At 42.5% G+C, this 106,114-nt stretch overlaps 1 protein-coding gene across 3 annotated transcripts; it reads right to left on the reverse strand.

The window, feature by feature from the left end:
• Positions 1 to 30,318: 30,318 nt before the first annotated feature.
• CMYA5 (cardiomyopathy associated 5) lies at positions 30,319 to 101,464 on the reverse strand. 3 transcript variants are annotated; one of them, XM_054986849.1, is made up of 13 exons: positions 101,387 to 101,464; positions 83,762 to 92,156; positions 76,870 to 76,965; positions 75,145 to 75,378; positions 72,590 to 72,612; positions 67,093 to 67,211; positions 61,855 to 62,004; positions 60,443 to 60,589; positions 52,540 to 52,687; positions 37,674 to 37,807; positions 35,583 to 35,682; positions 35,125 to 35,298; positions 30,319 to 31,034 (listed from the first exon to the last, which is right to left on the reverse strand). In XM_054986849.1, the coding sequence occupies exons 2-13, from the start codon at positions 92,096 to 92,098 to the stop codon at positions 30,782 to 30,784; spliced, it is 9,915 nt and encodes a 3,304-aa protein (XP_054842824.1). In that variant the 5' UTR covers positions 92,099 to 92,156; positions 101,387 to 101,464; the 3' UTR covers positions 30,319 to 30,781. The 3 variants fall into 3 exon arrangements, with proteins under 3 accessions (XP_054842824.1, XP_054842823.1, XP_054842822.1); XM_054986848.1 differs by lacking the exon at positions 101,387 to 101,464 and adding an exon at positions 99,487 to 99,618 and having other exon boundaries at positions 83,762 to 92,153; XM_054986847.1 differs by lacking the exon at positions 101,387 to 101,464 and adding an exon at positions 99,487 to 99,618.
• Positions 101,465 to 106,114: the final 4,650 nt, after the last annotated feature.

Genomic DNA, 106,114 nt, shown 5'->3' on the forward strand with positions numbered 1-106,114 from the left:
TATAGGGGAAAGTGAAGTACCCTCAGCAAGACCTTGCTTGTTCCCCAGCATGCAACTGCACTCAGCTCAGCTGGCATCCATGCAGCTGGACCATAGGGTTGCGGGGGGGGGGTGGAAAAGGTAAAGGCAAGGAAGAAGTCAAAGATGGATAGGAAGGAGAGTAGGATGCAGGAAAAGGGGAAAAGGCTATGGGGGACAGGAAAGAGAAAGAGGACATGGTGGGCGAGAGGAAAATGAGATGTCCCCCACAAGTCTTTACAGGTTCCTCACATCAATATATCTAATGCTCAACATGGCCCCAGCTGTGGATACTTAAATCCAGACACTTGAGTCATGAATAGACAGGGCAGATTTTTCTACAAAACTGAGAAAAGCCTCAGAAAAATCTGAAATCTTTTTTTTAAATTGAAGAGTTAAAGCTCCCCTGAAGAATAGAAACATTACCTGTAGCTTTAAGAAACTAATTTCCTCTCAGGAACCATTGTGGGGGGTTATGAGGTAACTCTAACAGTGTTGCCAGCCTTCAAGCTTTGGGTTCTGTTCATAAGAGGCAGCAGGAGGGGTATGGCCTTTTCCAGGGCTGATTTAGCCTTTCAGAGAGGACTCATCTGGGCCACACCTGGCAGCAGACAGCAGGGAATTCTCTATCATGCCTGGCTCTTTGCTACTGCTCAACAGCAACCACACCATGAAAGCCAGTGTGGTGTGGTATAGTTACAGTTTCAGACTAGGATCTGGAAGACCCACATTTGAATCCATACTCTGACACAGAAGCTATGTTAGAGCTTGGGCCTGTTGCACACACTCAGCCTAACCTACCTCACAGGGTGGTTGTAAGGATAAGATGTAGGAGAGGAGAATGATGTCAGCTGCTTCAGGTCACCACTGAGGAGAAAGGAGCATATACATGAAGTAAACAAATAATAAAATATAGCTGAAGATGGGAGCAGATAAAAGATTTGTTGGTGGGTGGGTGCGAATGAAAGGAAAGATGAGGATATGGGGCTGCCAGGAAAAGGGAAAGAAGAAATAGTGTGGGGAAGGTGATACAGGAGAGACTGAGGTGGCCCCATCAAGTCCTTGTGGGTTCCTCACTGTGCAATTAGGCACAGCCCAGACCAACAGTCAGTGGCACACAACTGGGTCAGAGTTTTCCTAGGGAGACACTGCAATGGGAAGGAGGGAAAGCTAAAGAACAAGACAGATAAAGGTAAGGTGGCTGATGAATGGGAAGGAGAGAATGATACAGGAAAAGGGGAGAGGCTAGGGGAGCTGCCAGGGAAGGAACAGAGGAAATCATGGTGGAAATAAGATGTCCTCTGTAAAAGCCAAGCTTGCATTTGGTTTCCATCTTCTAATAAGCAAGCTACATGTTACACACAAATGGGTGTAAGAAAGTTCCAGGGTTAGTTCTAAATAATTGTGAAAGGAAGAGAATTCATAGAAGGAATCTTTGCTGATCTTCTTTTCCTGCTGCATTCCTTGAAAGTCACTTCTAACTTGGTGGTGGGATGTGGGGAGGAGCTGGCTCAGGCATTTAGTGAAATGTAATGGGGGAACTGAAATCAACCCCCCCCCCCTTTACAAACAGTTGATGAAGGGGATAATACTTTGTGCATCAATGGGGGACAATTTCTACCACCACCACCCCTCCCTATTTATCTTCTTGTGCACCCTAAATTTATTACGAGGGATAAGTGATCCTTCAGAGTAGCATGGAATGTACATGGTGTGGGGTGCAGCAGCAGAAGGGGGTCTTCCCCACAGAACACTCTTGCACAAGGTAAAGTCTTGCTGCATTCATGCAAAAAAAATTCAGGGACAATTTTCATCAGTTCAGCTATTTCCAGCTCCCAGCAAACATCTGGCTCAGTGGTTAAGAGTTACACACCTCAGGAATAAATTGTGGGGAGTGACTCCTTCAGAAACTCCTTTTTCCAATTGTTTGGTTCCACATTTGCTTGCACGTAGCACTTACCCAAGCTTTTCTGTGATTTATACAAAAGAAAGAGTGTGATTTATGCCATCACCATCTGGTCACATCCCACATTGTTCCTGAGGGCTCTCCAACTGCCAGGAATGTTTTGCAGAGGGATACCATGGGTTGTGGTGGGAAGAGGAAGGTAGCACAAGTCCCTTCCATGAACATGCACCATCCATAATTCCATATGATCAAGTCCAAAGCCAACTGTATTTCAGATGATGTTAAAAGACTTCTTTCATCTTCACTTGCTTGCTTAATCTCAGTGCCTCTGAATTCCTTAATATTTCATCAGCAATTATTTTGGGGAGGGGGATATAAAAACTTAAAGGAACCAATGGATAACTGATCCCTAAAAGTAGTTTCTTTGGGACAGGGAGCAGCTTTCACAGTCCTGTTATATCACTGAGATAATTTCTTTAGAGTTCTGATTGAACTGTAGTCAGGCTTCTAGCTCTAAAGTGCTGAATTTTTCTGGGGGTAAAAATGCTGTTTTTTGACTTCACTGTTGTCAAAGTTGAAGAAAAACAGATGTGGCATCTGAAAAGGTTTATTTTTGTACAAATGCTCAGCATTTTCTCATTCAAGCTCCCTTAGTTTCTACTAAAAAAAGAAGCATTCTGCTGTCATAGCCTTAGGCAGCCATTTTAGGAGGACTTTTATAAATATTCTAAATGACATATACAATGAGCAACAACAGAGCTATTGAACAGAGCTCAATTATTCCAGACTTCCTACATTTGCATACTATATGCCAGACACATTTTAGTCATCATGCTGTGGCCACATACCTATTAATTTTATGTACCCTCGCTTCTCCTCTTCAAGATTGTCTTTTTTGCTGTATCATAGTGTCTGAGGAAAAGAAATTGTATAGTATTGCTGCTTAATTGAATCGGAAAATGTTTCTAGGTAGTCGAGGGTACACAAGTTAGCTAATTCAGGTTGAAAGCTGAATTTATACCTGGTGGCAGGTGTGAGTGATCCCTTTGTCATAAGCTGTGAGCCACAACATGGGCATTTCAGTATTTTACATCAGAAGTTGCTTATTATATCTAATTCTGAACAATGGCCTCAGAGCGTAAATCAAAATATCTGTTCAGTGGAGGTATTTTTCTACAAGCTTGAAGGAAGAGCCATGTTTTCAGAAAAAGTTGATTTTTTTAATGGGTGGCTTAAAAACTTTAATATAATAGAAGCAGGGTCCGCTTTTTTAAGAAAAGAATGTAATTGACATCTCGTGAGATAAAGGTGTTGGGGGGAGCAAAAAAGATTAAAACGGAAAGATGGAGAGGGGTACAAATAAGGTGGGGGAGGCAGAGAGCAGACTTCTGGGGGAGAAACAAAAAGGTAGGTAGGTAGGTAGGTAGGTAGGTGGGAACGAAAGGGTAGAGGTCAATGTAGTTTATCTGGATCAGTAAAGCTTTTGACAAGATTCCTCATGATATTCTGATGGCTAAACTGGTCAACTGTCAAAAATATCCATTAGAACTGTGGACTGGACTCTAGGATGGTTAGATGGATAGGAAACTGGCTGGATAACTGCACCCAGCAGTTGTCAATGGCACCATGCAACATCGCGCAAAACTCGCGTGAGAAAACATGATATTTCGTGTTTTTCCCAGCATGATCTGCAATGTAGCGCAATGTACCGGCTTCAGGTAAGCCATGTGGAATCAGCCTATGACAGGATGGGAGAGAATAACCTTTTTCCAATTCATTGCCAATACCATGTGGGCTGCAGCCAGTAAATTCCTCCTCAAGATCCTCATTTCCTACTTCCAATTCTTTTGAAAAATTCCAAAAAGGGCAATTTTAGGATCAAATAATATTTTTTCTCAGTATTCTCTTCCAAAATCCTAAATATATTTGGCCTCTAGGAAGGACCACCACATATGTAGCAGATCCCCTGCTTTCTTCTAACATCTCCAGCATCTTGCTGAAGTTGTTTTTCCCATTTTGGCAGTTCTGTCAGGGTTAGATAGCACCTATAGATCAATATTAACAGGTTTTCCCTAATATTATTATTCAGTGAACATTCCTTAATTTCCTCATGTAATTTGAACCATACTTCATCTGAAATTTCACATAACAAATCCTTTTCCCATCTCTGTTTATAATTTACTGTACTCACTTCTTTTTTCAACAATAACTCATAAATCCTAGCTAAGAGTTTCCTTTTTTGTTTATTGGTTCATTTTGTTCGGACATTTCAGAAAAGTCTCAACATAAGAAGGCTGATATGGGACAATGTGGTCTTTAGAATATCCTGGAAGGCTGGAAGGGATAAGTACTGTTTGTGCAAATGTCCTAGGTGAGAAGATTTTCTGGCTAAGGACTAGAGTATCTTCTTCCCTGGAAATGATCTCCAGTCCCAAGTGAAGACGATCTTGAGTGGTAACCTACTGGAATGGAGAGAACGTCAAATTTCACTTTTTTTCTAGCAGATTTGCAAAGCTTCTGCTACTGAAATCTCTCATATAGCCATGCAGTGTGGAAGCAGCAGAGCTTTATTTTTTGTGCAGCATCAAGAAGTCCTTTGGGATTTGATTAAAACTTATATAAAGAACAACGCTTTCCAGATCTGTAGATCAAATATGCGTATTTAGGGTTTTTTGTTTTAAAAAAATGGATATTCAATTTCTGGCAGATGCATGAGAGTCAAAGTTAAAATTAACATTCATTCCAGCTGTAGAGGCCACCCATAATACAAAATAACAGTCTTCATGATAGCTGTGTTCATAATTTAAAAAACATGTGCATTAATCATGTGTGCTGTGACCACTACCATCATCCGCACAATCCACATGCCTTCATGCGCTTTCTTAAGGCTTAGATGTTTATAAAAGAAACTGGGGAAACTGGGTGGAAGGTCATTGCAGGAAGTGCAATATATATTTATATATATAGGACTATTATTGGAATTTTTTTTTAAAAAAATTATTGGATGGGTCATTATACAAATATAAAAACATACACAGTTAACTTTCCATCATATTGTAATACCCCCCCTTTCCCCCCCCTTTTCTGTTGACTTCTGACAGTTTTCCATTCCCTTTATTACCTCTTAAATAAAACCTTAACCAAGCTAAAATATATATAATATAATAATACCTATCTAATGATAAATACCATTATCTAACATTCCATATCCTTTAGTACTATCTATCCATAATATCCAATAACCTACAATATAATATGTCCCCTATATTAATAGCTATATACTACATTCTAAGAATGGGTCATAGTAATATATTTTATACCATTGCATATCTTTAGATAGCATTATTACATATATCTATCATATCTATAATGTTCAAAATTATTAATATCCTTTATATTTTTATCCAATTCATGACGTTATAACCTAGTAAATTATAACATATTGTACCTACATATATCAATAAAATGGTATATTATCACAAACTAGATTTCTTACCTCTAATATCATATAATGATTACTGCCTCTATATTAATTCAAAGTAACAGAACACTATCCTCCCCTCAGAAAGTATCCAAAGACCACACCTTCCCTTTAATGTCCCACTTTATTTCTATGTAATTCTTGAATTTCTCCCAACTTGTTACATACTCTTCCATATCTTCCTCTCGAAGTTTCCTCGTTAGTTTATCCATTTCAGCCAAGCTCAATGTTTTTAAAATCCAATCTTCCACCAATGGTATTATTATTGGAAAATTTTAATAAGCAGTTGGACTAGGGTTACCAATCCTGCACCAGAAAGTGCCGGGAAATTTGGAAGGCTGTTCCTGGGGAGGGTAGACTTGGGGGGGAATGTGATGACACTTCCTGGTGATGCTCTAGGATTTCCTCAAATATCTATAGTCATTACTATAAAGACTGGGGAAATTCCTAAAGTGTCATAGATAATGTGACGGCACCTCTGGGTGGAGGGCTGATGGAGCATGGGAGACTGTGATCAGGGGAAGGAGATTGCCTGCTGCCACCAGGCAAGTAGTAAGCATATTAATGACTGGTTTAGGTGTCATCGATAGACTGAAGGCCACAAATTAGGCATGAATAGATAAGTTTAAGCAACTATGAGATCCAAATCCTTTTCTTTAACTGGTTTGTGGTGTATGGTTTCATATTTATTTGAAATACGTTTTTTATTTACTATTTTAATATTTCAGTATAGAAGCAGACATTTAAAACTACTCCTGGCTTAATAAAATTCCTGCATCTTACACTCCATTAAAAGGTCTGGTGAATAAAATAGCATTACAAAGCCTTCCCAAAGTCTCCAAGGATAGCTTCCCCCTCATCTCTTTTGAGAAGACCATTCCATAAAGTGATAGCAGCCAATGAAAAAGCAGAGGCCCTCATTGATGCCAGGTGGGCCTCTTTTAGGAAAGGAACACCCAGACGGTGGCAAACAAGACCGTAGCTGATGCACAGACCCAGGGACATACAGGGAGAGAGTTAGTTATGCAGGTATGTGGATGCCATGTTGTGAAGGGCTCTAAAAGTCATAATCAGCAGTTTCAACTGAACTCATTAAAATAACTGAAGGCAACTGATGCCTTTAATTATAGAGCTAAAAATGAAGGGAGAATGTAATGTTTGTTTTGAGGATTCTTAAATTAACCTTGTTAATGACATCATTTTGGTGAATGCTTTTCTCTGGAGGCATATTTCCCCTGGTTAGAATGTCTACTGTCTGCTTCACTTCATAAGAGAATGTTCTTTTTCCATCTCCAGCCTCCATTAGGCCAAACTTTTAAATTAAAGTCTACCTTTTCCTGCTATTATCCATCGCTAATTCAGCTGCCCAGTAGCCATGCAGGAAAAAACTGTGTGTTTTCCTTAGAATTAGTCCAGCTGTGAGCTGGATTAACTGATGTAGAGGCTTTTGATCATCACCAGATGTCTGTAAAGTACCCAAGCGGCAAATGGCTGGTTGTGCTGAAATCTGCTTTGTATTTCTGAAAAGAAATAAAAGGGGAGAAGGGATGAGGAAGGGCTCAGTGCAATGCAGAAGTCCTAGAATATGCCCATTATTGTTGTTTGATGACTGGAATTTACATATTTCTAGTTGTTACATTTTCACTTCGGTTCCTGTGATACCTGGGGAGGGGGGGCAGTTAAGAAATGGCCACTGTTTAAACCCGTGTTATCCCATGAACCCAGTACACAGTTAATCTCTCACAGTGTGAACATTTTAAGGAACAGCTTAAATGTGCAGCTCGGAGTCACATTAACCAGCAGCCCTTTTCCCATTGCCAGACCAGAGCCAACAGGTTGAAATTAAATCAAAAGAATTTTCGGCTAAGCATTAGGAAGAACCTCTTGACAATTAGAGCAGTGCCTCAGCGGAACAGGCTTCCTCAGGAGGTGCTGGGCTCTCCTTCTTTGGAAGTTTTTAAGCAGAAGCTAGATGGCCATCTGACAGCAATGCTGATTCTGTGAACCTAGGCAGATCATGAGAGGGAGGGCAGGAAGGGTTACATCAGTGCTTAGTTCTCGTGGCCCCTTCTTGCATGCCCAGGGTAAGGCCAACCATTAACAGAGGCCTTTTCCCCATCAACTATAACTCCATTATACATTGTACAGAAACTAGAATCTGCTAATTGACATATGGAAAGATATTAATGTTTTCTTTTTAAAAAAAAATTCAACCAAGAAGAATCGGCTTGTCTCTATCTTTTGACTGAAAACCAGAGAACTATTTGGAATAGACACAGGTTTTGTAAAATGTATTCATCATATAAATGTTCAGATTTTTGAAGTGTATGTTTCCGTGTCATCTTCAAAGTGAAACAGTAGATGCTTTCTTTTCTCTTAAACATCACTGGTGACAGAGTTGAATAACAGTAAAAAAAACAGGAAATTAAAGGAATTACTTTGTGAAGCTTACAGATGATTCTCATTTTGGCTTTTTACAGTTACTAAAAGTAATTGTTTCCTTTTCTTTAATTCCCCCCCCCCAATCATGTCATTACTGTACCATCAACGTGGGTTTTTTAAAAACATATAACTGTTTTATTTATATTCTCTGTTCTGTGAGCTTTTCCAACAAATATTACTTGAAATAAAGCAAAACAGATGCTTGCTACACCTATTATGACTTATGAGTACTACCTGATAGCGGCTGTTTCCAGAGGCTGAAAGTTTTGATCCACTGTGCCTTTCTTACAGTGTTGCTTCCAGAAGCGTGCATGTGATGTCATTCTGTATACCCCTACCACCTTCCCCATATGTACATATGAGAGCCATTGTGGAATAGTGGTTAATGTATAGGACTGAGGATATCAGGGTTTCTATCCCCACTCAAGCTATGAAGCTCCTTGGGTGACCTTCTGCCAAGCAGTATCTTTGAGCCTAATTTACCTCACAAGGGGAGCCATGCATATTACCCTGAGCGGTGGTAGCTGATGATGACAGATACTGTATGCATGAACAACCGCCAGCCTGCTCATTGGGGAGGGTCGCTGGTGCCCTGAATCAGGGTTCTGGAGGAAAATATCTACCAACCACATGACGAACGTGCTTCTGGAACACAGCAGTTTCTGCTTCTAATACACATCCTATGTCTGTCTTTATCCTTATACTTTATAGAGGGTTTTTCGGCCTCTCTGCCCGTTTTCCACCTCCCTGCCCCTCAAATGGCCACTGTGGCAGCCATTTGAGGGGCAGGGAGGCCATTTTTGGCCTCTTCCAACACCCTGCAGGCCCCCAGGGCTGTGGAAGAGGCCAAAAATGGCCTTCCTGTCCCTCCCAGGAGGAGAGGAAAGATGCCGCGCTGCAGGGGAAGGTAGGTATGGGGCTGAGGCTGGGGCTGGGGGGTAGGGGGAGCTGGTATTTGGGCAGTTTAAAGGGCCCTGCCACCAGCAGGTCCCTTTAAACTATCAGCTGGTAGGCAGTGAGGGGGGATCCTCCCCCGCCACCTGCCAGCTGATAGTTTAAAGGGACCTGCCGCTTGCAAGGCAGGACTGGGCCCTTTAAATTGTTAAATGCTTCTTTCCCTGCCTCTGTTAAGGCTGGAAAGGGGCATTTAAACCCCACGAACTGGTTCGTAACTGATCCAGTTCCGTGGTTCGTGAAACCCACGAACCTCCTGGTTCCATTTTTTGTTGTTCCGTGCCCATCTCTACTTACTATCATTCTGCCAGGCCTGTAATATGGAGATGTTCTGCCAGACTTTTAGTGGTTGAGGCGGGCAGGACTCCTTTGGCTTCCCATTGGGTGGAGGGAGTCTCTCCCCCCCTTTTTTTTTTTTGGTTCTTACTAGTTCTGTTGTCACCTGCCACCCGGGACTGACGATGACTAGATGTAGGTTGCATTATAGTGCTGCTGGAGAAGCCTGCTGTATTGCTACCAGTTTTAAATGCTGTTCTTATATTTTATATAATATTATTTTAACTGCAGATATATTTTCACTGTATTGACTCTATGTATGTTAGCTCCTCTGAGCCCGCTTGGCTGGAAGAGCGAATTACAAATCAAATAAATAATAATAATAATTCATAGCTAAATGTGTGAGCTTGGGCAAGTTGAAAAGTATTGTATCTGAGACTATACAAAATCTGTAACAATACTGTTGAAATCAGTGATGGCTTATTCACAAATTCAAGTCATAATGACCTATATGAGGCTTTCACCCAATATTGGAAACAGGCAATCCAAGTATATTTTGATCATAAACCTGTGTCGGGGGGCGGGAAGGGGGGGAAATGTTGGGTTTTGTTTCACTGTTAAGGTTATAAGTTGGGTATAATGAGTGCAGCTGTGTTGGCTATTTGAGTGTGAATTTTCAGAACCAGCACTTACTCGGGTCAATTATTTGATGAATTTAAACAGGTTTAAAAAAGAAATTGACATTCAGTGACTGGGCAGTCAGTGGTTGCCAGTCAGTGGCTGGAATCCAGTGGGAGACAGGAGGGAACCAGAGTGGGGAGGGGCCACTGCATCGCCTGCATGATGTAGTTTCTGGGGTGAATTCAGTATTTGGTGGAAACTCAAAATTCAGTAGATTTTCCAATGAAAGCTAGAACAGTGTGGTGGCATTTGTGGGTCTGCCCCAGAAATGATGTCACACCTTCAACATGATGGGTTTTTTCCTTCACACACACCCCGCTGCCCCCGCTAGCCTACCAACCAGCATCAGGTTTCCTGCTATATGAACAGGATAATTAACTTGTTTGTATTCAGTTCCTTCCTACATGAAAAGATCTTGGGTTAAGTTTTCATTTTTAATATAACATTTGTTTATTAAGATTGTAATACTAAGCGTACCTGGATTTTAATCCACTTGAAATCAGTAAGACAATTCAGAATAAACATGTTTAGAGCTGGGCTGCATCTGTTTCTTCTGGCTTGTACAACTTCAGATATTATTTCTGTGCCCCTTAGAACTCCAGAGATTGTTCAGTGTTGCCTGCCTGGTCATTCCTCCAAGCCACAGATCCTTGTGGCCTAATTCCAAACACCAGCTGCTCTGCTCTAAGTCTCTACAGCTATGCACACATTTGTTGCTTTAATTCCATTCTAGGCCTCTGCTCAAAATGGCATAGTTTTGCTTTTATTTTTAAACAGTGAGTATATAATGCTTTGTTGTTGGATGTTCTAAAGCAACTTGAAACTGATGCAAGAGAAATGTCTTGTGCACTACTGAATATTAAAGTGTGTGTGTGTTGAAAGGGCAGGGTGGTCCATAGGGCCATTTGTTTAACTCAGTTTTGCAGATAAACAGCTCTAACCCTACAAAAACATAGGCAGAAGGACTTTTCTTTCCCTTTTAAAAATGCCCAGCCATACCAGTCCATGGTGCAAAGTCTGGAGTCTACACTAGCAGGTCAAGGGTATAAATCTGCTTTCTTTGAACTGCAGCACACAAGCCTCCTCCAGGCATAGGGTGGCCAGGTTCTCACTAGTGTGCTGAGCAGCATCCTGAGATTCTGACATCACTCCATGCATCCAGAAGTGACATCAGCACATCACTGAGGGTGATCTAGCACTTGGGCAAAACTTAGTTGCCCAAATGCTACAGCATCCCCATTCCCCAGTGATGCACTAACCTCACTTCTGAGCACACAGAAAGTGACATCAGCATGTCTCTGGCAATGTCATTACATCATAGGTGAAGTCTCCCACCAATTACTAACCTTCTGCTGACAGCCTTAGCCAGGAATCTGTCTTGGAATCAGGCCTCAAATCACCCCATCTTACTCAGCAGCATGTGTAGCCTCACTGCTAACTAAAAAATATCTGCCTTGTGGCCACATATATTACACATAGTTCATTGGGCAGGATAGGTGTCATTACGACTCCCTCTGAGTCCCTGGTTGGTCAATGGATCCATAAAACTCCATTAACCAGGCCTGGGCTATCAGTCTTTCTTTCTTCACCAGAGAGGAGAGAGTGGAAGACAAAAATAGACTAATTAAGGTCTCTGTCCAATGGAGAAACTTTATGACTATCTAGACAACTTCATTGCCCAAAGAAAATCAATGCTTCTTCGGGTTGCAATCCTGTAACATCTGCTTGAGAGTGAATCCTATTGAATATAGTAGGACTTACTTATGGTTAAACTTGCATACTAGGATTGCTTCCTTAGTACTAAATTAAAATTGCTGGTTAAATGGAAGCCTGAAAATCAGTTCAGTGGTGGCAGGACTGAATGACGTATAGCCAGGGGGAGGAGAAGTGTGGAAATTGCCCTCTTATACTCAAGCAAATACATACAGGCTCCCCCCCCCCAAATCTCCTGTTATTTCCCAACCCAGAATTGGCAACCCTACTTACCATTCTTATTAGTATATTGAGAAGAGGATTTTAGGGAAGGCAGGATTTTTCTCTTGCATTGGGCATTAGAGATGGGCGCGAACAGGAAAAAAAACCCGAACATGATGTTCGTTGTTCGTTGCCATCCACAAACAGGGACTCACGAACAACCAGGAGGAGGAGGAGGACAAACCCAGAATTAGTTGGCTCCACCTCCCGTTGGCTCTGGCTCTGCCTACTACCGATTGACCTGTCCTCCACTCAAACAGCCCCAATGTATACCGGCTGCCACTGTACGTTTGTAGATAAACACTGATAGCAAATGTGGTTTAGTGATTAGAGTCCAAAAATAAGATAGGGGTGATGTTTTCAAATCATCAGTCAACTTGAAAACTGGGTTACCTTGGGCTAGTTTCTCTCAGCTTAATCTACTTAAGAGGGTTATTTTGAGGATAAAGGGGGCTATACACACCTCCTCTAGCTCATTGAAAGGTCAGGGTAATAAATAGTACCAAAAATTAAATTCTAATATTAATATTCACAGTGTCTTCATCTGGAGAAATGTCAAGGGCTCTAACAAACAGTTGATAAACAAAAATAAACAAAAAGCCCTAGAAAAACTTAATATAAACTTGTTCTAGTTATCTCCTTCTGTTACTTTCTCTAGCCAGCTTGGAATAAGGCATTATTAAAATTTTTACAGATTTCAGAATGGGTTCATTAATATTAGCATTTTTTTTAATTTTTGTATTCTAATTTTTTAAAGCCAAAACACTATGAAGTGCATTTCAGTTTGGAAAAAAAACCTATTGCTAAATAAACTGTCATTTAAATCCAGTATTTGCTTTTTAATATGATGGTTTGGAAAGTTCAGAAATGTGTAAAACGTGATGATCTGAGTGTTGTGAGATCTGGCCAGGATCTTTTTGCAACTGTACTGAACTGAACCAATAAAAAAAATATAATTTGTGATTAAACAATAATCATGTTGCAATGATATGTTCTAAGTGACAATCTAATAAGCGAAGTTACAACTCGATACAATTAATTTTACCAGCGTGGTACCTGTGGTCAAAGCCATCTTTCCTTGAAGCTTTGAAAATACCAAGTACTCTGTCATCTACACTGCAATGTTTTGTGGTAACTGAAACAAACACCACCAAAACTGCAGTCCTAGCTGACAATCAAAGCACATTTCAGGAATCAACCATCTGTTCTTTTTACCAAGAAATAGGTATAAATTGAAGCTAAAACTACTTATGGCTCCAGACCACAGTCTTGGTCACTTCAGAATTTTTCCATTGAGTGTTATGTCGATAAAATCAAGGGAACTGAAAGGAAATCCAGACTTTAAAACTGCTGCTCGCCTTCAACCTGAACACAATATATATTTTTCTAACTTCATGGAGTATCTGGAATTCTCATTGGCACAACATGGCCCTCAGCTCTCCTCATGTCATGCTTTATATCCTGACATTGCGCCACTATGAAATATGAGTGAGGCAAACAATAAAATCTCACCTTTTCCTCAAAAATCTATTACCAATAAGAAAGGCAGAGTTTAAAACATTAGGGAATTATAAAATGATCTTCCATAAAAATGCTTTGAATCATATTGGCTCTTATTTCCAGGCCTAGTATATTTTTTAAACTAGTTTATAGAACGTATGAAATGAAAAAACAATTCCATGTTGATTTTCTACACTACAAAAAATTATACAAAGCATCATGTCTTTCTGATTTACTATTCCCTGTCTATTGCTAAATCTGAAAATGACAGACATCTCCTTTCTGTTCAGGGTTGCCACTTGCCACCCCCTGGTTGGGATGGGGGATTCACTACCCCAGCTCACTCCCCCCTCCCACTGCTACTACTCTCTCACTCAGGGCAGTGGCAGGAGAATTTTTTTTTAAATGGCCATTGGGTCGATGGTTTGACATCACTTCCAGGATTTACCATAGAGTTTCCAGTGGTTTCTAGAAAGACGTGACATCATTTCTGGGTCTTCCCCAGAAGTGATGTCATGCTGTCACCCCCATGTCCCCACTCCACCCCACTTCAGTCTGCTGTTGGTTGCCAGGCTGTGCCAAGCTATGCCAGGCAACCCCATCTTCACTACATACTTCTTAAGGATGCATCTCTCCTTATAATGTCCAGACTTCAAGAGACTTAATATAGTTCTATTTATTTTGATAAACTTATGTCAGTGGCAGTCCAAAGGCCACTTGGAGGGGAAGGTGAATAGTGAATACATGGTCTTCCTGTCAATTCACAAACTGCCATTATATCTTGAGATTTTTGCTGACTAATCCACTCAACATCCTGATTGCAGCATTCTGCACCAATTCAAGTTTCTGAGTGCTTCTCAAGGGCTACTACACATAGAGCACATCTAGATGTAATCAGGGCATGCACCACAGTGGCCAGATCTTTTATGCCCAAGAAAGACCACAGCTTGCTAACCTGTCAACAAGATAATTGCCACCTGCTTATCCAGCAGTAGGCCTGAGTCTGAGAGCACCCCCAAACTATGGACCTGTTCCTTCAATGGGAGCAATCCCATCTGGAATGGGCGACACCTTAAATCCTGTGTTAGACCAGTAGCTCTTCCATCTTATTGGGATTAAGCTTCAGTTAATTAGCCCACATCCACTCCAAAATGGTTTCCAGGCACTGGTTCAAGATTTCAGCATCAAGACAGAGCATTTTATCATGTTTCACTTTGTAAGTCACCTTCAGCAGATTCATTGGAGAGGAAGCATATATTTTTTTTAAAAAAAAATTAATTCCATGTAGAAAGCCCCCTCCTATAATGCCCCCTATTCTTAATGTTGTGTTTATATAAAGACATTGAAAAGAACAAAAATCAAAACAGAAAAAAACTTCCAATTTCTACACTTTATTAGTCGGATATATTCCGAATGTTATAGTTCTGTACATGCCAAAATATCACTTTTTGTCCCACATTGTGTTTTTTTCTTGTCTTGCTTCTGAATAATCTTTGGAGCGCCCTGTTTTTTCTGCACTTTTTTCTGTAGTTTTGTTTGTCTATTTTTAAATCCCTCTCACTTTTAATACTTCCTGTGTTTGTCTGCTTTCTTTCAACCTCCTTTTTCTGAATCATTCTGCTACTGCGGCCTCTGCAGAATCATTATCCTCTCTGAATCCTCTTCCCTAATGACGATGATGCTTTCGCTTGGCCTTTGGTGGCTGACTCAGCTAGAGGTGTGTAGGATGAGATTAAGAGAATCAGTACTACAGCACTCAGGAAAGAATAAAAATGCAATGTTTCTTTACTCCCTCAAGCAAGGATTGTCTGTTCACATCCCCTTCCAGAGATGACCAAGTCACAGATGCTTTTGTGTACAGGTGCAGCATTAACCATACAAAAACTATATGTAGCTGAAGAATGACCTATCAAATATTTGTATTTATTTAGAGAATGTCTATGCTACCTCTCAGAGAAACAGCTTGAGGTAGCATTTACAAAGCAGACTGTGGGATAGGGAAGTAAAGCATCAAAAACCCAGTCAGAACATAAAAACAACAAAAACATTTTAGCTGGTTAAATAAGTCTCATAAAACAGTTCTCAAGGAAACAGACTATAAAAGTAATTTGAAAAGATCCGCCTCTTACTTAAAAGCCTGGATAAAAATATATGTTTTGGCCTGGTACCCAACACAGAGTAGGATAAGTGCCAGGAGAACGTCAAGGGAAAGGGTATTCCACAGGCAAGGTGCCACTACTGGGAAATCCCTCTCTCTGGTTGCTACCTGCTTCACTGCTGCAGGCAGGCGCATCAAGAGTAGGATCTTAATGGATCTTAATGGATGGGTTACCCTCTACAAAGGGTTAAAAAAGGTCAGTTATTGCAGTTACCAGACACAAAGCAGGAGTATCTATCAATAGTATTTAACATTTTGCCTTCCTCTGGACTTAAAGCAAGGGTCAGTGGGGGAGTAGGGGGGAAGTTGTGACTTTCTTGCATTGTGCAGGGGGTTGGACTAGGTGACAATGACCCAAATTACACGAGATGAATTACACATGTACGACACATGAATGCACTTACACGTTTCCCCGTTGCTTTCCTGTTCACTTGCACACCGCAGCCACACTGCACACGATCTGCACTCAACTGATTCGATCTGCACTTGGATTGGCACATGTTTCTTCCCCATTCCTCCCAGACAAGAGATGGTATCCCATGATGCACCTTCTCTTCGTACATGCTCAAACCTTCCTCTGCAGCTTTTCTGAGAGGGAGACTTATTTACTGAATTGGATGTATTGGGGGAAAAACCCACCACCTTTCCTGGGTGAGAGGCTGAAAACGGAAGGAAGGGGGGCATCCATGCAAATGGATCATGCCTTTCCTGGGGTCGATTCTTTCTGAAACTTGGGGAGGTCTTTAGGGGACAGATAGGACTAGCTCCCCCACAAATTTGATGGATTTTGCTTGCAAAATGCCACCCCTATCCCCCTAGATAGCTTCCCTAGTTTTCCCTCAGGGAATAATGAAGACTGAATGTGGCTGGGGCATCTTCTTTCAGGGCCCGTAAAATGGCCCCCCAAAGTCCAATCTTCATGAAACTTGGTGAGTTTTTAGAGAACTGCTAGAAGTAGGTTCCCAGCAAATTTGGTAAAATTCAGTCCTAAAATGCCCCCCCAGGCCCCCGGAAAGCCCCAAATTGCATTTCCCGTTTGGAAACAATGGCCAAATTTTACCCAATTTGCTCTGTATTCCCAAGCTAAACTGGAGAATGAGTACCCCCCACCCCATCCTTTTCCAGGTTCATGTATCAGACATGTTTCTGAAGTTTTGCTCAGATGCTTAATTGTGTTGCCACGATCTTTCTTCCCACCTCCTCCTTATCCTGATTGAAGACGCTGCATGAAGAGGAGGAGGAGGAGGAGGAGGAGGAAGGAAGGAGGGTGCAGGAAGGAAGTGTAGGGAGGCGGCGGCGTCAACTAGAAAACAGGAGAATTTGAAACTTGCCAGCTTAAAAGCAAAACAGTTTTGTGTGTAAGTCAGATCTAAGGGCAAAAAGAGGGGAGAGGGAAGTGGAAGCCATTCAAAATTAATGCTCTGCAGAGGCGACTTGCTGATTATAACCATGGACACTCGCAACCGTGACTACACCAGTTACCCGACATGTGCACGGACTAGGGCTACAGGACACATGTTCACCAGGGGTAAAATGGACATGGGCAAGTAGGAACAGACATGATTCTAGACACTTGCACGACCTCATGTAATTCATCTCATCTAGTTTAGCTCTATGTTTCTAAGTTTCTAATGCGCACCCGGGGCTTCAGAAACTTCTACATTTCTAGTTAACATGCATTTTTTCCTACTCAGTTCTAACTTCATATGTTAGAAACGTTCAGCAATAAATTGAGTAAAATGAAATTTTGAGTAATAAACCTCTTTGTGGGGGAGGGGGGAATCTCAAGACTTTCATCTGAAATAATTGCTCTTGTATACCTACTTACTGGATAATGAGACAGAAAATGGGGTATTTTATCTTCCGGAAGTCACTCTTGGTTGCTAAGCAGGCAGCTTGAGTAACTATGTGGGCATCAGACCAGCAAAATTCTTGAGTTTGGTTTAACCAAAATATTGCAATTAAAGTTGTTATCATTCAGCGGAGGGTTTTTGTTTTGTTTTGGGGACGGGGTTTGCAAAGGCTGGGGAAGGACTGAAAAGGAAAAGAAAGGCTGCATGAAAGGAGCTCCATCCCTGGGGACTGAAATATCTCACTTTATTGCCCAGCAAGGCTGAATCATGCCAATTTCCGCCCCCCCTTCCGGGAAAAGACTTGAAAGAACATCATAGTCTTTCTTCATCCCACTAACCTCGAGTACCTACAACAATATGGAGATGAGTGGGATTTTCTTTGTGACTCACAAAGCATCATATCAGTTTCTTTGACGTCCTAACCTGGAAATACCATACTGTGAGGGCTTTGGGAATGGGAATTAGCACGGCCTATTCTGATTGATTGGCACACTGAAGCAGATACTAAATAAACAAAATGACCAGACTTACCCAAGCAATAAAGTTATTTTTTAAAAGTATCAGTAGATATAATATGATCTTCTGTTTTATCTTCCTGGTATGCACAGTCCTAAACATGCCTTTCTGTATGCTGTAGTACATAAGCTCGTGTGGGGCAGTTTGTTTATTTAGAAACTTCTTATGATGCCTTTTCAACAATCTGCTCAAGTTGGCTTGTAACCAGAACAGTACACTAAAACAATACAGTCACAGATAGGAGGTTCTAAGGCCATAAAGGGCTTTGTGTGTGATAGCCAAAACTTTGATGTGAACCTGGTAGATTTTAAACAATCAACTCCTTTGTAAAAAGGTATGTTTTGATCTGATCCCTAAAAGAGAGTAGGGTAGATGCTTGGTGAGCCTCAAGGGGAAGAGCTTTCCATGGGCCACATGGCACTACTGAAAAAGCTCCTCTGGTCATCATTTGCCTCTCCTCTGCAGCCAGGAGCATAGGAAGTGGGGCTTGTGAGGAGGATGTTAACTGGGAGGAAGCATAGGAGGAGGTGTTCCTTCATGCACCTTGGCTCCGAGCCTTATAGGTAAGAATCAGCACTTCAAATTGTGCCTGGAAGCAAATGGGCAGCCACTGCAGACCTTTCCATTCAGGGGTGATACCCAGCTCTATTTTTCCTTAACAGCTGAGTTAGGTGGGTCTGCAGAAGTCAAACAGGAGTCCAGAGAAGGCAATGGGATAGATGACACCAGTAAACCAAACCTCAGTCCAGACAAGGCTGCAGGGCTGCTGGTCAGTAACAAAGCTGCTTGAGGACTGAGAAGTCACCCAGTCCTGGGTTGGGGGGACAGTCAGATCTGTCGATGGATCCTGGCCTATGGTTGGACCCTCAAGTCTCCTCCAGACATGTAGAGCCTTTTATCAGCATTGGCTAACCCTACTATGGCCATCCATACTGATGGAACCTCACTCCAAATCTCCAGATGGTCTCATTTCTCTATTTCTCTATTTACAATTTTTCTATGCCGCATCTTCACAGTGCTGCTTGAGGTGGCTTACAGTTAAAAATCACAACATTAAAATCCAAAGCCATTAAACACAAGCCACTGGATATAAGCAGCATAAAAACTCCATAAAACAGAAGTGGTCCATTAAAAAGTTGGTAAGATAAAACCTCTAATTAAAAGCCTGGGTCAAAAGATGTGTTTTCGCCTGACATCTAAAAGAAAGTAAAGTAAGTGCCAGGCAAGCCTAAAGGAGGAGGGTGTTCCAAAGACAAAGCGCCACCACACAAAAAGCCCTGTCTCTAGTTGCCATCTGCCTCACCCCTGAAAGGGGGGTGCACAGATAGCGGGACTTGAGCGATAGATCTTAACTGGTGGGTTGCATGGTATGTGAGCCCTTTACCAGCAGTGTTACATAGGTGTTAAGCCACATAGGGGACAAGATGATCGCTGTGGGACCCTATAGCATAAATATCATGGGGCTAAGTAGCAGTTTGCCAGCTCTACCTTCTGGAATTAGTCAACCGAGTGGAACCACCGAAGTGCAGTTTCTTACATATCCACACTACCAACCCAGGCAGCCTCTCCACATGGATACCAAGATCAAACTTATTAAAAGCCACCAAGGGATGCAGGAGGATTAACACAGACTGAATGCACTCCCCCATCATTCTCCCAATGAAGAGCCAGGGCAACCAAGGTTGTTTCTGCCCAGGACTAGGGCCTGAATCAGTACTGAAATGGGTGTAGGTAATCCATCTCCACCAAAACCACCTGAAAGAGAGTAGCTATTGTCGGCCTAACACCTTGCCAAAGAATTGAATGTTGTCCACTGGACAGTAATTACCTAGATTATTTGGGCCCAGGGGTTAGTATGTAGGACTAGGAAGATTTGGGTTCTAATTCCCATTCAGTTAAAAATCTCATTAAACAGTCTTGGGTGAGTAACATCAGTCTAACCCATTTTCTAGGGCTGTTGTGAGAAAAACTGATGAAGGGAGAACCATGTATGATACCCTAAGCTTCTTGGAAGACCAGCAGGATTAAAAAAATGATAGGCAGATCTCGCAAACATGATAGGACTACAAGTGTATGAATCTGGCATAACTGCTGTAATTGCATCTAGAGGTATTATGCTAGCAAAGGACTTGATCTCACAGTAATTCTTGACCTGGTGAACTGAAGGCTGTTCTGGTAGGGCTCAGTTTGCATGCCAAAGTTTGGAATTTTGGAAACAACAGCCAAGGAAAGGGCTTCTGGGACCAGTAGTCCAGTAGAGGTCAGATAATGTCCCACAAATCTTATAAAAGCTTTTTGTCAGGCTTCCAGGTCTCCGTAACTAGGCAAGCTTGGTCTTGCTGATTATCAACTACTCTTACCTGGTCTGCCACTCTGTGTGCGTGTGCTTGTTTGTGGTTAATTTTGTATGAGAGAAAATGTCATATAAATTGAACTTTTATTTATTATGACTAATTACATAACAAATAAAAGTAATGGACAACCTCTCAGGGGTTGCTATAAGTCAGCTATGACATAAGAGCACTCTCCTCCCAAAATTACATAACACAAACACACACACACACACACACACAATTATAGACAAGATTAACAATAAATAAAAATAAAGTAAATCATGTTTCAAAATTTACCCGTGTTCCCAGAAACAGGCTATTTTCCTTCCAAGTCTACAAACTCTTATAAGATTATATCAGAGTATCTAGACTCTTGATCTTATTCAGCGTTTAATCCAAATATTCATTCACAAAACGTGCCCTGATGTTGACCATCTGGATTCTGAATCCACTCGTATTCAGCCAGTTTTATGTAGTGGCTAAGAGTGGCAGGACTCTTAATTTGGAGAGCCAGGTTTGATTCTCCACTCCTCTGCTTGAAGACAGCTTGGTGACCTTGGGTCAGTCACAGCTCTTTCAGAGCTCTCTCAGAGTCAAGCTACAAGAGACGAATTACATGAGGAAGAGCATGCGAAGCTGAGTTTTAAAAGAGATCGGCTTTGTTAGTTTCCCTTCTCTACAGAGCCAGGGAAATCCCTGCTCAGAGGGTTTGTTAATTTCCTCTTTGCCTCCCCAAGGCTCTGTCAGTTTCACTTCTCCTTTTAACAGGTGAAGAAGAAATAAACAAATCTTCTGAGCAGATCTCTGTAGAGAGGGGAAATTGACAAAGCCTTCCGATCTCTTTTAAAACTCATCTTCCCAGCTAACATTGTGATTCCCTTCATGTGTTCCTTCTCATGTAATTCATCTCTTGTAGCTTAGCTCTCAGTCCCACCCACCACATAGAGTGATTGTTGAGAAGATAATAATAACACACATTGTAAACCGCTCTGAGTATGGCATTAAGTTGTCCTGAAGGGCGGAATATAAATTGAATGTTGTTGTTATATGTATATCAAGGAGAAAAAATGCTTTCTTCTTAACTGAAAATTCTGCATACAAAACTATCATGGCAGATCAACTAATGTGCATGGCTCCCCATCCCCTCCTCCCATTTTAAAAGATGGTTGTGTGAAACCATCACTATTCCGTCACTCTAGCTTTGCATTGATTTGAAAATAGACAAATATACCACACAGCAACCTTTATTGGCATAAATAATACAGACAAAACAGGAGAAATGTTGTGAAATAAATTCATAGGGCAGCACAATCATGTCCCCAGACAGCAAAACAAATATACAATATGGTTGTTTCACTAATTGTCAGCAGGTGGGGCTATGACTTTACCTAAGTCTCCTTTGAAGCTCTGGTGGTTGGACTTGAATTTTCTATATTTTAATTTTATTTTTCTAGAATCCAAATGATCAACTGATATGCTGTTAAATTTACAAAGCAAGGGTGTATACTAAGGCATAACTGTAAGGGGTCCTGACTCTTGCTGAAAACATTAAAAGTGCCTTAATGAACCATTTAAAAAGATCAGTATAATCTGGCATTTTTTACAAGAAACTCAGAAGACTGTACAGGCCACTTCATTCCATGCATAAACTCCCCAAATTGAGGAGGAAAGCAGGCACGAACATGCTGGCCCTGCCCTCTGCCTCTATGCAGGGTTGCCAGTTTCCTGGGTGGGAAATTCCTGGAGATTTGGGGGGGGTGGAGCCTGGAGAAGGTGGGGTTTGTTAGGGGAAGGACCTCAGCTGGGTATAATGTCATAGAATCCAGCTTCTAAGGCAGCCATTTTCTCCAGGGGAACTGATCTCTGTTGCCTGGAGATCAGTTGTAATTGCGGGAGATCTCCAGCCACCACCTGGAGGCTGGCAAACCTACCTCTGACAGACAGTCACATGGAAGCAGGTGCCAACTCTCCTTCCCCATATGGTGAATCAAAGCAGAGGATGGGATCGTCTACCCTGTGCTATGATCACTAGGTGGGCCCCCACAAACTAACATCCTAAGGAAAACATCCTGCAATCTACTACTTTTTAAAGGAACACCAGGCTGAAGCATTGGTCTTCATTCAGGGCTGCCATGTTTCCATGCAACAAATGGACACTTCCCACTGATGCTCAGCTGGGTGGTGGGAGAAAAGGGTATGAAAATGGACAGGCGACAGGCAGCACACCGAGGCACTGACATCACTCTGCTTGTGCCCAGAAGTGACCTCAGTGCTTGTTGGTGACGTTATTATTTATGTATTTATTTAAGCCTTTTGTATGCCGCCTTTCAACCCAAAACAGGGTCTCCAAGGTGGCAAACATTAAAACACTGGAAAAGCAATTTAAAACAATAGTTTTAAACAATTTAAATTTTAAAAATATTTAAAACTAGCAACAGAGCCTGTTTTTTTAAAAAAATGGGCCCTAGAAAATGGCACGCAGGAATGCTGGGCTTCCTGCCATGGTAGCGGCCTCCGAAGGGATGAGCTGCTTCATCTGGGCTTCCCGCCCCATTGGTACCCTCCAGAGGCCATATTGGCAACGACTCAGTTTTTATCCTGATGCTCTTCGCCAGGCACATCAGGGTCAAATCCACATTACTCATTCTAAGTCGCATGTTCCCCGCTTTCCCCACGCAATCCCGAGTGCCGGTCACATTACCTCATTAAACAGACGCATTTCATTTGCATTTCTCCCGAATATGTGGTCACAGGTTTTCAACGGGAGTTTCACGGTGGCCGTAAACGGGCCAATGCACAATTTACGTGGTTTTTTTAAAAACCACCCCCCTTCCTGTCTCCGGCTGTTCCGAGAGTTCCTATTGGCTGATTCAACTTGCAAGTGCTCCGTAGTCTGCAAAAGACTGTTTTTGACTTCATAGCATTGGATTCATTGATTATGCTGTTTCTGAATCAAATCTGGTAGTTTGAAAAATCATTTTGGGGTGAATCCATCCTCAGAACGGACTTGTGAAACTTCCTTTTAAACTGTTTTTTATTTTTTTTATTTTATATTACTGTAATATCGAAATTACGAAATATCGAAATAATGACACTCCAAGGAAGTGAAACTTCAGTAAAATTCAGGCACTGAACTGTCCTGCATAGGAAATGCCCACGAAAGCTTCCCACATGCTTCCAAATTTCCAAAAAAGAAACGGGAGAGAGCCATCAGTGCTGTCAGTGGGGGAAAGAGAGGCATCATTATCTTCAATGATGTTTCTTTATAAGGCAAGATCGAAATAATGGAAAAGTGCGCTCAAAAAATTTTTAAAAAATGGGCGGGGAAAAAAGGTCCCACTCAAAAAAGCGGTTTTCGAGCGGCCGTGTGACCGGAGGGACGCGTGAGAAAGAGGGATTGGAAGCAGGAATGTGAATGAAGAGGAAAAAATCACGGATTGGAGGCAAACGGAAGATATCCGATCAACATGCGGGTAATGGGTGAACGTGGATTTGACCCAGGATAAAAAGTGAGTCATCACCAATACGGCTTGCCTTTTATAGAGAGAGAGAGCGTTAAAACCAATTTCATAAGCACACTCAAACACACAACACAAAACACAGAACACAAAAAAACATGGAGAAGGGCCAATAACAGTTATTTATCAAGGGTATGTGAGAAAAAAGGAAAAGTCTTCAACCTCTGGCGGAAGACAGCAATAGAGGGGGACAGATGAAGTCCCAAAGTTTTGGTGCTACAACTGAGAAAGTCCTTTCTTCAGTTGCTGCCTGTCTAGCCTAAAATGATGGGTGTACATGAAGCAGAACCTCCGAAGGTGACTGGAGTGACTGGGTAGGTTCACATGACAGAAAGCAGTCCTTAAGGTACACTGGTCCCAAATGGGGTAGGGCTTGAAAGGTCAATACCAGCACCTTGAACTGGGCCTTGAACTGGGAGCCAGTGCAGATGAAACAAGACCGGAGTGGTATGATCCCTACAACACACTTCAGTCAGCTATTACGTCGCCACCTAGCACTACCCTTCATGGGTAAGTTTCCTGCTGGTTGCCAGCCTTGTGTGTGCAGCCCTACTTGGTGGGTTCTCAGTATCTTATAGACATGGACTGAGACCACCATACATTTAAGGGTTCATGTCAGACATATTTGGGACATGCAATCAAGATCAGAATGGATGAATATAGGCAGCTCTGCGATGCAGACGTTGGCTCACTACTCTCCACAGTATGTAATGATAATAACTGTGCTTATATACCTCTTTTCCAGAGGGATTAGTGCTCCACTCAGAGCAGAGAACAGAGTCGGTGTTATTATGATCCCCACAATACAGCTGGGGAGCTGGGGCTGTGAGGAGTGTTTTACCCAAAGCCACCTACTGAGCTCATGACAGTAACGGGATTCGAACCAGTGGAGTGCCGATTTGCAGCCCAACCACTTAACCACTGGATTAGCATTTCCCACGTGCATCCACCTGGAAATGTGGAGAGTGTGCCGATCTTCTAGGTTTCAAGTATTCCTGGCATTGTTCTGACTTTCTAGGGGAGCATTTAAAAAAAAATACTGCATGCAAATATACAAATTTGCCTAATCTTGAGTCAGACCATTTGCACTGCCTAACCCAACTGCTAGTGGCACTCATGCATAAGCATCTGCTTCTTGAGATCCTTTTACAGCGGAGATGCGAGGATTCAATATGTCACCTCCTGTATGCTCAAATAAGAGCTCAAATACTTGACTGAGGCTGCTCCAACCTGTAGCTTAAAAATTCATGTTACTTTGGTTCTTAGCTTGAAGAGGGGATAACAAGAGGATTAGAAAATCTGCTAGTTTTGCATTAAAACTATTCTTAAAACTAACTCTAATTCTCCATGGCCGTTCTCTTTGCTGAACTCTCCAGGTCTTAACCTTGAAGCTTGATTTCAGTGCCAGTGCTCAGAAAATATAACCTGTGAAGAAGAGACTGGCTTTGAGAATTAGAAGATAGAATAAGAACTGGGGGGGGGGGCTGCCCCTACCTTGCATTTGAAACTGGAAGAAAGGGCCCTTCCATGCAGACTTGAGTCCTGAAATACCATTTTTTATTTTATTTATTTTATTTTATTTATACTCTGTCTTTCTCCCCAATGGGGACCCAAAGTGGCTTATATCATTTGCATCTCCTCCATTTCCCCCTCACAACAACCCTGTGAGGTAGGTTAGGCTGAGAGCTTGTGACTGGCCCAAGGTCACCTAGTAAGTTTCCATGACTGAGCAGGAAATCAAATGTGGGTAGCCCAGATTCTAGTCCATCGCTCTAGCCACTACACCACACTGGCACACTGGTTAGCTAGAAAGATTTTAAAATAATGCTAGCAGCCACTAGGATAATCAACAACCTGGAGAAAAATTGTCCTGTTCCTTTAATAAAGGCTTACTGGGATGTACCAGATGATTTTATTAACCTCCATGCCAGGAAAAGTTTCAGCTGCCCATTTCCACAAATTAAGTCTGTATTAAAGGGGCAGGAAATTTTTCCTCCAGGTTGCTGGCAAACCTAATAGCCATTGGGCGCTTGTCATGTGCCCTACACAATTAATAAAGACTCCGTTTGAGACAAGGAAATAAGAAAACAGATTAAAGGAGCGTTTTAATCAAGTCAGGTATGTTACTCATTAAACAGGACTTGTTTTAGAAAGTGGAATATGTTTTACAAACTTAGTTCTTCTTCCTACAAAGCGAATTACAAACACAGCATGCAAAATTGAATTTGCCATGCTTTCAGATTGCACCCTGCCATTCCCGTTTTTTAAAAAAATGGCCCAGCAGCGGAGATCTGAGTAAGAAAAATAGCAGTTCTTTTGGAACCATAATACTTGCCCACAGCAGTTACTTCTTGGTAAGCTCCACCTTTTTTCTTTTTGTGGTTAGTTAAATGTTTGAGATAAAAACTGTTATAGAAGCAGGGTGAATAATTTTGAACAATGTATATGTATCGTTTATTGGCAGTTCTCCATTACACACTGTAGCTTCCGATTAATAGAGTAAATATAACCAACAGAAAACTTCTTACCCTTCCTTTTCATTAGCCTCTTTGCTTCTTATTAGCCTCCTATTCCCGACCTCTCAATAAAGTGCCTGTCTGCAGTGGCTTCCCTTTTGCCTATTACTCTGCAATCATTAATCCTCTCCATTACCCCTGCACTGCAGGTAGAGACAACTTGGATGCAGATTACAGAAGTCGATTGTGGGCATATACAAAAGACACCGCCTTTTAAAAGAAGAGAGCCAGCTTATCATCCAAGTTCTCTTCTGCAGTGCTTACCTGGTATTCCTGGGAATGTTAACATCATCCAAAGAAAAACGCTGGTTTTGATTATATTCCATAATTCAAACAATAGTGTCAAATTAACCTGCCTCTCTGCCCCCCCCCCTTTAACCATGCAATAAATCCTAGGCTCAGTTGCTAAGAGATGGTTTTACTTCTATGTTAAATTGTAGAAGATCATATCAACCTGCTTAATACAAAATCAATACAGTATTCATTAAAGGGGAGGTGTGCTAATGTGTAGGACTTCCCCAATTAATTGTAGACAATCCGCTGCCAGAAGCAACAACTGTCTGCCTTTCTCTTACGTGGTTACTGATGATTTCTAAAAAAGCAGGAGGAGTGCTGGAAAGGAGAACAAAAGAATGGAGTTGCCAGTTTTTTCTTTACATTTAACAGCAGCCTGAAGGCAGGAGTTCCGTTGCTGGCAGGGAACCTCAATGAAGGGTTAGCCAAATCTTCCACCAGGGATCAAGGTGGCAATTCTAAGGAAGAGTGAAACTGACCTTCCTTTGTCTTCAGCATTTGAAACCAAGAGTAGCTATAGTGAGCCATGAGCATTTCCCACTGAAAGCAATGAGAACAAATACATCATAGTTAACTCGCTCCAGTCTTGTAAATCGGACCTTAATACCCATCACTGTAACTTTAAAATCTCCCAGTGTCTGAAGTCCCAAATGGAATGTGGTGAAGCAGGAAGGGTGACCATGGTGCGCTCTTTCAAATTCCCCCTGTAACTGTGCCAAGTGAACCTGGGAATTAAGCCTTGCAAGAAAACCCAGATGCCAGCTCTGTCTCTATAGATGCTGACTGTTCCCTGCCCAGAGCTCATAGCGGTTTTTTAAAAATGCAGTTTTCAAGTGCACAGGGGAGGATGGGATGGAATTCAGATAAGGGCTGTGGGGCAAGCTTTTGCTTTAAATGTATCATCCCACTGTCTGCACTGGAACAGGGGGGGAAACGATCCATAAATTGGCATATACCGTTGAGTCCACTCACAACACCCGCCTCTGTCTGATAGATGGTATGTGAAACTGACATTGAACTAAAGCATGAAGCTTTAAGTGTGATTTGCAGATCAATAGCATCTGTCCTACTAAGATTCTGGTTCAGCACTCTCCTGACAGTAGAAATTAATGCTTCTCCCTTAGAGTCAACCATATATTTCCAACTCAGGACCTACGGATTACCGAGGCCAATCCAAGCCTATTGAAGTTTGGCTTTCCGCTGACTTCAATGGAGCACATGATGCCTGCTGCTGCAACTCAAAGAAATTATCATACAATAGAGAAACTGACACTACAAGAAACAAAAAGGGTGCTCAGAGGTACTTCTTTAAAAGGGGAATTCTTGTGTTCTAGGAATCCAGAGCTCTGACTATGGTCTGGTATGTAAAGGCTTAGACAGGGTCCGAGAATACCATTGCTGTTTGCAATCTAAACATATTTCACAAGTCCTACAGTAAGGGTTCTCAGGCTTTTGGTATGATTCTTGCTGAAATGGAGAAAACTTCTTTGAAATGATCAGTATACGGTCAGTATGCAATCAGTATTATGCCATCAGTGATGACAAATGTCATAGTGTGGGGAAATTTCTGGGAATGTTAGAGTAGTCCACAGCCTCTTGCAAGTACATTTGATCTTCAGACAGGTGTAGTTTTAGCCAAGTTTCTGGATGTTTCAGCAAGTTTCTTGAAGATCACGTCTTTCCTTGGCTTTGAACTCACTACATGTTCATGCAAATCATCAACTAATGTAGCTAACAATCTACATCTTGCAAATAATTGCCACTAAAATGAAGTAGTATGAAATAATCAACTGTTTTAGGTGTGATTAGGGAACCAAAGCTGCAAGGAATCTACCACAGGTGGGTGTCTGACTTGGATTATGATTCAAACCTAAGTCCTGGGATTGCATCCAATCATAGCCCAGGTCCGAGACTCACACCAATGGGGTCCCATATTTTAAATTTGCATTAGGCAGGGTACAGCCCAAATTTTGCAAATGGGCACCCTAATCGTAGACTCTTCTGCACAAAATTGGGCCAATAGCAAAGTTCCTCTATTGCCACCTTGGTAAATTCCCTTCCAGAACCATCTTCCATCATCATGAGCATGAAATCACTGAATGTTCCTTGTCGAGATAGGTGGAGATGGAGTTCAGTTGATCCTTGCAGACTTGGTTAAGAGCCTAGGGGTTATACTGGATCCAGCATTGTTCTAAGAAGCAATTTAATGCAGCTGCAAAAAATACCTCCTTCAAACTCAGTCTAGCCCGGAAGATGGGCCTTACCTTGACACGGCTGACTTGGCCACCTGGATCCACACCATGGTAACATTGAGACTAGACTACTGTAATGCACTCTACATGGATCTCCCTTCAAAGTCTACTCAGAGACTCCAACTGGTGCAAAACAACACAACTTGATTATCAGGAGCTACACAGAGCATGTCTATTACTCCAGTTCTGCAGTCACTCCATTGGCTACCCATCAGTTTCCAGGCCCGATTCAAGGTTTTGACTATCACATACAAATCCCTTCATGGCCTTGGTCCCTCACATGTACAGGACTACCCTTCTCTCTCTATGCTCCGCCATGGCAGCTTCATTCATCTGAGCAGGGCCTTCTGCAGGTGGCACCCTGCAAATGGGCAAAATCAACAGCTGCCTGTACATGCACATTCTTTGTATTGGCCCCTACCTTATGAAATGGCCTTCCTGAAGAGGTCAGAAAAACTCCCACACTCCTGGCTTCCCACAGCCTATGCAAAACTAACTATTCAGGAGCAGGGGCGGCACAAGGGTCTGCCACGCTCGCGGCCGGCTGGGCGCCCCCGCGCGCGCACAAGCGCGTGCGCGCACCAGCCTGCGCGATGACATCATGCGTTACGTCATCACGGGAGCGTGTGCCCTGCCGCCGGCCCGATTGCTGCTCTCCTGCTCGGTTGCCTGCACCGCCGCAGATGCCTGCCCGCGGTGGCTGCGCCTGGCCGGGGGCTTGTGCTGGCAGCGGCAGCGGCGCGGGGGTGGGAGGGATAGGAGGCTGGTGCTTTGTGGTACGCGCTCCCGCCCGCCGCGCCTCCTCCAGCGCTCCCTCCGGCACCCCGCGCCTGCGGCCACTGCCTACCTAGCCTTAATAGGCGCGCCGGCCCTGTTCAGGAGGGCTGTTTTATACATGTAATAGGGCTGCGCTGTAAGGAAATAGTTCAGAGAGATGCATTGGTACAAGGATAGGATCTTTAGATTATACTACTATGTACTGTCTATTGCTGCAGGTATGCTCCTACTGGGTAGTTTCTGCGTTGTTTAATATGTCATGTTAAATTGCTTATGTATTGTTTCAGCTCTGTATTGGATTTCTGCTTGTTTTCACATTTTTGCTGTCCTTACCCTACTGAGTTGATTGTATTGACTTACACTGTGTAATCTGCTTTGAGTCTCAGTGAGGACTATATATAATGTATTTTTTTAGAAGTATGACGCCCTCTACTACTTCTTCCTTTCCTTGAATTCATTCTCCATGTTTTCCTAACTACTCCCCTTTCTCTTAAGTTTCTCCCTTCTCCATTTGTGGCTGTTTTTCATTCGACTAGCCATAACAACAACAACAACAACAACAACAACAACAACAACATTCGATTTATATACCACCCTTCAGGACAACTTAATGCCCAGTCAGAGTGGTTTACAAAGTATGTTATCATTATCCCCACAACAAAACACCCTATGAGGTGGGTGGGGCTGAGAGAGCTCCAGAAAGCCATGACTAGCCCAAAGTCACCTAGCTGGCTTCAAGCGGAGGAGGGGGGAAATCAAACCTGGCTCTCCAGATTAGAGTCCCGTGCTCTTAACCCATGTGGAAGGGTCACAAATTGGACTAAACGTATTAAATGTTTAGTTTCAAGTAACACAACTACGCATGAGGCTTGTGTAAAATGACTGAAATTTTATTGATGTCCATTATATAATTGCTTGCTCTTTTGTTTTTCTGTACTGAATCCTTGTTCTCTAGTCAGTATCTTGGTTAGGGCAATACAATTACTTTCTGATTAAGGACCTGTCTCCCTTCCACTCTTCTCTCACTGTGCTGAAATGGGACCAGTGCATAAACAGACTTCAGGGTTCCCCATTTACCCTGTACTCAAGTTCCAGTGCTTCATGTGTAGGGATGCTCTTCACATGACAGGCCTGACACAACTGCTGATCTGAGTAACAGCATCTGGCAGGCTCTTGTGAGAAGCAGGCGGGTGCACTGGCTGGATTGTTGGTTTGGACCAGCAGGGCTCTTCTTATGGTAAAGAGGTAAAAAAGATCACCCTAAGTCTTTTCGGCTTTTTTTTTAAATCAAATTCTAATGGTTTGTCTTGCAGGTAGGTGGAAAGAAAACTTCTAGCTATGCTTCACAAATTCTGGTAGCTCCATTCCTGTATGCAGGTGAAGGATTCCTGGCTGCTCCAAGCCAAAGGCAGGGTGAACAGCAGCAGTGAATTTCTGCCTGATGGCAAAGAGGACTTGTCCTCGTTCTGCATTGAAAAATAAAAGTCTTCCAGCATTATAGTCCAGCAGAATGCCAACCCGAGCCGGCTGTTCTGTTACAATAACATCACTCATCTTGCCATTGTGGAGAACTTTGTAGACGAGACTGCAGAGAATAGAAAATTTAAAGTAAACAAGAATCCATTGTGTGGCAGTGTTTTCTACTGCATCTTACTTGCCAGCTGTCAACAATTTGAAGTGCACTCTAGAGCAGCGTTTCCCAACCGAAAGTGGGATGCAAAACCTATGGAAGTGGGTCGCAGGCTCTTGTAGTTTTATTCCATTTTATAGTCAGTGTTCCCTGACTTGCTAACTGGGGACAAACTTCCTGGCACCAGTGCCATCTTGTCCTCAGAAAGCAGGCAGGGTCAGGCAGACCATTGTTCTCTCTTGCCGCTGCAGGCTCCAGAGACTGAGGCCTCATTGCCTTTGCCCTCAAGGCGGCACCCGGATGGATCCCCATTCTTTCCTGCTGTTCTAGCTGTGGGGCCCAAGACAGTTGTTCCTTTCCCCTTCTTGTCTAGTGCAGGGACAGCTGCACTGCACTGAACACCCCAGTTCTAAGAAGCCTAGGGTTTCTTCAGGTGCCCTCCTGCCTACAGCACAGAAGGAAGCTCCAGGGTGCAGGAAGCAGCAGCGGCAGCTGAAGCTCCCATTCGGGGCTGGTTCCAAGTTTGGTGGGCACTGGACAGAAAGTTCTCAGGGGTCCCCCTAGGCCCACTGCTAGGCTCTTCTTCTTGCCTTCCCACCCATGACCCCCCCCAGGCATGTATTTCCTTCCTTTGTCCACTTGCAAGCTCTCCCACCACCTGCAGTCATAGCTACCCACACTGCCTGCACACCCTTTCCCCGATGGTGCTGGGTGGTGGATGCAGCTAGGAGTGCCACTGCCAGGGCCACCAGGAAATGCTGATGCTTTGTGCACCGCCCACAAACTCTTATCTAGCAGTGCTAGGCAGCATATGTAGCTAGGTGCAGAGATGACAAAGCAGTCATAAGCAGGCAGTGGAAGAGCGTAAATTCAGGCATCACAGAGGATGTGTGAGAAGGAAGTCAGCAGCTCTAAGCTCTGGGCCCTGGCTGCTGCCCCACCCTGCCATGTGCTGATGCCAGTCCTGTTCCCATTGCTGCAGTTTGGAGGGCAGGGCTGTGCCTGGCTCACACCCACCACTGGGAATAGCTTTTTGCCAGCTCCAGGTTGGGAAATACCTGGAGATTTTGGTGGTGGAGCCTGGTAAGGGTGAGGTTTTGAAAGGGACTAGAGCTCAGTGGGGCATAATGTCATAGAGTTCACACTCCAAAGCAACCACTTTCTCCAAAGAAACTGATCTGTCATCTGGAGATCAGTTGTAATTCCAGGAGATTTCTAGGCCCCACCTGGAGTTTGGCAACCCTACTTTTGGCCAGCTGCTTCCTCCCTGGGCCCCACTTTGCCCCTGTGCTCTGCTCCCAAGATCTATGAGAGACTTTAGTATGGTTTGGAGACAAAACAAGGAAGTTGGTGGCGAGGTTTCTATCCTGTTGAGCCCACTTAAGGGCAGTGGAGTGCTATACTGCGGAAAAAGTGCATGGATTTCTTTCGTGCTCCCTAAAGAGGCAAGCAAAACATACTCTACATAGAGTGGATTGTGAACTCCTCAGGGGAAAAGGGTTAATTGTGCAAAGTGGGGGAGTGCACAGAACGAGGCTCATTTATTGCAGTGTTCTTGACTAGAAGCCATATGATTCATCAAGTAAGGCATCATCCCTAAGAGAACACAAGTACTTGGCCGCTCAGCATGGTCTTTTATGCTAGTTCCTAGTGCCCTAATAAACAGAATGGACACCATTTTCTCAGCTTCAGCTTTCAAAAAACTGGAGTATAAACTCTGCAGCCATTCATTTTCACATAGAAATTAACTCATGGGGTTACGTTTGCTGACCACAACTCTTATGTTTATTTCCATATAGCATCCCAAAGAGGATCCAAAAGATCCCTATTTGCATAAGAGCTTCGAAAACCCTAATCTATACACTCCATTTTTATAGGGCACCACTCATGCATATATAGCCTAATGTGAACGTATATAAGTGCCTATGCGCTTTAAATGGACCCCTCATGGACCATAGCCTTGACCCCTCATTCTATGTTTTAACATAGAATGTTTTTATTGATTTTAACTTGTTCACCACCCAGAGCCCCTGAGGATGGGCAGTTTATAAATTGAAATATAAATAAAATATAAACATGGAAATAAATTGCTCCACAAGACCAACAAGGCCAGCCTACCTTACAGAGTTATTGGAAGGATTATTGATAAAATGTAAGGCAATGCGCTTTGAATGCCTGACATGTGCTATACCAGGGGTGGCCAAACTTGCTTAATGTGAGAGCCACATAGAATAAATGTCAGATGTTTGAGAGCCGCATGACAAGATGCATTGAAGTGACTTCAGAGGAAGAGGCGAGTTTAGGGGAGTGTCTTGAAAGTGGCATCACAGGAAGGGGTTGGGTTTTGGTGCAGTATGCTGGAAGTGACATAACTGGAAGGGGTGGAGCTTGGGAAGAGCCATCACCTGACCTTTGACAAAAGTGACATCACATCCTTGATAGGCTTCACCCCCAAAGTCACCAGGTATTTTCTGAGTTGGACTTGGTAACCCCAACATTTTTATTGAAAATATGAAAGATGGGGAAAGAAAGAAGGAAAGAGAGGGAGGGAAAGACATGGAAAAAAAGAAGGGAAGGGAGGGAAATAAACTAAAATAAAATAAACTGTACAGCCACGGCGATACTCAGAGACCTCCGGGAGCCGCATAATATGTCTAGAAGAGCCGCATGTGGCTCCCGAGCCACAGTTTGGCCACCCCTGTGCTATGCTAATGCTAAATATTCCTATGACTGTATTTTAAGACGCAGGCCAGACACACTGAAGTGCAACATGACCGGCATTAGCCCCCATCTGCTTGCTGATGATTATGTCTGTCCTATGGCTGCTACGCTAAACTCCTGATCAGATTATGGAACGTTGAAGGCTCCCAAGCACCACACTGTAACCTTAGCTGCCAGCATAAAGGACAGCGAGTCTATCATTTGAGCACTATTCCCAGCCACCAATCATCCTGAGTCTCAGAGTTCTGGATTCACTCCAAAAATACACGCCTCTCCTTCTCACTGTCTTGCTAAATCACCAGGATGGCCTCGAGTGAAGCTGCTATGGGAGAAATGTATCATATATTCTGTAAAATCAGTCCTGGGAAAGGACAGGTGGATTTTGTAGTTGTAGTATTCATTACAGCAGCAAAAAATATCAGACACTCACATTTCTGCTCTCATTTCACTTAATGAAAGCTGGGCCATCCATAAAAGTATGAAAGAAAATTGACAAGTCATCTCTCATGATCCACGGAGAGAGAAGCTTGCATTCAATGCCACCTTTACCATGGATTCTTTTAATGAACCTGAGCAAGACAAAATTTGCTCTGCCTCAAATATCCCACCAGGATAAACCAAAATAAGATTATCATGAAGGCAAGCTCAAAAAAAAGTGCAAAAACTTTTGATTATCACAGGTTGTAGAGAAAAGAACCAGAGTTACATTCCACAGGATTAAGTACCTGATGACATAAATTCCCATCCATAGAGGCTTATACAGTAATCCATTCCTTAAGTTGATGTCACAGTTATGGGAAGAAGATTCCGATCTCACCACCACAATCCTATGCAGTTACTGTAGGCAGATGTTACATATTTTCACCAGCAGTGAGACAGATGATCTATCACTCTATTGGGAACCTACTCAGCTGAGCTCTCCCAAAAGGGGATGCACAGAATCCCTTTTCAGATATCACAGCTGCATATGGTCCCTTTGCTTCCTGGGAGGTCCAAAACTACATCATTATTGACTGATGTTAATCTTAGATGATGCCCAGTGCTGAGTTAGATGATGCATAATTGTTTGAAAACCAACAAGAGCCTGCCTACGGTTTGCATTACACCAAAAGAATAAGGAATGGGGGCAGAGATGAATGGGGGCAGAGTCTTCTTCAAAAGTACTGTTTAGCATAAGGTGACTCTTGTTGGTTGCTAGATGTTAAGATTACACAATTTGTCCTGTTGCTGTTACACTCAGCTGCTCTTGGGGGATGTTTGCAATTCAGCCAAGGGGCCTATCATTTCACAGCCATTTTTTTCTGGAATGAATTGCCTTGGTTACCTGGTTTTGCTAGAGCAATACAAGCACCAAGAAGAAATGTTCTGCCCCAGGACACTGTCAGGTGGTACAGTGGAGTAGCAGATTCCAGTCTTGTAACTCTCGCAGCCAGTCACAGTGACTTCCCAGTAATGTAGTCCTCGAGAAGACAAGAGCTCTCCCCAAACTGTTGAGATTCTATATGCACAGAGAAAGGCAAGAATATTCTAAAGCACAAGCATCAAAAGAAAAACCTCAGAAAGAAATAGGAAAAACTGTGCCTTGACGTCACATTATGAAGAAAAATACAACACAATGCAGTTTATTTGTTTTTAAATAAAACAATACATTTTTCTTCATCTTTGCCTTCTCTGAGTTAAAGTAAACTATTATTTTATTTTCAGGTAACTGTACAGTTTCTAACAGACCACTGGCATGAAAAATTGTGAATCATATGTGGGAGTAAAAAGACTTGTACTTACCCGGTGATTTGGGTTTCCTTGGGAAGGCATATTGTCGTTCCATTGGGTGATACTTGCAATGCGGGGTGAACTGTTTCTTTCATTATATGAAATCTAGTTCCTGTTGTGATACCGAGGTGAGAAATAAACACCACCTCAGGGATGATTGCAGTATTAGTTTCTAGTAAATCACAAAATCATAAAAACTACAGCAAATGTTGGTATTGAAAGAATGCACCACAGAACTTACTGGGAAGTGTTAGTGTTTCTAACAAAACTTTACCTTGATGTTCATATTTGGGGATAGGAGACAAGATTATACCATGCCAAATATGTAACTGTCATCTGGATTCAGAAGTTGCTCCAAGTTTGGAGGCAGGGCCATGGCTCAGTGGTACAACATTTGGGTTTCATGCAGAAGGTCCCAGGTTCAATCCATGGTTGGCATCTCCAGGTGAACGAATCAAGAACTAGTTGATGTGAAAACATCTGCCTGGGATACTGGAGAGCCGCTGCCAGTCAGAATAAAAAATATGGACCTCGATAGTCCACTCATGTGATTCAGTATAAGGCAGATGTGTTCACCCTCATACATAGCAAAGGAGGGATACATGGCTGGTGGAGGGCCTTACGGCCGCCATAGTGAAACTCAATGAAACTCAAACCATGAGTTGTGGGCAAGTTTCAGTTTGCCCTTAGTCTGTTCTGTTTCAGCTTCGATCCATGCTGTACTCTCTACGGGATAAGGAAGAAGCGAACACCCAATGCTAGGCCTTAAATCAGCACTTAGAAATACAGCATCGATATCACTTAGCCTGCTGTGTCTTTCCATAGGTGGAAGGCACATTAATGAAATCCAAAATATGTGAAAGTCTTTGTCTTTAGCTGAAGAGTTTACTTTACACTTTACATTACAGTAGTGGCAATCACTCAGAGCTTGGGAGCCACCTGTGGCTCTTCTGTTCCCCAATGTGGCCAACCCAAGTTTTAGGAAATCCAGTAAGGCCATTGCTCCATGGGGTTTGTGATTGACAGCCACCTCTGCAAGGACTGGAGGACCTGGGCCACTGTCAGGAGGAGAGCACACTGGCTGCAGAGGAGAGGGAGGGAGACAGCCAGGCCACCGTCACCGCAATGGCAGCCACCCAGGAAAAGAACAAGTTGGCTGCAGTGCGGGGGAGGGTGGTTTTACTCCCCCATTCTCCACAACCAGCTTGCTCTCTTTTTTTGAGGTTATAACCATAAATAACTTTATTTACTAAGGAGCCGCAGGTCAGCTTATCTTCAAAACTGCAGCATGCCTATAAATACATTATCCACCCATTTCCCAATTCATCTGCCAGGACTTACAGGCTCAGTGAAACTAAAGCCAGTTCAGATGGACAAGTTACTGTATACAACTTTGAGGTTGTTTTGTGTATTTTTTCCTCCTTAATTGTTCTTGAAAGCCCTTTCTGCATAAGTGTCTTATTGTGCCAAGAATGCAATTTGTTTTGCATTGTTGCACACAGTTCACACACAGCTTTCCTCAAGGCTGTGAGTTTCCATTAGGAGTCTATTACATTCTCAAGAATCAGTTCTCCAGCACAAAAATGAAACCTATTATGTGGACATTATGTTGCTTTTCTGTGATTCCACACAAGCCTGAGCCGGTCACACATCTGGTGAATTACATCTGACTTATACATATCGGTCAACCCCACAATTAGGTCTTCATTATCCACTAGCCTTTTGGGTAGATAGAATTGGGTAGTGCATTCTATGGAACACATATCGTAATTGTGCCCATTTTCCTTCTCCCCTAACTTTCCTGCTTGTTAGAATCAGGAAGTATATACACATACCCAGGGCTTTTTTTCTGGGAAAAGAGGTGGTGGAACTCAGTGGGTTGCCCTCAGAGAAAATGGTCACATGGCTGGTGGCCCCGCCCCCTGATCTCCAGATAGAGGGGAGTTTAGATTGCCCTCCGCGCCGCTGAGCAGCGCGGAGGGCAATCTAAACTCCCCTCTGTCTGGAGATCAGGGGGCAGGGCCACCAGCCATGTGACCACTTTCAAGAGGTTCCGGAACTCCGTTCCCCCGCGTTCCCCCTGAAAAAAAGCCCTGCACATACCTTTTGTCGAGATGAGAGCAGCTTCGCTCTGTTCACTTGTTCCAAAGACGTTAACAGCTCTCACATAGAAGAAATAATTTATATTTGGTTCTAGATTAACTTGCAGTTCAGGTCTTTTAATTCCAGCCAGAGATCTGAAAAGGCAATAAATGTAAACACAGGGTGAATCCTAGAGTCACTAGAAAAACACACAGAGAGTTATTATCACCCAAGAGCCACAGTTCACTTCTTCATGAGCTTTTGTGAGCTGCAGCTCACTTCTTCAGATGAAGAAATGAGCTGTGGCTCATGAAAGCTCATACCCTACTACAAATTTTGTTAGTCTTATAGGTGCTACTGGACTCTTGCACTTTTATACTGGAAGAACCATGAATGCATCTTCCCAGTTATTTTTAACATGCAATAGCATCTGCTGGACTCCAAATTGGATATTGTTTTACCAACTGAAACCAACTCTACCCAGCCCTACATGTTCTTTATCCCTAGAAGAAAACCTTATAAACTTATCAGCATTTGAATATATTGTATATAGTCGACAACTGCAAATGGACTTATTTTTAGATATTTGGAGACCTTATGTATATAGTCACCAGCACTGTTTCACTATTTTTGTTGCTGCTTTTTCTTTCTTTCTTTTCTTTTTTTGCTTTGCACAAATAAATAAATTTTTCAAAAATTAAAAAAAGACTTTTATGCCTGGAAGGGAACAAAGACAAACTAATATCAAAGCAGACTGGGGCTGATTCCGCACACGTTGGATAATGCACTTTCAATGCACTTTATCAATCGTTTGAGGTGGATTTTTTGTTCCGCACATGAAAAAATCCGTTCCAAATGATCTATAAAGAGGATTGGAAGTGCATTATCCAACGTGTGCGGAATCGCTCTGGTGCTGGTTTTGACTGGCACAACCAACCATTGCACAGTGGTTCATATCACAATTACAATCCAAGCACAGATTTTCTAGCATCTCATTCATGTCAACCCTTGAAGACATTGTTTGCGATGCGCACCCATTTTGTTTTCACTTTGGGAAAACAAATTTTGCAGGTTTCTGCACTGCTTCAAAATTCTTTAAAACCAAAATTCTGCAAAAGAGCAAGAAACAAGAAAGTAGTACATACACGATGGACATGCCCTTATACATCCTAACACCTTCAGCTCCCTTTAAAACCATTGCCTGACTCCTTCAAAGCTGTTTTTTCACCACTTTTCCACCAGAGAGCACTAGAAGCTGAAGAATAATCAATACTTATAGTTGCAGGTGCTTTTAATCTCTTTAAGACGCGCTTTTACCAACATTCTTTTATTCTTAAAGCATAGTCAACATTCTATAGTCAACATTAACTTATTCTTAAAGTATTCCTTATCCTGAAGAAAGGCCACTTGATGTCAACAATGTTCAACACACAGAGTGGTTTGAAGGACTAACCCCTTGTTTATTCCTACTGTGTCTTTTATGGTCCCTTTAACCTTAAAAAGTAGGAACACACACACAGAGATATCTTCCCCCAGCTACAGTAGATATCAAAGGTTTTAAGCTCATTTTGTTCTGAGCTGAGCTAAATCCCTTGCATAGGCTTGATCACTCTCACATTAGAATCAATACAATAAATATACGATCAACTGTCATTCAACTGAATTAATGCTAAAATAGTATGTTAGTGGCCACATTCCCTAAAGCAGCAAGGCGCACCGCAGGCTAATCTGAATGGTGAATGTTCCTAACACCTGTTTGGCATCATTATAGGAGATCATGTGCCTATTCTGAACTCCCCGGAAGAATGGATGGAATACAAATAGACAAGGTATCTTTCAAAGCCTGGGAAAAGTTTAGGGAAAAGGCATAATTAATTATTGTTTGAGAGTTAATGAAATTAGTTTAAATGAAAATGGCTTTGATTCTAACTGCTGTCTGCTCACAGCCGGCCGTTAAGGTTTTTCTGCTTCCACTAGCACCCTCAGAATAGCTGCTTCTGGGGCACAAGTCTGCAGTGGGGGGGGGTGGACACTCGTGAAAATGAGGAGCTCCCTTTCCAAAGAAAATGCTTTTAGCTTCTGCACAAACATATCTGGATCCAAGCCAGTATTTAGAAACCCACCCAACCAGCTATGGCGCAAGCATCAAATGGACTTTGGAGACCAATCACTGAATATGTAATGCTAGAATCTTTCAGTTATGTTGCTTGTTGTCATCTTTGACAGTGCTTTGGTTCATCATTTTAATGAAAATGCTAAGAAAGAAATTTTTAAAAATGTATTAGCCAGGTAAGTGCACTGAAACACAGTCACTGGAAGACAGACTTTAATCTACTACCTACCATATCACACACGTCTGCAAAGCTACAAGCACATTAATTAAAACTAGGACTGATGTGAAACTGCTTATTTCAATATCACTTCTTGTGAGTGTTGAAAAGCACCTCCTGGTTTGGGAGGTTTTTTTTTTTTTACATTCGTTGTATTAATGTTGTTATTCTCTGCACTGTTTTAATTTTTCTTTTTCGTTTTCTCTGGTCTTGGTTCCCTTTACCCTCACTGCTATTTAAACCTCCATCTCTATCTTCTTTCCTCCATCCCTCTGCACCCCCTTAAAAGCTTCTGTGCGATATGGGGGACAAGATGCTAGGAGCATTCAGTGAAAACTGGAAACCCCCTTTCCAAAAATGATGGGCCTTCCAGTTCTGCAAAGGAACATTTAGATCCAGTATATAGAAGATGCTCTCCCCTCGCATTGGGACTCAAGCATCAAAATAATGATGACAACTGACTGTCAAATATTTTCACTTTCCATCCCTTTACCCTCACTGCTATTTAAACTAAGTAGCTATGGAAACCCACATGACACCTTGACACCATGCCTACAGTAATGATATCACAAAAGTCCATAAACAAAGTTGCTACAGTCAATCAGGTTAAACTGGAGTGAAGGCAACTGAAGTCAAGGACAGTGAAGGCAAAGAAGGAGGATGAGGGCATGGAGAGAGAACAGAAACATGTAGATCAAGAAAACAGCAGCCCCAAGAACAAGAGGCAGCAAACAGCACTGAAGCAATGAAAATGTTTGGAGATGCTTTTGTTTGGCTGGGTCAAATGTGTTCATTTTGAAGTAAATATGATCAATACTAGAGAATCTTCAGCATGGCTCTAATTACGATTACTGTATCATAATAAATCCTCATAATAAATGATAAACCCTGGCAGTCTGGTATCAGTGCCTTCCTACACACCATCAACACATACACAATATTTTCACATAACAACTGCTGGCAAATGCAGACTGTTCCAGGCCTTCAAGGAAGTGCCAGCATATGCAGTTTACACAGGAAAACAAACTAGCAGGCTCTACAAACAGACTGCAGCAGTCTTAAATCAGCCCTTCCTCTTTCCTTCCCTCTCACAGAAGAACCACTCATAATACATCTACACAGTCTCAGGTTTATGTGGCAAGCCACTTCAGGTTAGGTAATTCAAAATGCATACCATGGCCTTTTCCCTTAGGATGCAAACTGCTTTAGAAAAACAAATCCAACACTTATTGCCTAGGATCTGATTTCCAATGTGAAATGTACCAGAATTGGTCCTTGGAACACTCACATTTGTGGAAGTCCTTCTTCATATTCGGTGCATACATCTCTGCAATGAAAAGGGCTATGGAATATGGCTTGGATCCTTTAACAATGTTCCTCTTGTGCTTCTCTACAATTGCTGACGAAGTTTTCCTCTGCTGAGGCACTTGCTTCCTCTGCCACTTGTAAATGCCCAAGACCAACATTTTTCAAGGAGCCCTTACAGAAGCAGAAGTGATAGCAGCAAAGGAAACAAGCAGCACAGCAGAGGAAATCCTCATCAGTGACCACAGAGAAGCACGAGGAGAATAATGTCATAGGATCATTCTTTTTTACTTTTTAAAGAAAATGAAAACTGGAAAATCAGAGGAACTAGTAAATCAGGACAACAGATCATTTTAATGTTACTGCTTACTAGCAATTACTGATCTTAAAAAGCACCCCCCCATAAGCCCTCTGGTGGCATAGTGAGTTAAAAATGCAGGTGGGATGTCGGCTGATGGAAAAAAGTATGCACAAAACTCGTGTGTGGATGGTCTGTTGCTGGAATGAATGCCAGCATTTGCGGCAGCAGTGACAGGAAAATGACACATTCTCACTGTGTGGATGAGGAAAAGGTGCTCTGCCCCTGTTCTATGGAGATCTAATGCTGAAAAACAGATTTCTTGGCTATGGTCAGGAGTGGCCTAACAATACCTGATTTACCTTTTTTCCAAGAAACATGGGCATTTTCTCTCCCTTAGCATAGCTGTACGGCTCTGCTGATTTCTACAGCTAGATAATCAATTTCCACCTCACCTAGCTCTGAACCTTAGAAATCTCACTCTGGAGAGCAGCTGCTCTATAGCACTGACGGTTCCTCTGGCTCCAAACATGAGTAGTAACAGCAGTAGTCCACAGGCAAGTATTTCTGCCTCCCCACGAGAAAAGGGGACAGTATTTCTTATATCTTTTGCAGGCTACATTCAGCTGAGGAAAACAGAGCTCAAATCCCAGTTTGGGAAGGCGGGCCTGCACGAGCGCCAGCTGTGTCTGCGGCAGTGAATTTAAACTTGAACTGGGGTGGTGTGGGGGGAGCAGAAAGGACTCTCTACCAACCAGACTCAGCAGGTCTTTAGCTAGTTTAACTATAATAATACTATGGAAGAGAGCAGAAAATTTACTAGATATTGATCATGGCAAAGAGAAAGGGTTCATTCGTTTCTCAGACCCTGTGATCAACATGAGCGTTTAATATATCTTTAGCTATCATGAACTGTTGAACCATATCATTTCTATCATGAAGGAAAGGGGGTGGGGGAATCAATCTTAAAAAATATGCTGAGTGTTACGGAGGATCTACAAAGCAGACTCTATGAAATACAGCTACATGCTCTCCACGGTGCTGGAAATATAATCACTCCATTGTTTGAGAACAGCATGATGGATCCTGGTGCTTTTTCAACATGTTTCCTTTTGTTCATGCTGTGGCTGCAGGGGCTGGATGGGAAGTAGACAACGGTCAATGAAAGGAGTAAAATACATTTGATTTTTTTTTAAATCGTTCTGCTCTAAAACAGCAACCGCCCAAGAATATTCTACTCTTGCCTTTTTCTTTGTGTGTTTTTGTTCATGACCTATCAATAATGGGGCGTCTTTATTTATGCATGTAAAATATTTCTATCTCAGTCTCTCAGTTAACGATGCCTAAGGCATCTGGTGAGGATTAACTTACCTCTGTTCTCATCTAGCCTATCATTTTATTATTATTTTATTCAGCTTATACCTCGCCTTTCCTTCAAGCGCCTTTTAGTCCCTCTGAACAACTGTGAATCGCTCAGAGGTGAGACTGTGGCTCAGTGGTTGAGCACCTGCTTTGCATGCAAAAGGTACCAGGTTCAGTCCTCAGCACCTCCAGTTGAAGGGATCAGGCACCAGGTAGTGAAGGATCTTGGCTTGAGCTACTCCCTGTCAAAGGAGACCAGTGATATTCACTCATTGGCTCATGTCATGAGCCTCATGTGGCTCTTTGACATGCTATTCTAGCTCTTCTGAGAATGTGGCACCAGCCTACGTTACAAGAGAACACAACCATTGCCCAGAAAGACTTCTGGTTGGATTGTGGTTCCCATCTTGGAATAGCTGCCACCACCAGGACTGCAGAACTGGTAAGCTCTAAGGCTACCTGAGCTAAAGGCCTTTGGGCAGAGATGGAAGTAAAGGGCCCATCTTTTCCAATAACCCCTTACTCTTCTCCACAGACTCTGCACTCCAACACCTGGGCAACAGTCAGGAGGAAAGCAAGCTGGTCAAATGACAGCTACCCAAGAAATGAGCAAACTGGCCTCAGTGGGGTGTGGTGGTGGTAGTTTTACTTGCCTTTCTCTACAACCAGCTTGCTCTTGTCTGGAAGCCTTGACAATCACATTCTTTCACCTGAGCTGCCATGCCTCATGCTCAGGAGAGAGCTGGAAAGCATTGCAGATAGACAAGGGCTGGTTAAGGTTCAATTGTGGTGGGGAGAGAAAACCCTACATGCTCAAGAGGAGTCTGGTAATTAATATGGTTATAGTTATATATTTAATATTACTAGCTATGTCTTATATTGTTGTGTGTGCATATTCTGTGGTGTGGCATACAAGGCTAACGATAGTCATGTGACTCTTTTGGTTGTTGATAATTGTGACCTGGATAGACCAATCGGCTGACTCAGTAGCCATGTGCACATATAACAGTGAATGCATGTAACTCTGTTCATATGTTACAATGAATATATGCACGTCCTGTATGTAAAAAAAGAACCAATGTGTGTTCACCTTGAAGTTGAAATTAGGGAACAGTATCTAGGTAAATGTGCTGTTTCATTTACATGTTGAGCTGTATGTGCACTGACTATAAAGTGAGAATTATTCATCGCGTGTTTAAAGAAAAACCAAGCACACAGATTGTATGTACATTCACTATTACTTGTGAACAGGGCTAATATAAGGAAGCTTCATGTGTTCGCTAAGGCCTTCAGCGCTTAGTAGAACAATTTTATTGTTTGCTGCATGACTGCGACAACAGGGAAGGGGATTCAATTGGGAAGGGGATTCAACAGGGAAGGGGATTCCTATGCATTTCGAGAATGAGGTTGGATTTCATACTTCTTTCTCAGGCTAGGGGGTAGTTCTGTCTCCTGAACTAGCCTTGGCTCAGACTGACTTTGTTCAGCTCTTCCAAATAGCTGTTCATACTGGAACTCAGCTCCAGGTTCTATTAACTAAGTCTATTTATGATGATACAACTAAGTCTATGATGCCCTTTTCCTGCAACTAGCAGATGAGCTATCCCCATTTATACTCCGCCACTATGCTGCCTTACAGATTATCTGTTGCTTTAAATATGTACTCCTATATACTACCTGTGCTTCATGTTGTCTAATGTCAGTCCTAGAACAGATTATGTTCTGTTTCAGCATTCCTTCAGCTCTGTATTGGATCCTTGACAATGCCATATCTTTGTAAACTTGTATTTGTTTACCCTATGGCATTGTTTATGAAAATGTCCTTGACACTGTATGGAAATGTCCTTGATACTGACTGTACTAATCTCACACTATGTAATCCGCCTTGAGTCTCAGTGAGAAATAAATAATAAATAAATAATAAATAATAAATAAATGACCCTTCCTAATGAGGTGAGGCAGACAGAGAGCACACTTCTCACAAAATTCAGAACTCCCTTCTTCTGTGTAAATAGTTATGTTTCTTCCAATACACGAAACCAACAAAAAAAAATACTAGACTCAAAAAGAGTTTCTCAAAATCTTTTTTTAGAACCCCAAGATTTGTGGACTAATGAAAGTGTCCAACCAAGAATAATACAAATAAAATGGAAAATTATAACAAATGAATATTGGCTAAGATAATCAGTGCCCTTCCATTCCCATTCTCATTAGTAATCATACTATAGTGTTGGTTACTTTAAATCCTGGTTCTGATGTCCCATTGGCTTTTGCATGGGTTTCACCATACCCACATACATCTTTCTTTTCCAAGTACTTTGAACTTGTGGTGCAGATCACAGAAACCATGTACTGAGCCACATACAAATGACTCAGTGGACTTCGTACGGCTGTTACATGTAAACCCATCTGTACACAGTCAGGAGCAGAATGTGAACAACATGGCATGTATTACACAGGGCTTCGTTCTGACCCTCATGATTCATAATTAACTTTCCTCTAAAACATCTGGAGCTGATTGCAAAACAGAACACAGTACTAAAGTTTCAAAGAATCCACTGACTGTCCATCTGAGCTTCCACAGAAATCTGAGAATATCACAAAATGCCCAATCAGATTCTACTTTCTTTTAGCAGAGTAGTACCCAGACCTAACTGGGTACTCATCATTTTGACTTTTGGATTAAGAATTCGAAAGTTATTTTCCATCCAAAGGCTGTATTGCATCCACCGCTTGCAAAAACAACTTGCAGTTTACTTTGATGATCTTGTGAAATATATGGTGGGCCTTGCATATATATATATATATATATATATATATATATATATATATATATATATATATATATATATATATATATATATTAAGAAAAAGAGATAAACTAATAGAGCTCTTCAGCCTTTTCTTCTCTAGATGAACATCCTTCTCTGTGGAGCTCTAGTAGCGATCAAACTGTCAGTTAAACTTATTCCACTTTCTTTGCTGCTGATTTCAACCAGCTAGAACAATAGATTAGCCAAGGAGCAGATGTTTTATGGTTTGGGGGACTGGAAGGTGCTGTAACTGCAACTTGGGAAGATACATGTAATGGGATGCTGCCATGTTGTGCAAATGGATAGCAAAATGAAATCTATTGTCAGAGCGCCTTCTGTCCCTGAAGGAATATGTCAGCTTTCAAGTATCAGAGTTCTTCAACATAAAATAGCATTGCATGTATATCCAGAATACAACCCATGTTTCACTTTCTTCTTAATCTTTTTGGTGTAGTAGTTAAGAGTGGCAGGACTCCAATCTGGAGAACTGGGTTTGATTCCCGTCTCCTCCACTTGAAGCCAGCTGGGTGACCTTGGGTCAGTCACAGCTCTTCCAGAGCTCTCTCAGCCCCACCCACCTTACAGGGTGACTGTTGTGGGGATAATAATAACATACTTTGTAAACTACTCTGAGTAGGTGTTAAGTTGTCCTGAAGGGCTGTATATAAATCAAATGTTATTATTATATAAAATAACTTTTTAATAATAATTTTGCAATCTGTAAATGGTTTTAGCAGCTAGATCTCTGCGGCTATTCAAAATTATAATAAACACAATGGGAAGTTCCAGGGGAAACAAGGACTATTAAGCCCTCTTTCAAACATTCATAAGAAACCTCACAAAGTATGTCTTATGAAGGGTGAAAAGTACATTGTTCACTGTCTTCTGCTACATATTCCAGTAATTCAGGAAGACAGAATGATATTCTTTAACACCCACCAACCTAAGCATTATTATACTAAAACATCATAAACAATTCGGCCCCCACCCAGCCGGCAGCCAAGGGTTTGAGGCCGGGGGCCGCATTTGCCACCACAGAGAAAAAGCGGCAGCATTCCCACAGCCTCTTAGGGACTCGTGGGAGGGGCGGGGCTTGGCACCTTAACAGCGCAGCCCTGGGCTGCAGATCCTTGTGTGCAGACACAGCATGTTTTTTTGGGCAGCCCACCAAGCCAAGAGGACAGCCATTGGGTCCCAGCTTGGGTTAAGTGAGGGGGCCACCATTGAGTGGCAGGGCCAACGCGGCCTAAGGTGCCTTTGCTGTTCGAGGGGAGGAGTGGTCCTCCGCCTGACATATTGGTCATTCACCTGGGTGGTAATGACCTTGGGCTTGTCAAGGGGCAGGGCCTTATTTTGCAGGCACAGGCTGACTTGCAATGGATTAACAAGCAATGGCCTGGTGTCTTAATTCTTTGGCCAGAATTACTTTAAGGGGGAAACCATCCGCCAGGCCGGCTGGATCCCAGCCATGCAGTTGGATGGCTTGCATCCGGGGCAGTGGGTCTCGCCCAGACAGGTCAAGGCGGGGTCCAGGGGAGTGACCCCAGGGCTTGACCTGTACCGCTGGTTAGACCCTTGCCAGGTTTCACTGGTTGCAGTTCATGTTGTTGCCATAAATAAAAAGTGGCACTTTATTACCCAAGCCTTGTGTCTGCCTCTTTATTTCAACTGGGGGGGGGGCAATGTAACATTTTGTCTCGGGGAGTTGTACATTAGGATCATTATTAAAGAAAAACTCCAGATTCTAGGGCTGCATCCATACATCGTTGAAAACTGAGCTATCGTTACACAACAATCATTTTGCAGTTGGACCCAGCTACAAAAGGTTGTTATAGAACAACAATAGTGCAGTATCCAACAGTGGATGGATGGATGCAGCAGGACAGCTTAGTTTGACTGCGGCACAGAATAAGAATTGTCCTTCTTTAAACTGGGATATTTAAATCCAGAGTGCCTTTTTGTATGCATTCCTATGCATTCTCCAGCATCAGAAATGTCAGGGATATGGTGGAAGGGAACAGTTCTAAGTCTTTTTTACATATGAGGCTAAAGTCTGTTTTGCACTACACAGGCCTGTAAAGAGAATGTGAAATCTAAAATTATCTCTGGGTATCTGTTTAAACAAGAATAATGATAGAATTTTAAAGATCAATTTTGATCCAGTAATAGCCAAAATTAAAAAGCAGTTTCAACTTTGGGAAACCTTAAATCTATCTTTCCTTGGATGTGAAAATACGATAAAAATGATGATCCTTCCTAAACTAAATTTTTTATTTGGTAATCTCCCAGCTGAAATTCCAGAAAAGATGTTGAAAGAGTGGTAGCTATTAATAAATTCTTTTATCTGGGATAAGAAGAAACCTAGGATATGATGTAATAATATATATGATAAAAAATTAAACAGCAGTTTGGAGGTACCCAGTCTCAAATTATATTACCAGGCTGCGTTGGTTGAAAGACTGGCTATCAAACACTCCTAAAAATACACCAGCCGTTATTGAACAATCTTTTGTCAAGGTACCCTTGAAGAATTGGACCTGGATAAGAAAATAGGAAGAAATAATGGTAATGCCATTGTGAATGCAATACTTAATACACGGGATTAAGTTAAAAATAAACTGTCCCCAAGATTCTGTCCCCTAGCATCTGACATTAGTGATATGATTGATGAAAGGAACCTGGAATTTCTACCTTTGAGAAGGTGGGAATTTTCAGGATTTAGCGATTACAGAAACCTGATAATTGATAACCAAGTGATCCTGTATAATATTAAAGATATTCCAGATCCTAGCATTTCAGTATTTGAATATATCTCCAAGTTAGAGGGTACCTATGCAAACTGATACAAAAAAGGGGGTATTTTAAAGCCCCTAGCAGAGTTTGAGGAACTGCTTTTAGCAGATGATAAAGGTATTATTTCTAGTATGCATTCTTGTTTATTGAAAATGGCCCTCAAAACTGATCAAACCTTTTGCAGTAGATGGCAAAAAATTATAGGAAACAACTTTGATGATTCAGCAAGGAAACCTATTTTCACTTACGGTATTTTCTTCATAGTTTGCCTATCTTTTACTGAAAATTTGTCAAAAATGATTTACAGGTGGTATTTACAGCTTTAAGACGGGCAAGGATTTATAAGGTGGGTATCTGCATATGCTGGTTCAAGTTTTGATGGGAAATGTAGGCAGCTTGGTGGAATGTTGGACAAGTGACAGTTGAAAAGTCCATTGGACAGCAGTCGGAGAGCCAAGCTGCAAGACTAGGATGCCTACATTTCCCATTAAAACTTGAGGGAAGCTGACAAGTGTCCAACCTGTGCCTTTTGTCACTTGTAGTTCTGCTCTGACAGAAGGGATAAATAGCCTCACCACAGTGGGAGGATGTTCACACCTAGGGAGCAGAGCTGAGGGGAAGGTGCTGCAGATGGAGTCAACCTTCATCCAAAAGGGGTGAGAAGCCAGTTGCTAGGAGAGTTAAAAACAGCCTAGTTAGATACATTAGGTGTGTTAGTTTGTTTATTCACCAACCTTTACTATTCTCTTTATTTTACAAAGTTTGAACACCAGTTATTAAGAAACCCTTAAAATAAAGTTGTTTATTATTCTGCCTGGATCCTCATGCCTCATTTGGTCACATAATAAATCAAACCTACTGGGAAAGAGTAAACAGAAGGGGTCAGTTGGGTGCTCTGGGCCCTTCCGAGGAAACCTGTACCAAAGTGGTGGCAGCCTATTAGGGTTCCAGGTCCCTCGTGTCCCCCAGCGGGGGACTAGGATCCTGGCACCCACCCTACCTTTTTTTTCTTGTTTCAACTTCTCGCACGTGTACTTTGTGCGTGCGCGCCTCAGCGTGCATAATGGCAGCACTTCCGGGACTGGCGTCACCGCGCGCAGGGAAGAAAGGGTGCTTGTGTCCTCTTTCTCCTGGCCGCCACCACTGCAGCTCATTTATGGCGGCGGCAGCAGCAGCGAGAGCAGCTCGCTGTCGCTGCCTGCTGCCACCGCCGCCGTGCTGGCGAAAGCGGCCTGCAGCGGCAAGAGCAAGCAGCGGCAACAGCATGAGGCACTGGAGCTGGTGACAGTGAGCCACTCTCACTGCTGCTGCCTCCACCACTGCTGCTTGTTCTCGCTGCTGCAAGCTGCTTTAATCAGTGCTGCCGCTCCTGCACTACAAGAGCAAGCGGCAGTGGCAGCAGTGGCAGCATCGAGAGCAGCCTGCTTTCACCGCCACCATCGCCTGCTCTTGCGGTGCGGGAGCGTGCCCCCCACCCAGGGGCATGCCGCGTCCCAGGGAGGAAGGGGGTGCCCCAGGGAGCACGCCCCCCCACCAGGTGGGTAAGTGGGAGCAGGGTGAAAAGGGTGGGATTGGGGGATCCCCCACCCCGGGAGGGGATAGCAACCCTACAGCCTATAGAGAGCTTTCCTAGGCCTGAACTAGCAGCTGTGACACTCCTGCACCATTTTCCTAAGCCAAACTGTCTTGGGGGAAGTTATTTGACCCCCTTTTGAGCTGTATATGCATAGGGAAACTGAACCTTACTGGCTTAAAATCATATCATGTTTCTATTATCTATTATTCTATTATTTGTAGTGTGGTGTAATCTTATTCATTGTAGTGTGGTATAATCTTATACATTATCTATTATTTGTAGTGTGGTGTCATCTTATGCATTTTGAAGAGAAAATAAGATGCTTTTCAAATGAAAGATGAAGAAAACCCAGATCATAAAATGACTTGCAAAGCTTTTTGAACCACAGTATCATTCTGTCTCTGTCTATAAACTGTCCCAACCTTTGCTATGTTAGGTCTTATCTTGCCTCCTCCAACCCTAGAATGGCACATGGTGGGAGGGCAAAAGAAGGGCAAAAAAACCCCTCAGTATCGTAGATATAATTGTATATGGTCAACTCAATATGCTTTACCCCATAAAATACCTATATTTATCAAAACACACACACACACCAAAGGAGAACTTGCCTGCTCACCTGCTCAGCCCGGCATCCTAACTGCTCACCTGTGCAAGAACTTGAAACATGGTATTCTTTTGTAAATTACTGGTTAACTGGTTGATTTTGGTATTTTATTACAGTGCTTTATATCTGTCAGCTGCCTTGGATGCTTTTTTGAACAGAAAGATGGCATACAAATAACGAATAAATAGGTTCAAACAAACTAGGAGCTCACAGACAAAAGTTCATGCTTTCTTCTTTTTTCTTTTGTTTTTTTCCCTTTAGTGTCAATATCTGCAAATGTACCACTAGGAAGACCATAACTATCCTTTCCCCTAAGTCTGAGCTCCTGGCTCAGAACTTGGCGCATCACAGAAAAGCAATATAGTAAATCAATAAATATTAAATATCTTCACTTATCATGTGAGACTGATATATTACCTTCTGGGGGAAAAGAATATTCAGCTATTATAAAACAGATTTGTCATGTTTGAATCCCACACAAGGAACTCAGAACAGTCAATCTGTAAGAGATTACTCCTCAACTCACAGGATGAGTATCAGGTGGACGCAGGGATCTCAGACCAGATTTTTGTGGTCCCAGTGCAACACTGCACTACAGGGTAGACAGGCCGGGGTAAGAGTGCTGTGTTTGTACTTGTGTGTCAATGCAGATAGGATAGAAGACACAACTGAGAGGACGTTGATGTAGGACATACACAGAATTGTCCAATTTTAGTAGTAAGCAGAAGTCCTCAGCATATCTGAGAGACATTTATGCAATGTAGAATATTGGTAATTTATGGTATAAAAGAAGTATGAACCACATTTGATTTCTGTTTCTTGCTATATAGAACTAGAAAAGAGGCCCTCTGGCACTGTTTCTTGGAGCCTGAAATGTTAGCACAAATTGCTTGATTCACAGAAGGGCACATTCTTGAGTGGTAGAAAGAATTCATTCATTGCCTCTAGACCAGAGTGTCAAGGATTAGATAAAACTGAGGCACCAGCGATGCAGATAGCAACGTGGGATTGCTAAAGATAAATGTTCCATCACATATGGGTTTGTTTGGAGTGGCAAATGTTGCCAGATCCAAACACTTGTTGCAAAGAATGCTTGTGTGAGATCTCTTCCTACAAGAACTCATATCTAGTTTTATTGATACAATGGTGCCATGGGAAGAATTATTCCTTGATCTGGTAAGCGATTTTTTCAAATGATAATTAAAGGATGGATAGCCCAAAAAGAGTAACCAGCCAACAGATGTTTGTCAAGTCATATGTACGCTTTACCTGTCAAACCAATTATTTTTGGCTAATGAACAAAAGGTGATAAAAGTTGATGCACGGGCCTAGAGAGCCCCAAATAACGCTTGGGACTGAGGGGCTTTACAACTCTCTGCACCCATTTTCTTCCTTTTATTCGAATAAAACTAATTAAAACCTGCTCATTGGACTTCCAGAGTGCTTCCTTAAGAATCTGGCCAGGGGAGCACCACTGTCCACGGGATTTGTGGAACATTGATGTGGGCAGCTCAGCCTAAGGGCCCTGGGTCTGCAATCCAACACAGGATAGCTGGGATGGGACCCAAGAAAGGCTTCAGATTTTACTAGCACAAATTAAAAGTATTTCTGAGCATAATCTGAGAGATTAGCATCTGGCACAAATGTTAATCACAAGGCAAAAGCTGATTTCTCCCTTTGGAAGATCAAGGCCAACACAATAATCTTTCTCTTAAATAATCTCAGTTTGGGAAATCTCTCTCTCTCTCTCACACACACACACACACAAACTCCACTGCATCTGCATTTCAAAGCATAATGACTGACCTGAGGCCTTCTCCTTCTGGAGAATACTGCCTGCAGTACTCAAGCGTGAAAGAGTCTGTTGCTCCTAAGTTGCCAGTGCTCCAGCGAATGGTGGCAGTATCCCAACATACAGTGCAGTCTTCAGCCTTTATTACAGGCGTGGGGGGAGCTGTAGATACAGCGTTATGTTAGGTGCACTGTAAAGAAGGCCATGAAAGCTACAGTGGGTGCGCTTTTAGAACAACTGAAAAGATTACAGCAGGGTAGCCACATTAGTCTGTGGCAATGTCAATAGCTCTCCTGAAGAGTAAGCATTTATGGGTCTAGAGACCACTATGTCAGGTATATGAAGTGAATCATCAGTCAGCAGAAATACATAAGGGGGGATGTGAGCCACAGGGTTAAAGGTCATGAAATGCAAAAATTATAATATGTGACTTTTCTATGCCAAACTACAGAGTTTAAAAAAATAAGCACAACAACCATCCATCACAGCTGTAATTGGTGATAACACAGGGTCAGGCTAGACATGCAGGTTTTTAAAGAGCTGGGTCTGAGTTCCCCAGACCCAACTCAATTTCCTTGTGGCCACACAGCACCTTTGGGGAATGGCTGTTAAAAATAGAGAGCACAAACAGCCTCAGAATGCCTCTGTGGGGGAAGGAGGAGCTCTTTCTTCCCCCTCAAGCTGTCTCCCCATGTCAAAATAGCAGGGGAGGGAGGTTTTTTCTCTGTTTTTTCCTACTCCACATGGAGTATCCTGTGCATGTGGAACAGTAAAAATAGGGGAGGGGGAATCTCCCCCCCCCATGCTATTGTGACATGGGGAAATGGCTTGAGTGGAGAGGAAGGAGCCCCTTCTCCTCCTGCAGAGGCATTCTGATGCCATTTGGGCTCTCCCAGACCCAACGCTTTTAAAACCTGCATGTTTAGCTTGACCCACAGTCTCTCTAGTTACATTAACCAATTTAAGTATGATGGGTATGAAGAGAGTCATTTCTGTTTAAGCCCTTATTATTACATTTAAATTTACTGGTTCAATTCTAATCCCACTGTTTCACACTGAGCACCTGATGCTGCCTTACAGACCACAGGTCTATCAAGGGCAGTGTTGACATTTTGACTGGCAGTGGCTTGGCAGGACCTTAGGCTGAGGGGTCTCACATCATGCACGACATTATTCTTTTAACTGAAGATGCAGAGTATGGGACCTGGGACCCTCTGCACGCAAAGCAGATGCTTTACCACTGAGCCATGGCCCCTCTAACAATTCCAGCTAAACCAGAGTTAATTTGCCTATCTTGTATTCCTTTGGACGTTTGCAGACATTTAATAGACTGTACCTCTTGTATTTAACACATCAATTGTTCACAATTTCCCCCCTCTGTGTATATGCATATATAGCTGCCAGCTGCAGATTAATCCCATGCATCTGATGAAGTAGACCCTAGACTACTGAAGCTTATTCTACAGTAAACCTATTGGCTTTTCAAATGCCAAAAAACTTCCTCTTGTTTTTGAAAGCATCAATTATACCATCAATTATATATCATGATCACAATAAAGTAAGATATCTATTTTTTGGAAGAATGTTTACTACAAGAAGGGAAAAAAAGATATCTAAGATATGTAAGATTTTGTTAAAATGGTTTACGGAAGACGAAGTAGTAAAAGTGCAAATGGTAAAGTGGGCAATAAATTGTAACAAAGATATTACAATGGAAACATGGGAATATTTGTGGAGAAATACATTAAAGATATCAACATGTACTAATATAAGGGAGAATGTTTATAAAATGATATATAGATGGTATTTAACACCAAAGAAATTAGCCTTTGGGAATAGCCAAATGTTAGATAAATGTTGGAAATGTAAAAAACGTGAAGGGTTGTTTTTTCATATGTAGTGGTCTTGTGAAAAAGTTAAACAATTTTGGGGGAATATTGTTGATGTTATGTCAGATATATTATAAAAAAAAGTGAGTAAAAACCCAGAGTTGTTATTGCTATGTATAGGTTTAGAAGATTTTGTGACCCAAGATAGAACACTAATGTTTTATATGATAACTGCAGCAAGGATGTTATATGCACAATTATGGAAGACACAAGAGATACGGACAATAGAAGATTGGATACAGAAACTGCTGTACATGGCAGAGATGGACAAATTGACAAGGAAAATAAGAGAACAAGATTCAGAAGAATTTGTCATTGACTGGGGGAAATTTAAAAGATATTTGGAAAAGAAATGGGACGTAAGGGGGAAAGTGTGGTCATTGGATAATTATTAAAGGGGGAGATGGGTTGTCTTTACGGATGGAAATAATATTTGGAAAGTTAAATAAGTTAATAGTGTAAAAATAATATTCTTTTTTAGATAATGTATTAGTTAGAATAATAGATACAATTAGACAATGGGTTGGAAAGCTGTTGGAAGTCTAACAAGAAAAGGGGGGAGGGAGTGGGTGGGGGAAACAGGAAAAGGTGGGGCAATAGAATGTATATCAATTAATGTGTATGCTGACTCACCCAATAAAAATTTGTTAAAAATAATAATAAAGTAAGATATCTATTTTTAAAAAATTAAGTGTGTTTTTTCTTCATTAATATTCCCTCCTTACTTGCCTTCTTCAGAATGGGTGGGGAGAATCATACTAAGCTATTAAACTACAAACAAAGAAACATATGATCACCTAAAACCACTATTTCCTTCCCCAGCCATTAAGCAGCTGACCCACCATCAAATGCCAAACATAACAGAAAGATTGTAGACAGAAAGTCTTGAAGAGTAGCAACAACATACATCTTTTTGGTGGGAATTCTATAATAATTGGGCAGACAAAAAAATCCAGCCTCTCCATGCCCTAACCTACCTCAGTTTCCAAATAGAGGGAGAAATAAAGAGAGCCCCACCAGGAAGTATCAAATGGTGGGTTGGAGTCCTAATGAAGAAGGTATTCCCCCAAGATAATGGGCCTAGGAATTTATAACCTTTCACTATTTTAAGATTACATTCAGAATATCATGATAAAACATGGCTTGTGCAAACTGTGCAATCAACTCTAGTTACCTTCTCAGATGTCAATAACAAATCTTGGTTTGTGTGTATACTCCAGGATATCTGCTTCTTGCCTTTTCCCCATTCATCTTCAGCATAGAAGACATCCTTCTGTATAGTATACTATATTCTCTGAGGCCAGGTAACCACAAAGGACAATGCTACTCAACCAACAGTGCAATCCTAAGCAGAGTTATTGCACTGAAAATGTAGTCTGTGAATCTGTGTCATCACAAGCAGCACCAACTGTGGTTTAACAAACTATTTAGAAACCTTAGTCTGAAATCCTGGATGGGTGCCACCCAACAAACTCTGCTTTGTGGGACTGTCTGCAGCAAGATTCAGACTTAATCAGGGTTCTTATCAAAGCACAAATTTTAAACCAAAGTTTATTTTGGCATCTGAAGGCAACCTGAGTGTCTGGGGCAGGAAACTACTTTTGCAAACTGCTACACCAAACAGTTTTGTAGGTAGTTTACAGCATGAGGTGTGATGATTGTAGAAGAGGTTTGCCTGGTAAAATCCTGTTTGAACACTGTCTTGGGTCTTTTCTGCGCACCCAACGTATTCCTGATTTTCTTAGCAGTCATTCCACAAACACTGGAATTGGTTTGGGTACAGTTCTTTCATATGTCTGCCCTCCCTCTGCATTTTAACAGCTATGGGTCGGTTTATTGCCCTAAATAACCAGGATTTTCAAGCAAGGGTGATGTCTTCATCAGTGGCAGCATTGGTGGAGTCACACTACCCCTCCCCTTTTTTATATTTAAAGCATGCTTAAGTTCTTCCCATTGGACATTTGCCATTTTTTAAAAAGAAAAGCAGTTTCACAATGTTATAACAACCCAACGTTGTAACAATAGATGCAGTAGGTTCTTTGAATCCCCAATTTTCATATTTTTAATGTAAGTCTGTAGCTCCTTTCATTGTGGTGATATGCCTTTTTCTTTATATCTTCCCAATGAAACGTACTAGAGACTTCCTTTTTTAAAAAAATATTGAAAGCTGGAAATTCAGAGAACCTGCTGTATCTATTATTACAATGTTAGGTCATTACAATTTTATGAAATCAACAATTTAAAAAAATTCCACCAGGAAGGGGAAGAAAGGTGAAGGGAGGAGTGGTTTGACTATGATGAACAACCAATCATCAGAAAGTGTGTGGGAGTGGGTAGGAATGGGCAGGACAAAGTAATCTGAAAGAAATATTCCACACAAGGAACAAAGGTGACTCGGAATCAACTTTAAAAAAAAATCAGGGTAAAAGTGGTCTCAAAAGAACAGGGAAAATAAAAATACTGAAGTGCAAACTAAAGGCAAAAACTTGTGGAGAAATCAAGAGATAAATCAAAGCTGTATGGGGCCAGAACCGACCAAAAAAACCCCACCACCATGCAGAAAAGCCCTTGGAGCAGTTCAAAATGCTTCTGCTGAAATAAAAGATAAACTGCTGTCTGCTCTTGTAGCGTGAGCAGAAAGCACTGTTGTTGCATGGCAGACAGCTGCACTTTCAAACTCTCCCTCCTGACAAGAGAATAATGTTGTATATATCTATCCTATTACATCTGGAATTACTTAGCAATCCAAACACGATTATTTGTTTTATCTTCTCCCCATACCACTCCTTTCTCTCCACCACATTTGTGCTAATTTCTGTTCTGCTTTAAGGGACAGAGCAACGGAATGGTTCTGGGATATATTATATAGCAAATTTATTGGATTTCTGTCCTCTGCCGCCTCTGAATGAACAACAGGGAAAAAAGCACATCTCAAACAGTATGTGAGGCTTGGTTCCTTAGCTATTCCCAGCTTATCCTCACAACAGAGGTGCTTCCAATTTGATTCTGCTGTTTTGTGGCTTATTACACCTAATCTCAAGGGACTGTATGAAAGAGAAAAAATATACATACAGAAGGACACCAGATGCAAATGATGTGAAATGAGGGCTTTGAATAGCCCATAATCCCAGGGAGAAGGTAATTTGGTTTCCTTACTCTGCTTCTTTCCATGACCTTATCCATCTTGGGATAGAATAATGGCAACCTGTGAGTGGGCTCAGATCTATTTAACATTTCCAGAAAGGCTTACAACATCAGCCCCATAATGTGAATAGCAATGTAGTAATTTAAACTGCTGATAGAAGAAGGTTTCTGCTACAAGCCTGGCAATATTAAGCCCTTTTGAGAGCCAAACTATATGAGATGAATTACACGTGTATGAGACATGAATCCACTTACACAAGTTTCCCTGTTGCTTTCCTGTTTACTCGCACACCACGGCCACACTGTACTCAATCCCGTGCTTGGATTGGCACGTGTTTCTTCCCCATTCCTCCCAGACAAGAAATGGTGTCCCATGATGCACCTTCTCTTCGCGCATACTCAAACCTTCCTTGGCAGCTATTCTGAGAGGGAGACTTGTTTACTCAATTTGATGTATTGGGGGAAAAAAACACTGGGTTTCCGGGGGGAGGGGGTTAAAATGGGGGTTCCACACCACTGCTGAGATCTTGCAGCTCAGCCTGCCAGGAAGGGGGGTATCTATGCAAAGGGCAATCCCCACTTCGGAAGCCTCGGCAGCATTTCTTGCTGACATCCAGAATCAACTCTTTCCTGCTTGTTTGTCCTCAGCCATCTCCAATCTCCATTATTATCTATGGGGAAAACTATGGGGACTATCCAAGGGTATGGGGGGGTGGCATTTTGCAAAATAAATCTACAGAATTTTCAGGGGACCTACTGCTAAAAGTCCTCTAAAGACCTCCCCAAGTTTCAAGGAGATTGGACCTTGGAGAGCCATTTTAGGCCCCACCAAATAAGGTGCTATCAGCCACCCCATTTTTTACTATTGTGGAGAGAAAATGACAGCAACTGGGGAAACCCATTGATCATGTCTTTCCCAGGGTTCCATCTCCCTGAAACTTGGGGAGTCTTTAGAGGACAGTGAGGAGTAGATCTCATGAAAGTTTGGAGGATTTTGGACCTCGGAGAGGTCATTTTAGAGCTTTCCCCAAAAGTAGGTGCCATCAGCCACCCCGCTTTTTACTGTTATGGAGAGAAAATGAAAGCAACTGGGGAAACCCATCGATCATGCCTTTCCCATGAAAGCCATGAGGGGTCTTTAGAGGACAGTGAAGAGTAGGTCTCCTACAAATTTGGAGGATTTTGCTTGGAAAATGCCACCCCAGCTCCCAAGATAGCTTCCCTAGTTTTTCCCACAGGGAATAATGGAGATTGGAGGTGGCTGGGGGCACCTTCTTTCGGGGCCCATAAAGTGTCCCCCCCAGTCCAATCTTCATGAAACATGGGGAGTCTTTACAGAACAGCTAGAAGTAGGTCTCCAGCAAATTTGGTAAAATTCAGTCCTAAAATGCCCCCCCTCCAGACTCCCAGAAAGCCCCAAATCACATTTCCCATTGGAAATAATGGCCAAATTTTACCCAATTTGCTCTTTATCACCAAGCCAAACTGGAGAACAAGTACCCCCCACCCTGCCCTTTTCAGGTTCAGGTACCAGGCATGTTTCTGAACTTTTGCTCAGATGCCCAATCATGTTGCCATGATTTTTCTTCTCACCTCCTCCTTATCCCGACTGAAGACACTGCATGGAGAGGCGGAGGAAGTTATGGGGGAAGGAGGGTGCAGGAAGAAGGAGTAGGGAGGCGGCAGCATAAACTAGAAAATGGGACAATTTAAAACATGCCATATTAAAAGCAAAACAGTTTGGGTGTAATCCAGATCTAAGGGCAAAATGAGGGGAGGGGGGAAGCAGAAGCTGCCCAAAATTGATGCTCCACAATGACGATTCACTGATTATGACCATGGACACGCGCAACTGCAACTACACCAGTTCCCCAACACATGCACGAAGTAGGGCTATAGGATTTGTGTTCACCCGGGGTAAAATGGGCACGGGCAAGTAGGAGCAGACATGATTCTAGACACTTGCATAGCCTCATGTAACTCGTCTTGTGTAGTTTGGCTCTTTGTCCTATTTATTTCAGTGACAGAGTTAAGCACCTGCTGATATTTCTTCCAATGTAACCAGTGGCCTTTAATTGCTTATCTTTGGCTGGATTGAGGATGACACCACTTTAAGCTTAGAGTTCAGGTTATGGAGAATGGCGAGTTTCCATTCTGGCCCATTGTTCCCTGCCCTAGAATCCAGAACTTCAGCCTTCGGTGCTGCTACCTCTTAACTAGAGCCTCCAGCCACATGATATTTGTTTTGCTCCCTCTGGCAGTCAATTTGCGCAATTAAAAATCAACCCTGTTTAGAAAAGTCATAGCTGTCCAGGCCACTGCCTGAATTCTGCCATTGTGTGTCCAGATAGATTTCAGCTTGCAACAGAAATGACCAAAATATTCCTGCATGCCTAACACAAAATGGGAAATCAGCCCAATTATGCAATGGACCAGTCAGACAAGAGTTTCAAATATGGCTGGTCATAACGCTGCACTGAAATACATGTAATGTGCAGGTATGCTATCACTAGTTGACACACACTAGCTCATGCGGGTTAGCAACATCAAGTGATGACCTTTGTTTGAAAATGAGGAGTCACAAGTTTGGCACCACAGACAGAGCTTTGGAATAACCTTGAAAACTAAACTGGTTAATGGCATCCATTACACACTGTCAGCCTGAGTAATTAAGTAATATGTGTTTATGTGAAAGCCAGCCCACTGTACATCCAGCACAGATTATATGAATTATCCCTAAAAGAATATCTGACATGAGTACATTTACTGAGTACCTCCTATGTGAGGCCATTGCTTCTATTCATTCTGTAGTATTTCCTCTACTCCTTAAACAGAAATACTGCACATATTGAGAAAAAGTGCCTCCCAAGTGCAAACTACTTACCAGTTCTAAATATGGATTTCTCGCTGGGAAAGCTACATCCGGTGTAGTTCACAGCCATAATCCACACACTATAGCAATGGCCAGGTTCCAGGTCTTCCAAAATGCAGTTGCTCTCTTTCACAGTAACACGATATTCTTCTACCAATCCTACAGCAAGTAAACACACACATGTATAGATCCACATGCACAGAAGTTCATGACAAATGTGCTTCTCTAGTGGAAAACTTTTGTAATTTTTTTATGTTCCTCTAATGCACGTCCAGGACTTAACCATAAAGTCTTGCATAAACATGTATAATTCCCCCCCATAAAAGTACTTAGTTCAGTTAATAATATATTTGTTCAAATTTTGAGGTTGGGGGGAGTGAGGAGATGGTGTTCTTTGCGCTATGCAACCAAATCTTTCTTTTTCTGATGTTTCTCCAGCTCTCAGTAGACAAAATGAAACTGGTATCTTGAGAACACTTTTGTGATTGTGGACATTGCTATGTGTCCACAACCAATCACTAGGACTTCCAACATGGCCTTGGCAAATGCTAGGAGGTTTTGGGAGCAGAGCCTGAGGTGGGCAAAATTTGAGGAGGATGTGATATCACTTCAGAGAGTGGCTTTGTAGACTGCCTCCCCATGTCTCTACGGTCCTAACACAGAGAGTAGGGGAAATTCCTAGAATATCACTGGGGGAGTCCTTTTGTTCTCCTGCTCCTCAATTCCTTGGTGTCAGGAGGACATTGGGGCTGGTGGCAGGCAAATCCCCACCTTGAGTGAGTAAATGGGAGGCCTACCTAACACACATTTACTGTGTTATTATTACTTGCTTGCTGGAAGTAACTTGCATAGTGACACATTAAACAAAGGACAGTTATGATGACTTGGCACATAGTGATACAACATGGCATCTTTTCCCACATGCAATTCTAATTTCCCTAAAAAAAAACATTCAGACCACCATTTTTGTCAAATTTCACTTTATCTCACTTTGTCTCTCACAATCCCAGTACTACCTTTGTGCTTTTCCTGTTGTTGTCTTCATAGATGACAGTAACCCTTTCTCTTGTTGACTATGGACATAAGTTTCACAGACAATCCTAACAAGCTAGTTTTCAAGCTACTGGCAAGATTTAAATAATATTAGTTCTTCCGTTGTAAGTTGGGGGAGGGGGTTATGTTGTTATGTCTTTAAAGTAGTTTTTGGTTTTGTGCAAATATCTCAAGAAATGAAAATCATACAAGTCATAGAATGTGGACACAATTTTCTGCTGCAGATCACATAAAAAGTGTCCCTATTAAGCTACTGTTACCATATTTATGAAGAATTCAGAATGTTTCTTATTTCATATTTTCAACCTTGTTTTCTTTTTAGAAACTTCTTCTCCACTCAGCCCTGCTCCACCCCTTACCCATTCACGTACCACTTTGTTCTTGCCTTCTTGGGTGTTCCTCCACACAATAGACTTGGAAGAAATCAATGACATCATCTTCACTCACAGTCCAGTAAACTGCAATTGAGGTGCTCGTAGCTGAGTTTGGCTCCTGGGGTTGTAATTTTGGGGTCTTTGGAACTGGAACAAAACATACAGGCAGTTTTGGGCAAGAAAAGCCTGCAGCTGCAGCTCTCCTGGCCTAAATCTGAAGTGGTTCTATCAGAAAGAAGAGGTCCTATCATTTATCATTGTCGTTTATCATTCAAGTCACTGGCTGGTACGTGCTGACGCTTCTAACCTACTCATGATCAGCATGTGGCTGGGGATAGATCTCAAAGGACTTAAAATACTACCTCCTCGAAAGAACCTTTCAACACAATCCTAAGCAAGTTTACGAAGAGCATATCTACTCTGCAAACAGATGTAAGGCTCATGGCTCAGTGGCATGGCTTCTGCTTGGCATGAAGAAGGTTCCAGGTTCATCCCCCAGCATCTCCAGTTAAATGGATCAGGTAGCAGGTGGTTTGAAAGATCTTCACCTGAGATCCTGGAGAGCTGCTGCCAGTCTGAGTAGACAATAATGACCTTGAAGGACCAATGGTCTCATTCAGTATAAGGCAGCTACATGTGTTCATGGGTCAATGTTAAACCAGTTTAACTATCATGGCATCCTCCAAAGAATTCTGGGAATTGTAGTTTGATGAGACTGCTGAGTATTCTCTGACAGATTATAAAGAGATTCAAAGGCAATACAGCCAGGCAGCAGATCACTTGCCAAACTAAAAGGAATGGTTCATATTCCTCCTTGTCTAGCAAAGGAACATAATTCCTAAAGCACCCTCCCTCCCCACTATTGGAGAGTCTGAGCTCCTTACAAAGTTGATCCATAGAACTCTTTTGTGGGGCTGTAACAGCATAATTAAGATCTACATTCCAGCAGTTTGTGTAAACACTGGCGCTTTTGTTTAAAATTAAGCTCGTAATAAACAGTGCCAGCCTATACAGAGTTACACTTTTCTAAGGCCACTGAAGTCAGTGGCCTTAGAGGCATGTTACAGTGCTTAGGATCGTACTGCCTTCAAAAAGAGGATCAAAAACAAATCTCTCAATGCCAATAATTTGATAGAGCAAATAACCCCCCCCCCTTTCTCTCCTGTTTGTGCCTTTCTTGGCAGATTCTCCATTTTATGTGCATATTAAGATCCACATAGGAAAAAAAAATCCTTCCTGTTTTTCAGTTATTTTCAGAGGCACTCATGAATTGCTGTGGCATAAAAAAAGGAAATGCTGATGCTGGCAGTTTTCATGTGATTAAGAAAAAGAACGGCCTGTCATTTGAAACATTCATCCTTCCCATCACTGAACACAAACTAGATTATTTTGTTATTTACTCAGGCTGGAGACAGACTTTAATTATTTCAGAGAGATGAAAATGGAATGAACGAGGCATCATAGATTGTATAGTGCATGCTGGTCCCACAGTCCTTTCTGGTAAACAAAGTTTTGTAAAGCTTCGGAAACCTGCAAAACCTGTTTGAAGAGAGGCAACAAGTGGGCAAAAAGAAACAAATGTGTATGTCATAGGTAATGATGCCTCTGCTTTACAACTGTCTGTTTCCAGCCTCGTTTCTTTAAGTATATAGCAAAGGGGTACAATACCTAATGCACCCTCACTCCCCACTGTTTGTGAGTCTGAGCAGTGACAAGCAGTATGGCAAGGCCAGCTTTCTAAAATGCTGTTCACCTACAGTGGGTTTATGGCTTCTGTGGTGTCAGACTAGAATCTGGGAGACCCAGGTTCAAATCCGCACTCTGCCAAGGAAGCTCACTGGGTAACCTTGGTCCAGCCATGCTCTTTCTCAGCCTCACAAGGTTGCTGTGAGCTGCTTTGAGTCCCCATTGGGGGAAAGTGGGGTACAAACAGACCTGTGAAAGAGACAGAGGATGAAGCAAACTTACAGTATTAAACAACATCTAGTAGGGCTAAATTGATGAACTGTTATAAGTTGAATGTAATTCCTTTAAAGAGTTTCCATTATATACAGGTAGAGCATTTGTCTTGTTGGGATTTTTGTAGTGGTTAACTTAACTGCACTACAAACTGGAGAATTTTCAGATAAGTGCAGATACTTATCTGAAGTTTCCAGTAAAGTTTCAGAAGTTTCCTGCAAAGCCAGCTGTGCAATGCAGTGCTAATTTGGAAATACAGGTATTATAGCTGGCCACAAAAAGATGTACAGCACAGAAGTCGGAATGAGAATCTCTCATTTTGACTGAATGTGACATTGGAGCTCCATTGCTGGAACTACTAGGTATGGTTTTTTGCCCTAAAACCTGTTAGTTTCGCAGGGCCTGTAAAACGGAGATGTTCCACCGGGCCTTCGGCTGAGTGCCAGCGGGTGTCCTTCTTCTTCCATCTAAGACCACCACTTCTTCTGGGGCTGCCCTCGGCCATCTGCTATGCCCATATACGGACTCCCAATATTTGTCTAAAGAGCCTGCTCCTGGACTATTTTAATGATTTTTTAAAAATTATTGTTGATTTTATGTTTTTGTGATTTTAATGTATTTTTTAATGTTGTTAGCCGCCCTGAGCCCATTTGTGGGGAGGGAGGGGTATAAATCAAATCAAATAAATAATAATAATAAAATGAAGCCATGAGATTTGAGTTGCAGCAATGAGAAAGGGGGTTTAATCCTTCCCCCCAACACACACAGCGTTTTCCAGATTGAAAATGGCTCCCTTGGGTTGCTTTTAGCTTCAATATGGAAAAGACAGGTACCTGCTGGAGCTAAAACCAGCTTGGGGGAAAGTGGGACATTTTCTACTGGAAAAATTGTGCAGAGAGAGTTAACCCTCTTCTCCACCACTGTAGCCCCAATCCATGTTTGCAACCAACCACAAAATGCCAGCATCTTGCGAAGCTTGAACCTAAGCCATCAGTACTGTTCCCTGTAAATCCCCCAGTCTACTATTTGAGCTACAGTGAGGAACAACAAAATTTTTAATGGAAAGCACGTAAATATTTTTGAAGGAAGTTGTGATTTGAATTAATAGCTGGCTTTATATAATAAGGCATATTATAGACATAAATAAACTGACAGATCACAGATGCACCTATGGGCAATGGGCAAACAGCCAGTTTCTGTAACTGTGATTTTGATTTTGTTGTGGTGGTTATTATTATCACAAATACAACTGAAACATTTAGAAATGGCTGCATATACAGTACTGCTTTTGGCACCAAAATCCACTTTTCTCCAGAGTATTTTTTTTCTTATAAAGGTAACATTTGTAGTTGGCAGACAGCTAAAAGGAAGTTGAAGGAGTGGTTGGCTAAAAAAATGAGCAGTTCATTCTCAGAATTTATCCTTCTTGTTAAAACATTTTAAAAGAAAACTAATAAATGGATGGAAGAAAAAAAAATCAACCGCTTCCATCTGTCATTATAACAAAGATGGGGTAAATGGGAACATGTTCCCAAAGGCTTAGGAGGGTATGTATTAACAAGGGAAGTCGTAGCTGCTCCTTGCAATGAATATGAATGGCCATCTTTGTAGAAAGTTGCCAGTTCCCTCCCTTTACCCTCCTTAATGCAGTGGCCCACATTGGGTGGCTTTTCTTCCGTGAAGGACACTCAGTCCATGACGTCGTGTTTTCAAGGCTCACAGGTAGTTACTGAGCGAAGGAGGAGATGGGAAAAATCAGCTACCACCACCGTCTTATTTTTGCACAGCACAGAAATCAGACCCAGGCTGGGAAATCATGCCGCTTTGGTCCCCCCACCCCCAGTGCTCTAAAGTGAGCATTGCATCATGCCTTCCCCTGTCCTCTATTCCCAGGGCACAAATTAGGGTTTCATCCCCCAGAGCAATTTTCAAAACATATTTACATATAATATTTGGGGAGAAGGGGAAGTAAAGTTATAAATGACTGCACTCTCCACCACATCTCTTCTGCTTGGTATTCACAGAATGCTGGCTTTAAACTTTAAGGACCAGGATAAGAACGAGGGTGATGGAGCACTTCGTTGGTTTGAATCTCACTACTGCCATGATCTCAGTAGGTGACCTTGGGTAAGCCACTCCTCTTAGCCCCAGCTGCATTATGGGAATAATAACATTGACTTTGTTCACCATTCTCAGTAGGCACTAATCTGTCCAGAAGAGCTGTATACAAATGAACTGTTGTTGTTGTTATTTGAACCTCTCCATGCTCTTTGATAATCTTCAAAGATAGGGGCAGGGAATCCCTTGCTCCCAGCCTCTGCCCCTGCCACCTCTCACCTGGTTGGCGTGGGGGGTGGGTGGGAAGAGAAGGCACGGGGTATGGGCCCCTGGAGTTCCACAGCATGCTCCCTTGCACTTTGGAGCACTTCCTTGTTGTGTCAGGAATGGCATCATTCCTGGTACAACAAGGAAGTGCTCCAGAGTGTGCATACACTGTGGATGCGCATGAGGTGAGCACGCACCCTCCACCTACCCCATCCCCCAGTTTGGCCTCCGGGGGTTCTGGCAACCCTCTTCAAAGGTCTTGCTTTATTTACAACCTCTCAGTCTGTGACTGGGTCCTTTTAAGTGGTGGCACCAAGGTTGTGGAATGCCCTCCAGAAAGAATTTTTATAGCACTGTCATGTGTTTTCAAGAAGCAAGTGAAGATCATCTTCATCTTGCCAAGCTTATGGACCTACCTAAACCTGATTGTGATATTTTGGCTTGGCTGCATGCATTATGGCTTTTACTGAGAAGACTGATTTCATATTGTGGTGTTTGACTTCTGTTTTATTGTTTTATGGCATCTTGAGGATCCAAGTGGTCAAAAAGGCAAAGCATAAAGCATCCCAATGTGGGGATACCTGATGTCTCACATCACAGGGGAAATATATAACTTGTCTCCTTTGTGCATTATTCTGAAAGTACAAGCTTGTGCTTCCTTTTTTTGGCACTTCCTCATTACTCGTAAAACTCTCTCTGTAGTTTACTTAACATAGTGATTAAATCCAGACCTGCAGGTGACTTGCTTTTTCAGTACGAACAAGATGTGTTAGTTGCATCTTCTTGTTTTCTCCACCATAATCCAAGCACTTAGGCACAATCAGGCTTCACTTCAAACTCAGCTGATTACTAATTATATGCACCATCTCACAACACCAAATTCCCTTTTTCAAGCACATTCTTTTTTTAGGTTTTGATACATTTTAAAGCCTCACATGCACAGACTCTTACCAGGCATATGTTCTAAGGCCCAATCACCAGTTGCTGAATTGCCTGCAAAATGTTCAAAATGCGAAAATGCAGTGGGCATTTTTTCTAAAGTCAGAATATCCTCCACAGCAGAAAGTAACCTATACAATGAAAAATATAAAGACACTGTAATAATATTCAGCTACCAAGGCCAATGCTGAAAGCCTGAGACTTGTCATTGCCTAAATCAATCCCGCACAAACTGTGTCCTACCAAACCAACCATAATCCATTAGCCATGCATGACAGCCTCCCAGTGTTCCAACAAACCGTCTCATTTTACAGTTTGCATCAGACTGAAGAAAGAGCAAAAGTTGTTTATTTTAATTTTATTTCATTTAGAACATATTTATGCTGCATTTCTGCCCATCTATGTATCTATTAAACGTTAAAACAACAATAAAAAAACCACATTAAGAAGAACCACATTAAGAGGAGGGCCCAAACAAAACAAATTTTTCCACCCACTGGCAGAAGACAATGATGAGGGGGGAGAGATGAATCTCCCTGAGGAAGGAGCTCCATAAGTCCCTTTCCCTGGTTGCTGCTGCTAGGGTTTCCAGTCCCCAGGCAGGGATGGGGGAAACCACCTGTTCATGCCTCTTGTTTTTTACCACTGCTCCAAGCAGCAATGGGAGAACAGTTGGTGAGAGAACATGAAAAAATGGAAATCTTTCTTACTCATACTAGGTTTCACAAGGTCGATTCACAAATGCAGTTTAAGCTGCATTACATTAGAAGACACATGGTGATTTCCAGCATGGAAGAAGGGGAAGCTGTTGTTATTAGGCATTGCTACCTTTCCCCAAACTTCAAAGCAACCACTTTGGGCTGTTAATTATTATTTTTTTTAAAGCAGAAGATCCTAACCATGGATCTCCTGTCATGTCTCACATGGATCCCCGCACCCATCTTCCCCCCTGCCACCACTCTCCTTGCAGGCCAGGGGGAAAGGCAGGGAAACAGGCATCCCAGGCGTGCTCCTGGGATGGAGTGACAACATCACTCCTAGTCCTGGGAGTAATGAGACCTGGCAACCCTAGCTGCCTGCCAGGTCTCAGCCTGGTAATCCTGCCTCTGTCTTTATATGTTCTGACATAAAAGTAGAGAAGAAGGCTAGATGGATAGCAACTAGAGTTGCCAGACCCAGCCAGGCCTAGCTGGCAAACAGCAACTGGAGGGCGAGGCAGTTTTAGGTTAATGGCATGACATTACTTCTGAGGGAAACCTGGAAGTGATGTCACCAGGGTCATTTCATAGAAAAAGAGCTGGAGGAACTCATTAGCATAACTCATTAGCATAACCCATCAGCATATGCCATGTCCCTTGACATCACCAGAAGTGTGTCATTAGCATAACTGATTTGCATATGACACACCCCCTGACATCACCTATCCTGGCTGTTTTGGACTCAATCCTGGCCATTCAGGGCCAAAATTGGGCCCAAAATGGCAAAAGGGGACTGAAAATGGCCGAAAAGGGGCCCACAATGGTCAGGATCGGGCCGCTGCTGAGTGGGAGAGTGATCCACCACGCATCTGAGGCCCAATCTGGGCCATTTCGACTCCAATCCGGGCCAAAATGGGCCCAAAATGGCCAATATCAGGTGGGCGAGGCCACCTGACGTGACCTCTTTGGGGAACTACCGGAACTGCGTTCCTGTGCATTCCCCCTCAAAATGATCCCTGGATGTCACACCTCTTTGGGAACTGCTGGAAACTCTATGTTTAAACTGGAATTGCCAGAAACTCTTATGTTCTGGAGTTCTGGATTCCTAGAGGAGACTAATGTCATTTCCATAACAAGGCGCCCCTCATGTCCCTGCTCCTCCCCAATTCCTGCTGGTTGCCAGGAACCCAAAGAATGTCTATAAGAATACAAAAGCTTCAAGAATACATGTTCCAGTCATATTCTTTGAAGTATTTTTAAACACAACACATAATTTAGCTTAAAGGTAACTGATGGATTCCAAAGACACAGAGCAGCTGGTGTTAAGAAGTTAACATCACACACAAAAACATAAAAGAAGGAAGAAAATGAAGGCAAAATAGATTAGAAGTAATTAGCTCTTACTGCAGAGCTCGTTACGGAGGGAGAAGAGAATATATTTTTAACCCAGGGACAGAGAATATATCAAAGGGTATGAAGAGATTTCCATGCAAAAGAATGGTGTAGCCTCCTTTATAAAACACATTATCAGGACACTGATTATTTATTTAGAGAGCAAGTACCTTGCGTTTCACATATAGATCTGAGGGGCAAGTACCATGCATTTGTTCATACAATTCACACTGTGCCTGTGTGTGGTATATGTGCAGCTGCATCCCCACTCAATGTACAGAACTGTTGCTTTGAGAAGATTGAGCAACTGACCATTGCAACCTATGGGTAATGTGTGGCTGGGGGTCTCATTGAATGATACGCAGACACAGCATATTGAGAACAGCCCTTGGAGCCTTGGCAAGGCATAGGGCAGCGGATCTACAACATCAAAAGGCCCCTTGCTGTTTGAGGCGTTGTTCCTCAGCAAGTCTGCTGGCCCTGTGGGATGGCAATTTATGATCCACCACCAACAGCTGCCTTTGCCACCCTCTAGACAGGCAGATGAGCCACTCGTTCTGCCCTGCTCACCCCAGTGGATCTGGCCCAATGCAGTAAAACCAACAAATCACCCAAAGTTGTGCCAGGCCCCCCTTTCCCCCCTACCTCAGAGGGTGGGAGGGTGGAAAATAATCCTGCTCCAGCCACTGTTGCCTCAGAATGGTGGCGTGGCGACCACACGTTGATCCAAGAAGTAGCGATCCTATCACGGCTCCTCCTCTTTTGCAGCCGACTCCTTTGCCTGGCCCCCGCCTGCTCTTGTCTACAACTCAGCCCACAGAGAGTCTGTGAGCTTCTTTTCACATACATTCTCTGTGGTACCATGGTTCCCACCTTGTGGAATGGCCTGCTTAAGGAGGTCATGAAGGCCCTCACACTCCTATCATTTTACAGAACATGAAAGATAGAAATGTTCAAAAGGGGATTTGTATAAACGGATTGGAACTGTAATATAATAGAAGGTCACTTTTATAAGGAAGTAGGATTGTTGTCTATTGCAGTGCTTATTGTATGTATCAACTTTGCTTTTACAGCATTCTCTTCTGCCTTTGTAACCCACTTTCTGCATTATGGCATGTCCTGACTTAGGTTGCTTTGCTTTGTTTTGTTTGCATTGTTTTCTACTTCTGTAATTCTAATCCTGCTGCATTTTTATTGGATATTTTACATTCTCTAATAAAATCATTTTCTACATTTCATAATCCACTTTGAGTCTCCACGAGAAAGGCAAGCGATAAATGAAGTAAATAAACAAACATGCTTGAAATGCCCAAACCTACCCTCCTTCATTATTTCCTTCCAATGAGCCTCATTTTACCACAGTTGGAAATTAGTTGATGTTTCCAGCAAATAGACTCTGGGGGTGGGGGTGGGGGGATGAAATGCTGGGGAACCAGCAACGTTTACACATTTAATTATAGGAAATAAACTTTTGTATCTTGGTTAAGAGGTGTAAGCAATTGCTAAGCATTATATGATCCCCCCAAAAAGCAAACTATTTCATAAGAGTGAAAACAATATTGCTTCTTGCGCTACTGCTACCATGTAAATTGCCGATTATTGCGCATGGCACGGGATGCATATATGTCCTGAAACGGACTGTCCCCCCACCCACCCTCAGGTATAAACCTGTGGCCAACTTTATTCGTTGTTGTGTCTCCTATTAGGACCATAAGCTCTGCATCAGTCCATTTGTGGACATATTTCCACACCTCCAGCCTGATCTTGTAGTAGAGATGAGAAGGATTTCTTCCTCACCTGCTTTCAGACAACTGTGTAAAGCTGTGTTATTCAGAAGGGTTTTCCACAACTGAGGCTGAATATGATAGGTTCTGATTTGGATACAACAGAGGATTTCTGCAGACAGAAGGGAGAGGCAAATTTCACATTCCCCCCCCCCCGTGTCAGACCTCCGACTCTCCATTTATACTCTTCCGATGGTCCCCTATCCCTCAGTAGTTGCATTTGGGGGACGTCTGGGGCTGCTGTGGGAAGGGGAAGCTGCTGTGGGAAATCTCTTCTGCCAGAAGAAATTTATGGTGGATCCAAGCTAGAAATTTTCTGGGTGTTGGTGTTTGTATTTGGTTAATAGTATGTTTTAATTTTTATTTATTTATTTTATTTTATTATTTCGATTTATAAACCGCCCATCCTCAGGGGCTCTGGGCGGTGAACAACAGTTAAAATCAATAAAAACAAGAAAACAATAATTCTAAAATCAACATACAATAAACAATAAAATTAATTAACCAAATACATTAAGGTGCAATGGTGGGGAGAACCCCCCACCTCAAAGGTGGAAGGCCAACATGGCACCACCTCCTTCAACCACTGAACACCTGGCGGAACAGCTCTGTCTTACAGGCCCGGCGGAACAATATGTCCCGTTGGGCCCGGGACTCCATTGACAGAGCGTTATTTGTATCATGTCATGATTTTATATGTCTCATAGCATTTTTGTTGTAGGCCATCTTGTAGCTTCTTTGGGGGGAGGGTGCTAAAATGAATGAATGAATAAATCAAATAGGATCCTCCTACCCACCCACTAGCAAGGGTAGTTCTACATCAGCAATAGTCAGTGATCCTACAGGATGGAGAAAAAGTCTGGAGATGGATAACAGGTTCTTCAGATATCACTGCCCATGGAGTGATATTATGCAGTAGTATTACAAGAGAAATGAGTGTATAAATAACGAGAAGCCAAGCTCCTTTTGTACTCCATTCAACTACTAACTATCTCAAGCTACAAGTCCTTTCGAATGCCTAAAAAAACCCAGGTCCCTGGATTGATACTGGTTTTTATTTTGAGAGGCATCCATCTAAAGCAACCACAAAAATTTTGCATAATTTTGTTCAGATGGAAGAAACAAACAAAATAAACAAGACAAATTCAAACCTCACCGGGGCAGGGTGGGGCTTTGCAGCATTCACTAGGGCCTAAAGTTAGCACATCCCAACAAACTGACACTGAAAATAACTTTCATTAACATTTCATCTAATGGGGAAATTAATTCAGCAAACCATGAACACCCTCCAATATCAGCACTTAACAGGATGTGCTTGGAATTGTAAAATGGTTTTGCACAACCACAACAAGCACTTGCTTTAAAACAGCTATACAGATGCCACTGCAAGAGAGGTGGATATTAAAAATGCCGTCTGTATTAATGTTTTAATTATGAATGCAAGCAAAATGTTTCAGCCATTTGCAGCTGCAGTACCAAGCACACAACAGACTCCTTGGTACCTACTGAAGCATTTCTAAAAGGAGGCATATATTTTGGCAGCATGCTTCCTACAGAGTTTCAGAGCATTAAAACATTCAGACATGCAGATCCTACTACTCACACTACAATGCAACCAAACTACATTTCATATACCTTTTGTTTATTTCTTCCGATGACTAAGGGAGGGAAAGGAAGGGAGGGAAGGAAGGAAGGGATTAATGCCTGTTATAAAATATCCTTGGCACAAAAGTTACAAGATGCCATTAATGGGCGCTGCCTGGCCAAATGTTGTATCAGCACAGATAAGCTAAGATGCCTGAACATCGCAGGAGGACCGCGTCCATCCATGCATCTGCAAATGTCGTGAGTTCATGAAAGCAGATCTTTCCTGCCTTCCTCCAGCAACCATATGCAGCTCCCCAAAAGCTGTTACGGAGGACTGGGGTCCCTCTGGAGCAATATGTCATGCAGGAGGGGAGAGGAGACTGCAGCAAGAAGCAGCCAAAATTGCCCTCCTTCCCTCCAGAACAAGCTTTAGCTCTGTGTGGAGGGTGATTTTGGCTGAATCCTCTTTCTTTCTGAACCCCACCCTCCTAATGCCACGTGGCACATTGTTCTCATAACTGCACATGACATGAGTTTTAAGATCCCATCCACACACACCTCTCAATTCTAATTTCATATTTCCTTCAATAATTCACAAACGACCAGTCTCTTAGACTGAGAATTATTTAGAGGAAATGAGTCTGCACAATTTTCTCCACCTGCAATGATCCTGGGAGTGTGCTCTTTGGTTTGTTAGGGAAAGCCTTGTATACATGTGTGAGTTTCCCAACAGGCCAAATAACATATGCCGTCCTGATCATTTCAGGTCAGGAAATGAGCAGGGGGGCAAAGCTGAAGCAGACATGTCAGTCACAATATGTATAAGACATTGTATGCGCAGGAACTGAGGAGAAACAGTAAGTCCCAGGTGACTGTTGCACTCTGAGCCTAGGATGCAACCCCTGGACTCAACACATGATTACGCCAAAAACATTCTCCTGGCAGTTAGGATCTAATTTCTTTCTTCACATGTCTAAATATATATTTTTTAAAAACTTCATTCATAATAAAGTGAAGAAAACAAGAGTAGATATTTTAATATTTCTATTAGAGCTGCGAGGTGTAATCTATAGATTAATCAGCTAAAACTTTTGGCCCCGATCCCAGAGAATGTTAATTGAGTTTAAATCCCACTGAAATCAGGAAGGTTTAAACTTCGACCAATTTCAATAGGAATAAAGTATTGCCAACATTCTCCAGACTGCAGCTTTAGTAGGTTAACTGGCATGGCCCAATTTTGATTAGTGGGGCTGCAAATTAAAGTCTCGCATATTTATTCTTGTGACTGGTGTTATTCAAGGACTATGAATAAAATGAAATGAGGGACAGATTTTGTTACTACATTTCTGCAATACCTCAGAAAAGCACCTATACAATAGTAGCTAGCATTTATAATATGATGTCATTGTTTGAAGTGCTTCAAATTATCATGCTGTAGGTTTGCCAACTGGCCTGGAGAAAAAATTTCCTGCTTCTTTAGTAGAGGCTTAATAGGATATTATTGACAAGGTGATGTTATTTACCTCCTTGATGTGAAAAGTTTCAGTTGCCCACTTCCACACATTAAACCTCTGTTAAATGTACGATATTTTTCTGCAGGGCAGTTGGCAATCCTTATCATGTAAGCCAATATTATTATTAAAGATAAGGAGGATGAACCAAGAGAAAATAATGACTAAGTAAGTTTGTGGCGAAGGCAAAATTTGACCACAGTTCATCCTCTTAGCCTCTGGGCATGGCTATGTATACACCAGATATATCATCATGTACTAAACATACTGAATAGGTATACATATACTTGATAAGTACATATATTTAAATATGATTAATTGATTAACTGATCCGTTAAATGCAGAAATTAATCAATTAAAATTCATTACAAATTTATACACTGTCTGGTCCCTAGGTGGCTATGGTATTCTGCCACAACTGGTGTATTCATATTACAGCTCAGATTGTCTTAATGGCTTCGTGGGGGGAGTTTGTAACAGCCTTTGTAGTTATGTGTACTTTAAAGGAGTAGGATAGACTACTGGAATCTCATGTTGCAAAAACTAATATATTCCCAAATTTGCAGGTTAAGAAGCAATGAGAAACTGCATTTAGTAGTGAATGTATTCGTAGGAGGCCCACAACTAGTGCAATTCTCAAAGTTTCTTGATCACTGAAGTCCAACTCAATTTCCTATATTAAGACAAATATATGAGGCAACTTAAGGAGCTTCTCAATAAAGCTCAGCTCCTTCTACACTCCAATGCTCCTATAGTCTATATACCATCAAAATAACATCTATGTAGCATGAACAGAAAAAGAGGAAGTGGCTTTCTATTACCACAGCAAAAAGTGGCTTTCCACCACCATGTTGAAGTTTGATGATTCTTAAACTGTGGGCCATGGACCACTGGCGACCTCTGGTCTATTTTCAGGTGGTTTGCAAGGTCAAGTAACTGAGGAAAACTTTGAACCATAGGAGGTTTTCTGTTATGTTATCACAGGTTGTTGATAAAGAGACAATCACTGAAAGTCTAATTTATATACTTTCCCCTCCCAGCTACGAAATATTATGAAACATTTTATCAGCATTAATTTTATTTTGTACTTACGCTTAGGAAAACAAAATCATCCATTTCTTCAGTTTCTTTTATGATTGTCTCCAAAGTCTCTTTTGCTGTATCCATATATTCTTGAAAAATAACCATCTGTTCATAGAGGTACTCCATTTTTGTGTTCTTTATTTCTTCAAACCTCTGTGCCTTTTGGTCATGGTGTTCTAGCACCGTCTTGACAATGTTTTCATTTTGCACTTCCAAAAGCTGTTCCTTTCCTTTACAGTTTTCCTAGACCAAAATATATTTTCCACATTTTGGAAACATAAAAATTGATTGGTAAAATTCCTGATCTCGGTTCATTTCAGAGCCACTTTCCTCAGATCTTGCCTTTCAGCACATGGAAGGTGCTATCTATGAAACTGTGTTTAAACTCATTAGCGTGCTGCAAAACAAGCTGTAGTGTGCTTTGAAAAATTAAGCCACCATGTTGAAAAATTAAGGCACAATCATCACTCTGGGCACTGAAGCAAGAAAATCCCATAGGGCATTGTTTCCTCATTCTGTCTTTTCCCAACTCCCTTATAAACACCACCCCCACCTCCGCAAACCACTGTGGTCATCTTCAGAAGCCCTTCTTTGGGAGCTGCTTCCACCTTCTAAGATTAGGCCAGTGGGGCAACCCAGGAGAGGGCCTTCTCAATAGTGGCACCAAAACTCTAGAACTCTCTTCCCAGGGAGATTCACTTGTCCCCTTCTGCTGCTGCCCTCTGCCACTGGGTGAAGACTTTTTTGTCTTACTTGGCATTGCCTTAGTGATCCCTCCTCCCTCCATAATATTTTAATTATTGTTGAAGGGTTGGATTGGAGGGTTGACTGTATGGCATAATAACTTGCTGAAGTCCCTCCCCTCCCCAAACCCTGCCCTATCCAGGCTCTACCCACAAAATCTCCAGGAATTTCCCAATCTGGAGCTGGCAGCCCTAATTTTAACTGTCATTTTTATCTTTGGTATTCATTTTAAACTCTGGTTTTAAACTGTTTCAATTATGTATTTGTGTGCTGGATGTTAATGGTTTTTAAGATCGGACTTTAACTTGCATGTTTTAATGTGTTAGATGCCTTGGTGACCCTGTGAGGGCAAAAGGGCAGGGTAGAAATCTCATTAATAAGGAAATTGTTAATAAATATATCCATATGGATATTAGCTCAAGAGAGGAGGTAAGGATGTACTTGGATTCCTTGGTGCAACCTGTACTACAAAGGACTCATGGGAAAATCCTGGGAACATCACCATTGCCCAGAATATACAGTTTAGTTCCTTAATGCTGATTGGTTGAACATAGGTGGACTGCTGGGAGGCAATATGTAAATATCTTTTTGAGTGCAAGAATGATATTTGCTCAATTTTTAAACCAGAAAAAAATGTGTCCATAAAAAAAAACGTTCAGAGACATTGATTTAAACATTACTGACATCAGTATTATAAAAATCTAGGTAAAAACTTTGATTTAAATTTTGTGTATAAATTGATTTCCCCTCAGTTAATGTTCACTCATGTCATCCAACTTCTTAGACTCCTGAAAAGGTCATTCATGTTGAAATATTTTAATACTGGGTAAATGCAGGATAGTTAGCAAAAAACCTTATCTTGTGTAGAAAGAAAACGTACGCTACTTTCTAATGAGCAATTATTTTTAAAAGTCATGAATGTTTAGGCGTAAACTTTGGAACAAACTAAAGGCATTGAGAATGAGAAGAGAATGTAGCTATCATAGTTACCTCAAGAGTATTGAAAAGGGCCTCTATTTCACTGACAAATCCTTCAATCTTCAGAGACCGTTCTTGTAAAACATCTAGGAATCCATCCAATTGACCCTAAAATGCAAAACTATTAAATATCATTTTTTTAAAAGGCTAGAGAAAATGTTGGTTTCCAATTGTTGTATACACTAGATATGGAAAAAAAACTTCACAAAGCAATCCTGTGCCTCAGTACTTTCACAGTGCAAGGATTAGGCCTGCCCGCCTGCCAGCGTCCCACAGACAGATCCTGAATCATCTATTGGGGATCGATGTACTACATTTTAATTGACATTGACATTCAGTTGAGGAAGCTTTATTGGAACACAAACCACATGGTAGGATTGGGGGAAAGTACAGATACTTGTTAGAGAACTAAAAGAGGTACTAAGTTCCATTAAAAAAATGTAATGAGAGGCATTGTGGGATTTTTTCTACAACTTCAAGTAAAATTTTATTTAGCAATGAAAACTTTCAATGATTTAATCTGATTAATTCTCTAATCGTGTATTTGGGTAATAAATGGAAGCAAATTTTAACTTTAGACAGGTGAGAAAGAAAGACGCACTTTTTAAAAAGCTACCTTGACTCCAGCATATTACTTTAAGAGGAAAAAGAAAATAAACCATTAAAGATAGTAGTAGCTAGAGATGGGCACGAACCAAAATACAACCAAAGGTCAGCGCGAACCGGGCCGGTTCATGGTTCCCAAACTGGTGGTTCGTCAGAGCCCATTTCTGATGAACTGCCACAAACTTTAGGTCGGTTCGTTTTTCAGTTCGTCACTGCAGACAGCTTTGCGCCGATCAATCAATTTCCTAGGTAATGGGGAATGGGCTTTCTGCAGACCTTCTGCTGACCTGGAAGTGGTGATTTTCTGGCCCGAAAGCGATGTTTTCACGAACCAAACAAACCGGTTTGTGAACCAGGGCAGGTTCATGAACGTTTGTGGTTCGTTAAACATGACAAACCACAAACTGCATGGTTTGGTTTTTTTCTGGTTCATGCCCATCTCTAGTAGTAGCTTTTGTTTATTAATGCACTCAGATTAACATTTTGATAAAGTGCATATTTATTGATATGTAATTAAGCAGTTGAGAGGGAAGGTGGCATAGTATATCCAGATCTCAGAGGCTAAGCAGGGTTAGTACTTGGATGGGGGACCACCGAGGAAGACCCTGCAGAGGAAGGCAATTATCAACCCACCTCTGCTTCTCGCTTACCTTCATAGCCCCTTGCTGAGGTCGCCATAAGTTGATTGCGACTTGACAGCACATAGCTACCTAATTAAGCAGTCAGTTAATTTATATAAAACTAAGGTCAGAATCTCCAAAAACCTAAGCTTACTTGCAAGACACACAGTGGTAAGACAGCAAGTCACTTTCTAATAGAGTTGCCAGCCACCTGGAGAAAAGAAAATGTCCTGCCTCTTTAAAAAGGCTTAATTTGTAGAAATGGGCAGGCAAAACTTTTCATGGCATGGAGGCAAATAGCATCACCTGGTACATAATATCTCATTAAGAGTTCATTAAGGGGACAGCACAATTTTTCTCCAGGCTGTTGGCAGCTCTCCTTTTCAGACACTTGTGTCACATGAAGTACCACTTCCGAGAGTTCACTCACCTTCAGGAATGGTTTTTCAGAGCTGGGGTCATGTAGGGTGCGAAGGGCTTGTAGAAATAAATGCTCATGTCACATGCAGCCATTATCATTTGGGCCTGCCTGTTGCGTGTCATGCCCCACGCCTTGACAGCTAGTGTGGTGTAGTGGTATAGTGTAGGATCTGAGAGACTGCGGTTCAAATCTCTACTCTGCCAAAAAAGCCTGCTGGATGACCTTGGGCCAGTCACACACTCACAGCCCAACCTACCTCACAGAATTGTTGTGAAGATAAAATGGAAAAGAGGAGAATGTTGTAAGTTGCTTGGGGCCCCTATTGGACAGGAAAGCATGGGATTGACATCAATAAATGACTTCTTCTGAAAGTAAAGGGATTCAATGTGTTGTGGATGGGATTGGGGTGGGGTTTTTTGCTTTTCCTGATCCCCTGAGGCGCTCTTCAAAGGTTAGAAAAGACTGGGCTCTTCAAATAATAGAGACAACAGTCATGAGTTATGCAGTAGTGCTCCTTGACCTTCTTCTGGAGTACGTGGCCATCTGTTCATAAGCTGTCTGTGTTTCATAAACACCCTTGCCGCTAATCAGATTTCTATATACCGAAATGAAGGTTAAAAAACAAGGCTGGAAATTAGTTTGGGTGACATCTATGGATTTTAAAATGTATGCTAAATGGCCACATTAAATTGAGAGTGCACATCCACACGCAGGGGAAAAAATCATTCTGTATTTCCAAGGTGAACTTGTGTTGTGCAGGGAAATGTTAACCCCCCTCGGCATGTGCGCACACACACACACAATACAACAGCCACTAAGCATATTGCACCGCTGGCAACGCTGAAGTGGCAAGGATTCTGTTCTCTGAGTGCCTCCTAGAAAAACACAAATAAGAATAGCAGAAACCGTACAGGGAAAAAAGTTTGCCAAGTGAAAGTCACATGGAGTCAAGTCTACTTCATATTTAGATATCTTTTTTGGCTCTCGCTGCAAGTCACTGAGCCAAGAGATGATGTCATGGGACATGCTCATCCTTGGAGCAAGTCCTTGGACTTTGAAGAATCCACTCTAGGGATGAAACTAAAGCACATGACTCATATTCTTAGTAACTGATTACCATTCACAGTTGTTGCATTAAGCTGTATTTACTGAGAAGTTATCAAACTCTATTAAAAATCAATGGGAAATTTATAATCAACATCAACGGGAATCCAATCCATATTTTAAGGGTTGCCCATGGGAATAACAAAGCTTGGTAGCTACCATGAGATAGTTCCTCAGCCTCCATTTCCTTGATCTAGCCTAGCCTAGCCTGCCTCACAGGAATGTTGTAAGGATTTGCAAGCTAATCAAGATGAAATGCTTGGTGAGCCCCCAGAAAGCACTGCATGAATGCAAAGTAAATTCTGTAAATATTCGATTTTGTAAATATTTTCAAGGCCTCATTACTATGACTTATTCTTTACTACCAGATAAAACTCTCACGTTAACACCCATTTCAAAAGTAATAGTCTGGGCTCAAAGAGCTGTGCCCAGGGGCTTAGGCAGGCCCCATTTGGGTCTTATTCTCATTTTTAAATGAAATGCAGGTCTCTAGGATGCCATAGTACAAATTTGTTTGGGCAGGATCCAACCATTTCAAAAGCAGTTTGCCACATAAAATACGAGATGCTGTTCAAAAAAGTCAAGCCCAAAGTTCTCTTCATCACAAGACACTAGTAGCATTCCAGTTAACAGTATTCCAAAGAGAGACCCAAGATGTGGATCTCATGAAGAGATATTACTTTGGTGCATAATTAACTCATGGAACTCACAGCCACAAGTCTTAATGAGGACCACCAGCTTAGATGTCTTTAAAAGCTCTAATCGATTCAACCATTTCTTTTGGTACAGTCCTCATTAATATTGTTAAGCTTAATCCCAACGAAATGGAGAGGCTTTGTGGGATAGGGTAGCCAGTTCATCCCACTGGAAAATGAGCATGATGGAGGAGAGAGGAGAGGAGTCACTCTCATTGCACTCATTTTCCAACGGGACGAAGGAAGGAGCCAGGGTGCATGCGCATTGAAAATGAAACCTGCCTCCAAAGGGGCTGTTTTCACTCAGCATGCATCAGGATTCCTCTGCGGAGAGGGAGCACATGCATTCACTTCTCCTCACCCCCGTGCTTCTCTCCCTGCTGGCCAGGTGAGCAGGGGGTGTCAGGTGGGGGCAAGGGATCCCCTGCCCAGGCAGGGTAACGGAAGCCTATTGTGAGGACAAGGTTTGACCCAGGAATGGCGATGTCTCCTGTTCTGGATGGGTTTGCACTCTAAAGGAGCAGGTTTGTAGCTTGGGATGCTGCTGGGCTCAAGCTACCACCTGTTTATCGTGTTGCATAAACAGGTGGTAGCAGTGGCCAGGATGCCTTTCACCAACTCCACCTGGTGAGCCAGCTGCAGCTGTTCCTGGGCAAAAAAGATCTTGCCATTATGCTGCAAGCCCTGATAACATCTAGATTAGATTACTGCAACACGCTCTGTGTAGGGCTGCCCTTAAAGACTATCTGGAAGTTGCAATTGGTACAGAATGCTGTGGCCAGGGTGCTGACTGGAGTGAGTGGTAGGGATCATATCACTCCAGTTTTGTTCCACTGGCTCCCAATTTGCTTCCAGGACCAATTTGAGGTGACAGTATTGACTTTTAAAGCCCTATACAGTTTTGGATCAGCATACCTTAAGAACTGCCTTCTCCCATATGAACTTACCCATCTACTCCAGTCATCTTCAGAGGCCTTGCTTAGCGTGGCCCCACCAGCTGAATCTAAATAGGCAGTAACCCAAGAAAGGGATTTCTCATGCCACTGACATTTTGGAATTCCCTCCCAAGGGAGATTCACATTTCTCCCTCGGTCTTTGTCTTCTGCCAGCAGGTGAAGCTTCCCGAAGCATTACGAATCATTTACTGATGGAGCAGCAGAGGAAGAGACTATTAAATTTATCTCTTGCTTTGCAAGCTTCTGTTGTTGGAATAGACAGAACTTTAGTCTGATCCAGCAAATCTTTTCTTATGGAGAATGCACATTCAGTATAGATAACTAAACGTTTATTTCAGTACAGAATCACGGTTCTGTTTCAAAGTTAATGCTGGTTGCAAAAGCAGTGATCTTGAAGGACATTGTGTTTCTAACTTGTGATGGGGTTCAGTTGACCCTGGGGGTTATACTGGACGCAGCACTGCTGCTAGGGAAGCAAATAAATGCAGCTGCAGAAAAGGCCTTCTCACAACTCAAAACTAGCATGAAAGATGGCCCCCCGACCTTGACATGGCTGATCTGGCCACCTGGATTCATGGCACGGTAATAGCAAGACTAGACTATTGTAATGCACTCTATATAGGTCTCCCCTCAAAGTTGACTTGGAAACTCCAACTGGTGCAGATGCAGAACACTGCAGCTCATTTACTCTCAGAAGCTAGATACAGCATGCATATCACTCCCATTCTGCAGTCACTCCAATGGCTTCCCTTTAGTTACTGGGCTCAGTTCAAGGCCATGACCATCACATTCAAAGCTCTTCATGACATTGCCCCCTCATATGTGCAAAGGCGTCTCCCCCTGTGTTCTGCCACAGCAGCTTCGCTCATCTGAAGAGGGCCTTCTGCAGAGACTGCCGTGCAGTTGGGCAAAAACAACAGCTGGCCGCACACATGTTTTCTCTGTGCTAGCCCCCACCTTGTGGAATGGCCTTCCTGAGGAGGTCGGGAAAAGCTCCCACTCTCTTGGCTTTCTGCAAACTATGCAAAACTAAATTATTCAAGAGGACTTCCCACCCAGATTACAGGGCTGTGTCATAAGAAATAGCTCAGGGAGATGTCTTGGTAGGGTCTAGATAGTTTCCATGTTGCTAAATATGCCATGTAAGTTAGTTATGCTTTGTTTCAGAAACATTTCATTTCTGTGTTCAGCTTTATGCTTGTTTTAAATATTTTCTGCCATCATACCCTTTTATATTTCTTTCCCTAGATGTCCTGATTGTTGTTCATTATTGTACTTTGCTCAGTGGATGTTCTAGCTGTTAATTATATTGTATTTCACTTGCCCTGTGGAATCTACGTTGGATTTCAGTGAGAAAGGCAGACTAACAACAACAATAACAATAACGTCTAGAAAAAATAATGCACAGGGCAGTAGTAAGCAGAGTTAGATACTCCCAGTACAAAAATTCACTGAATTGAAATCATATTATGTTTTATTTTGTAAGCCATCTTGGGCAGGTTCCCTGAAAAGGGAGCATAAAAACTAAATAAATAAAAAGATACATAAAGTAAGTCTGTGCAAGCTTTTAAAGTGGCAGAAAATTAATAAGGCACTGTCAAAACAAAGATAAGCATGCTTTATGAAATGAAATGAGACTCAGAGCTACTGATTTCAGTAGAACTATATCCTAGTAAATATGCTTAGGATTTCTATCTTATTACAGCATTAATTATGGGACTCCAAAAGTGTTAACTCTAAGTTAGCATCTTTGCATTTTCTTGATTAGATTTGAAATTTGCTTCATTACATTTTAAACTGTGTTTCCTTCATTTCATGGTCCCACGAATCCACTGTGTTTTGGTTTTTTTACCCCATACAAAAAGAGTACATAGTGGGAATCCACGCAGAGCACCTAAACGAGTGGGCTCTATTTTGCAGAACCTTATGCTGGAATTACTTTTTGGGTCTTTAAGTTGCCTCAGGATGTCTCTTTATTTTTGCTGCAACAGACTTACATGGCTGGGATGCTCACGTTACAGGTATGCATTTTAAAACGGTGCTTACAGCCCTGCCAAAAGAGCTATTGAGAAAATTATAGCAACATATTCAACAGATAACAAAACAGGTAACAGTTTTAAAAGATCAGCTTCTGCTCCAAAATATTTCAGCAGGGTTTAGTAGATAGAGTGTCAGACTAGGATCTGGGTTCAAATCCACACTCCGCCATGGAAATGCAGTGGGTGACCTTGGGCAAGTTACTGTCTCTAAGCCTAACCCACCTCATAGGGTTGTTGTTGTCAGGAAAAAATGGAGGAAAGTAGAACCACCTTGTATGCCACTTTGGGCCCCAACTGAATCCAAATATCATGGTAAGTGCAGCTTTTATTAAGTCTCTAACAATTATTTGCTCTTCTGCGGAGCTTGCGTATATTCCAGTGAAGCATCCTCAACCAACTATCAATGCCAAATGAGAACACAGTGGGAATGCTGGGCAGAAATTCTAAAATGTTAGCCACTTACCTTTAATTCAGTCACACCTGTGTCCAAGTTTGTCACACTATGGTCTTTATGCTCTCCCCAAAGCTTGCCATCAGCAGATATGGGACATTTGCACTCACAGCAATAGTTCTCTAATTGTGCCAGCTCTGTTTTTCTCAGCAGAACCTCACTTTCTGTAACATTCTTTGGTAGCTTTTCTAGACCCATCAACTCTTCTTCTTCAGCATACGTATTGGCTTCTTTTTCACTTACAAATTCACAACTATCGCTAATGTGCTCTAAAGATTTCCTGTCGCCAAACAGCAGCTCTTCATGAGCTACCTCTGAGGGTGTTTCTTCTTGAAAAACATCATCTTGTGTAACCATTTCATATTCCATGAGCTCAGCCAGATCGTCATCATCACTGTATTCTTCCTCTTTTATTGAGTATAATGGATAAGATTCAAAATCATGAGACAAAAGTGTGAAGTCAAATTCCCCAAATGCTTTCTCAGATTTTGCTTCAGATGCTGAAAGTTGTTGGCTTGTATCTTCTCTGTTGTGCTTAGCGAGATCACTGGCAATATTTTCTCCAACACTTTTTTCATAAGGTTGATCTTCAAGGTCCCAAGATGACAGATGTTCATGATTTAAAGCATATGTGCCTTGTGCCATAGGCTCAAGGACTGAAACGAACTGTTCTTCACTTTGAGGGCTAACATGGTGGCATGCTTCATGAAACTGAGCACCTTCTTCAACAGGTTTTCTTACCATGTCATTATCTACTACACCATCTTCTGTTATTTCAGATGGCTGGGTTTGGTCAGTTGCAAGACAAGTAACATCTTTTGATTCATCTTGCACGAAGGCTTCCTTTTGATAAACACTTGCTGCATAATCCAGTATTGGACTAGACTCCTCATCGCTCGTTTCCTCTGGCAACACCTGGCTTGTTTCTGAAGAGGGGGATTCTTCTACTCTGTCCTGACTGCTCTCATCACTGGTTGCACCTGTGAGATAGGACCTTCCTCCAAAGGGTATTGCATGTGTTGGCTTACAAGTCACAGCTCTTACATAATTTGCAATCTCTGCTGGCCCCGCTGTCAAGCCATCATTCATCCCCTTAACAATTTCTCTTGATGACAAGAGTCCTGCTTGAGCAGTTGCTTCAGCTGGAATGCAAACAGACTCACATTCTTTTTTATGTGATTCATATGCACCTTGCAAGACTCTTGGTTCTTCTTTAACATGCTGGTTCTTCAGAACTTTTTCCGCTTGGGAATCTTCCAAGTTATTTGAACTATCATCTTTAGGGATGCCTCTTTCAAAGTAAGGTGCAATTTCATCATCTGGGGCATCAAGTTTTCTATGAAAAGGCACATCAGTATCCTTAATGTTTTCATCAGATGGATATTTACAGCGATCTTCCTCTGCTTTTTCATACAGATCCCTGTTCCAAGATGCCTCAGCGGACTGCCCTGCTATAAGCTGAGGGTCAACTGTAGTGTTTGGGAAGGGGGTTAATGGAGGTTGGGATAAGATGCCTTTTTCAGTGTTAAATAAAGGCACACCTACTAAGTTCAGTTCCTCCTCTATATTTTTATCATTTTTCTTAACAGAATCAAGCCGTTTATCTTCATTTAATACCTTTGAAATGTCTTTGTGAGTTGTTACTTTTTCTTTCCTTATCACACCATTAAAAGTTTCATCCAGTTTGCTTTCTAGTAAAGAAAACTCTAAAATATTTTCTAAGCTTGCAGCTGGAGATGTGGTTTCCTCAGCATTTTCCTTTGTAATATCAACTGGCCTCTGCTCTACTTGATCAGATTGCTCTTTTCCTGTTTGGGTGAAGGAGCTGTTGTCAGTCATGGTATGCTTTCCAAAATAATCCAAACCAGCGGCATTTAAAATACCATCATTTTCGTTTTCTGGAACAGTTAAAATTTCCTTTTCATTATTTATACTACCCTGAACATCTGTTTCTCTAACAAGTTCTTTTAATTCACTTTCTTTATTTTCAAAGTTGGCTGTTTTTAAGCTGTCTGAAGTTTTTGTACCTGGTTTACATGTTGAAGTTCTCTGATCAACAATTGAATTTTCAATTAGATGAAACGGTTTGGTTTTCAGGGTGGAAACCGTTTCCAAATCTTTTAATTTCTCCGGCATGTGCGTATCTTCTTCTTTATCAACTGAAGAAGCAAGTGGAGGGATATCAAGATTCCCTGTCTCATGATCTTCAGGATTACTGGATGCGTCTTTTCCTTGATCAAGTTCTGGAGTAGCTGTGCTATTTTTTCTTGGTTTTTCATTATCTTTTAATTCCTTCTCTTTTTGTAAGTAGTTTTCAGGCTCTTCCCAAGTTATGTTTGTCTGAGGTAAATGCTTTATGTCTTCACTTTCTGAAATATTTTCAGTGCTGATTACAATAGACTTACTGGTAGTTTGATCAGAGTCTGCTGACCATGGCTGAGTATCATTCATTGGTTCTTGTAGTACAATATCAGAAGGCTCATTCAAGATTAAGTTAGGTATTATGGGAATATTACAGATATTTTCTCTGTTATCTTGGTCAGTAACCTCTGCTTGAAGTTCACGAGAAAGCTGTTCTGTTTCAAACTCTGTCTGAGAAGACTGAATTTCCTTCTTAATTGCGACATCAGTCTCAAGAGTCCAGGCTGAACCACTTTTGGATCCCTCTACCAACAGATCAGGTTCTTTGAAAGGAAGTTGAGTCTCTCGATTCTCTTCTTTTGCAGTCTTAAGAAAAGAAGTTTGCATTTCTTTTGCCTCAGAAAGGAGGAATGCAGCAATGGACAACGGCTCTTCTGTTGCCAGTGTCTCAGGACAAGGCTGGACTTCTGGCTTTTTAGCTTTTTCAGTAAAATCCATCAAAGCAGAGTTTGATTGTCCCAGTACCGCTGAAACAGAGGCTTCTGGGGAATGTGAACAAATTCCTTGCTTCTCCATTATATCGGTGAGGAGTGATGAAGCCAGTTGATTGTAGTCTAACTCTTCAGCTTCAAGCCTTGGTAGCTGGATTTCTTTTTTCTGTGCTTCATCCGTAGATTCTGATGACTTAGAAACTCCAAAATCCACTTCTGCAGTTTTAGGCAAGTAGCCCTGAAACTCCAGTGTGCCCTTCTCACTAGCAGGCTGGGATAAATCTTGAACAGCTGCAGATGAACAAAGCTGAATTGTTTCCCTCTCCATTTCTTTTGTTGGCTGCAATATATCTGTGTGTTCTGACTCCTGTTGCAAAACTGGCGACTGTAGGAACTTTGAATGTTCAGTCTCCAAAGCTATCCTCTCTTGGTTACCTCTTTCCTCCTTGTGATACAATAATTCCTGGTATACAGGTGCTGACTGAACAGTGGAAAGTAAATGTTGAGGTATCTCCTGCTTGCTGATCCCTTTATTAGAATTCAATAATGTCCTGCCTTCTAGCTCCAGCTGTGCTGTTACAGGGCAGCATAGCTGGATAGCCTCATTCTTTCTCTCAGACTGTGTAGTAGAAAGTAAATGAGATTGATCATCTTCTGCATCTTCTTCTTCAGCAGCCAGTTGCTTTGACTCTTTAGTCAGCAGAGAATGAGACCAATTCTGTTCTTCTGCTGTATCAACAACAAACGGCAAAGAAGTTTCTTTTGAAAGGCACTCTTCAGAAACTAGGGGGAAAGAAGTAGCTATTTCTTTTACTGCTTCAGAAGCAAAATCTTCTAATATAGACTTTGATTCTTCGGACATAATTTTTACAACCCCAGATGAATGAAGGGGCTCTTCCTTTGTTTCACCCTTGAGGAAGGCTGTAATGGACACCAGCTCCTCTGGAAATGTTTCTGGTTTTTCAGGGGAAAGGGATTGATTTTCTTCTTTCTCTTCTTTTTTATTATGATCTGACAAAAGAAAATATGATTGTTCTGGAGGTAGGACAGAGCTTACTAGAGACTGTGTGTCACCTACAAAGAATGATGAAATCATCGGAGATTGTTTGGAAGCCTCATTAGATGAATACCTTTGACTTCCTTGTGGTTCAGGGGCAGCAGTAGATGTTGGAGTTACAGATGAATAATGTTCAGCTTCTTTTCCTTCTGCATCTGATAAAATTAGATGGTCCTGGTCAGACCTTGGAGTCACAAATCTGTCTCCTTCCTCAGCACCTAACGCTGGTAAAGGCACATCAAAATCTTTTCTTGATTCAGACACAGATTCCAATACCTGCACATAGGATGGCTCCAATTTTGCAACTGCAGCCTGAGTAAGTTGCTTTGCCACATGTTCCAATTCAGGTGCTTCAATGTCACATGTCATTGCTTCAGAGTTTGGTGTATATAACAATCTTGAATCTGGGGCTGCTGGCCTTGTTGAAAAGTTGACATTATCTTGTAGATCTGCTGAACAAACTGTCTCAGATAAATCTTCTGCACTTGCAGGCGAATGAAGCTGGATTCCATTTATCACCATTTCTTCCACTGAGTGTGAAATATTTGATTCCTTTTGAAGACTTATAGATGATAGTAGATGAGGAGTTTCTTCCATCTCCAATGGTACTCTCTCTTGCTTTTCTGGCATATGCACAGGACACAATGAATCTGGGTGTGAAGGTTCAGCAATGGATTGGTGCATAATATTATCATCTGCTTCATCAAAACAACTCAGTGCAATTGTTGGTTCCATCTCCAGCTGGGATGGTATCGAGTTATTTGTTTTAATATTTTGGTTTTCTGTTTCAAATGCAACTGAAGGTTTCATCTCAAGCTGTGTTGTCGTAAACAAATGGTGGCCTCCTTCCTGGCCTTCCTCTCCCATGTGATGTGATGCATCCTGAACTTCAGAATGCAGATTTGTTTTTATAGAAGGAGAGGTATGATTTTCTAACTTTGCTACTTCTTGTAGCCGAACAGATGCTTCAGAAGGAGGTTCAGCAGATAGAGGCAAATCAGGCTGAATTGTCTTATCTTCAGCAACAACAGACTCTCTTGAAAGAGACGCTAATTCTTCAGATGGGGCTTTTGTGGTTGAGTCTGGCTGAATTTCCAGCTTTGTTGCATCAGCATTTTGGATAGCCACAGTGAGAAGTGGCACTTCTGAGCTCAAAGTTGCTTTCTCGGGAGAACACAGAAGATTGTCTTGTGTCTCCATTTGTTCAGCTGGGTATGGTAAAATAGAGTGTGTCTGTTCTGACTGAGGTATTGCAGTTGCTAGTGAAGATGGCTGAGTTTCCTGCTTTTCTACATTGTCAGTAAGAAGAGATGAAATAGGTAGTAGCTGTTCTGAAGTCTTGTCGCATATTTCAGTAGGCGAGTGTGCACGTGCTTCTGTGTCTTCTCTGAGATGTGATCGTTCTGCGTATGCTGTTCCCTGCAGAGTCTTTATGGGTTCAGAAATAACTGGCTGTTCACTTTCCGACTGTACTATCAGTACACTGTGTTGGTGAACTTCTTCACTCTGCGCAGTGGGAATGGGGAGTAACGAATCTAGATGCTGAATTTCTAGCTGTATTGTCTGATTTTCTGCTTTATCTCTTGGATAAGATACTTCTTGAAATTTTGGCTGTAGTGATACAGTAACAGGTGTTTGCATCAGAACATCCTGCTTTTCTAAATTCAATCCCAATTGTTCTGTCTCTTCTTTCTCTGTTTCACCCATAAAATGCGGGATCTGTGGAAGTCCAAAGTGTTCTACACTTTGCTGTTCCTGTATTTCTGTTCTGTGATCTGTAGAAGATAAATCAGGTAATATTTCTACATCTCTAGTCTTTAACTCTTCCACTGAATGCAGCACATGTCGGTGGTCTGGCTCAGTTTCTAACTTTGTGGCTGGTTGTTTCTGTGCATCTGCCTTTAAATATTCTACCTCCAAAGGCTTCATTTCTTGTCTTTCTGTTTCCATAACAGAAGGTGGTGGTTCTGTCTCTTCAGGTGATGTTTCTACCTCTTTGGTCTCTGACTCTTCCACTGAAGGCAGCACACGTCGGTGATCTGGCTGTGTTTCTAACTTTGTGGTTGGTTGTTTCTGTGCATCTGCCTTTAAATATTCTACCTCCAAAGGCTTCATTTCTTGTCTTTCTGTTTCCATAACAGAAGGTGGTGGTTCTGTCTCTTCAGGTGATGTTTCTACCTCTTTGGTCTCTGACTCTTCCACTGAAGGCAGCACACGTCGGTGGTCTGGCTGTGTTTCTAACTTTGTGGCTGGTTGTTTCTGTGCATCTGCCTTTAAATATTCTACCTCCAAAGGCTTCATTTCTTGTCTTTCTGTTTCCATAACAGAAGGTGGTGGTTCTGTCTCTAAAGGTGATGTTTCTACCTCTTTGGTCTCTGACTCTTCCACTGAAGGCAGCACATGTCGGTGATCTGGCTCTGTTTCTAACTTTGTGGTTGGTTGTTTCTGTGCATCTGCCTTTAAATATTCTACCTCCAAAGGCTTCATTTCTTGTTTTTCTGTTTCCATAACAGAAGGTGGTGGTTCTGTCTCTTCAGGTGATGTTTCTACCTCTTTGGTCTCTGACTCTTCCACTGAAGGCAGCACATGTCGGTGATCTGGCTCTGTTTCTAACTTTGTGGCTGGTTGTTTCTGTGCATCTGCCTTTAAATATTCTACCTCCAAAGGCTTCATTTCTTGTTTTTCTGTTTCCATAACAGAAGGTGGTGGTTCTGTCTCTTCAGGTGATGTTTCTACCTCTTTAGTCTCTGACTCTTCCACTGAAGGCAGCACACGTCGGTGGTCTGGCTGTGTTTCTAACTTTGTGGCTGGTTGTTTCTGTGCATCTGCCTTTAAATATTCTACCTCCAACGGCTTCATTTCTTGTTTTTCTGTTTCCATAACGGAAGGTGGTGGTTCTGTCTCTTCAGGTGATGTTTCTACCTCTTTGGTCTCTGACTCTTCCACTGAAGGCAGCACACGTCGGTGGTCTGGCTCTGTTTCTAACTTTGTGGCTGGTTGTTTCTGTGCATCTGCCTTTAAATATTCTACCTCCAAAGGCTTCATTTCTTGTCTTTCTGTTTCCATAACAGAAGGTGGTGGTTCTGCCTCTTCAAGTGAAGACTCTGCAAGTGAATAAGGAGTAATGACTTGCCTCCCAGTTTCTTTAGCAGAATGCAACAAAGCCAAATCTTTCATCTCTAGTTGTGAAGGATGCAGTTCAATATTTTGGCGTCCAGTCTCAGCTGGAAGAGAATGTTCATGTTCCTTCTGAACAGCTTCAGGCTTCATAATATTTGGATACGGTACATCCTGAGCTGCAGATTCTGATAGCACACCTGCAGTTGAATCCATCTGGTTCTCCACTTCACAAATGGCCGGGCATGGCTGAGCTGTTTCCCTGTCTAATGTGGAACTTGGTGCTTCTGAGATATGAGGAACTTCTGTGGCCATTGGGAGGTATTGCTCCATTGTCTGTTTCTCTGTTTCATCAGCAAGGCTGGATGACTTTTCTGACATAACAGAAACTGGATCAGGGAGAAAAGATTTTGCTTTTTTCACCATTTTGTACTGATGATCTGATGGATCGAATCCTGCATGTCCTGACACTGATGTTTGGGTTACAAGTGAATATGATTCATTACCCAGCTTATTGACTTTGTCAGTGAGGGGCATCAGAATGGGTGATGGTTTCTCTTTATTTAAAGTTTCTGACGGAACAGGTTTTCTTGTTTTTCTCTCATCTTTTTTATAGAAAGCAGATACACCAGGCTTTGAAATGTTTGTCTGCACAGGCTTCAGATTATAACGTAGAATTTCCTTCTTGTTATTCTTATCCCTGGTATCTCTTTCAATATGCCTTAAAGATACAGAAATGCCTTGCCTTGAACATATTTTTGGTGGTTCTTTTGGCTTCCTGATGCTATTTGAAGGCAAATCTTTTCCACTCACTCTCCGGAAAATCTTTTTATTTCTCTCTTCTAACACTGCAGTGATCTGCTCAATCCGTGCTCTTACTGTCCCTTTGAGTGGCAACTCACCCTTTTTTTTCAAATTATTTTCTTTTTCTTCTGACAGTGGATTCTCCACATCCTGTGTGATTTGTATCAAATAGTCTTTAATCTTTGATGGTTGTACTTGAAAGGGCCACGAATGTGGATCAGCAGGATCCAGTTCTTTTGTTTCACATGTTACTTGCATGTGCTTTACAGAAAGCGCTTCTTTTTTACTGCCCATGTGTGTATTTTGATTTGGAAATGACGGCATCTGTTCTAATGAGTTACTTGTTTTCTGTGCTGTCTTTTCTTCATCCATGAATTTCCCTGGAGGAGAATCCATGTATGAGTTGTCCATACTATAAATACCAGATGTTGCACTAGTTTCTGAGGCTTGGGATGTGGAACATCGGCTTGAACTGGTCTCCCATGTCAATCCACTGTCTTCACTTTGAACAATATCCATTTCATCAGGTGACTTAGTTTTTCCCCTTCCACTGCTCTGGTTAAGGTTTTTTAAGCTGCTAAGGAAACAAAAGATAAGACTAAATGTTAATCTTCTCAACAACAAAGTAAAAACAAAAAGATTAAGATCAAGCATTAACTTCATGTAGTAAGTATGATTTTATAAAAAGAGTAAAAAAAAAACCTGCTATAAAGTGGTACACAACAGACATAAGTCTTATTCTACTTACATGACCTGAATATTAGATTTAAAGTCTGGGAAATATTCCTTAGTCATCTTGGTGCCAACTCTAGAATGAGTTAATTGGAGGGGGAGGGGACACAATCATCTGGTATGTATGACCTGCCCTTTTCCCTGATGATTTTGAAGGTACGACCAAGCATGCATACCTTAAATGGCCAGCCCTCTGTAGAACCACAATAATACCTCACATGCAAACTCGCCAAGTGAATTGAGCTCAAAACAAGCCACTGCTTCTTCCTGTTTCTGGGAGAAGCAGATTCTGGTTAGCCCCTGTGAAAATTACACAGCTGCTTCCCCTTCCTACCTCCCTATCTTGCTATTAATTGGCTGACTTGACGCAGTCTGAAAGTCACTTCTCCCTCACCAAAGTCTCTGCAAGAAATCCACAAGAAAGCACAGGCGGAAGGGGAGCACTTATTAATTGGATAAAGCTGTTTGTGAGAGAACCTAACCCATTACTTTACTGCAACAATAGCCATCATAGCCGTTGGGGCTTTTTCTAGTAAGCCAATGTCCTGGGAATCTCCCTTTCCTCAGCCCCCACTACTTAGGCAGAGCCTTCTGAACTACTCAGAGTGTGGAAAATGCACTGCCCAGCTCAGCTCAGTCACACGTGTGAAAAGTGCCACCTGTAGGCTTACCAGTTGCCTACTTCTAGCAGGCACACTTCTGCTGGGGATCTGTCTTCCTGCCCCTGCTCCTCAGATCAGCAGGAAAAGGTCCGAGGCCTCAAATGACATTGTGCAATGTGTGATGTCATTTCTACCCCAAACCCTGGATGTGACAAGCATGTAGAGGATGCTCTGGACATCCCCGAAGACTCGATGGTAAATACTATGGAGTTTTTGGGGACAGCCAGACATGTCTCATCTGGGGTTTTGGGCAATGTGACATCACACATTGCTTGATGTCATTTCCACACACATCCCACCTGCCCCTAAAGCTTCCAGAGATGCCAGCCACTTGCCTTAGGCATCTAGTCAGGACAAGTCATGGTGGAGTGGGGCTAGGTGGGCAGGCAAGGAGGACACTATGGCATCTTCCTTCTTCCAGCTGGTTCTTTCCACTTTCCTCTGCCGGGGGTGAGGCTGGGGCAAATTAAGGGGTGGAGCACTTCTGCAGAGCCAGTCTGGCATTCCAGTTCTTCCCTTCTTCACGGTTTCTTTCAACATTTTTCACCAGCCCATAGTCTGACTAGGATAATTTATTTTCAAACAAAGGACAGAATTGCTACTGGGATGTTTGTTGTCACTGCTCATGTCAGAAAATGTCCTCATGGTTCCAGCAGGCCAGGTCTGGTCCTCCAGCAGCTACCCAAATGACTGCCTGGGCCCAGTGCCATAATGAGTAAGGGGCCTGCTTCAAATGAGGTAGTGATTAATTGACAGTCAGGCAGGAGTAATAAGGAAAGGTCTTTATTAAACAAATCTGCTTGCAACCCCTGAACTCTCTCCGCTTCTCTGCTGAGTGACTTCCTGTAGCTCTTCCCTCAGACTCTATTTTCTAGGGTTGCTAAGTCTCCTTACCCTCCCGGTAGAAGGGGGGAACCTGGCACTTACCTTGATGATTTTGTTGCACGTGTGTACTCCTGAGCAGACATTTTCCCGCTGTGAGCTGGCCCTGGGAGGTTTTTGCCTCCCAGGCATTTTCCTCTCACTGGCTGGGTGAGTGGTGGTGAGGGGCAGAGGCTGGGAGCAGGGAATCCCCTGCCCCCACCAAGGAACTGGCAACTCTAATATTTCCCTGTACACAGAGTGATCTCCCCTATCTACTTTCCTAACTCAATCAATTCCACATTCATTGATACAGGCCTGACACACCATAGGGCTTAACTCTCTTGCGGCCACTGGCAATGCTTGAGGTGTTGGCATTGCCTCCTGGACCCATGCCAACACCAGCTGGATCTAGGGTTGCTGGGTCCCCTTACCCTCCTGGTGTAGAGTTACCAGGTTCCCTTACCCTCCAGGCAGGAGGTGAGAGACTTGGCACTTTCCTGATTGCTGCTCTCACACACACACGCTCCTGGTCTGCACAATGATGTTACTTCCGGGAAGTGATGTCATTGTGCAGGCCACATGCCACCCTTGGGAGCGCTCCTGCGCTTCGCAGCACGCTGAATTGGACCCGATTTGGCCTGAATCGGGCCACTGCAGAGCGTGGAAGCGCTTCTGGGGTGGTGCAACGGGCCTTGGAGTGCTCCTGCGGTCTGTAGCAGCCCAATTCAGCCCAAATTGGGCCGCTGCAGAACGTGGGAGCACTGCCCGGGCAGCATGACCAGCCCTGGAGTGCTCCTGTGCTCTACAGCAGGCCAAATCAGGCCGAAATCTACTTACTGCGGCATTTTCCCCCCTGCTAGGCAGGTAAGCAGGAATGCAGGTGAAGGGTGGGAGCAGGGGATCCTCCACCCCCAGCAGGAGACTGGCAACCCTATCCTGGCAGGAGAGGACGGACCCGGCTCACACCTTGTTATTTGTCTTTTCGCGAAGTAATATCATTGTGCAGGGCCCAAGTTTGCTCCCGTACTTTGCAGCAGGCCGATTTGGGCATTGCGTCGCCCCAGGAGCATACCCAGGAGGCCTGTTCCCTGCCTTCCCCCCCACTGGCCCCCCGACTGGCCAGGTAAGAGGAGGGGGGAGCAAGAGATCCCTTGCCCCCACCAAGAGACTTGGGATCCCTAATTGGGTCCAAGCTGACAGTGGCACAGGAAGAGAGTATTGGTAGGTTGTACCTTGAACCAACCTTGCTACAGGCAATCATTTTTTTGATATTCTTTATCTTGGTTCAGATTCTTGCCTGTAAAGATGAACTGTCAGGAATTAGTTCCAGAGTTGTATCTTTTCTAATTGCAGATTGATGGCAGCCAAACTCACAGCTACCAAAGATCTCCTTGCTGCAGAACTATTACAGCATATGAGCAGCCAGAGAGGAAGCTGGCATTCCAAGAATCTGCACTTACATATATGGCCAGCAATAAATTCATGAGCAGGAGAGTAAATTTATGAGGTGACTTGGAATGAGTGAGGTTCAGGTCTGTGCCATTTGCTAAAATTCATAAGCTACAGAAGGGCCTTAAGCCTTATAGAGATCCTTCTGCATTAATCCAAGGATGTGGTGCTTCAGTTATAAATAGAGGCTGCAGGGAGGTATTAATTCAAATATAAACCAGGCTGAAGATTGAATAAAAACAAGACATTATTTTTGGGAGGGGGGTCTCCTTAGAGTCTCAAATAAAAAAACTATATTTAGAAATAAGCATTTTGGCAGGAATTGTATGTGTGCTGCAATATAAGCAGAAGTGTTCCACTCCACTACTGCTTCTCCTTCTTCCCTCACAATACATAAGTGCAAGAGCTTTAACTTAACTAGAAGAAATATTGACTGGGGTCAGTAATAGCAACAAATCTTCACACTTTTTTAATGCGATGTTCACTGCTGAACAGATTGCCCAGCCTTGCTGTAATCTATCAGTGTCTCATGCCTCAGTGGAGTGTCTTCTCCATTTTATTTGAATGAACCAGACCTTCTAACGTAGGTTGATGTGAGGCTCGCCAGTTTTGGCTTTGGCAAGCAACCAAGAAAGAAGCAAGATCTTGAGACATACTGAATCAGTTTTCTTCAGAACGGGAATAGCATTTAGTTTAGTGGACAAGCCACATAATAGGATAGAGTATGGAAGCCAGAGAGTTGGAAGACACCAATAGGCCAGTCAAAAAGGTAGAATCAAGAGAAACATAATATGCCTGATCATAGAACTACAACACAGGATGCACAAATATGCCTGAAAAATGGCACTCGTAGGTCAATTATTTGCATTCTGTTCTCCCTATCCATAATCTGAGGCATCATTTACCTATGCTGTGATATCTTTCCTCACCGTCCACCACCAACAGCCATTAATATGGGTGGGGGCAAGGAAACGTGCAAAGTGATGATGTCACAAAACAAGTAAATATTGCTACACATTACAGGGGGAAATGGGACAACGGCACTGCTCTCAGCAGTATCCTCCATTCTCTGTCCACAGCACAGCTTCAAGTTCAATGGAGTCATATATACACTTTTGCAGCATGAATTGCAAAACAGCCTGATGCATCTACTCTCACATCCCTAATCCATACTCTGGTATCATCTTGAAGATGAATTACTAGCTATATTTCAAAACTATAACTTACTCTCACTGGGAAAAGAAGCTCAGAAATAATTTCCCAGAGAAGTCCAAGATATTTATCAGGCCACACTAGTTATTTCCATTAATGACATACCCATTGGCTTGTATAAACTACATAAACAGGGATACGTTTGGCTACTTAAAGTGCATATACATAATTAATGGAAATCAAAAGATGTTCTTAATATTATATTGATAAAAATATTGTTTTATACGCAAGGACGAAATGTGGAAATGTTTGAACAATATTTCACCAGAGACCTTGCACTGGAAATGTTGCTTAACTTGACGTTGTTGAGAAGGCTGCATTTTCTATCCAGTGCATACTTAGGAGTTTAATTCAACATAAATAGGAAGAGACACTCCAATCCAACCCTGTAAGGGTTATCATGAAGGAAAAGATAAGTCCACCTTTACAACTGCATACAGGATAGAAGAATCCTTGTGATTTTGGCCTTATGCAAATCCAAGTGATTGTCAACTAATCAGAGCCTTTGGAACTCCACTAGATGGGAGGGGGTGAGCCATCCTCCATTCAAGCATGTGAAAAGAGAAACTTTTTCCTCAGACAGGGAATTGCAGCTCTGGATAAAAGTATCAGGTTAGACAGCATTATTATTTGTCTGTTAGTTAGAATTTGGGGTCCAGTTAAGGAAGAAAACTTGCTTCAGTGATACAAAGCACCCTGTTAAGGGTCCATGCAATCTCTCATTTAAAGGTTCTATGACCAGATGCTTTGTGAGTTAAAGGAGCAGCCTAGAACCTGAACAGTAATCCTGTTAGTTAAAGAAATAGCTTCCAGTGAACCTTGAAAGGTGAGGAAACCTGTCTGGAGAAAAAGGAATCAAATCTCCCCTAAGTGTTTGTATACATTAACAGAGGTTCAGTTTCAATGTGTTAATTTCCATTGGGAAAACTTTGAGGAGTAGAGAGCCAGTTGTGCATTCTGGCTATCTTGAAAGGGTCTCACACCCAAATTAGCAAGAGGACTCTGGAAGTTCTTTCCGCAAATGATGCAAAACTGAATTATTCAAAAGGGCTTTTTTATTCAGCTAGGAGGGCTGTACTGTAGGGAGGTGGTCTCAAAGAGATGCTTCACTAAAGAGACAGGGACCATAGACTTCACCACTATGTTGTCTTACATCCTATCTATTGCTTTAAGGATATATTACTATGTACTACCTGATGTTTTAGGTAGGCTCCTACTGGGTAGTTCTATGTTGTTAATGTCAATCCTAGAATTGCTTATGCTCTGTTTTAGCATTTCCTCATCTCTGAATTGGATTTTTGCTAACGTTATGTATTTGTAAACTTGCATTTATATCCACTATGGCATTGTTTATTGAAATATCCTTGATATTGACTGTACTAATCTCATATGACGTAATCCGCCTTGGGTCTCAGTGAGAAAGGTGGATTATAAATGACATAAACAAACAAACAGTGCATTTTTTCCATGGCTTGTGCTGCTTTGGAGTGTCAGAAGACTCTGTTTTGAAAATATAATCCTTCCCATCTGATTAAAATTTGCCAAATTATACTGACTATTAATGCTGAGTTTAGCAAGGGGTAAAATAAACCAATTGTTTACCTCTTAGCCCCTTCATACAACCCACCATATTCACATTCACTGTGGCTCAAATGAAGATATTTAAAATACAACCACTTAAGCATTAAAATAGTGCGGGTGATTTTGAAAATCCCTCTTAGCCAAGAGGAATCCTAGATCAGCAGAACAGGGCAGATCAAGTTGGGTGATCGGTAGATTTTACCAATCTAAAAGCTTGGATTGTTCTTGGGGGGGGGGATACTAAGTGGAGTCAATTGTCAAACTAGTGCAGGGTTAATCTCTCTGCACCATCTTCCACCTCCTACTTAGACCATGTGAATTTCAAGATTGTCTTCTGTTTGCAGTGAAAACGATGTCTTGGGACTATCATACAGGACCAGGGAATGGCAGGAAAAAGACTCCCTTCTACCTTACACAATTAATATGGCATGACTGGAACCTACTTCTGCCAGACATCACTCTAGCCAGCGTTCTCTCCCCTTTCCCAGTATTACGCTTCCTCTAGATGCAGAGGTCTTATCTTTGGATCACCTCCATGCATCCAGCAAGTATCGATCTGAAATAGTTTAACTGCTGGGTTTTTTTTTTAAGGGAAAATGTGCACTTGGACTGAACAAATCATGCAAAAAACACACCTAAAACCAAATGGCCTGCAGCCTACACACCCACACAAAACTGCCTCATTTAATAACATAATAATAATAACATTTGAATTATATACTGCCCTTCAGGACAACTTAACACCCACTCAGAGCGGGTTACAAAGTATGTTATTATTATTTCCACAACAAAACACCTTGTGAGGTGGATGAGGATGAGAGAGCTCTTGGAAGCTGTGACTGACCCAAGGTCACCCAGCAGGCTTCAAGTGGAGGAGTGGGGAATCAAACCCGGTTCTCCAGATTAGAGTTCTGCGCTCCTAACCACTATACCAAACTAGCCTTTATAAAAGGCAATTGATCCTTCGAGTTTAAAGTTCTCCCCTATCTTTCACTGCACAGAGACTAATGGGATTTTAAGGAAACTAACTGAATGGCCTGCTTGTAGGATCGTACCATTTCACTCTCAAATGCATATACAATCCCCCCCCCCCCCGCCCGCCCCAGTAATTGAAGATCGGCATGTAATGACCGAGCCAGCCAGCAAGGGAGGAGCAGGAGGAGATGCCAATCTAAGGGGCACAGCGCAGGATCTTTAAATAGAAAATGCCTTTGGTACACAGACTAAGCTCCATCCAAATCGCAACTAGCTACATTCAGATTCATCAGACAACTCCCCCTCATACTTTAAAACTTTCAAAGCTTTTAATGTCGCACTGGAGTCAAAGCCATCTCTCCCTACCCCAGTTCTTCCAGGCCTTGCTGACAGCCAATATGCTGTGCTTGCACATTTTTGAAAATACAGCACCTTTTAGTGAGTGGCTGTCCTTGGGGTTCATCTTCATCTTCCTCTTCATCTTCCACAGAGACATCAGGTGATTCATCGTCTACTGAGTTGCAGTAAGTCTCCATTTTGTCCCCAGGCCAGTCCCTTGCTGTGTTTTCTCCCCTCTACTCGCTCCTCCCTAGGGTTGCCCGAAGCAAACTGTCATCTACAGCAGCTCAACCTTCCTGACTCAGGAGAGTCTTTAAATAGAATGATGGAAAGTTGAAACATCAAACTGCTGCCGCCACCTTGGACTTACCGCTGGGTCCTAACACCACCTGATTCCTAGGACCAATACAGTCAACATCAACGTGTGCCAGATCTGCAAAAGTACTGAACTTAATCCTAGCAGAGTTGCAAACAAATCCCTTGATGCAATTAGGTATCCTCTTTAGCATCAAAAGATAAATCCAGCCAATTGAATTGTTGGGAATATGCGTGTATTCTTAGGGATTCAGGGCCATGGGCATACATCCAGGATGGGGCCCAGAAGAACCATTGCCACCCTCCCTGGGCTGCCTGCTATGCCAACCCCCACCACCAGAATCCCAGCAAGGGGTGACCCATGTGAAATGGTGAAACCTGCTGCCTGAACCTAGACTAAGCCAGCTGTTCCCTCAATTGCTGGGGCAGGGTCGTGGGCAGTCACCCCTCCAGTATGGGGGCCAAGGCAGCTGCCCTGTTGGCCATTTGGTTATCCAGTTCTGAATGTAGATACACACCTGGACCTGGATTGTATCGGGAAAGCTGCTTTTATGCAGTGTTTTCCTGCTGAATGTAGACAACCCCCCCACCCCCCTCTGCCAAACTGATTTTGTAATATGCCCTCCTTTTCTCTGAGTGGTGAGAAGTTCAAGGGGCTAGCACTTACTCGGGTAGGTTCCCTTTGAAGGAGGGAGAGCAGTGGAGACTTATCCATAAACAAAGTTCATGTAATGCCTTTTATTAAGATGAACCAAAATAACACAACACATTGTGCAAGCTTTCAAGTTCTCCAGAACTCTTGAAGCTACCCAGTCTTTTTTTTTGGGGGGGGGGTGGAGATTTACAGCATTTTTGTAGTTTGCTTTATTTTCAAATGTAGAGGTACACCCAACAGGGCAGCAGATCTGCCACCCCACATTAGATCCCAAAGGGGAGAGAGGAATCCAGCACCATCCAAGTCATTTCAACCAACTCTGATTCTGTCTGCTCTTCTGCAGTATCTTTTCAAACAGACAAACATCTGATACCCACCATGCAATGGGTGGGAAGCTCACCTCTTCCAGTCCCAATGAGCATTTGCACAAACCATAACAGGGATGCTTGCTGTTGATAAGACACATTCCACCCTTCCTATTTGTCATATAGAGAGCCAGTCTGGTGCAGCAGAGAGTGTTGAACTACGATCAGGGACACCTGGATTCAAATCCCTGCTCTGCTATGGAAACTGCTGGGTGACTTGGGCCAGTCACATACTCTCAGCTTATCCTGCCTTGCAGGGTTGTTGTGAGGATAAACTAGAGGAGAAAAGAACAGTGTGAACCACTTCAGGGAGAAAGGTGGGGTATAAATAAAGTAAATAAATAAATAAAATATCAGAGACTGAGCCACAGTGACCATTATAATATGTTACCTTTTATGTATTATAAGTGCTTTTTTATTTTAAGAAAGGTGTTGGCATCCATGTATAAGGTTGCATTGACTTCTTTCTACCAATTTCTCCCTCAGGACTTGGGAGAACCTCCCCAGAAGGTGAGTAGTACTGCCACAAAAAACCTCTCTGTGTTATAAGTAATACACTGGGATGCAAGCATATACACTGAACATAGAACTTGCTATTAACCTTACCAGTTATTGAGATCAAAGCAAATGAGGCCTATCAGAGTATGCTCATACTCACCCCTCTCTCTTGTAGTCTTAATTCCTACCAGCGGTCTATGGTTGAGTGATCAAAGTAAAGCGGCCTTATGCTGGCTGGGTTAGGCCACTGATCCATCTAGGCCAGTACTTGCATTGCCAGCTCTGAGTTGAGAAATTCCTGGAGGTTTGGAGGTAAACCCTGGGGAAAGACCTTAGCAGAGTAACATGCCATAGATTCCACCATCCAAAGCAGCCATTATCTCCAGGGCAGATGATCTCTGTTGCCTGGAGATCAGTTGTAATTCCAGGAGATCTCCAGCTACCACCTGGAGGTGGCAGCCTCAGGCAGTATTGTCTATTCTGACTCCCAGTGGCTCTCCAGGTTCTCCAGGAGAGCTTTTTCACATCACCTAGCACCTGATCCTTTTAATTGGATGTGTCAGAGATTGAACCTGGGTCCCTTCTGCATGCAAAGCAGATGCTCTGCCACGGAGCTATGGCCCCTTCCTGTGGATGAGGCACATGATCCATTTAAAGTTGGAGCTAATTATTACTGCCAAGCCCTTGTGACCCAGAGGAAACAGCACCAACAAATTTGCACTCCTTCACCATCTTTGGATAGCCCAGGTCATTTGTACTGAGGTGGCCCTGAACCTATGTTGCATTTCAACCAGCAAATGGCTAGGGGTACTTTTTACGCCTGTTAACCCCCAACCCTGCAACTGTTTCCCTTCCCATCACATCCAATTTTTTTAAAAAGACATCAGCTGCAGAAGATGAGCATATCGCATGACACCAGTGTCTATTACACTAGTAGTCCAAGAACCAGTTGCTTCTTGCTATCTAAGCACAGTAGAATGTGCTGGACTTAGAGATCCTAAAAAGAACGGGTTATACATGATCTTTGGACTTTGAACTGATTCCTGCTGTAATGTGTGATGTCTGCCAGACAAAGCTTCCTGGTTGCACTGCATATAAAATAAGATCATAAAGACTTGCATAGGCGTTGCTGCTATACAGCTTGCATCAGAGTGAAATCTCCCTAAATTCTCTGCAGTCCTCTGTTTATATGATCCAAGCTGGTGTTTGGATATTCCAAGTAGCCTGGTTAGACATCTGGTCACCAATTAACTATACCCACCACCCCACATTATCCCCAAGGAACAGCAGCAGAGTATATGGCGAAATCCAGGACTAGTTGTATGGGAAGCCACATAGAGCTGCTGCATGAAAGAGAATCATTCCTAAACCTCATCCCTTGCTCAGGTAGCCAGCCAGAAACCCCATTATTCATGTCATCTTTTCAGTGGAAGATACAAATTTGCTGCAGCAAGGTATTCTTTCAGCTGGCCACACTTCCACCCTCAAGGGGCACCAAGACTAGAACAAAAAGGCCAGCTAGCTGTTCCTTGTAGCTAGCACATACCTAACTATGTGCAGGTCCCAGCTGAGATAGCCTAAGAGCTATCTATTCCAGTTCACATCCTTGAGCAGGACAGGTATATTCACTGCTAAACCGTGTAACACTGCTTCCACAAGAACTAAGCTCCAAACTATATAATTTAAACATAGGGATTATTCACCCTCTTCTTGATAATTAAAAAAATGTTGCTGCCTGCATCATATGTAATGAAAAAGGAAATTTAAATACAAATTTCCAAAGGAATAAAAGTAACTATCCTACACTGTGTATGTCTCTTTAAAATAAAATGCAAGGTGTAATTTAAGCCCATCTTGTTAACAACAGGCTAGGAAGACTCCAGTTTTCTGTAGAGTCCAACTCAAATACTGCCTGTGTTTTGATCAGAAGAATAACACATATCAGATACCTTCTGACTGCAGATGTTCATTGCAATGGTGTGCAAACACAGCAGACTTTTCGATTGGTCTTAACTAATTCATGAACTCTAAGCCACCATTTCTGCAAGTTCATTGCTGACAGGTTTAACTGAGGTATCGAATCTCAAGCCTGCAATCTAATGGTAATCTTGGGAACCATCCAGCTACAAATGACTGTTCGGCAAAGAATGTGCACGTGTGCAAGGATTCAATTATCAATCCCTCTATTCCTTTTTCACACAACTCACTCATAATTTTGTGTCTATGACAGAAAATCCCTCAGATACAATTCATGTGTTACTGAGGCAGCACGATTTCTGGTGTAAGCAAACTTCTCCGTGTCGTGTGAATACTTAACTATATGAGAACCCCAAACACTCAGATTGCATAACTATTTCTCTTCCCTGCTCCTCTGAGGGAACTGTTGACATTAGGGTGGGAAGTACACAATCACAGTGGGCCACCCACTGCATGTATAAGCCATTAAAAATACTGTGTGGACGCCAACTACTTGAAGCTAGGCTGCTGCAAGCAATTGTAGCAGCATGTACACTGGGCCTTGGAACCCAAGTACAATGAATTAACAAGGATATGATTAGGGTTTGCCAACTGACCTGAAGTGTCCTGTCCCTTCAACAGATGCTTAATGGAAGGTTATTTACCAGGTGATGCTATTTACCATCAAGCCATGACAAGCGCGTGTGTGTGCGCGCGCGCGTGTGTGTGTGCGCGCGCGCACGCGCGCGTGTGTGTGTGGGAGCCAACTAGGTGCTATGTCTGCAAATCTTTCAGATATGCTCGTGTATCAGAGATGTGCCTATGGACCATCTCAGCGGTGCTGCACTTCAGCCAAATGCCAGAGTGGCAACAGCATGAAGCAATGCTAGTGGAAGTCACTGTGATGGCAGGGAAAGGGGTGGACTCAAGGGCATCGCAGGGGGCATGGTAGCCCAGGAACATCCCTCAGAACCAGCGGAAACTTATGCCAGCAAAAACCACAGCATAGCCCATAGGCAGACATAAAATAGCAAAGGCAAAATGCCCCATTCCAGGCAGATCCACACCTACAAGCCCCAATGTAACCCAGGACACTGACTACAGGCAGAGCCAATCAAACCCCTCCCTTGCACCACATCAACCCCCGCCCCCAATACTATGTAAACCCCAGCCAGGGTGTCCCGTAGTTCAGTAGGTAAGGTACATGGCACAGGACTCTGTTTCTGAGATCTTTAATGTGCACACACAGAGCACACCATGTTACACTTTGACGGTGAGAAAGGCACAGAGAAGGCATTTAGCATCACTGTAGGAGCACTTAGCACTAAGACCCAAGAGGGGAGACCACAGTCCTTGCTGCTTGGCTAACCCATCCTGTTTCAGAGCCCTTACAGGTATTTCACCTTTGGGGACACAAACAGAAATGACAACTACAAGCCAACAGACAACTATGGTGAGAATTCAGTGGCAGGGAGTATGCACCTGTCTCCCCCCAGCCCTTACACAAGCCCAGGCATCACCTCACCAATGCTGGCCCCAACACTCAAGAGTAGCAGTGTGCACATATGGGAATGACTCAAGCCAGGCCCACTCACCAGTATGGCCTAAAGGGGCATATTCCCAGGAAGTTGTACCAGAGAGAGCTGCTTATCATGGGAGAACAGGTACGTTGGCAGCCTCCATACTGGGCTGGTAGTACACTGCCTTGCCTGGATGCTCCGTGGGGGTGGAACTGCAGACCCTACTAGGGCCCCACATACACGGCTGTAATAGGCATAGCATTTGTGTGGCCTGCCACCTCTGCACGTTTCTATTTGGCATCTCAGTAGCTGATTCCTGCCAATCCATTCACTGATTCAGCCCAGCTCCTAGAGCATCCTGCCACAGCCAGCCTTCTAACCAGCAGGTCTGCCTCCCTCACATGCATGCTGAGCTGTGGACAGTCCAGCTTGTCTCCACGTGGCCCATGGGGGTTGCTTGTGAAGGCACAGGAGCCATCCTAGAAAGAGGGAGTTGGCAACCATATTCATCAGACTTCATCACAATTTGCTGTTCAGTAAAGCCTGATTTTTTTTCTACAGTTCTATTCCTGCTTTTGATCAGTAAGACTTACTCCATGACCCTCCTTGCCACCTCCTCTGTGACACTCCACTGCAGCCTCTGTAGCTACAGTCGAGGGTCTAATGCCCAATGGCATGCCACACCTTTTTTTGCACCTGCCTGCTTGGCTCAGTGGTTAAGGTGCTGGCCTTGGGTGTTTGGTGTGTGTGGAGGGGTGTAGATTCGAGCCAGGCCTCCCTCCTTTTGTTCTCCTTTTTGGAGAACAGTTTGGTATAGTGGTTTAGAGCATGGGAGTCTAATCTGGAAAACCGGGTTTGATTCCCCACTCCTCCACTTGAAGCCAGCTGGGTGACCTTGGGTCAGTCACAGCTTCTAAGAGCTCTCTCAGCCCCACCCAGCTCATAGTGTCTTGTTGTGGGGATAATAATGGCATACTTTGTAAACCGCTCTGAGTGGACGTTAAGTTGTCCTGAAGGGCGGTATATAAATCAAATATTATGATGTTATTATTCCAGGAGAAGGGTTATGTGGCTTGGAGCAGCAATGGTTTCAGGGGGAGCACTTTTGCTACCAGAGCCTTGCCAGGGGAGGGGTGGGCATCCTGTCCACCACATAGGTGCCCTTCCCTACGGGCTGGGACATGCTTGGCCACCTGCCTCTCTGAAATTACCCTGTCACTGTGTGTCTTTCCTCTATCTGCTGGCTCTGCCTGGAGGGGATGGCATCAAGGGGCAGTTGCCAGATCGGCAGGCAGTGGTTGGATGTGCCTGCGTGACCATTTACAGGAGCACCACTGCCTGGTTAGAAGGTGCTACCAGGGTTGCTATGGACTCCAGTGTGCTTGCTCACGGAGGGGCATGTTATTTCCCCT

This window comes from Eublepharis macularius, chromosome 8, assembly GCF_028583425.1.
Source record: "Eublepharis macularius isolate TG4126 chromosome 8, MPM_Emac_v1.0, whole genome shotgun sequence".
NCBI lineage: Eukaryota > Metazoa > Chordata > Lepidosauria > Squamata > Eublepharidae > Eublepharis > Eublepharis macularius.

Bases quoted from the DNA above. Each gene is read 5' to 3' on its own strand.
- CMYA5 (XM_054986847.1), bottom strand. From the start codon at position 99,590: ATGGAGACTTACTGCAACTCAGTAGACGATGAATCACCTGATGTCTCT. The intron at 92,157-99,486 runs GTGCTGTATTTT...TTGTTTCCTTAG, and splicing joins GGACAGCCACTCACTAAAAG to CAGCTTAAAAAACCTTAACC. The intron at 72,613-75,144 runs GTAAGTACAAAA...TCCCTCCCTTAG, and splicing joins ATGATTTTGTTTTCCTAAGC to TCATCGGAAGAAATAAACAA.